The sequence below is a fragment of the Podarcis bocagei genome, assembly GCF_964188305.1.
Source record: "Podarcis bocagei genome assembly, chromosome: 5".
Taxonomy (NCBI): Eukaryota; Metazoa; Chordata; class Lepidosauria; order Squamata; family Lacertidae; genus Podarcis; species Podarcis bocagei.
In genome coordinates, this window is record NC_138129.1 from 86,579,959 (window position 1) to 86,724,137 (window position 144,179).

The following is a 144,179-nucleotide window of genomic DNA, read 5'->3' on the forward strand; positions in this document are numbered from 1 at the left end:
TTTGGTGAAGGATGAATTTTGAAGGATATCTACATCTCAATTTGCATATAAGTTCACGAAAGACTCTCTTCCTGCAAGAGAGGCGAGTGGTTGTGGTCGGGAGCCGGACTCCGCCTCAAGCAGGGGGCATTAGCCCCCTGCCTCCCACTCACCTGGCTGGCGCCCACGCCAACGGGCAGGCACCCAACCAGGTGCCTGCGAGGGGGCGTGTTTAGCAACCTAAATTGCTGTGGCACCAGCCTTCCGGCCTCACTTTTCGTCTGGTCCTCCTTCCTGAAGAGAATTGTTTGGTGCGGTGCGCAGAACTGTGTGGCCATTGAAAAATCCAGGAAACTCTTAAATCGTGCAATAGCCCGTTGGGTGCGCTTTATGAATGGCCGAGTCATTTCTCACGGCCATATCCGGATTGGCGATCAGGCCTTGTACCGGAATGATGGGGTTCATCTTTCAGACCAAGGGAATGGCATTTGGTTAAATAGCATCAGCATCAGCATCAGCATCAGGGATTGGTTACAGCTGTGAGGGTATTGGCGGCGAGCCTTTTGGACTCGGGTGGCAGTTAGGCATTGGAATAATGTGTTGTGGTGTGTCGAAGGGCTAGGTGTGGCCATTGCCTGCGCCTTCAATTTTGGGTATTCCGTTAAAGGAATCTGGCGGTCGTGTATTCTGTCCGATGCCTGCGTGGCGGGAGGCCATGGCACGACCCTCAGTGACATCAGGGGAGAGCTTATAGTTGGATTAGCATCAACAGGCTCCACCTACTGGTGAATAAACCCCCCTGTTTTAGACTCACCCCTCTCTGAGGGGGTGGAGTCAGCTGACGTAATCCAATGCCTAAGCCAATACCTTTTCACTTGCTGTAATCAATAAAGTTGTGGCCTTTTCTTGCCCATTAACCTTAAATCACGTGTCCTTGTGTTTTCATTCCACTACGCGGGGATCGGTTCCTCGAACCACAAGTGTGGATTTGATAGGTAACGAACGGGACAAATTTATTTCCCTTCGTTTTCGGTATATATGGATGTATGAAGACTTCATGAGAATATCAGAATATTCAGGGGTATGTCTGATCCACACATTATCCCTTGAAGTATGGATTGGTCATTTTGTACAGGAATTCTCTAAGATTGAATTCCTTAAGCATTGCTAGTCTTTTACCATAGCTCTGTTTATTCCTTCAAGCATTTCTTGTACTTCGATTTAGGACATATGCACATGACTAGTGTTATCAATATATCTTTTGTACCTCTTGAAATTTAATGTTCCTCTTTGGAAAGAAGATCCATATTTGCTTTTAAAAAGTTGCTTTAGATCCGTGGTTCCCAGCATGGGGCACATGCCCCACAAAGGGGCAATTTGATTTTTAAGGGGGGAAATTCAAGAATGAGTTATTAACAGTTAATGGCCCTTTAGGCTTTCTCCATGTGAATATGAGTTCACTTTTTGAATAATAAAAATTATATGTCACCGGGGGGGGGGGCATCAAGATTTTAGAGATGCTTAAGTAGGGCATGGCAAAAAAAAAGGTTGGAAACAACTGCTCTAGATGAAATTCAGTGGAAACGGTAGTCTAATCAGTAGGTCTAATCAGCTTTAGTTCCTGTGTGGACATCTTTTACAAAGCCCTGGACTCATGAGTTATCCACATGGCACCTGCACTCATCTGGAGACCTTGTCCAGAAAGATCCATGTCTTAAGTATAAGTAGGGACACGGGTGGCGCTGTGGGTTAAACCACAGAGCCTAGGACTTGCCGATCAGAAGGTTGGCGGTTCGAATCCCCGCGATGGGGTGAGCTCCCATTATTCGGTCCCTACTCCTGCCAACCTAGCAGTTCGAAAGCACGTCAAAGTGCAAGTAGATAAATAGGTACCACTCCGGCGGGAAGGTAAACAGCGTTTCCGTGCGCTGCTCTGGTTCACCAGAAGCGGCTTAGTCATGCTGACCACATGACCCAGAAGCTGTATGCCAGCTCCCTCAGACAATAAAGCAAGATGAGCGCCACAACCCCAAAGTCATTCACAACTGGACCTAGTGGTCAGGGGTCCCTTTACCCTTTACCCTTTACCTATAAGTATAAATGTGCCTCCTACACCAAGAAATTTCACAAGGCCATTGGGAATGGTTTAATTTAGACACAGCCAAATACAGTTGTATATTTAGAATAGAGCCACTGAAACTAATGGGCATGACTCGTTTAGGACTTTTAATTTCAACGGGTTTATGCTGAGTAGAACTTAGTTGGATACAACCCATCATCTCAAATAAAGAAAAACCTTAAGAATTAATTAGATCCTAATATTCTGATCCAGTTTGCATTCCACAGAACCATAACTCAGGTCTCTTCTTTCAAAACCCAGTGCCCAGATATCAAAATGAAAAGGCGATAGATCAAAACTGGGGAATAGCCATCATCTCCCACAACGTGTACAATATTTTCATGTCCTTTGTGTCTCGGTTTTTGAATTCTGGTTAGTCTTTTTAGATAATTTGTTTCAGCTCTAATGCTAACAAGTGAGCTCAATATTCCTCTTCACACCAGTCAACAATTTGTTTCCATGGTGAGCTATCCATTTAGCTTCTTAATGCTGCACAAAGAGGCTGCTCTCAACATGAAGCAGATAAATCAGCACAGTCAAAATGAGCAATCATGGTTCAGTTCTGTCATGAAGACACGCTGAATACTAACCATGGATTTGTTCAACTAATCAAATTTAATAAACTCCCTCCCACTCTTTTGAGTGGGCACAGAAATCTTCTGTGGAGTGCAATGGATAACTTGGGAAACAGCTTTCCATCCTCATTAGGTGAGAATGATTATAAATCAGTGTTATTCCGCCAAGCTAAATTAAGTAATGGTGATTTGCTGAGGGCTTGGATGTTTTTGACCATTATCTCTGCAAAGTTAATGATTTACTGCAAAGGCTGTGGTCATTATTTCCACGTTTTCTATATTCAGTAAAAATGTGTTTATATAGTTGTGCCTATTTAATTTACCCAGACTTCTTAATCCAAGACAGCATGGTACATTAAATCATTTTGGGAGTGGTTGATCTGTAGAGAAGTCATGGGTAGGAGGAGAATTAGGCAAATATGTATCTGGGATCCCAGATTGGGGTGAGTGGGGAGGGATGAGTTACAGGGGGAAAGCCATGGATGGAAGTGGGGAGATAAGCATCCCTTTCCCCAACCACCACTGAAAAAATGTGTGAGAGGCATGTGGGTGCTACTAACATATGTGCAAAAAACTCTTCAGCATGAGGGTGTATCTTCACCAATACATCAGCCCCTTTGCAGCAGTGGCATAACATGGGTTGCCAGTGCTTGGGGCCGCATAGAGGTGGTTGGGAGAGAGGGAAATGGACAGACTATGCATGAACATTCAACTGCCTGATGGCTCCCGCATCACCCAGGAGATTGCAGGCACAGAGATAAGAAAAGAAGAGTCATTCCATTGTCTGGAGAGGCCACTTTCTCGTTTGCATGGAGAAGCCATTTGCAACAGCTCAGCGAGGGAAGCACGCAGCTCTATTGAGGCAGCACCAGGTGTTGAAATTTGGCACCCCTAACAATTCTGCACCATCCCTGTGGCACCCCCCCCCCATGGTACGCTACTGCTATGCAGGGCCTCTTCACCCAACCGTAGAATGCACAGCTGGTGGGGCATGGCTGATTTGCACAAGGGTTGTTCAGATTAATTCTTCTGGCGCTGATTTATACAGTGAAGAAGCAACAGCCTCACTCTGGAAACATACCTTTCCAAGCCCAAAAGTCATTTGCTAAAATCAGCACTATTTGTAGCCGTAAAACTCCTATTCAGAGAGGGCTTCCAACAGCAAGTCCTATTGATTACATTAGAGCTGGCTTCTGAGTAAACATACACAGGATTGCAGTTCATACTGATTAGAGAGACTGTTGCCCTAACTACTTGTATGCTGCTCAGAGGGGAGCCCAAAGGATGCAAATTTCAAAGTGGCAATTTGCATCTTGTTTTCTTTAAGCTTAAATGCTAGTGCATGCTATCTAGAACCAGAAAACACACACCACAGGCAATTTAGAAATGTATATAATTATGATTTACTTTCTATACCATTTCTGATTATTGCATTTATGTTAATATCTCCTTGTCAAGAATTCAGAACTCAGTTGTTTAGTAGATGTATTCATAGCTTGGGTGCTCAAGAGAGGCTTTGCCAGACAATTTGGGATTCACTGCTGTGGAATATGGTTTGACTGGCTAGCCAGGAGGTTCCCTATGGCAAGAGTCCTTTATAAGGCTGTTAAATCACTCACACAAAAATATAGATTTCTAAGACTACGCATTCATAAATAATAGTTCTGGAAAATGCATGTTCTCTAAGCTGAGGGATTGAGGACGGTTTTAGGATGGCTATATTTCAAAACAGGCCAGGGGTTCTCGCCCCGTTAAAATTCTTAAGAAAGATCAAAGTTTTATATGTGCAGCAACTGCCATCACAGTGTGCCTGATGCCCATGACAACCATAGCAGTAGCTTTGCCAGCTCGTGAAATAAAAGATAGAAATCTGTTCCTGGGGTTGGCCTCAGAAGTGAAGTCCAGAGTGGGCTGAGAAGTGGTGCTGGGGTTAAACAGCATAAAAATTCAATTAATGACAGCAAAAAAAACCCCTGAATGAATAAAAGCCCTATGAAACATAGACTTGCATCCAAAGAAACACAAGGAGAATGATGAGCTTGCACAATGGGCCTTCCTTACCTCTATAGCCCCATGCTTTTGCTGCAATGACACTCCTGAAGCTAGAAACCTTTCAAAGGGCTGCCATTTGCAGTTAGACTCATGGGGGCTTGTAAACCACTTAATCTCCATCTTAAAATATTGGAGGTGGAGCATGAGCTCAAATTTTGGCAGGGCCAAACTCTGACCACTGCATCCAGCTTGAAGTGGGGTTGCTTCCGAATCTGCTCAGTTCAACACCACCAGTTCTAATACTCAGCCCCATACTTCACACATTCCACCCATACAATCTGTCCACATTCTTGTGCCTGTGGCGGAGAGACCATAACTCCGTGGTATATAGGGAGGTGGGGGAGAAATGCAATTCATTTTGAATGTATCTGAAAGAAAACACAAACAGCCTTTAATATTTTCACTCCTCTGAATTTTGCAATACAGTTTGCCAGCCAAGTAATTTGTATAAAAAATAGATAAGTGGTCTGGGAAATATATAAGTGGGGTGTGAAGGGGAAGAACTGGGGGTTAATGTGAGGGAAATGGAGGGGGGTGACTTGGGTGAGCAGGGGCACAGGCCCTGGTATCTTGTAGTTTTAAAGAAATCTGTAGAATGAACACAGTAAAATTCCAGCATGTTTCCTTTAGGAAAGTGATCCGTTATCCTGTGCAACTCAAGTTATTTCCCATGACACACACCAGACAGATTTGAACCCATCTTTGCCAGAAATTACTGATGATCACATTTATCTTTATTCTCACTAAGAGTGCAGCTGGGATGTAGCCACATTATAAGTAACTCAAACACAAAACAAGTGGATTTCTCTAGTTCCTACATATTACATTATTGTAATACATGGGGTATTACTGTAAAAACATGGGGTGGTAGGAATGACTGGTAAGAAATACAGAGAGATGGCACGCCTTCCAGTGCATCTGTTTCTCTCTCGAAACATTTGAGTTCTATCTTGAATTCATTCAAAGTAGCTAGTTCTTCCCTTACCACCTCTTTTCCGATGTATGAATTGCTTCAAAAAGGATAAAATTCTTCAAAATATAAAATACAGTCATACCTCAGAAGTCGAACAGAATCCATTCTGGAAGTCCATTCCAATTCTGAAACATTTGACTTCCAAAGCACAGCTTCTGATTGGCTGCAGGAACTTTCTGTAGCCAATCAGAAGCCATAGAAGCCCCGTTGGATGTTCGGCTTCTGAAAGAATGTTGAAAAAGTAGAATACTCACTTTCCGTTTTCGATTGTTTGGGGGCCATAATATTTGACTCCCAAGGCGTTTGGGAGCTGAGGTATGACTGTAACAGTAAAATATCATCAGGTATTTTATAAATTCTAAGAAAAACTAATCTGTCTAAAACTGTGCCCCACAGATGTCAGCACTGTGCCCCTCAGAGGTTCACACCCTAGGCAGCTGTTTAGTTGGCCAAAGGATAACACCACCCTGGTCAGGCAGGCCACTTCCCTGTCAGATGGCAGGGGAGCTCCACAGCACAGATGGAGCTGTTGCGGGAGGAGGAAAATTACGCACTGTCTTCAAGGCAATTGCAGCATATCAAGAGGCCCAGCCACCAAGAAGGTGTGCCTCACTTCAGCCTAGGAACTCTTAGTGGGGTAGGGGACGCAGGTGGCACTGTGGTCTAAATCACTGAGCCTCTTGGGCTTGCTGATCAGAAGGTCGGCAGTTCAAATCCACACGACGGGGTGAGTTCCCATTGCTCTGTCCCAGCTCCTGCCAACCTAGCAGTTCACAAACATGGCAGTGCAAGTAGATAAATAGGTAGTGGTGCGATGGGAACTGGTGTGCCGGAAGTGGTTTAGTCATGCTGACCACATGACCCAGAAAGCTGTCTGTGGACAAATGGCAGCTCCCTCGGCCTGAAAGTGAGATGAGCGCCGCAACCTCATAGTCGCCTTTGACTGGACTTAACCAGCCAGGGGTCCTTGACCTTTTTACCTTTACCTTAGTGAGGTAGGCATTCCCATGAATAGCTGATACAGCTTCTTGCCAGGGGCACTGATATAGCTCCTTTCCAAGACCACAAGACGCCCTAGGTATGTCTCTGCCTAGAATCCTGACCGCTGGCCTTGTCCCTCAGCTATGTTTCCTTGCTGCATCCCAGGCAACCAAGGCCATCAGAACTAATCCCATCTCTTCTCTTGTGCTGAGTTTACACTGCCAGTCTGCTAGAGTAAACCTTGGCTTCTTTCCTTACAAGAAAGGACATCCATTGTTGTTCTTGGGTAGCAGCCAGGACAGACTGTAGGAGACTTACAGTTAATCCTAATTTGCGTAGTACCTGCAGTGGTGTGGTAGCTACTGGAACCATAGTCACTCCCAGGGTATACTCTGGGTAACATCTATAGCAAAAGAGGTTAGGATGGATCATGTGGCTGTGTACTACACTAACGGCGCCTGTCAATAAATGGCAAGTTTTTTTTAAATAAAGTATTTTTATTAAACAATTTCAACATAACAAGATATCAAACCACATAATCAATCACATTATTCCCCCCCCCCCCAGGACTTCCCTCAGTTCCTCTCTCTGATTTCTTTGAACATATTGTCCTCTGCATATTATAAAATTGTACCTATCCTTGCTTTATCTATCATGTGTTCAACTAATAAATTTGTGGATGTTTATTCAAAACCTGCCAAGGAGTCCAGATCATTTTGTTGTCTTTTTAAGTAATTTGTAAAAAGTTCCCATTCTTCCTTGAAGTCACTGTTGTCCTTTTCATGCAGTTTATATGTCAATTTGGCCAATTCCGCATAACTCATCACTTTTTCTTGCCACTGTTCTTTTGTTGGGATTTCCTCATTCTTCCATCCTTGTGCTAACAAGACTCTTGCTGCTGCTGTAGCATACATGAATAAGTTCTTTATTTTTCTTGGAAGGTCTTGTCCTACAATCCCTAACAAAAATGCTTCTGTTTTTTTTTTAATGTCAATTTAAACATTTTTTTCAATTCATTATATATCATTGCCCTTTTTTAACTTCTCTGCATTCCCATCACATATGATAAAAAGTCCCTTCATTTTCTTTACATTTCCAACTTGTGTTTGACCCAGTTTTATACATTTTTGCTATCTGTACTGGTGTAATATACCATCTATACATCATTTTCATATAATTCAAATAAATGGCAAGTTGATGGATAGGCCGTAACCCTGTGGTCCTTGTGAACAGAACAGAACAGAACACCACACCACACAGAGACAGACATTAATTCCTGGGAACAGTGTGGGAGCGCCCATAAACTTTGCCACAACCGGTAAAATGTATAATAAAATCATATAAATCACTAGTATTTCCTAGAGATGTGTTGTTTATTTCCCTTTTGAGATCATCTACAAGACAACTGATAAAAGACCACAAAAGTTTATTTTCCTCTGGAGAGCATATACAAGACAACTGGGATTGGAATGCTGATCAACATTCAGAAGTATTATACAGCAGAACTCTCATTATGTGAATTGTGGGTGTCTGATGCATCTTATCTGAATTTCTCAAACGTCTTCGCACAATGTATGATATCTGTGTATCCCGTTGTGAATTGCAGTATTTTTCGAACTGCGCTTCTGATTATCTAAACCTTTAAGCAGCAGCAGCGATACTATAAATCATATCCACCCACTCCCCATGGCTTTGGGGTAAAGCAGATTGCACTGTATATAGGAACAGTGACTTGCCTGACCCATATTTCTTAAAATATACCTTGGAGCACACAGATGGACTTCTTCTTCAATATGTGCAACATCTGTAAGAAGTTGTCTCAAATCAAAAGTTGTTACTGGCCCAAAGTGTCTATCCCCTGTCTATCCTTCATTCAGACAAGCAAGAGATACTATAGAGGGGCAAAAATATGCAAGGTTCAAAGCAAATCTAGTGAGGGATGTGGGCCTGTGGAGAAGAGGAATGGCCTGGGAAGAATTTCAAGACCCAGATATAGAGACTTAGATGTCTATATTTTGCCCTGTGGCCCGAGATTCCCCAGTCTACTGCATCTCTGTTAAGAATTATGATAGACTGAATTCCCCTCACAATTCTTACCTGTTCTATCTGGTTGTTATCTACTTCGTTATTTATGTTTATTTGTGAATTTAACTATGCAGATTTGTTTCTTCAATTATGCTACTGGATGAAGTATGGAGACACACATAAATTGTTTTAATATTGTGGCTCATCTGATATTTCCACACCAGGACAGAGGAGAGTAAATATTTGAAACTGTTGTAATTTGAAAGAAGGAACAAGAGCAAAAGTTTGAAAAAAGGAATGCTACATTAAACCACTCGTATTCTGTGCTGATTGTATATAGCGATGCATTAAATTATTGGAGCAGCCCAGCTACCAAAAGAAGAAAGTTCAGTTTAATAAAAAGGAAAGTAATTCAGATTCTGTGCACAAGATAGACAATCTCTTACTTCAGTTCCCCAAAATTGTTTATTGGATTGTTGCTTCACTGGAGCTGCAAGATCCAATGTGGACTGACATATCTGTGACAGAATGCGCCTGTATGGAAGGAAGCTTTGTGCTAAATGACAACTCACATACTCATGACAACCAACTGAGTACAAAGCTGAGTGAAATGTTTTAATACCATTTCCCCCCTGAACTTTCCTGTTTCCTTAGAACTTGTTTGTGATTTCCCATTTCTTTTTACACTGCACTGGATCTATGGTCATGGTGGTGATCATAGTATGAGGTCCACTTCACACATGGCCACTCATCTAGAAAAGGAGATGCCTGCAGACAGCAGGCAGAAATTCTATTCTGGTCACCACCGGACTTCATGGATGTGTCTGCTGATGTTGCGTGTCCCAATCCATGACCATTACTCACAGGAAACACATGAACTGAACAGATTTCTACATAACTGTACACAGCTGGCAGAAACAACAAAGTTACTTTTGACATCCCAAGTGGGATTTTTTAATCTTTCTGCCTTTAAACTCCAGATATCCCATCCCACTGCTTTTGAAAGTCTCTTCAGATTCAGAAACAATTTTCTGTGTGGCATTTTGACAATATGCCATTTCTTATTGTTTAAGGAACATTAGCACAAGATCTCTTGGGTCCATGGAGTAAGCTGTGTGTGTTTCTGGGTCCTAGACATTACATACTTCACTTTAAGGGGTAAAAATCACACCTGTTTTGCACACAGCAAAATTTATATCCATGTAATTTTTATACATTACAGTGGACATGGATATCTTTATCTATCTATGGATACACTATATGTTTTGGAAAGTGGTTTGTCTGCTTATCTATTTGCCTGTTTGTCTGTTCTCTGTTGGTTTGGATGCCTCTCAACATATCATTACCAAACTCAGCTCAAGGGTTCATGAGTTGGGGGGTGGGGGTGATCTTTGTTGACCCTGGGATGCTGGGTGTATTTAAAATCAAGATGGTGGGCTGAAATGTGACTTTGCATGGCTTCACCCAGTTTTGGGGCTTCACCCAAACTGTGCCAGTTTGGATGCCACTGAAGATATCATTGTCACCCCATTTGGCCGGACTTCACCAAATTTGGCATCCAGATTCCAACCTGTTTTGATTTAGAAGCTTCTAAAGACACCATTGTCTAACTCAACAGGAGTGTTCCCAAGAGGAATTGGTGTTTGTCTACATTGGTACCTGGTACCATTTTGAATCAAGATGGTGGACAGAAACGGTGACTTTGGTAACTTTTCTTATATGGAATTGCTGTGGCCAGAATGACTATAGCAAAAAATTGGAAGGGAGAAAAAAACTCCCTCAATAAGAGAATGGCAAGTAAGATTTTGTGAATATATAGAATCAGCAAGACTTACAGCAGTGATAAGAGGCCAATCAGACCAAAAACTGATAGAAGAGTGGACTTGCATGAAGGAATACATCAAAAAACATTGTTCTGGTATTAATATATTGATATGCAATGAATGAAACTTATAGAGTAAAAAATTAAGAAGAAATGGGTATAAGATGAGATAGTCAAAAATAATATTGATAACACAGTGAAAAGAAGAAAAGAAACAAAGGATGCCACATATAGGTGGAGGGGAGCCAAGATTTATGTCTGTATGTTTAGTTTGTATGTTTGTTTTCTTTTTTTGTAATCTAAGTTGAGAGGTGTATGTATCTATGTAGAATAAGTTTGTTTAGTGTTCTGGTTTGTGTTTGTAAGTATTGCATTCCTCAATAAAAGTTTAAAAAGGGGGGGAAGGGGGGAGAAACGTGACCTTGGTGTGCCTTCACCCAGTTTGGTGCCATAGGTCCAAACTGCCTATTTGGATTACTCTTAATATATTATTGCCCAAGTTTTGGCATGAAGGTTTGCAACTGTGCTCATTCCTCTCAATATGTCATCTCTGAACTCAACACAAGGGTTCCTGAGGTGGAGATCTTTCTCAATATTTGAATGCCAGGTGCTTTTTTGAGTCCAGTTAGTGGACCCAAATGTGTCTTTGGCGTGACTTTATTCAATTTGGCATGGCCTAAAACTCATAAATCACACTACCCATTTAAAAATCACAATATTTTTCTGTTTCCCAAAATTCCTTGGCAGTGCCAGGCACTTTCTGCTATACCTCTCTGTTTCGCATGTAGGAAAAATGATACACAAAACATCCCCCAAGAGCACTAGCCGTACATCAATACAAGCTGAAGCCCTATTTCATCAGCAGTCAGAATAAAGATAGCACAGGTGCAAAATGGAGATCACCTTCGCAACTGATTGGGAATGACACTTCCTTCTGGCACACATAATATTCTTCCTGATTCCTCTGGCCATCTGACAGAATGGCCTGTAATGCTAGATTTTTGCTCAGGGAAAAGCCACAGAGGCAAACATATTGTGTGAGTTATTACGGACATTTCACTCCATGACAGAATGCTGAAATGCAAAATTACTCTATGCTGCATGTGCATCTTGGGATGCTACTGCATGCATTACAAATTAATACAGGATGCTGGATATTCAAAAATGCATGTGAGAAGCCATCCCTACTGTCTAGGGTATTGATGGAAAGGAAATAATATTCACCGTGAATGACATCCATTGCTTGATTCCAGCCAAGTAACACTTTGCCCATTTAAATTCTAGTGTATGCAGTATTCTGAGCATGGTGTAGATATATATATTACTTTGCTCTGTACATTAGGTGTGGAACTTGAGATATTACAAATGAATTCTGAACAATTCTCCCCCAATTTTAAAAATTCTAGCCATGTTCCAAACACTTCAGGTTGGTGTACTTGGGGTCTGTCTCATTGTGTGCTCAAACTGTGCTGTGTTGGACCGCTGTATCATTTCCTGAAGGCCACCCAATGTTATGTTTTAGGAATTTGAACTCATATATTTCTGGGAATGCACGATATTGATTCTTCTTTGAGTTTGTCACAGGAGAGAGGGAGAGAAGGTTTAGCGGGCTCATTTAGCCTGTTTTTTCTCCTTGCTTCCGTGAGTTCAAATGTTTGTGTGTGCCATCTGAGTGTTGCTCACTCCAGGTCATATATCTGAAACTGGTTAGCTTTTGAAGCAATGCCAACATAAGAAGATTCCTGCTGGAATCTGGCTAAGGAACCTTCTGGTGCAGCATCCCACATCAGCTATGGAGAGCCAGATGCCTTCTAAAAAGTATATACAGTATGAAGATAGAAGCCCTTCCCTGTTGCTTGTTTTCAATATCTGACGTTCAGAAATATACAACATTTGAAATTTGAAGTATCTTGGTGTTACGTACTGCGTTGAATAGGATCCAAAATGCATCAGACTGATTGGCCCTAGAACAATAGGATTCAGAATCCAGCAGTCTGGTCCTAGAACAATAGGATTCAGAATCCAGCAGTCTGGTTGATGCACAGGAGCCACCCAATCCAGCTCCAGGTGGAAGGGAATCCGCAACCTGATTGGCCTACAGGAGAATCCCGGAATTAGCCAATCATGTGGGGCCCATTGTGTAAATTATGTATATAAAGCAGACATTCTGGAGGAACTTCCATTCCTCCTCACTGCTATGAGCTGAATAAAGAACATGAAATCCACTCTCAACTCCGAGTATGTTTCACTTGGCATAGCTCACAGATGCTGAAGAGTGGGACCTGCAGCAAAATGTTGCATTGTTGAGCGTTCCTCTTCAGGGTGAGTTTTCTATGCACCCCCTTTTATTGCTACTTCAATGAGTCTTGAGGTTCGCCCCCCCCCCCAATATCCCTGTTGTGTGTGGATGGTGCTGTTTTGATTTCATAAGATTCAGCACCTTTTTCAAGAGCTCCACTCAAGTGCTTGCATAAATCTCTGTAGCCTCACTTCCATTGTCACTCCCCCTGCCCCCTGCAAGTGAAAGCTTACTTACCACAAGGGAAGAGAGCAATAGGTATGGCTGCCCCACTTAAAATAACTGTTAGTTTCATTGACATTTGGAAGGAATTGGACCTTCCTATATGGACTGTTGTGTTTTGTATGGGAATGCATATATTTTTCTGTCTGTTTCCTGGGGATTGTAGGTGTAGCTTGCTGGGAAGAAGCAGCGATGTAAAGGGCTTTTTTAAAAGGCAGCTACTCTGGAAGTGGGCAGATCAAGGTGGATCTCAGCTTAATAAGGAAAGGCTTTTCTACACTTGGGAGAGAAAGGCAGAAAAGGAGGACTGCGTGAGAACAACAAAGGAGCTTGCATAAAAATCTATCTTGAGAGAAGGCACTGAGAGATGGTGCAAAGGATTGCATTTATTCCTTGTTTGTTCTTCTGCTCTGTTGGGGAATCTGCTGGTTTTCTGCAACTTTTTGCATACAATATTTTTTCTCTTAAAACTCGGAATCTTGAACAGCATGTTTCATAAATCTTTGTGGTCTCCTTTTAATATAAAGGCCCTCACGCCTGGAAGCCATAACCTCTGCTACTTGGAGAGGTTTCAGGAAGACCCCCCAGGGAAGCATTTAGGCCATTTGATAGGGAGAAGACTGGTAGAGATAATTCCCCCCTTTATCTGGTGGCAATGAGTTCTTAAAGTGGGAACGGGAAGGTGCAAGCAGAAGGGAATACACTGCTGTGACCCGGATCTCTCTTCCACAGGCAACACCAGACCCAGGGTGGCTGGGAAGTGGCTGTCACAGACATCAAGGAAATGTATGTCTTTTTATTTTTTCATTACAAGCCATTATTCTTTATAGTGGGACGGGGTGGAATACTCAAAGCCCATTGCTTGGTGAATCCATTTCCTACACTCACCTTGTACGTTTCCTGTCTTTAATGTCACTGTTTGTTTTTAGAATTATTTCCAGGACATTTCATGTTATCCTAGATTCCACAGACAGCCAGAAGAAAGAGAAATTTGGAGTCATGGCCTGAAACAGAATCTCATCACATTTTGGAATGCTGTATGTGGTGGGGGGTACAGACAGACAGACATTTGCTTATGGGAAAAAATAATGCATGCAATGGTTTTCTTACGGTTTTCAGTAGCATTGGAATATATCTCCTCTTAGAAATTGTTACAGGGGCAGCTGAATTGCACCATAGGTGGAATTTGATGGCAGATAAATAATTCAGTGCGCAGTCCTACTGCTGTGTCACACAGGGAAATAACTCATCCATGCACATGAGCAAAATGCATCTTTGCCATAACCGCCTCTCCGTTCTGTGGGAAGAAGAGATAGAAACGATGGAGCTTGAGACTCAACATAACAAAGGTAGATGTGGTCCGGCTTTTTATTTTTTATTTTCCAAAGATATTTATTAAAGGTTTTTTTAAAAAAATATAACAATAAAAAAATAAAAAGAAACAAAATACAACATAAAAACAGTTAAAAAACAAATAATTTTCCATACCATATCTTCCTTACGCTTATTTCCCCAGACCTCCTCATACCTCCCTTCTTTGTATTCCACTTCAATTTGTTAGTTCAGCAAATCCTTACCATTAAGCTTTTACCCATTTATAAACCTTTTTTTTCGTATCTCCTAAAGCATTACAGCTGGAAACCCCTTAGTTTCTATCCAACATCCTTCTAACATTCATTAATTTTACAATATTTCTGTAAATAGTCTTTAAATTTCTTCCAGTCTTCTTTCACCAACTCTTCTCCCTGGTCTCGGATTCTGCCAGTCATTTCTGCCAATTCCATGTAGTCAATCACCTTCATCTGCCATTCTTCCAGATTGTGGTCCGGCTTTTTAAAGTGAGGGCAGTTGTGGAAAAAGGGGAGCCTGATGGTTTCGTGGGGATGATCATTAGGCAAGGAGCTGCACATGTCCTTTCTATGTAGTAGGAAAAATACTTGGAGAGTGTGCATGTGGAAAGCATACTTTCAGTACTGTGTAATGGTAAGAACTTTCTGTACAGACAATGCAGCCCAGTTTTGTTTATTCTGAGCTGGCAACAGCTCTCCATCAAGAGCTGGACCAAAGTTTCACTCGTTTTGAGGCTTGAGTTTCAGGTCAAAACAGTTGCCTTAAGTATTATTTTTGAAGGGTGTCAGGACCTAATATTGAGAACAACTAGTTTTTGTTGTTCTTCGTGGCCATGTTTTCCCCCCATTCTGTAGCTGTTTTAGCACCATTATGTCTTTTATTTACTGAGTTGGAAGAAAATGTTGGCTTTCATTTCAGTGAGTAAAGAATTTTGCTGTCCTTTGAGACAATGTTCCTTCAAAAGTCATCCAACTCAGCCCTAGGCCTTGATATCTGTGAGAGCTTTATGTATTGTATTGTATATTGTATTGTATTGTATTGTATTGTATTGTATTGTATTGTCCTGTCCTATATTGTATTGTATTGTACCTTGGGTTACATACGCTTCAGGTTACATATGCTTCAGGTTACAGACTCCGCTAACCCAGAAATAGTCTTCAGGTTAAGAACTTTGCTTCAGGATGAGAACAGAAATTGTGCTCCGGCGGCGCGGCGGCAGCAGGAGGCCCCATTAGCTAAAGTGGTGCTTCAGGTTAAGAACAGTTTCAGGTTAAGAACGGACCTCTGGAACAAATTAAATACTTAACCTGAGGTACCACTGTATTGTATTGTATTGTATTGTATTGTATTGTATTGTATTGTATTGTATTGTATTGTATTGTATTGTATTGTATTGTATCACATTACATTGCTTTGTATTTTTACACCACCTTTTTATCCAAAGATCTCAAAGTAGCATAGATAGTTCTTCCCCTCCTCATTTAATCCCCACAACAACCCTGTGAGGTAAATTAGGCTGAGAGGCAATGATTGGCCTTAGGTCACCCAGGGAGCTTCATGGCCAAGTGGAGATTTGAACCCTGGTCTTCTAGATCCTAGTTGGACACTCTAATTTCTACACCACACTGCTTCTCTCTTGTAGTGGCACGGGTGGTGCTGTGGTCTAAACCACTGAGCCTCTTGGGCTTAGCAATCAGAAGGTCGGTGGTTCGAATCCCCACGATGCGATGAGCTCCTATAACTTTGTCCCAGCTCCTGCCAACCTAGCAGTTCATGCAAGTAGATAAATAGGTGCCGCTGCAGCAGGAAGGTAAACAGCATTTCCATGCGCTCTGGTTTCTGTCACAGTGTTCCGTTGTGCCAGAAGCAGTTTAGTCCTGCTGGCCACATGACCCAGAAAGCTGTCTGTGGACAAACGCCGGCTCCCTCAGCCTGAAAGTGAGATGAGCGCCGCAACCCCATAGTCGCCTTTGACTGGACTTAACCATCCATGGGTCCTTGTGCTCTCTTGCAATCTATCGTTTTTAAATTGAAAACTTAGACTGATACCTCCTACTTGCACACATCGGCTCTAGCACTGATCTTTGGCCCCTTCTGTATCAAGAAAGTGATGTTTTGTATATCGCCATTCATGAATATCCACATGCAGATAAAGCTAGGTATAATTACATTTCCTCCCCACATAACATAATATTTACAAATACATTCATGGGTATATGTCTGGATATACATGTGGAATTCAGGAAGAAAATCGGGGCGCACAAGAAATGCTGGAAAAGGTTGGTTTGGGCTTTTGTTTTCTTTTTGGCTGTCATAGAAGGCGCAAGGACATAGCTTGATTCTATTTTTCCTCCAAGCAAGTGATTTGTTTCTTATGCCTTCAAGGAGGCAGAGTGTTCTTCCTCTCCTTTGAGCTAGCTGAAGAACTTGTGGCTGTTCAAGGTAGCAACAGTCGCTTTGAAACTGGGACACTGTATAGTGCAAATGCTCCCCAGAGGGATTTGAACCTTGAAGAAATCTAGATGCGCCTTCAGACAGCAGTGGCCTTTTATGTCATTGAAACACACAGCTGATTGATGCCACCTGGCCTATCCACATCTTTTAGCACAATGTTCTTCAGAGAGTAACCTTCAGGTGTCACCCACATAGCAGAAAAGAGAAAGAAAGATAATTGAGTCGCCATCAATGCACCCCCCTAAAGCATGCTAGAGTAATAAAATCATGCAGAATTGGCCCTGTAAAATAAATAAAAGCAATAATACTTAAGCACGAGATATATTGCATTGCCACATTTATCAAAAGCCCACACAAGAAATGTAAAATCATTAACATAACTAATATTGCCTAAAGACTGAGGGAAGCAAGGAGGAGTGAGCATGGATCAGACATTTTGGTGCCTTATCTTCTTCAAGCAGGAAAGTAATTTTAGAAGGTTTCAGCAAAACATTTGAAATTTTCAGTCATTTAACATTCTTCAGACTATTAAACATTAGGGGGGAAAAAACAATTAACCGCAGCAGAAAAGGGGAAAATGAAACCAAGTGAAATATGTACCAGCTGACTGGCTTCTCGCAAGTCTCAGTGCAAGGTTTCCATGGGAACCAAACTAGGACATCCATTTCCAAATAGACAAATACAGTGGTACCTCGGGTTATGGACACTTCAGGTTACGCGTTTTGGGGTTGTGCACCACACCAAACTCAGTGGTTATTTCAGGGTTTTGGTGCTCGCGCATGCACAGAAGTGCTAAATCGCGCTTTGCGCATGCACAGAAGCACCAAATCACGGCCCACGTGTGCGCAGACACGACGCTGCAGGTTGCGAACGCTGCGGGTTGCGAACGTGCCTCCCACACGGATCACGTTTGCAACCTGAGGTTCCACTGTAAGTAACCCGGTCCTACAAGGACCTCTATGGAGATGTATTCTTTAAACTTGAACAACTCCCTAAACTTCAGCAATGAGCCTATTGTGGCCTACAATTACCAACAGAATTTTAAAAGGAAAGTTAGATTTTAAAGCAACCACATTCTGCTGGAACATTTATATATCCACCTTGTTTAGTCTTGTGCTGATTTCATTAATGGATCTCAGACTAGGACCCCACCTATACTATGGATTTAAAGTATCATTATATAACTTTAAACAGTCCTGGCTTTTCCCAAAGAATACTGGGAACTGTAGTTTGTTAAGGGTTCTGAGAGTTGTTTGATGACCATCACAGAACTACAGTTCTGATTGGGTGGTTTAGCACTTAATCCCCTCCCCAGGGAACTCTGGGAATTGTAGTTCTGTTTGAGGGAATAGGAGGTCTCCTAAGAACTCTCAGCACCCTTAACAAACTACAGTTCCCTGGATCCTTTGGGGGAAACCAAGTAGTATGATGCTGCTCTAAATGTGTAGTACGGATGGGGCCTTGGTATTGCAAGATTATATAAACAAAATGCCAGCAATGATAAAGGAATATCACCCATTCCAATTGCAGGTGATAATTACAAACAACCAGGATGCCATCATAAATACTATGTAAAAATGACATGTGAATAGAAAAGTCACATTTCCACTTCCCGGTCTTCTTCGTCTTCTTCTTCTTCTTCCTGTTATTGTTGTTGTTGTTTAGTCGTTTAGTTGTGTCCGACTCTTCGTGACCCCATGGACCAGAGCACGCCAGGCACTCCTCTCTTCCACTGCCTCTCACAGTTTGGTCCAACTCATGTTAGTAGCTTCAAGAAGACTGTCCCATCATCTCGTCCTCTGTCGTCCCCATTCTCCTTGTGCCCTCAATCTTTCCCAACACCAGGGTCTTTTCCAGGGAGTCTTCTCTTCTCATGAGGTGGCCAAAGTATTGGAGCCTCAGCTTCACGATCTGTCCTTCCAGTGAGCACTCAGGGCTGATTTCCTTCAGAATGGATAGGTTTGATCTTCTTGCAGTCCATGGGACTCTCAAGAGTCTCCTCCAACACCATAATTCAAAAGCATCAATTCTTTGGCGAACAGCCTTCTTTATGGTCCAGCTCTCACTTCCATACATCACTACTGGGAAAACCATAGATTTAACTATACGGACCTTTGTCGACAAGGTGATTTCTCTGCTTTTTAAGATGCTGTCTAGGTTTGTCATTGCTTTTCTCCCAGTTATTATTATTATTATTATTATTATTATTATTATTATTATTATTATTAAAATTTAAATACTGTCCCATAGCCACAGGTCTCACCCACACCATGTGTCTATGCCATGCAAGCAACTCCCATCTTGAGAACACAGTAGCTTCACCTCCATAGATGTGGGAACAAGATGGCTTTGAGTTTACACTTCAGATCTTAGTGCTATAGCTCACACCTCTTGAATAATAAATACCCGCAGGTTGAGAAGGGTAAGGCAGACAAACTCAGCTTCCAGACTCCAAATATCTCAAGTTCTGCCCTCCCAAATACTGCTCATAATTTTTAATACTTTAACTATTATTTATTGTCAGTATAGTTAACAGGTACCATTTATTGGTACCTAACTTTTTCTTTCATATGAGCCTAAACATTGTGGAATTCAGTGTATTGTGTTCATACTGGAAAATTAATATAGAAATCAAATATAAGCAGAAAATGTGGCCCTCTTGATAAACACATTTAATAAGATGGCAGAATGTAGCAAACCAAAGAGCAAGCCAGATGCTGCTATCAGCACCATTAGGTAGATGGCGGCTCATTGCAGATTTTTGGAGCTCCCTAAGAAAGTGCAGGCAATATGACAGTCTCCCTCACAAGAACAGTCTTCCTCGGGAGGTTGTAGACTCTCCTTCCTTGGAGGTTTTAAAGCAGGGATTGGATGGTCATCTGTCATGGATGCTTTCGCTGAGATTCCTGCATTGCAGGGGGTTGGACTACAGTAGAAGACTCTTGGATCCCTTCCAGCTCTAAGATTCTATGATACTATGAAATCTGAATTAATGACAGTCATCCACCAGTTTCATATTCAGTGTATTCAGTTTCATATCCAGTGTGGTGTAGTGGTTAAGAGCAATAGACTCGTAATCTGGGGAACCGGGTTCGCGTCTCCGCTCCTCCACATGCAGCTGCTGGGTGACCTTGGGCCTGTCACAATTCTCTGAAGTCTCTCAGCCTCACTCACCTCACAGAGTGTTTGTTGTGGGGGAGGAAGGGAAAGGAGAATGTTAGCCGCTTTGAGACTCCTTTGGGTAGTGAGAAAGGGGGATATCAAATCCAAACTCTTCTTCTTCTATTGCTTCCCATCCCAACCCCTTGATTACTATATATAAATAATACATCAAAGTAGACAAATAATAACTTAAAAAAGGATCAATAAATGTGTCACCCATTGTCTATAAACCCATCTATAGACCCATTGTCTATAAATCATAATCACATGTCATATTTTCTTTTGTGAATGAAATACAATGGTTTCAACCAGTTTCTAATAGCCAATAATCAAATGTAGAGCTTGGGGTACATTTAAACAAGGCTTAGATCAACTCCCCAGATATTCAGTGTCCAGGGTTTTAATGCCTGGCACCCAGAAACTCATAACATTTCACTGCCTTGCAACCTAAGGAAAGCTGTTAATTGGCAGAAGACACTGGGCCGATACTGAAAGAAACAGGGGGACGAGGAGGTCTAAGGGTGAAGCCATCATAATATCCATCATAATACTAGACAGATTACTACAGGGTGTTGAGAGGGGTTAATTTTAACTATTAAGTAAGAAACAGCAGCTGTGGTCTAGGCCAGAAGTGTTTTCCTTTGGTGACCCCGCCATGTTGAAAAGTGTGTGTGTTTGCAAGGTGTTTCCTGTCCTGTCCAAAAATGCACCGTGCTGGATGAAGCCAGCTCTAGATCTTTTCTAAATAAAATGAATAAAACTGCTTAACCCACTGAAAGATATATTTGAAAAATGAATGTCTAGGGGAACAATGCCCATAGTTAAGCACACTTCCCATAGTTAAGTGACACATCCCTCTGCTGAGTGACTTGGCTGAGGACTTTGGGAAGAGCATCCATTTGAGGATAGCTAGTGAGGGAGATGGTGACAGCAGTCACAAAATTAAAAGACGCCTGCTTCTTGGGAGAAAAGCAATGACAAACCTAGACAGCATCTTAAAAAGCAGAAACACCACCTTGCCAACAAAGGCCCATATAGTTAAAGCTATGGTGAAAAGTGAGAGCTGGACCATAAAGAAGGCTGATCGCCGAAGAATTGATGCTTTTGAATTATGGTGCTAGAGGAGACTCTTGAGAGTCCATGGACAGCAAGAAGATCAAACCTCTCCATTCTGAAGGAAATCAGCCCCGAGTGCTCACTGGAAGGACAGATCCTGAAGCTGAGGCTCCAATACTTTGGCCACCTCATGAGAAGAGAAGACTGCCTGGAAAAGACCATGATGCTGGGAAAGATGGAGGGCACAAGGAGAAGGGGACGACAGAGGACGAGATGGTTGGACAGTGTTCTCGAACCTACCAGCATCAGTTTGACCAAACTGCGGGAGGAACTGGAAGACAGGAGTGCCAGGCGTGCTCTGGTCCATGGGGTCACGAAGAGTCGGACATGACTAAACAACAACAACAGTGAGGGAGAGAAAATTGGTGAAAAATTGGAGATGTTCCGTGAGGGATTGAAGAGACTCTCTTCGTCTCAAGTGTAAGTAGGATTTCTAATTATTTCTGCATTCTGCTTCTTTCACTATCCCTCAAGATTTAGAAACATAGGGTAGGTTTAGCTGCCAGGTGCCCCAAATTCAGCACAGAGATATAATCAATGAAGTATCTAGAACCCATTTCCTTATTATTTTCCTTCTTCTTCCCTAGGCTCCAAAGGATCTGTGGGCTGCTGGTCTCCTGCTGTCGCAAGCTGAAGATCCACCACCTGGTCTGGGATGAGGAGGTGGACGTAATAAACAATGACAAGCTGGAGAAGGTGGAAATAAGAAGGATATTCATAAGACCATGCAACCAGGAAGCGGATGCCACCGATACCGACATGGAGTGCTGATCTTTGTTCATCAAGAACAGGGAGGCCAGAGAGAATTTGGATCACAGGGGGGGGGGGCAGCTCCCTGATTCAAGAAGATTTCAGGAATGGGATGAGGAAAGGAGAAAGGTAGAATAATGTAAGCCACCTTGAGATTGTTGCAGAACGTTAATATTAAGAATTGTTGTGGGCATGGGAGGAAATCCCGGGTCTTGCTGCAGGAGTCTATGGTTTGGCTGCTTCCCTTGTGGATACTTTCCCCAAAATGGAAAGAAGAAGTCCTAGTGAAAGAAGAATGGATACCAAATCCTATGGAAGATGCAGAAATGGCGAAGCCTACCGGAAAAACAAGAAATTAAGATAAATTGATTAATTCTGTTTGTAAAGTCTGTTAATAAAAGATAAGTTTAAGAAGGATGCTGTCAAACTGGAACGTGTGCAGAGGAGGGTGACCAAGATGATCAGGGGTCTGGAAACTAAGCCTTACGATGAACGCTTGAAGGATTTGGGTATGTTCAGCCTGGAAAAGAGGAGACTGAGAGGAGATCCGATAGCCACCTTCAAATATCTTAAGGGCTGTCACTTGGAAGAGGGGGGGATGCTTGTTTTATCCTGCTCTGGATGGTAGGACTCGAACAAATGGCTTCAAGTTAAAAGAAAGGAGATTCTAACTAGACATTCGTAAAAAAAAAACTTTCTGACAGTAAGGGCTGTTTGGCACTCGAACAGAGTCCCATGAGAGGTGGTGGACTCTCCTTCCTTGGAGGTTTTTAAGCAGAGGTTGGATGGACATCTGTCATGGATGCTTTAGCTGAGATTCCTGCATGTCAGGGGGCTGGACTAGATGACCCTTGGGTCCCTTCCAACTCAAAGAGTCTTTGATTCTCAAAAACCAAAAGATATAGTACACCAGATCTGATAGTTAAGTGAGGAAGGATGAATTGAGTTAAGCTTACAAGAGTTGCCCTCTTTTTGCAGCATAATCAACCATCATTAAGCTGTGGATGTAAGCATTATGGGAGATAATATTTTATTATTATCCCCCAGCCCCCAAGTACAATAGGATGAGTTGCAAATGGTACAGATGTCTTACATCCATCTTAAAGACACTGGCAAAACTCTTTTGACATGTTACTCCTAATCAGAAGTAAAGTTTTTGAAATGTACCTTATTTTGAAATGTACCAGACCACAAGACGCACCTAGTTTTTGGAGGAGGAAAACAAGAAAAAAATATATTCTGAATCTCAGAAGCCAGAACAGCAAGAGGGATCTCTGTGCAGTGAAAGCAGCAATCCCTCTTGCTGTTCTGGTTTCTGGGATAGCTGCGCAGCCTGCATTCGCTCCATAAGACGCACACACATTTCCCCTTACTTTTTAGGAGGGAAAAAGTGAGTCTTATAGAGCAAAAAATACGGTACTTCATTCTTTTCTTTCTAGCATTATGGGCCTTCTATCATAAGACAAGGCACACCTTAACAATTATAAAATTATAAATAGTGCTATAATAATAATATTTCTTCTCACACAAAAATATAATTTCACTAAGATTATTCCACAAATGTCCTCCGCAACTATGATTCCAACCACTAAAGTAAACTAAAGTATCACATACTTTACATGGTGTTTCTCAGAGTATAAGTAAGATGCTAAAAATAAGTGGCTGGAAGTTATTAAACTTTCTACATGCTTGCTTTGTTTGTTTTGTTTTTGTACTACCCTTTCAGGCAGAGAAAGCTCGGCAGAGAAGAGCAAAAAGATAAATTGACATGGGTATGTTCTTTTTTCTCTGTAGGTTTTAGAGTTCATTAAAGTAGCATTTTAACAGTATGCTGCTGTATTTATACCTTTTTATGCCTCTTTGGTTCCCTTCTGTTGACACCAAGATAAATGGATCAGTGGAAATTGCAATCACCATTAACATTTTCATGGGAAAAAAATGGTGCTGAAGTTGCAGTTAAGATGATTACTTGGAATTGATTTTGCCCTATTAAAAGACACTCTAATTACTGAGAAACAGGAAAAGCTGAAACACCCTTCATGCTAATAGCCCTGATTAGAATAGATTTGCAACAAGCTTTAACTACACAGATTAATAACTTGAACCATCATATATAAAAAAAACCATTCCTGGAATTTCTGAAGTCACGGAACTCAAGCATGACTCAGGAATAGAACTCTATGTGAGCAGATGAAGAGGCTGGTTTCAACATGTTGAGTCAGGCTTGATTTCCATTGGCTTTGATTGGCTGCTATCTTGGGGCACATTTGGTGTGAAAGGCAGAGCTTGCTTGGCCTCCACTTTTCCTGGGCTTGGCTGTGCCTTGTGAGCCACTTTGAGAGGACTTTTTGTACAGAGCAGCAGCATAAAAGTTGCAGTATCACCACCGTCATCAATGTAATCACAGAGCACCCAGGTGCACCCAGGAGTCCTCCAAAATATGCACCCTTCCTCTGCCTGCAGGCGAAATGATGGGCATTCTGATAAATAAGTTGTTGCTTATTTTATCCATTCATACTATGCAACCATGCTAGTCTCCAACTCCTCTCCCCTCTCCAGCATCATTTCCCCTCTATATCCTCTGTCACCTTGTGATGGCAGCCATTTTGCTCCCACAGTGCCCTGGGATGTCTGGGGAATGTTGAGGTCATAAAACATGTCAGCACATGCTGTCAGAAAAGATTGCTCCTCTTATTGCCACCACCCAAATTGACAAAGAAGAAAAGGCGTACCCTCCATTAGAGGCAAGCAGTTCTCCTGGTCTTTTCTGTGCCAATGGCTTTTAGGAGGACAAATTCACCAAAGTAGGAATGTCAGAGACTTTAAATGAAAACAAAACTGGGAGTAGAAATTGCCAGAGTTAGCACGTCCAGAACAGAAATCAATCTGGAGAATATGATAAGTGTTCACTATTGCTATTTTCCGTCAACAGACAATGTGTAATTGATGATCCCCCAGCCAATTTGCAATTTGTTTCCTTTGCATTGGAATGAATGGTGTGAAATGACATGATTATAATGTAATTAAATATGCAAAATCTCATCATTGTGAACAGCAAGGCAAATAATGTGTTTTTTGCTTAAAGCTGGACTGCAGTGTAACAGAAACAGTGTTGAACTAGCTGAGCATAGGGTTGAATGAAAATCAATACCTTCTCACATCCTTACCACAAGGATCACTATAATGATATTTTGGCAAACCTTATTTCAGTCCTACTATGCTTGTCTGAGTAGTATATTCAGGCAGCAGACAGATGACCACCTTCATGATTAGTGTTAAGTTGTGGGCGAACATATCAGACGACACAGCGATTCTTCAAACAGCTCTTCTTTATTCTGAGGCCAGAACTGAACTGAGCTGAAGGGCTCAGTCAGCCTGCTTATATAGAGCTCCAGTACCTTGTTACTGTAACAACTTTCTAAAACTATCCAATCACTGAACGTCACTTTTGATCCTTCATTTGCATAACTATCTACAGTATCCCCCTGCTGGCCCAGGGTGAGAACTCCAGTACATAACAATTAGTGTCTTATGGGTGTTGATGATCATCACTGGGATCAGTCAAGACACTCCAGGGTTTTTGCTTCCTTAAGGGTAGAGTTGTGAGCAGGAAAAATAAACCTTGAGATATTTCACTAATCTTAACCAAATCCTATGATTTTTGTTCAAAATGGCTTTGGATAGTTTACCTGAGCAGGATGTTCCAAATTCATTTTGAGTTTTGCTCAGGGAGTGTGCTGTGGCCCAGTGGCCCCAAGGCAAACTCCTTTCTTTTCTTCTGTTTGTCCCTGAGCAAGCAAACAAAAAAAAACACCTCTGAATAACTGCAAGGTTTACCATTTGCCTTTGTTTTCCCCAGTTGCACTCGTGAAAGCCTGAACATTTGTTTCTTTGCCTTCAGGCACGAGGAAAGGTGCTGTTTGTACCAGTTCTCAGGTACTGCCATAGTTTCTGAAAAGAAATATATTTCACAGAGCTGAGAGTGGCAGGCAGCACACATCTTTAAAATAGTGAATGTAAAGTTTCCCTTTGTGTGTCTGACCAAGCAAGGTTATGCAGGGTGACACCGGGCTCCCAATTTAGGGACAGGGACTCTGTTGACTCATTACCTTTGTAGTATGGAAGCCCTTGGTGCTGTAGAATGGGAGCCCCTAAAGTTGAGCTCTTTTCTCATGCTGCAAAGATAATGTGGGAAGCTTCAGGTCACAACCATACAGTTCCTTCAGTCATGGCTTGTGCACTTTAGGACCAGCAGGGTGAGAGGCAAGGAGATCAACAGTACCTGGAGCCAATGGAAGGCAAAGGCAGCTAAATTATAGTTATGTCCCCATCCATCTCTCTACGGAGTTCTACAAGAGCAACACTGAGACTAAGAAGGAGGAAGCTGACAGCCAGTACCACCTGTATGGCTGAACGTAAGTAGGAAATCATTATCATTATTATTTATTGAGTTTATATATTGCCCTATACTGGGGGTCTCAGGGCAGTTCACAGAATAAAATCAAGATATAAAACCACAAAATACATAATAAAAATAAAAACAGCAACCAAATATCCCCCTCCCAAAAAACAAACAAACACATTTTAAAAGGGCATAGGATGTAAATCAGGTCAACCAAAGGCCTGGTTAAAAAGGAACATTTTGCCTGGCGCCTAAAGGTGTATAATGAAGGCGCCAGACAAACTTCCCTGGGGAGAGCATTCCACAGACGGGGAGCCACTACAGAGAAGGCCTGTTCTTATGTTGCCACCCTCCAGATCTCTCAAGGAGGAGGCACATGAAGAAAAGCCTCAGAAGATGATATCAGGGTCTGGGTAGGTTCAAATGGAAAGAAATGGTCCTTGAGGCATTGTGGTTCTGAGCCGTGGGGGCTGGTTAAGGGCATACTGAGATTGGTGGGGCATGACTACATTCATCCTAATGGACTAGCCTCCTTCCCACACTGGTATTGCCCCTCTTGGAAACTAAAGCAATGGCGCCATGGAAAGAACATGAATCTACCACCAAACCAGCCACGTAGGAACTATTTAGTAATGCTTTCCAGCATGCAAGGGAGAGTCTTGCACCCAATTGTTGATAAAACAAACCCAATTTCCATGTTAAGTTCAAACTCGATGGTTTTGTATATGAGCCTTAAACAAGTCTTGAATCTCCACGTTGAACACAGCCCACCATCCATGGTTGGAAGCCCAACAGGAGCTCAGTAAAGCAGTTTTCCCCGCTTACATGGACTGCCAAAACAGAAGAACAATAATCACTTGGTAGGCAAAATATGTGGCTCGAAAGATTTGCATGATTCAGTGGGTCTCAGGTGGTGGGGGTCCACTTTGCACACTCCAGAATTAAATATTCTGTTGGGCTTTGAAATGAATTTCAATTTATCCTAGCATGCCTTGGGATTGAGTCCGAATGCTTTAAGGGCTTTAGTCTGATCCCAGGTAGGCTGGAGGACTTTACCGTCACACAGGTGCCTATTGATTTTTAAGGTTCCATGTATTTTAATGTTCATAACTTTCACAGGACTGAGCAGCTAGTTTCTTTCAGAATCTTTCCAGGCACATCAAATGAAGTTGGATTCATACAAATGGACACAAAAGCACTGGGATTTTGTAGCATCAACTACCACAGAGAGAATGTTAGCAGACAGTCAGTCCCAAGAGGCTGTTGGTGATGGCTTGTTTGGCTTTGTGAAAATCAGAACTAGGATCACAGAGGGAGCTCAGTTTTTAGAAGGGGATAGCAGCTGCATGATTTGGCTTAAAGTTGAAGGAGTCGCGGGGAGCTTAGATTTTATTAATTGTCTGTTCTACCTCCCCACTTCCAAATAAATCAAGTACTGGTGGAAATAAATGGTGAACGGTTGGTGAATGATAACTGTGAAATCAGGACTTATCTGAAAATCCTTATCTGTTTCCCTTTATTTTATATCTTCTTTGAGAGAGGCTAAATGAAGCTAGATGCCTATTTAACAACTTCATTAAGATAATCAAATCTATACACAGGACAAAAAGCAGCATGCCAGGAGGGGGGGAAAATCAGTTTAGAAATTAAAATAGGATGGTTGTTTCTTGTATTCAGTTAATGAAGCAAACCAAGACCACTTTAGATGATATTTCTAGGCCTATTTTATACAGAAGAATGAGGGTGGGTGGGTGTGCCATTGCATCAATTCAACAATGCCTGCATATGCAAAATTCAGTGTACACATTTGTTGGTAACATCATCAATTTACCCCCCCAAAAAACACAAAACTGGCTGAGTGGAGTGGAGGGGAGGCTTCCTTCAGTCTGCACCCTGTGCTGGGGCAAATACCTGCCCCCACCTCATCTTGCTCTGTAGCTTCCCTCACCCCACCCCCGTGCTTTTCTGATAAAATAGTTTTATGTTTCTGTATATTTCAATGTTTCTGTATGTTTTAATGTGGGGGGCTTTGCAAGAAGTAAAGCTATACAAAATGTTGCCTGTGGAGGACTAAAGGGTTCTGGGTTGTTTTGTTGTTGTTGAAGCACAGCAAGAGAGAGGCTTAAAAAAAAAAAAAAGTTTAAAGCTTCATTTAAGTTTTTTTTTATTACTATTCTACATTGTTCTGCTTTAACAAAACAAACAAATAAACCCAGAGCTCTTCAGAACTCCACATGCCCCCAGACAGACTCATGTTGTAAGGCCTATTGGAGGCCTGAAGGCAACTCAGAAGACACAGACAAACACTGGAAATGTTTTTAAAATGTACAATAAAAAATACCCATCACTTGACCATCTCATAATTATTTCAAGGTAAGAAAGAGCAAAAGAGAAATGCTAGCTCCTGCTTTAAAATATAGGGAACTAATATGGATTTGGGAGTTTTAGTTGGCTTAGTAAAACTATTGCCCTAATGTTAATTATAGAAGAAAGTTCTCCTACAAAGGTCCCTGGACCTATTTGTCTACAATTTGACAGGCTTAATCCACTCTTCAGGGACCCCCATGCTTGTAAATTTCATCCGCTTTTGCCAAAAGGGAGGAAATATTACTGTTTTTAGATTTCCTGTTGTAGTGAGTGGGGAGTACAGAGCTTTCTTTTATACAGAGTGGACCATAACCCCAGATTGGAGTGGAGAGAGCAAATCAGAAACAGGCCAGAATTGGTTATGGCATATTCTCCAACATTTCTCCAATGAAAACAGGGACGTCCTAGTCATTGTTGTTGTTGTTGTTAATACCCTACCCATCTGACTGGGTTGTCTCAGCCACTTTGGGTTGCTTCCAACACATATAAAAACAATAAATCATTAAACATTTTAAAACTTTCATATAAAGTGCTTCCTTCAAATAGCTTGGGATTGGATAACTCCATACCCTCTAACATTTCTCCAATGAAAATCGGGATTTCCTAAGGAAAAGTGGGATATTAAGGGATCAAATCAGAAACCAGGACAGCTTCTGTAAATCCAGAACTGTCCCTGGAAAATAGGGACACTTGGAGGGTCTGCTAGTGATACAAGACAAATCTTGGGACCAGTGCACAGCCCTAACCTGTAATAATAATAATATATATTCTAACAATTATCAGTAATTAGAATACCAAATCCTTTTAAAGCATATTTTGTCATTGTTATTCATCACAGAGATACAGACTGTCAGAGTTTATATGCTGCTCTAAGCCTACAAAGCTTTGACTCTCTTGGCGAAATGATATTAGAAAAGGAAAGATGAGCATTAGCATTCTAAAGTAGGATTTTATAAAGATTGGGGTGAATGTTGTTATGTTAATAAAAATGTGAATACAAATGGAAGGTATTAAGAAGAAAGTGGCTAAATGGGAATATTTATCTTGCTTATATCACTACCTGCGGATGGTTATTATTATTTTTTTCCACTGCAGCTTATTTTGACATTTAGGATCAAGGTTCATTCCCAGCCAGCCTTCGCAGTTTGAAGAGCCACAGATTGTTTAATTAGCCAAAGGCCAGTGAGAAGAGGAATTCCTTTTTTGCCTGATGCCCTAAGATATGTAATAAAGGCCCTAGGCGAGCCTCCCTGGCATTTTGCTAACAGGGAGCCATTGCAGAAAAAGCTTTCTCTCATGTCTCCACCCTCTGGACTTCTCATGAAGGAGGGTCACAAAGAAGGGCCTCAGATGATGATTGCATGATCTGGGTAGGTTTATACGGGAAGAGGCGGTCTGAAGTTAAAATAAGTCTATTCCAACTCTATGGGCACCACAGTTCAAGAAGGACACTGACAAACTGGAACGTGTCCAGAGGAGGGCAACCAAAATGGTCAAAGGCCTGGAAACGATGCCTTATGAGGAACGGCTAAGGGAGCTGGGCATGTTTAGCCTGGAGAAGAGGAGCTTAAGGGGTGATATGATAGCCATGTTCAAATATATAAAAGGATGTCATATAGAGGAGGGAGAAAGGTTGTTTTCTGCTGCTCCAGAGAAGCGGACACGGAGCAATGGATCCAAACTACAAGAAAGAAGATTCCACCTAAACATTAGGAAGAACTTCCTGACAGTAAGAGCTCTTCGACAGTGGAATTTGCTGCCAAGGAGTGTGGTGGAGTCTCCTTCTTTGGAGGTCTTTAAGCAGAGGCTTGACAACCATATGTCAGGAGTGCTCTGATGGTGTTTCCTGCTTGGCAGGGGGTTGGCCTCGATGGCCCTTGTGGTCTATTCCAACTCTATGATTCTATGATTTTAAGTTTTTAAAAGCTAGTACTTTGATGGACCTGGGAACTAACTGGCTGCCAGTGCAGTTGGGCAAGGATTGGTGTTATATCCTCAAACCTGGCTGCTGAATTCTGCACCAGCTGAAGTTTCCAAACCACCTTCAGAGGTAGCCCCATGAGTAATCTAACCTAGAGGTTACCAGACAGTGGTAATCATACAGGGCGACCAAAGCAGTTTCTGTCTCCAGACTTGGTCTAAACTCTGTTTGAAATGGCACTTTCCTCTGAGAGTGTCTGGATCTCTACCCTAAGGGGAGTCATCAAGGTGAATGAATGAAAGGGAATCTGCAAATTTGTGCAGCTGTACACTCTTATCGCTGCCTGCTTCAACAATATCAGTTAAACAGTAAAGCTGATATATCAATGCACGGATGAGAGCAAGCAGAATCTCATTTATACTCAAAGAACCAAAATCTACCCTCTGACTACAAATTACTGCATATTATCCCTCCAGAACCCCATGTTTGATTAAGGGAAATTAAATAAAAACTTACGCTTTCAAGGGAAGGCAATAATTTATGAAATATTCCAAGAAACTGTTTACTCTCTTTGTAGCGCACTTGGATTTGTCATAACTCTGTTGAGAGTTTAGGAAAGACTGGAGTAATTAAATCAGAGCAAGCCTAATGTGGCATTCTTCAGATAATGTTGGGCTCCATCTCTCACCAGCCTTTGCCAGTGTGACCAATGGCCAGGAATGATGGGAATACAGCAGCATGTGAAGGGCATCACACTGGAGACCCTTGGTTTTTTGGGGTTTTTTTTGTTTGTTTTGAAAAATTATGTTGTGTATAACATTCTCCTTCTGCTGCACCCAGAATGTACTGACACCCCCTTCTGATACTTGCATTTATCTAATTTCCTAAGAGAATCAGTGATGTGTTTTCAGATTTGGTAAGATTGCTGTGGGAGGTGGTGGAAGACAGGAGTGCCTGACGTGCTCTGGTCCATGGGGTCATGAAGAGTCGGACACGACTAAACGACTAAACAACAACAACAAGATTGCTGGGCTAAGTTTGCATGCTTGCTTCTATCTCATTGTCACTTGCTACAGCTAACGAGAGCTGACGGGAACTGAAGGTGTCTAGGGTCTGAAGAACCCTGCACATGCTGGTTTTTGTTTTATATTGTTTTGTTTTTTGCTATAGTAAGTGCTTTTCAATGGTGAAGTTTCTTTTTCTCCCTTGCTGTATGATGATCACAGTCCTTCTTCCTATGTCAATCTTAGCTTAAGTGAAGGGAATTTACAGTCCTTGTGTCTTTAGAATGCATTCCAGCCAAAGGAGGCAATGTCAGGCCCTGAGAACCTATGGGCTAAGTATAAGGAGTAGTGACATCTTTTATCAATGATGACAACAGGCTGGGAAAAAAACCAATGCAGGAATCTCTCCCCTCCCCCAAAGAATCTCTGGTGCATGTTGCAATTAAGTATGACAGACAAAATCCTCAAGCTGCGATTGACCTTTCTCTTCTCTATGAAGCTCGAAAGTAAGTAAAAGTGGTGTAGGGCTTTGCTTTAGTGCTTGCAAGCCAATTGGTGGCTTGTTTTGTTTTTTTGTTGTTTTTTTTTCGTGGTTGTGATTTTTTTTTAAAGAGGCATTAGCAAAGCTGCATGAACTAATTGCTGAAGCAATAAAAATCATGTGTGAAAAGAACCCAAAATCTATGACAACAAAACAGGGATTCTGCAGCCCATAAATAATATGCAAATCTACATACTCTCTCCTATTTTAAATCATTTATTCTGAATTGTTACGAATGTGCTTTTCAGTGTGCTTCCCTTGTCCTCAACTTGAGGAGGGACAGAAAGCTTTAAAAAAAAATCAAAAATATTTGCTTACTGTATTTAGCTATTTTTCTGTTCTATGAGATACAAATGATGCTCATTAAAGCAAATGTTTGCAACCTGCTTAGAAAGTTGGTCTGCTGCTTAAACAAAAAACAAACAAACAAAAAACCCACAAGATTTTCAGGAAGTTAAAAAGGGATTAGAACAACCTTCACCAATATAGCAATCTCCAGATATTTTAGATGGCATTGCCCATCAACTTGAGCCAGGATGGTTGTGCTGGCTGGGGCTGTTGGAGCTGGGTGCCATAGCCATTTTAAGAGAAAGAGGAAAAAGTTCATGGTGAGCTCTGACACCTCTTTTTCTGGAAAAGTAGCTCTGTGTACACAGATATGCACAAATGATGAATTTCTTGCAGCCTTTGTTGTAATTTGAAACAGGTTGGTGCAGGCTGGATTGGATTAATTCCTGGAAGATGAAGTCTGTCAATGGCTATTAGTAACGACGGCCAGTGCTTTTTTTCTCGGGGGGGGGGGTTCTGTAGGGGTCCGCACACCCCTAAACATTTTGTGCATCTAAGTTTGGCCTCGTTGAAAGGGCAATATTTCAATATGAGTAGGAAAATGAGAGTACCCCTAAACATTTTTTAGGGGGGAAAAGCACAGACGATGACAGCTGATGTTGTTATTATAAGTGTTAATAATCGCAATATTAATATTGTTGTGATTTGGGGGTTAGCTGCATGATGAACCAGTCCCTTCAAATTCCTGAATCAAACAAGGCTTAACATCTAATGGAAGATTCCATTGTTGAATTATCCAAGCAAGGGCCATAGTTATGACCTAAAAATGGTCCTTATTCGGTCAAAGGGAACTGCTCTGTGCTCAGAGATTGGTGCGCCATGCAACAATAGGTTTGTGCATGTCACACCTCACTACGTATAGCACCCAAGGCAGCTTACAGCTGCAGTGGAGGCTGGTGTTAGTTTCTGTTTGCCACTGTGCAGTGCTTTGGAGTCACAAGACTCTGTTTACATTCCACACATCCCATACTGTTGGAAGTCTCACGGGAGACGGGAGACGGATGTGACGTTACTGGTTTCCTGTTCCTTTGTTTGTTCAGTTGCTCTCTGCTTTCACAGAGAGAGGATGTGTTTTCTGTCTGCGTAGTAAGAAATAAAGCATAGCGATGTAGCCATAAATCTCATCACTTCCGCGTGCTGCTTTGATTCTCTGCTGAATGGGAATGTGCCTGAAGCCTCTTCAAAAGCTCAGGTCGTTAAGCATCATCGGAGGGCGATTCCGGAAGATGAGCTTTATCATCTCGGTTGAATGGAGATTCCGACAGCTGGTTTATTAGGGCACATGCAGCTCTACTCACCAACCTCAGTTTGTTCTCAACCACTCCTACCAGCCTGCCTTCTTACTTACAATTCCAAGGCATGGCATGCTCTGTCTGCTTCCTTCTCCTCCTTACCGTTGCTGTTGCAGAACTCATCAAGGGAGAAGATGGGGTTGACATTGGAATTAGTTGGTCCAACTGTCATTGGTGTTGTCTCTGCCTGTCACCACCACCACCACCTTCAACCCTACCAGATCCAGTGGGCACCTGCCACCACAAAATGGTGATAATAATAAACTAATGAACCATTTTTGAAAGAAAAAGCCGACGATTTTCAAAAAGTCTATAACAATAAGGTAAAACAAATAAAAAATGCCAACAGCAGCCACATTAAAACATATTAAGATAAACAGTAAATGGGGAGGGGGGGTCAGCTCAACAAACTCAAAACCTGCTTGAATTATTTTTAATGATATTACTACTACTATTAATAATAATGATGATGATGATGATTTGCCTAGCAATTGAAGAATATCAGAGAGGGGGCTAAGCGGGGTCTGTTAATGAGTGCTGAATTTTGCAGCTTAAAGGAAAAAATCTGCAACATTGTGACATATACATAAGCCTGAACATAAGAATTGCTTTGCTGGATTTAACCAGCGCTATGTTTGCAAGAGCACCTAGCTTCTGAAAACTCCCAGGAAAGGCATTATTGTGATAGCTTATCTCTGGGCTTTGGTTCCATCATAATGAGATCTACAATGGACCTGAACATGGAGATTCCATTTAGCTATCATGAGCTTCGGACACTAATAGACCTCCATAAATTTGTCTATTCCTTATTAAAATGCCATTTAACCTAATGGCTATAATCACGTTTGGTAGTAATTGAATTCCATACTGTTCATTGCTGTTTGGGAGTGCACATGATGCTCCAACTTTTATCCTTTTCTGTAGATGCTAAAATCCAGTTGGACATCAAAACACAATTGCTTCTTTGTGAATTTTGCTGGTTTGTTGGTCATCCCAGGCCAGCAGTAGAAACAGGAGGTTTATTAAACTCCAGGCTATCTAGCATAGAGTGTGTGCTGTGGTCAACTTTGTGAGTTGCGGACACATGGTATGCTTTGTACCAGTATCATCTCAAGTAAGTTTGTGAGTTTTTGAAGTATTAAAGAATCTGATCAAGGGGGGTGGGGGAAAGTAATGGATGTACACAATGAAAGCTCAAGTGGTTTGCTATTCACAGAAGTCAATATGGGGCACCTCTTTTCCTTTATATCAGGGATGAAGAAGGAGAGTGCCACCCTCCAAATTACTTTCATCATCCTTGATAATTAGCCATTCCCACTGAGGCTCATGGGAGGTGGAGTCCAGCAACATTTGAAGGGCCGCAAGTTTCTCATCCCCAGCTTATATTGAAAAGAAAACACTGTTCACTATTAGGGAAGAAGAAGTTTGACTACTTATGCTTTGCCATTTAAAATGGTAACAGGCCTGCTGTTACAGTTCTGGTCTCTCGCTGTCCAGGTACTGGCAACATTGGCGCTGTGGTCTAAACCACTGAGCCTCTTGGGCTTGCCAATCAGAAGGTTGGCGGTTTGAATCCCTGTAATGGGGTGAGCTCTCATTGCTCTGTCCCAGCTCCTGCCAACCTAGCTCTTTGAGAGCATGCCAGTGCAAGTAGATAAATCGGTACAGCTGCAGCAGAAAGGTAAACAGCATTGCCATGCGTTCTGGTTTCTGTCACGGTGTCCCGTTGCACCAGAAGGAGTTTAATCATGCTGGCCACATGACCTAGAAAGCTGTCTGTGGACAAATGCCAGCTCCCTCGACCTGAAAGCGAGATGAGCACCACACCCCATAGTTGCCTTTGACTGGACTTAACTGTCCAGGGGTCCTGTATCTTTTTTACTTTTACATGTAAGATGCCAGCTGTTTTGATCAACAAATGGTTGATTGGTTGATTGACCTCCTTGAGAGATATCTGTAGCACATTTACTGTTGTGTGTGCCATTATTACTCCTCAAAACAAAAATTATAGTTCTTGAATTCCCAGCTTTTTCTGCTTGAAACCACAAAACAGAGTGTCTGAAAACTCACATGTAAGTTGCACTCAGGTGAATAGGATAATAGCCTTATTGTCAAACTACAAGTCATGTCTTAATGTGTAGCATTCAGCCTGCCTCCATGTACATATCTCTATCTCTCTATCTATATAAATAGAAATGGGATGATTCCTTTCTGGACCACAGCATGGCAGGGAAGGGAACTTGATCTTCTATCTCACCCCAACCTGCAGCTGCAGTCAGGGTGAAAGTCACAGATATACAGAGCTGGAAGAAAAGCTACCTTTGTGAGAATTATTTCTGAAACATCTTAGCTGCACAGGGGGGTGTTTTTCATCATGATAACTAGCTAGGGAGGAGAGATACCCCACAACCCACTGTGGTCCAGATAAAAATAACCCTCAAACACCTGTAATTAAAGAAAGACCAGCAATGTAATTGCATGGTACACATTAAATGTCGTGAGTAGTTTGACACACACAGTAATATTATGGCAAAGACAAACTTCTCCTGGGGTCTAGAATATGGAAGCAATTGAATGATGGCGGCAGCTGGAGGGCGAATCCTGACATTCTTCCATAGTTCTGAAGAAATGAGAACAATTGTCAGAGAGAATCAGCAAGGCAAGATCCAATTTGAGGTTTCAGAAAGTGAGTGCTGTGCACTGACAAGGAATATTAATGTGGATGTGAAAGAAGTGTTTACAGTCAACTTAATTTAATTGTGAGTGAAGCACCAGTGAGGCAGGTGGTAATGGAAGAGTTCATTTCTGAAATTCCATCAGTTCAGTCTGGCATATTCTTTGCACCATAGCACATTAACTCTTTGGTTCTTGTGCCTAGGCCTCTACCATTCTTAACCTTCAAATACCTCATTCAGCTCCATAGGCTTGTTCATAAAGGTAAAGGTAAAGGGACCCCTGACCATTAGGCCCAGTCGTGACCGACTCTGGGGTTGCGGTGCTCATCTCGCTTTATTGGCCGAGGGAGCCGGCATACAGCTTCTGGGTCATGTGGCCAGCAGGACTAAGCCACTTCTGGTGAACCAGAGCAGTGCACGGAAATGCCGTTTACCTTCCCGCCGGAGTGGTACCTATTTATCTACTTGAACTTTGACATGCTTTCGAACTGCTAGGTTGGCAGGAGCAGGAACCGAGCAATGGGAGCTCACCCCATCGCGGGGATTCGACCCGCCGACCTTCTGATTGGCAAGTCCTAGGCTCTGTGGTTTAACCCACAGTGCCACCCACGTCCCAGGCTTGTTCATACATTATGACAATCCCAAAATGAACAACTTGAGAAAGGGTGGAACTGTTATGGGGTTCCATGTTGGGTAATTCCCAATGGGGCACATCCCATTGGGTAATCTGTTGATACTGAAGTTGAAATGATATAGAGAAAGCATGAACAGCATGCTCATCATTTCAACTTCCATATCAAAGAGAATATACCCAGTATGTCAACTGCTGAACTGCTATATTCCCTAAAAATGAATTAGGATGCATTTTTGTACAGACACACAACAGTTTTTGTTCTGCCCTGTACCGCAGAAACATACTGATTCAAGTCTAAGTCCTACTTAGATCAGTGGAACTTCCTTGCAGGAAAGTAGGTGTAAGACTGCAGCCTCAGAATACCTGTGCGGTACTACTTCTTTAGCTCTAGTTTGGAATGTGTCAAGGCAATCCCAGATCACTCCAGGCTGGTTCCACCTGGAATCATCTATGGCTACCAAAGAGGGAGGAGAGACTTTTGCCTGCACCATCTCCTACATCCCCCAGACTCACCATCAACCACATATTTAATTTGGGTTTAAAGCTCTGATTCAACATGCATGTTGGGTGGAGTGGGCAGATGATGCCACCTACTGCATGTTTTAATTGGGGTTTGAAATTCTAATTTTATATTGGGGACTGTGCAAGTCCCCCTATTCAGTTCAAGCCTCTCGTCAAGATCAGGTTGGGTCCAGAGCAGTTCAGGTCTGACTGGGGCCTAACTGGGATAACCAAATTGGGTCCCACATTGAATCAGAAGTGGTCCACACAGCCCTACTTCACATGTTCAATCTGTGCCACCAATGCATGGGTTATAGGAATGAATATTTTCTCTTATATGAGACCCAGTCTCTTCTGCTCCTTCAACTTCATCCAACTGATGCTTACAGATTCAGTAGCAGTCGACTTAGATTACTATAAAGTGAACGAAGAAGAAAAAATAAAACTGGTATAAGATGAATTCAGTGGGGCAAATGTCATTCTCACTCTACCAACACAAATTTCCACACATGGCTAATTTTCTTCTCTGTTTCTTGTTTGAGCTTTTCTATACAATTCCCCACCCCACTGCTGAAGGCAAAACAATAATGTTTTTCTTAGGTCCAACTTTAAAATATAAAATGAAAGTGACAGGTGTAAGATTACTACGAGTCTGGGAGAATTAGCCTGAACAGATTTGTTTGTAAGAAGATGGATGATAAGTACCTTGAAATCCCATTATCACTCCAATAGTCATAACCTGCAGAAACATCATTTATTGATGCAGCCTTCCTTAGAGGCATTGAAATATTTGCATGGCTAGCAGTTGTGAATGAAAATGTATTATGATTTCACCAACCCATTCTCACACCTGTTTAGTAGCCAGTTTGGGGCTTTGTTTTCCATCCTCCCGATTTTATCAGTGCTCTTATTTTTATCACCATTTTTATCAATGCTCAGTTGACTGTGCAGTAAAGTCCCATGTGGATCAAATGAGACTTAACTATAGTTATTTATTTCCTTTCTTCCCTGCCTTCCTCAAGATCGTGGACCCAAGGGAAGTTATAAATTCAGTACAGTGATACCTCTGGTTAAGAACTTAATTTGTTCTGGAGGTCTATTCTTAACCTGAAACTGTTCTTAACCTGAGGTACCACTTTAGCTAATGAGGCCTCCCGCTGCCACCACCGCACAATTTCTCTTCACATCCTGAAGCAAAGTTCTTAACCTGAGGTACTATTTCTGGGTTAGCGGAGTCCGTAACCTGAAGCATCTGTAACCCAAGGTACCACTGTAATGTAATCCATCAGTTTAAACAGTAAACAGAAACAATCACCGATGAAGCCGTCATAAAAAGGCATCGCAGCAACACAAATTAAAGTCATCCTTCACCCTGCTGCAAACACTTTCTGGGGCAGAAAAGGAAGTGTCCATGTCATTCCAGAAGGTTTTTAAAGAGTGAATCACATTGACCTGAGAAGTGAGTTCAATAACTGTTGAGTCACCACAGATAAGATCATACTCTTGGAAGCAACCAACTTAACTTCAAAAAGGGATGCTTCAAGGAATACGCTTCTCCTAAAAGATCCAAGGAGACTAGGATATCTATATGAGACAACTTTTTCCTGAAGAGCATAGCTAGATAGCTTTCTCTCCACATCACCTCACTGGCCCTTATGCTGCAGGAGATAATTGCCGGTGGACTTGTTATTGCCAATAGAAGTGGGAATGTTAAGGAACGTACCTTGTTCATGGACTGAGGAAAATGGTTGGAAGAAAGCACATTTGGTTTGTTGTCTAGTTTCACTTTAATGTAAATAAATGGTGCATGTTTTGCCCAGATCTCCAATTTATTGAGACTTGATTTCCTTGCGAAAGAGGCATCCCTCACACCCCGGTCACCTTAAAAACAAGGTACGCACAACAAAAACCCCACCCATGACTATTTTGTATTTTCTCTGTCTTTTGATAATTTTCAAGCGAAATGTCTTTCACCATTCATTGATGAAAAATGGGGAAAGCATGGATTAAATTTTCAGCACAGTACTGTAGAAAATGTGTCATGGGGCACTAGAACTCCCTCCAGATCAGCTCGTAAACAAAAGGATTTCGCAGTACAAAAACCTCCTATTTTGTGCTTGTTCTTGTTTTGGAAGCCCAGCAAAGCATTCTGGTATTTGAGGCAACTAGGGATGGGCAATTCTATCAATTTCAGTTTCTCTATTTTCCAAGCTAAAGTTCAATTCTTCACATATATATTTTTTTAAAAAAGATCATGAAAATTCATCATCAAATTTATCCTGGTCTACACATTTTTACATGCAACTTTTCCTAATCTGCACAAATATAATGCATTTTTATTTATGCTGTTTTCAAGAAGATATGCACATTTCTATGCTTACTTCACCCTGGTATATGCATTTTTGTGCACATTCTTTGAATGGACTACATTGCAAAATTCAGAGAAGTGCAAATTTTGAAGGGTGTCTGTGATTCAGTTCAGTTTCATGTATTGTTTCAGGAAGCAGGCCCACGCTTAAATATGAACTGAAAGATATCCTCCTCCTCTGCCACCAGCCCGGGCAACAAGAAAACCATTCTATGAGCTCCATGCAGGATTCCCTGTGCCCAAGGAATGTTTGTGATGTTTTCAGAAATCGTTTCATTTTCCTCAGCTGCTTTGCCTGAGGTGGAACCCAGAGATTTGTCTTTAGTTTCACCAAATACAGATCCACCAGTTGCCAAGGCTGCTGTTCTACGCTGAAGCGCTTCTTTAAAAATATCTTGAACAGGAAATCTACAAGCCATTACAAAGGCCATGTTACTGCTGAGAGGTATATAGACCTCCCCTGACAGCCTAGCAGTTCGGAAGCACACTGTGATGGCCTGGGAATCTGATTCAGAGGCTGAACCGGAGGAACCCCAGCCTGCACAGGAGTCCCCACCTCCAGGGCCGGCTGAGCTGGGGCAGGGCCTTGGATCTGAAGTGCCTGCACCTGTGCCGGATCCTCAGGAGCAGGCACCAGATGATTCCACTCTGGCTCCGGAGGTGATTGAGGACACAGTGCCTACAGGTGCGCCTCTCCCAGCCCTGTCAGGGGAAGGTGAGTCTCCCCCTGGGTCCAGTAACCCTCCAGCCTCTCCTGACCTTCAGAGGCTCAGGGCAGAGAGGCGGAGGGAACTGGTTTCTCCCAGGAGGAGTGCTCGCCTTAAGGCCAGGAGATGAAGAAGAAGAAGAAGAGTTTGGATTTGATATCCCGCCTTTCACTCCCCTTCAGGAGTCTCAAAGCGGCTAACATTCTCCTTTCCCTTCCTCCCCCACAACAAACACTCTGTGAGGTGAGTGGGGCTGAGAGACTTCAAAGAAGTGTGACTGGCCCAAGGTCACCCAGCAGCTGCATGTGGAGGAGCGGAGACGCCAACCCGGTTACCCAGATTACGTGACTACCGCTCTTAACCACTACACCACACTAGCTCTCTAGTGTGGGTGGGAGATGCGGGTCTCCTGGGGGCCGGGACCGCCCCTGGCCTCAGAGAAGATAAAGGCCAGTCAGTCCGGTCCCAGGTTGTGGGAGCAACGTCATTGAATACCTGCTTCTGCCCGGACCCAGACCTGTCCTTCCAGAGTTCCCGTCCCTGCCCGGCTTCCTGCTTCAGACCCCGCCTCGCTCTTTGTGAACTGTTTCCAGACTCATGACCCAGGACTGGACTTTGACCACGCCAACGGTAACCTTCCCCCAGGACCAGCACACACACCAGTGCAAGTAGATAAATAGGTACTGCTGTGGTGGGAAGGTAACTGGCATTTCCGTGTACCCTGGTTTCTGTCACGGTGTTCCATTGCGCCAGAAGCGATTTAGTCAAAGCTGGAAAGCTGTTTATGATCAAACGCCAGCTCCCTCGGCCTGAAAGCAAAATAATAATAATAATAATAATAATAATAATAATAATAATAATGTACCATATTTTTCGCTCTATAACACGCACCCGACCATAACACGCACGTAGTTTTTAGAGGAGAAAAATCCGTAGACATACCACCCGTAGGCATTCCCTCCACAACACGCACAGACATTTCCCCTTACTTTTTAGGAGGAAAAAAGTGAGTGTTATGGTGCAAAAAATACGGTATTATTTGTACCCCGCCCATCTGGCTGCGTTTCCCCAGCCACTCTGGGCAGCTTCCAACAAAGATTAAAAATATATTAAAATTTCACACATTAAAAACTTCCCTGAACAGGGCTGCCCTCAGATGTCTTCTAAATGAGCGTTGCAACCCCATAGTCACCTTTGACTGGACTTAACCATCCAGGGGTCCTTTACCTTTTTTACATGGACCTAGAAGGAGCATGTCTGTGAGGGCTCAAGAAGCTGTGTGGCAGTAGAATAGTGGGTGGAAGATTTTTAAACAAAGCTTCCCATTGAGATTTTTACATGTTTTGGAGAATCACGAACCACTTTGCTCTTGATGTATTCGAAACTGTGAGCTAACTCTGCAGTTTAATTAGCTGTGAAAAAGTACCAGATCTTCTCTGAAGCTAAGGAAGATGCAGAACATCCTCCAGGCTCAACTTCACCAACTTTGGTGACGTAGAAAGCACTCATTCGAAGCATCACAGGGGCCAAAAAGCAGATCCGTTGATTATCAGCACAGGGATTCCGTTTTTAAGAAAATCTTGTGAAATCATCCTGAAATTGCAGGGGCTGCAGGAAACTGGCGTGAATCACGGAAAAGAGATGCTGTGCAAGATGAATGGATTTATGATGTTTTCCTTTCTGCGTTTTACTGCTCCGATTCACCAGCATTTCTCCATTGCTGTTAAAATCACAGCTTATGCTTGGTCTTAGCCAATGGTAATTTAAGAGCCCCGTTAAATTGCTTTGTTCATGTATTTAAGGAAAAGAAAGAAAGTGGTCAATTAATGAGCTGGGACTAAACAGTTTTGCAGCACATCCCCTCTAGATTTGTATTAATGCAGATCCAAATTGGGGGCAGGGATGAGGGGAATATCGTCAGTTTCTATTAATCCCCATTGCCCTAGCCGCTGTTCTCCAGTGCCATGAAACTTCACTTGTGCAGGCTTTAAAAAAATGGGGGTTAGGGGAAATGACCAAATGTGAGTGTAAAACACCTGCTTTGCTTACAAGAAAATTAAAGTGCAGTCCAAAGTATCTCCAATTAAAAGGATTCAGGCACCAAAGAAAGAAAAAGGAAGAGGTCAGAGACCCTGAAGAGTCACTGCATCAACCCTGATGTATTTGTAGTACCTGGTGAAAGATATACACCTCCCAGACTAATCTGTAGATCTGAATTTAACCAATCCACCATGCAGTGACCAATTTGCATTCTTTTACGCATCTTTATTTCCACCTACGGTACATCTTACAACATAGTAAAGGAAATGATGTTGTAAATATGACACCATTTGTTGCTGTTGTTGTTTAATCATTTAGTTGTGTCCGACTCTTTGTGACCCTATGGACCAGGGCATGCCAGGCACTCCTGTTTTCCACTGCCTCCCACAGTTTGGTCAAACTCATGTTATTAGCTTCGAGAACACTGTCCAACCATCTTGTCCTCTGTCGTCCCCTTCTCCTTGTTCCCTCAATATTTCCCAGCATCAAGGTCTTTTCCAGGGAGTTTTCTCTTCTCATAAGGTGGCCAAAGTACTGGAGCCTCAGCTTCAGGATCTGTCCTTCCAGATCAGGGCTTCCTTCCTTCAGAATGGATAGGTTTGATCTTCTTGCAGTCCATGGGACTCTCAAGAATCTCCTCCAGCACCATAATTCAAAAGCATCAATTCTTTGGCGATCAGCCTTCTTTATGGTCCAGCTCTCACGTCCATACATCACTACTGGGAAAACCATAGCTTTTACTATACAGATCTTTGTCGGCAAGGTGATGTCTCTGCTTTTTAAGATGCTGTCTAGGTTTGTCATAGCTTTTCTCCCAAGAAGCAGGTGTGTTTTAATTTCGTGACTGCTGTCACCATCTGCAGTGATCATGGAGCCCAAGAAAGTAAAATCTCTCACTGCCTCCATTTCTTCCCCTTCTATTTGCCAGGAGGTGATGGGACCAGTGGCCATGATCTTCGTTTTTTTGATGTTGAACTTCAGACCATATTTTGTTTTTGTCCATGGAATTTTCTTGGCAGGGATACCGGAGTGGCATGCTGGTTCCTGCTCCAGGTGGATCATGTTTAGTCAAAACTCTCCACTATGACCTGTCCAACTTGGGTGGCCCTGCACGGCATAGCTCATAGCTTCTCTTAATTATTCAAACCTCTTCACCATGACAAGGCAGTGATCCATGAAGGAGAAATATGACACCATAGTAACATTCAAATTACACACAAATTACACACCCAAGTGCAGCAAACCCCCTGGCTTCCAGGATGGCTGCCACATCCTGGAGAGGCATTGTTGCTGTCCTGTAACAGCACCCAAATGGGTGGTAAGCATCATTACACAACAGACGAAACATGTTTGAATGGTTTTTCAAAAGTAATAATAATAATAATTTATTATTTGAACCCCGCTCATCTGGCTGGGTTTCCCCTGCCACTCTGGGCAGCTTCCAACAAAGATTAAATATACATTAAAATGTCACACGTTAGAAACTTCCCTAAACAGGGCTGCCTTCAGATTTCTTCTAAATGTCAGGTAGTTGTTTATCTCTTTGACATCTGATGGGAGGGCATTCCACAGGGCAGGCACCACTACCGAGAAGGCCCTCTGCCTGATTCCCTGTAATCTCACTTCTCGCAGTGATGGAACTGCCAGAAGGCACTCGGAGATGGACCTCAGCATCCGGACAGGTATACTGGGCCAAGGCCATTTAGGGCTTTAAAGATCAGTACCAAAACTTTGAATTGTGCTCCGAAACGTATTGGGAGCCAATGTAGGTCTTTCAAGACTGGTGTTATGTGGTCTCGGCGGTCGCTGCCACATTCTGGATTAATTGTCGTTTCCAGGTCACCTTCAAAAGTAGCCCCACAGAGAGCGCATTGCAGTAGTCCAAGCAGGAGATAAGCTGAGTAGGCTCCACTCTGGCGAGACAGTCTGCGGGCAGGGTGGGTCTCAGCCTGCGTACCAGATGGAGCTGGTAGACAGCTGCCCTGGATACAGAATTGTTTCTTGGAATTGTTTCCTGGATACAGAAATTTTCTTCTTTCTTTATGCTTCCACTGCCTCCTTATTTTTATTCAATGCCTCCCAATTGCAACTGAGGCTAATACCGCTCTCCAAGGTGGCGGTAATGCCCATTTTGGGAAACACTGACCCATCCCTGCATAGTACCTAATTTTTTGAATTTTGGTGTGCTTGTGCACTCTTATGGTCACTTTGAATAAGACCTGCTATTCTTCCCTAGGGTAACCAGCTTCCCCTGACAGCCTTTGCCTTTCTTCTTTCCATCACAGAACGAAGGAATAGCTATGCAAGCTACTATTTGTGATGCTAAAGAGAAATGGATGAGAATGTGCTTGAAAACCATTGTTCTTCTTGCTTAGGCTGTATCAAATTTGGAATGCAGAAATAAATTACCGAATCTCAGTGTAAGCAATGGTACCTAGCAGTGCAGTACTATTTCAGTTTCAAAGTTCAGCAAATGTATTTTCCAGCAGAGACAGGTAAATCAGTCAGGTTCCTGTTCATAGCAGTTTCCTGCGTGTTCACTCACAAATCTGTTCCATTCTTGCATCAGTGTGATAATTATTTATTGTTCAAGTCTACACACAAATCACATATAAATGTGGGCTTTAAACTAATTTTCTCCCGAAACGAACTCTTCTAAACAGCTTTCTTTTGCATTTGGCTACCTTTTTGTTGCTAGCCAAGATCTCTGATGGAATATTAGGAAGTGTAGAACCAGGATGATCTAAGAAAGCATCAAAGTATGTGGAGGCACAGATCAGAATTCAAAAGAATGAATTCCTCGAGCATCCTTAATTCACAAGAAGATTTATATATGAAGATTTGCAGTTTTATAGCCCTATTCAGAGGGTTCCAGATGTGTAACAGCTGAATTGACTCCTTCATCACCAGTGAACTTTCCATCTTCAGTCAAATAAGTTAAAACAATGTAGGAAGAACAGAAATGTTAACTGTGGAAAATGAAAGTTGCCCCATCTCATCTCCCTCATATTCTGTAGTCCTATTAATTTTCTTTATGCAACCCAGGTGAGTCAAGAGAATCCATTAGCTGTGGGCACAAAGTACTCTAGCACAAACAAACAAATCACATAACGCGCACATAAAAGTGAAAGACTGCCTTTGTGTCCCATTCACTTATATCACATGCAACACAAATCACAACCGAACACCATTTGAGCTATTTTCCTACTGAAAGGAAACATTCTACACAGTGGCGTAGCGTGGGTGGTGCAGGGGGGCCCGGCCGCACCGGGCGCAACATCTGGGGGGGCGCGCGCTCGCACTCGCAGCTCTCTGCCCCTAGGGCAGAGGGGGCGCAAATTACTTGCCTTGCCCCGGGTGCTGACAACCCACGCTACGCCACTGATTCTACAGAAAACCAAATGGTGGAACAGGCTTCAACTATTATGGGCTTAGTACTGCCCCACCCCCTCCAGCAGTATGTCTTTATGGCAACATATCTCCTTTTACTTACAGCAGCTTTACCTCAGTGTTGCAGCATTTGGATTCTCTGCATCAATTACAAGCAGAGGAAACAGGGAGGCAGCAATCTAGGGAATTGGTTCAGCCTGGTCACTGAGATCCAGCTTCAAGGGCTTTCTGGCGGTTCCCTCATTGCGAGATGTGAAGTTACAGGGAACCAAGCAAAAGGGCCTTCTCACCTTGTGGAACACCCTCCCATCAGATGTCAAAGAAATAAACAATTACCTGACTTTTAGAAGATATCTGAAGGCAGCCCTGTTTAGGGAAGTTTTTAATGTTTGATGCTTTGTTGTGCTTAGTTTTCTTCAACATTTAACAGCTGAAAAAGTTACATGGGCCAGCCTCACAACTAAGCTTTGAAAAGACCAATGCCCATCTATTGGAATGAAATTCTTCTATAAATTGCCTGTCTCTTAATCCTCAGCTTTTGTCTGATATCCCTGTTTGTTCGTTAGACTTCTTAAAACAATTTCCCCTCAATTCTTGCAAGGTGGGGAGCTCCTTTTCCTATCGAAAAGACTAGCAGAGAATGTGAAGTACAGAATTTGTTGCAAGAGACCTTAAAAGAAATAAATCTGGGTCCTTTTCTCTGTCGGGATGGTATCCAAAGAAAACGATTAAAAATAAATGGCCATCAAGATCCAACCCAGGTAATTCTTCTTTTCAGTGAGAGCAAAACCTCAGACATAAAGATAGATACAAATCTCTGAAGGGTTGTCATAGTAATCAACACACCAAAAGTAATATTTCTACACCTGGAACTTTTTTCTTCCTTTTTTTACAAGAGAAGAAGAAAAATGATTTGAGTTTCTAATCACAGCAGGAGACTTGGATGGAATGGGAGGTTGACTGTCTTCCTCCACAACCACCTGCTTTTGAGACAAGAAGAGAAAATCTTGCACAATGAGGATGATTTCAGAAAGCATTTCAGTGTGGTTCTTGGGTGCTGGCTTTACCTGTGATGTTAAAAGAGATAGAAAATCTTTTATTTCCTGGCAGGGCACCTTACTTTTCTTTTCTGCCACCCAAAGTGAATGGAGCAGGAAGAGTGCTGGAGAGACTGGGACGCAATTTTTCAATCACTCACGAGTTTCTCTGGTGACTTTGAGCCAGCCGCTCTCCCTGGTTCTAGCCTACCTCACAGGGCTTGTTGTTGTTGTTGTTGTCGTTTAGTTGTGTCCGAAACAGTTTGGTCAGACTCATGCTGGTAGCTTCGAGAACACTATCCAACCATCTTGTCCTCTGTCTTCCCCTTCTCCTTATGCCCTCCATCTTTCCCAGGGAGTCTTCTCTTCTCATGAGGTGGCCAAAGTATTGGAGTCTCAGCTTCAGGAATGGTTAGGTTTGAGAAACCAGAGGCCTTTCTCCTGGGCATGGTCGGCCAATTGGTGCCAAAGAAAGACAGAACATTCTTTATGTATGCTACAACAGCAGCAAGAATACTCATCGCAAAGTATTGGAAGACACAAGATCTACCCACCTTGGAAGAATGGCAGATGAAGGTGATAGACTATATGGGATTAGCAGAAATGACTGGCAGAATCCGCGACCAGGGAAAAGAGGCGGCAGAAGAGGATTGGAAGAAATTTAAGGACTATCTTAAGAAACATTGCAAAATCAATGAATGTTAGAATGATGTTGGTTTGAAAAAATTAAGGGGTTAACAGCTGTAAGGGTTAAGTTTAAAGAAAAAGGGAGATTACAAATTAGATAAAACTAAGAGTAAGGATTTGTTGAAACAAAAATTTTCGAAATGGGATGCAGAAAGGGGAGGTATGGGGAAGTCGGAGAAATAAGTTATAAGAAAATAAGGATATGAAACTATACTTGTTATTTGTTTTTGTGTCTGTTTGTGTTGTTCTGTTTGTTTAAAAAATTGGTGAAAATTGAATAAAATTTTTTAAAAAATAAAAATAAAATGGTATTTAAGGCCCATTAAAAAAAAAATGGATAGGTTTGATCTTCTTGCAGTCCATGGGACTCTCAAGAGTCTCCTCCAGCACCATAATTCAAAAACATCAATTCTTCGGCATACTGAGAGAATAAAATAAGGTAAGTCCCATGGACTTCTTTGGATTAACGTTTTTAATCTGTTTACCATCAATGAATGTCTGTGCAATGGAAAGCTCAGAGGTTTGTGTAAGGTGTCACCTGATGACTAAGAGAGTGGGAGGAAAAAAGTGTATATCTCCAGTTCAAACTAGGAATGTACAGTGGTACCTCGGGTTACCTACGCTTCAGGTTACATACGCTTCAGGTTACAGACTCCGCTAACCCAGAAATAGTGCTTCAGGTTAAGAACTTTGCTTCAGGATGAGAACAGAAATCGTGTTCCGGTGGTGCAGCAGCAGTGGGAGGCCCCATTAGCTAAAGTGGTGCTTCAGGTTAAGAAGAGTTTCAGGTTAAGAACAGACCTCCGGAACGAATTAAGTACTTAACCCGAGGTACCACTGTACAAACTTGCCCCAATCCATTCTAACTATCATTTGTATTCAGTACTTTTAGTTCTGCTGCAATTGTATTATTTTGCACAAGCTTTTGTTCCATTTCAATATCCACTGATGTGGAAATACACCTATTTTTTTATGTAACATAGCACCCAATGCACACATATTTCTCAGTTGTCAACAAATATTTACAGATCAGTTACCTTGCCTGTGTGTTTCCTTTTCCAGTTCATAAATTTGCAGTTCGCAGGCCTTGTTAGTCTTTGGTAGCAAAAGCAACAGAGTCCTGTAGTGCCCTAAAGACAAAGTGAATGAAGGAGTTAATGGACCATCACCAGTGGCATAGCGTGGGTTGTCAGCACCCGGGGCAAGGCAAGTAATTTGCGCCCCCTAACCCGTGGATTTGCGCCCCCTAACCCTAACCCCCAGATGTTGCGCCCGGTGCGGCTGGCCCCCCCTGACCCCCCACGCTACACCACTGACCATCACAAAGCCATCCATGGCTGTAATCCTAACTATGTCTACTCAGCTGTCAGTCCCATTGAATTAAAGAGGGCCAAGATAAGTCTTGTTAGGATTGCAACCTTTCTGGGTGGCTTGATTTCCTTCCTTCCTTCATTTTCTTTGTAGGCTGCTTTTCTACAAAGAAATCATGCTCAAAGCAGCTTACAACAAAGAAACAGGAATGTATTAAAACATCATCATCATCATCATTTATTATTTATACCCCACCCATCTGGCTGGGTTTCCCAAAATAATATTCATAGAATCAATCATTAAAAACTTCCCTAAACAGGGCTGCCTTCAGATGTCTCCTAAAAGTCGGATAGTTGTTTATTTCCTTGACATCTGATGGGAGAGCATTCCACAGGGGGGTGCCACCACTGAGAAGGCCCTCTGCCTGGTTCCCTGTAACCTCAACTTCTCACAGGGAGGGAACCGCCAGAAGGCCCTCACCGCTGGACCTCAGTGTCTGGGCTAAACAATGGGGGTTTATGACCAGGGTTTCTGCGCCTAAGAGAAACCTGGTGGACAAGCATTGGCAAGACCCGGCCCATCTGCTTCATCCAACCAAGTCTCTGTTACACATGCCAGATCAAGTCCTCCATCCACGATCAAGTCATAGATGGCAGTGGTCTTATGAATAATTGACATGGCATTGCACAGCAGCACCTTGAGGTGATTCCAGTATCCTTCCGGTCAAAACCAGACCCAGAGGCAGGGATAGGCTTCAAACAATGACTAAGCCTGCCTCCTCGGTAATGACATGGTCTGGTCTTAGCGTAACTCCTCCTCCTGCCCGTGATCACTGAGATCGGGTGTCCCAGTGCATCCCCCCCGCCCATGAAACCTGCCCTAGCCATTCTGTTGGCTGGGCCCCACTGCCAGGCAGCCCTGACCCTCTCCCTTGAGAACAAAGCATAAACAATACTATAGCCAATAAAACAGTGGGGGGGTGGGGAGATACAATTATACCAAAACTGTCAGGAGTCCAGGTTCTCAGCTGGATAACACAGTAAGCGTAGGTCAGGGACGTCCAACTCCCAAGAGACTGCAATCTACTCCCATTATTAAAAAATTGGCAGTGATCTACCCATTGCCATTGCCCAAAGTTGTGTTTTTTTTTGGGGGGGGGAAGGAGGTGCAAAACAATTTCTAAGCTTCTTTGGGGATCACCACAAAACACCCCATGATCAGCCTGTTACATCCCCACGATCGACCAGTAAATTGTGATCGTCCTGTTGTACATGCCTGGTGTAGGTAATTAAAAAGGAGCATTATTGCCAAAAACAACAGGTAGCTCCGGACGGTTTAAACAAAGCACCCAGCATCATTACTCAGATGACCCTTCTAAAAAGTCATTCTGGGATCTACAGAATGACTTACGACTCTTACGTCTTTGGTTTTTCTTCCTGTCTAGCAACCCACCCCCATTCGCTCGCTTTTGGGACTTATTGGCTTAGCTCCAACCTGATCCGGTTCAGACAGACTATCTCCTTGCCTGTTCGTGCCTAATTGATCTTACAGAGAGCTTTGGCTGCATTCCAGCCTGCTCTCTGTCGTTCCCTCGGCAACCAGCATTCCAATGCCTGTGGCAGTTGCACTGGGCACTGGGCACTGTTCAGCCGGCTGCAGATCTAACTCTCTCTGTTCTGCAAGCAGGCTGTGAAGTTTCACCAGGAGCTGGCTCATTCCTGACAAAAACTAAACCAATCCGGAGCCCCAGACCAACATCCAACCCACCAGGAACAGAGCAAAAAAACAAAAATGCCACCGACTGCCTAAGAACATTTGAAAACACATGGGCAGGGAGCAGGGAAACAACAGCAGAACACCCACCCTCCCCCATCACTTCCCCAGAAGTTTGCTCCAGTGAGTCCAGCCCCACGCAACGGGCCTTGCAGTCCTCTCTGCAGCAGATGGTGCCTCGGCTTCCCAGGGTAAGTAACTTCACTTCTCATGGCGTAAGTAAGTGCCACATTTTTCGCTCCATAGGACACACTTTCCCCCCCTTAAAAACTAAGGGGGAAAGTCTGTGGGTCCTATAGAGCGAATGCAGGAGGCAGGCAGGCAGGCAGGAAAAGCCCCCAAGAGCCTCACACAAGCTTCACGCGGCTCTTGCAGGCTTTTCCCCAGGAGGGAGAAGGGACTGACGCGGTGCGTGGCTCCTGTGGGCTTTTGCGGGAGGTGCGCAAGGCTAAAGAAGCCAAGGCAGTGAGCGCGATCCATCCCGCTCACTGCCTTGGCTTCCTCTTTAGCCTTGTGCAGCCTCTCCAGCCCCCCAGCTGGAGAGGCAGCTCGCAGCCTGTCAGCTGCTCTTTGTTTTTGTTTTTTTTATAATATTTTATTAGGTTTTATCAATAGAAAAGTTTAGAAAAATACAAAAACGAAAAAGATACAAAATTACAAAATACAAAAATACAAACATTAAACACAAAGAAAGAAAAAGAAAAAACACATATAAAAGAAAACAAAAATTCCCTCTTTCTTAATTTCTCATCTTTAGTTAACTTATTTTCCTGACTTCCTCACGTCTCCCATTTTTGTATCCCTTTTAAAAATTGGTTCAGCAAATTCATGTCCTATTAGTTTATCTATTATTAATCCCATCTTACATTTTACCTTGTTGCTAGAACCCCTTCAATTCATTTCAATGTCATCAGCATTCAAAAATTTTACAATATTTCTGCAAATAAGTTTTAAATTTCCTCCAATCTTCTTCCACCAACTCTTCTCCCTGGTCTCGGATTCTGCCAGTCATTTCTGCCATCTCCATATAGTCAATTAGTTGCTGTCAGCTGCTCTTTGGGCCTGGGGGGGAAATAATATTTTTTTCTTGCTTTCCCCCTCTAAAAACTAGGTGCATCTTGTGGTCTGGTGCGTCCTATAGAGCGAAAAATACAGTACCTGGGAGTGTGAGGGCCCGGGCTCCACCCCATAGGCCGGCTGGTGAAGGCCTTGAAAGGGAGCAGGCCCTGCAGTCCTCCCCGCTGCCGATAGCACTGCCAATCAACCGGAAATGGAACATCCCAAAAAATCACCGTATTTTTCCATGTACAAGACTGGGGGGGGGGTACTCAAAAATAATGTTAATAAACAGGGCTCGTCTTATGCACAGGTGGTGCATTGTGGGGACGGGTGATTGGTTGCAGCTCCGAGCCACAGCTTGTCAGCGGCGATTTGATGAGTGATTGGTTGCTGCTGCAAAGGCTGCCATGGATTGGCTGCCGCAGTGGCAGTTGGGTGTTCAAATTCCGGCTGCTGTTGGCAAGTAGACAGACGGCAGTTGGCTTCTGCGACATGAGCGATTCTGAGCGTTTGTCATCCGGGTTAGTGATTTTCTGCATTCCAGCCCCCCCCCCAAAAAAAGCTCAACCACTATATTTTCTTAAATTTGAGTCCCCCAAAATAGGGGGGGGGGCATCTTATACACGAAGGCGTGTTATACACGGAAAAATATGGTACATTCCAATACTATAAATATAACAAGATTACAGTGGTACCTTGGGTTAAGAACTTAATTAGTTCTGGAGGTCCGTTCTTAACCTGAAACTGTTCCTAACCTGAGGTATCACTTTAGCTAATGGGGCCTCCTGCTGTCGCCGCACCGCCGCCGCCCGATTTTTGTATTCATCCTGAAGCAAATTTCTTAACCTGAGGTACTATTTCTGGGTTAGCGGAGTCTGTAGCCTGAAGCGTCTGTAACCTGAAGCATCTGTAATCTGAAGCGTCTGTAACCCAAGGTACCACTGTACTTAAAAAGCATGCAGCACCCAACAGCAAAAATAACAAGGGAATTTCTCTTTAGTCCTAGAAACACCCCTCCCTTGATGTTCCCCATTGTCTGTCTCCTTCAACAGATTCTTATAAGGCTTCCAAAGCAAAGGGCGGGTGGAGCTAAAAACACCCCTCTCAAGATGTTGCTTCATGAGGTTTTCAGTGCAAGCTTGCCATCCTCTTGCATGGAGGGACCACTTAGCACTGTGTCCTGGATTATATGGATTCCTGTGGGCAAATCACACTTTTTACAGACATTTTCCTTTGCTCCCTGTACTGCCACTGAACCACATATAAATCCTTCTTTCAATTGCGCATTTTATTCTGGAAATGCATATTCTATACAGGAAATGACCGTGTCTGCTGAAGTATAACATTCATGTTAATTTATGTTGAAATGTTTGTAGTAAAGGGGTGGAATTCAACATTGTGCTATTTTAAAACAAGTGGGTGGAGAGCACAAGCTATGATCATGTTGCTAATGAATTTGATAGAACAAATCCCAGTTTTTCTTCCCCACCTCACCCCCTGGTTCCACGGCACATTTTTAAAATAATGCAATAGAACAATTTTGTGATAATCTTTGAAAAAAACATATATTTCTTTCCTGACCATTCATTTTCAGATAAGATGTTTGCATGAGAATTATGTTGCACATTTGATATGCATATCTTCTCCAGAGACGAGTTTAATCCAGAGCTGCCAGAACTGCACAAATGTAGGTTAGTCACAAATATCTGAAATAATTTGAATGAAAAATTGATGGCTGTCTGGTAAAGAGTTATAGAAATATCGGAGAAAGAAATGTAGGTTAGCCTAGACTGCTAAACAATCTACTTTTTCTCCTCCACAATGATCCCCCCCCCAAAAAAAACCCCACACACATTAAAAATGCTTACATTGGGAAAGAAATTAAAAGTTTCCTGATCCCCAGAAGTAAAGCCTTTCATAGGAACAACTTCCTGAGAAAACTGGCAACGAACATGGTGCCAGCAGAGATTCATAGATGACCTATGAGTATGTAAAAGAGTTTGCATGGATGCTTTTCCACAGCAGGAGTTTATACCACCAAAGATATGAGGAAAGCCACCTTTAAAAACAAACAGCAGCTTCTCTCTTCGGCAATAACTTTCCATGCTGTTTTTGTTTTTTTTTACAGAAGTCTTGCATGAAATGACACACAAGGTTCTGATGGCACATGCAGTCTCTTCTACTGTAACATAATCAGACTTAACCTAAGGTTACCAGATGTCCCTGTTTCCCGGGGACAGACCCCCAGATTTACAAATCAGTCCCCTGACAAAATCCATCTTCTTTAGTAGGAAGTTGAAAAGTGTCCCCGGATTCATTGAAAAAAATCTGGTAACCTTAACCCCCCAAAGAAGCTGCATTCTAGGCCAAATTAGGTCCTGGAACCCCTTTGCCCATGGCTGGTGAGGAGCAATGGTGGGCAAGAGTTTTTGCACATGTCATGATCTCCATGGATCCCCATGGGAGTGGGAGGGAGTAGAAGCTTCCCACACTGGAGTTCAGGAGCATTTTGCCCCATGAGCTTCCCACCCACCCTTAAGTTAGCCTTCACTGAGCTATTTGGGTCACTGGTGGACTAGGGCTGGAAACCATTCCTCCCCTCCCAACCAGGTTTGCACTAGGTTGGGGTTTCTTTGCCTTTCCCCCAGTGAAAATTATGGATTTCTTTCGTTGGGTGGAAGATTGTTGTCTTTGTACAGTTGCTGGATACATATTGCCTCATTCCCTTTCATTGCTGCCGCCACCATGTGAACATGGGGCATTAGTGTTTTGAAGAAAACTGTAGATTCATTTCAGCGTTTGTGAAGAGCAGCTTCCATTCTTCTGTCTCTTGATTATGGACTTGAATGTAGCTCACGACTTGGGGTATGTTGGAAATTAAAGCATTAAAATCTATACTGTGGGGGATAAGACCATTCAGAAAATGGCTACCCTCCTCTGTCAATATCACCCTAAGACACACTAATAAATTGTTTACTTCTCCTTTTTCCCTGATCCCTGTCTGATGCTTTCCTTCCTCCTTGCTAGCTTCTCCTCCCTTCCCCGGTATTTACTCTTACCCTACTTCCCTTTGCTCTGTTTTCTTTCCCCCGTCACCCCTTCCCCCTCCCACATCCTTACCCAAGCAAGTGATGATACTTCTCTATGGGAACCACTCGACTCTCATCCTTTTGAGGAGACAGCCATTTTAGAATCCTCCCCAAGTGCATTACCCAGCATCAAGTTGGACTTCTGAATTTTTGGGATTCCAAAATAACCACTGCCTCATGGGGCTAGAAGTAGAGCTCATATAGAAACACAAGTGGCACTGTGGTCTAAACCAGTGTTCCCCAACCTTGGGCCTCCAGCTGTTTTTGGACTACAACTCCCATCAGCCCTCGCTAGCAATACCAGTGGTCAAGGATGATGGGAATTGTAGTCCAAAAACAGCTGGAGGCCCAAGGTTGGGGAACACTGGTCTAAACCACTGAGCCTCTTGGGCTTGCCATTCAGAAGGTCAGCAGTTCGAATCCCCATGTTGGAGTGAGCTCCCATTGCTCTGCCACCTCCTGCCAACCTAGCAGTTGGAAAGCATGCCAGTGCAAGTAGATAAATAGGTGCTGCTGTGACAGGAAGATAAACGGCATTTCCATGTGCTCTGGTTTCCATTACGGTGTCCCGTTGCACCAGAAGTTGGCCACATGACCCGGAAAGCTGTCTGTGGACAAACGCCGGCTCCCTCGGCCTGAATGCGAGATGAGCCCCAACCCCATATTAACTTTTGACTGGACTTAACCATCCATGGGTTCTTTACCTTTACTAGAACTGCCATCATCCACTTGAGTGACAAACACACAGTAAAATCCCATTTTACAGTAAGTCTTTTTAAAAAAAGAAATGCAAAAGGACCTGTGAGGATAAAAGCAATCTAAAAGAAGGCAGGGTGGGGTATGAGGACATTTATTTGTGTTTTTGAGCATGCATGTGTAACGACTGATGGTCCAGTGCAAGTATAGCTCGGCAATTCAATTAAAGTGCCATTTCTAGAAACTCACACACCTGCTGATTTCTATTTATATTTAGGGATAATTAATAAACTACCCTGCAGAGAGTGTCTGTCGCAGATGGGAAGTAAGGAAAGGCCACGTTTTCACTAGAATGGCAAAGCGGGACAAAGCCATACCCGACATTCCCCTTTGATGCTGAAACCAGGTCTGCTGCCAGGGCAGAGGTTGCAGATGAGGAAATATGTTCCCCATTTCCCTTGCTGTCAGTGATTAATCTTACTGTGGGCAGTACTGCTTTGCCCCTATTATATTCTGAAAGGTTACAGTGAGTTTAATAAGTCTTCTATCAAATGAAAGTGGTTTCAACAGGAGAAAATACTCAAATATTCTCAACACAAAGAACAGGCAACCACTCCCACCCCCAATTTACACGGGGTTATGTTCTGAGGTGCCGCTGTGGGTTACACCACAGAGCCTAGGACTTGCCGATCAGAAGGTCGGCGGTTTGAATCCCTGCGACGGGGTGAGCTCCTGTTGCTCGGTCCCTGCTCCTGCCAACCTAGCAGTTCGAAAGCATATCAAAGTGCAAGTAGATAAATAGGTACCGCTCCAGCGGGAAGGTAAACAGCGTTTCCATGTGCTGCTCTGGTTCGCCAGAAGTGGCTTAGTCATGCTGGCCACATGACCTGGAAGCTGTATGCCGGCTCCCTTGGCCAATAAAGCGAGATGAGCGCCGCAACCCCAGAGTCGGTCATGACTGGACCTAATGGTCAGTGTGACCATGTTATGAGGTACTGTAAGAGCCATTGAGAAAACCTTCAAACACCCTGTTCCGCCCCTTTTTTGTGATGTATTTGTGACATTTTGGGGTCAATTCTGGGTTCAGCGCGATGCCATATGAGCGATTGTGCACATATTGAACGTGCGTAAATTGGGCAACTGAATCATCACAAATGATAATTGTTTGCATGGGCTTGCCACCATAGCAAAGAGGATTTTGGAGCCCTCACAGCCTGAACAAGACCGGTCCAGCCGAGCTTACTACAGGGATGTGAATATCAGGGCTTTCTCTTTCTTTCTTACATGTGCTACTGTGAATGAAACAATGAGACAGGCCCAAGCCGATTTTTCTCAGATGCAGGAAATTGTTTTCCGGTTGCACTGCTCATTTTTTCCATGAGTGTGCTGCTTCTGCTGCCACCACCAGGACCACCACACCTTTCTCCAGGCCTCACTCTAGCAACAGCCAAGGGAGTGCTTCCTCAGAACAATGTGCTCTGGAGAACACAGTTGTGAGAGTGCCTGTGGCACTGTGGGTTTCCACAACCACTAGTTTAAATTTAAGGGAGGTAAGGAGTTGAAAGTCACTGACTAACTTAGAGGTGTTAAGCTTTCTTTCTAAATCTGTAGCATTTTCATTGCTAAGGCAAACCACACCAGGGCACGGGGGCGGCTCTCTCAGCTATCTTACTGAGAATGCCTCACTCGGAGGGAGACTGCAGCTCCTTCCAAGGCTAGCATCACTTGCTTTGAGGCATCTGTTCATAGTCTGCATTTTAATCAAGGCTTATATTTTGATCAGACACCTGTATTCTTAAAATGAGCTTAAAATATATTTTAAAATATCTGTATCTCTCATGCCAGGCAGCATCTCTCATGCCAGGCAGTGAGTGCATCGGCAGATGTGCTCATCTTAAAGAGGGCCCCTGGTTTATTGCGGTCATAAAAAGGCTGAGAAGCGAGGTCACTGACCTTACAAATTACAGAATAATCAAGTTGCAAAAACAATTATTATGCCTCCCATTTTAGACTTAAGCCCAAAGGGTAAATTGAAGAAGTTGCTTTTAGAACAGCAGCTGTTTTAGCAGCAAAAGGGGGGCTGTAAACTAAGAGGCTTCTCTCGGAAGTTGCTTTTGGAAACTGGTTTTTTACTAAGTTCCCTTTCTTCTAAATATATATATATATTAATGTATTAAATATATAGGCTTAAATGTAATTATGCAAAGGATTTAGAAAGCATGAAATTTAGATGTTAGATTCTTATTTCATAGAGACATAGAGTCCTAGAGTTGGAAGAGACCACAGACCCATGCCAAACGGGAAGCACTATCACTCCTGACATCTGGTTGCCGAGCCTCTGTTTAAAATGAAATTAAAAACCATCTGGTTTGTAGGGAATAGGGAAAGAGGGGCCAAAGGTTATCTGGTAATTAAGGTGCCTTGTAGAGGTTAATGGCTACTTGTTGGCCATTTATAAATAGAAGAAAATATAGCTCTCTGTCTCCCATAAAAGGTAATAGGAAATGGGTGTATCTTATATGATTGGTTCTAGCAATCAGCCAATAGGAAATTCAACCAGGCTGATTGGACAGAGGCAGCCAAAGGAGGAGCAAGGGGACTGGGCTGAGGGAATATAAGTGCTGGCCATGAGGGCTGGCAGGCAGAGCATTGGTAACCATATACCACTGTGTCTCTCATTTATTTGTCTGACAAATAAATAATTATTTTAATTTCTCTATTGCTGCGTTGAATATTTCATTCCAGCTAAGCGTTAACCACAAGCAGGGTGCTACAGCTTCATAAATGGTGACAAGAGCAACAAGGGGCAGAACCCCCCACCTGCACTTGTCGCATGTTGGCTTAGGGCAGACACTCCCAACCTGCGGCCCTCCAGATGTTTTGGCCTACAATTCCCATGATCCCTAGCTAACAAGACCAGTGGTCAGGGACGATGGGAATTGTAGGCCAAAACATCTGGAGGGCCAAAGATTAGGGCTTATCTTAAGTAGCATGGGGAGAGGGGTTCTGGTTTCTGTCTGAAACTTTATATACTGAGCTGCACTCTAACCATTGTTTTCTCCTTTCTCATTTTTAATGGTATACACATTGGCACAATTGGAGCCCATGTGTTAAGCCCTGAATGAATTCTCAAAAGCTTGTCCATCCATAGACTTAATAAAGCAGACTCCATTAATCTTATCAAATTGGTTCGTGTGGAATTGTACTCTGAAGTGTTTGTTTAAAACAGTGGAGTGTGGCAGGGGGAGAAACCTCTGAATGCCTCAGTTTCCGTGGAGAGATATCTTTATCGTCAAGCCACTTTCTCCAGAGTAATCCTGTTGAACTCGGTAATGCTACCCTTACGTAAGCAATCTGTAGGTTGCAGCCTACAGTGTCTGCTTCCACTCTTTATTAGGCCAGGGTCCCTCATCAGTATTCCTTCCTGTGCTCGTTCCTCCTTTTAAGACAGTTTCTTGGAAGTCTTCACAAAGGACAGTTACACAGTGTGCAGGCAGCTTGTTCATCTTTGGATTCTGTCCACCTGGCCTGCCCCCCTTCCCGCCCACAGAAGCACAATGGGAACTGCACAAGTTCAGCTTTTTTCAAAGCCATTCTCCTACCTGTGAAAGAGAAAGTCGGATTTGCCAATGTTCCTTTTCAGTCTCCATCACAACTGCCTTGCCTCTCTCTCCCCCCTCCTTTTATTGTGGCTGCCTCTGACACTTAGCCGCGTCGTTCTGAAGTTGTTCCTCTTCTTCCTCTGCCTTGTTGTATTCTACACTTTTGGCTTTTTGAGATAAGGGCATCTTCAGAGCTGCAGCAGCAGCATCCCATTTGCAGGAGAGTGCCTTGCGGGAGTGTGTGCAGTGCGGAAATCATATCCACTCAGCTTTGCACTCAGAAATGGAGAGACTTTGCTGGGTCACTCAACAAAGCTGATCTCCACCCCCCTCAGCAACAAATGCACTCTTCCCCCCTCCATCCTTTGTTTCCAGGTGTGTGGGGGGTGTGTGGGCGTGGGGGTGTTTGTACATGTTCTCTTTTCCTTGCTACCACTTGGTTCAATTGATCCACCTAACAACAATGGAGAGAATGCTATTCTTTCTTTGGATCAAGCAAGCCAGTGTTGTGTAGTGGTTAGAGCAGAGCTTTCCCAACTGTGTATCGCGACATGTTAGTATATTGACTGCAGTGTGTGGATGTATTGCATGAATTCCTCCCGAGGCTGGAAAGGGCGCTGTGGTCTAAACCACTGAGCCTAGGGCTTGCTGATCAGAAGGTCGGCGGTTCGAATCCCCGTGACGGGGTGAGCTCCCGTTGCTCGGTCCCAGCTCCTGCCAACCTAGCAGTTTGAAAGCACATCAAAGTGCAAGTAGATAAATAGGAACTGCTCTGGCGGCGTTTTCATGCTCTGCTCTGGTTTGCCAGAAGCGGCTTAGTCATACTGGCCACATGACCCAGAAGATGTACTTGGCCAGTAAAGCAAGATGAGTTCCGCAACCAGAGTTGTCCACGACTGGACCTAATGGATAGGGGTCCCTTTACCTTCACCTTTATGCTAGTAAAACTGAATTACTGTGTTGTGAAATGATGCGTGTCTAACAAGCCATGATCTCAAGGTGGCTTACATTATTCTCCCTTCCTCCCTTCCTCATCCCATCCCTGAACTCTTCTTGAATCAGGGAACTGCCCCCCCCCCGGCAAGATCCAGATTCTCTCTGGCCTCCCTGTTCTTCATGAACAAAGATCAACACTCTCCATTGGTAGAAGCACTGGTGGCATCCATCCCCTGGTCATATAGTCTTACATATATTTGTCTTATTTTTACCACTCCAGCTTCCCGTTTTGATTACATCAACCTCCTTGCCACTGTTCACAGACCAGGGGATGGATTTTCCAAATTCGGCAGCAGGAGACCAGCAGCCCACAGAGTTTTTGGAGACTTCGAAATCTAGGGAAGAAGAGGGGAAATAATCAGGGAATGGGTTCTAGATATCTAAGGTGGCTCTGAGGACAATTTTAAAAAATTAATCTAACCATGACCTGATTCCCTATATTTCTAAATCTTAACGGATAGCAAAAGAAACAGACTGTGGAAAGAATAAGAGATCCTACTTATAAGCGGGATGAAGAAATCTTCATCATTTGTGTCAATTGCATTTTCTGAAAAACCTCTTTTCTTCTGAGCAACTGTACTCAAATAGTTGCTCTTCCCAAATTTCTCAGCCAAGTCACTCAGCAGGGGGATGTGTCACAATGGAGGGCATGACACCATTACTTTAGCTACCTTGCTTAACAATATGAATTGTTCCCCTTAAGGAAGTGAAATGCTATGAGTTTGTGGGTGCCAGGCATTGAATCCCTGGAAACTGAACATCTGGGGAATTGATCTATGCCTTTTTAATGTACCCCAAGCTCTACATTTGATTATTGGCTATTAAAAACTGGTTGAAACCATTGTATTTCATTCACAAAAGAAAATCTGACGTGATTATGATAAAGGTTTATAGACAATGGGTGACACATTTATTGATCCTTTCCATAAGTTATTATATGTCTAATGTAAAATTTATATACAGTAATCAGTAAGAGGTTGGGGTGGGAAGCAGTTTTGAATATGAAACTGGTGGATGCCTGTTATTAATTCAGCTCAACTTCATAGAATCATAGAATCTTTGAGCTGGAAGGAACCCAATGCAATGCAGGAATCTCAGCGAAAGCCTCCATGACAGACGGTCATCCAATCTCTGTTTAAAACCTCCAAGGAAGGAGAGGCCACTGCTTCTTGTGGGACTAGATGACTTTTGGGTTCCTTACAACTCTAATATTTTATGATTCTATGAAAGGGATCTGGATTAATGACAGTCATCCACCAGTTTCATATTCAAAACTGCTTCCCGCCCCAACCCCTTACTGATTACTATAGATAAATAATACATTAAAGTAGACAAATAAAAACTTACAAGAAGGATCAATAAATGTGTCACCCATTGTCTATAAACCTTTATCATAATCACATGTCAGACTTTTGTAAATGAAATAAAAGGGTTTCAACCAGTTTTTAATAACCAATAATCAAATCTAGAGCTTGGGGTTCCTTTAAAGAAGGCTTAGATCAACTCCCCAGATGTTCAGTGTCCAGGGGTTTAGTGCCTGGCGCCCAGAAACTTATGACACAGGGGAGTCTGGCACCCACAAACTCATAACATTTCACTTCCTTGCAACCTTAGGAAAGCTGTTTATTGGCAGAACACACTGGTCAGAAACTGAAAGAAACAGGGGGACGAGTAGGTCTAAGGGTGAAGCCCTGCTCCTGTCCATCCTAATACTGGACAGATTACTACAGGGTGTCGAGAGGGGTTATTTTTAACTCTTAAGTGAGAAACAGCAGCCGTCGTCTAGGCCGGAAGTGTTGTCCCCTGGTGACCCCTCCATGTTCAAAAGTGTGTGTGTTTGCAAGGTGTTTCTTGTCCTGTCCAGAAATGCACCGTGCTGGATGAAGCCAGCTCTAGATCTTTTCTAAATAAATTGAATAAAACCACTTAACCCATTGAAAGATATATTTGAGAAATAAATATTATGGGGAACAATGCCCATTGTTAAGCAAGGTAGCTAAAGTAACCGTGTCATGTCCTTCATTGTGACACATCCCCCTGCTGAGTGACTTGGCTGAGAACTTTGGGTAGAGCAACTATTTAAGGTTATTGAGTGAGAAACAAGTTGGTTTGGGTGAATTGTGTTTGCTGAAAAAAATGAAGATTTTTTCATCCTACTTGTAAGTTGGATCTCTTATTCTTTCCAAAGTCTGTTTCTTTTGCTATCCCTTAAGATTTAGAAACATAGGGAACCAGTTCATGGTTAGAATTATTTTTAAAGATTGTCCTCAGGGCCCCCTTAGATGCTTTGAGGGAAATGGCTTGCAGTGCAGAGATAGAGAGTATCGAGGAAATAACTATAATCCATTTTGCGACCTTCTTCCTTTTCTTCCCTAGATCCTGCTGTCTGCAAAGGATGAGAGAGCTGCTGGCCTCCTGTTGCTGTGCCATCAAAGTCCATCCCCTGGACCGTTTGGAGGTGGATACTGTGATGGTTGATGGCAGAAAGATTAGAGTTCAGAGGATTTATGTGAGACTGAGGGACCAGGGGATGGATGCCACCAGATGTTCCAGTCTGTGCAGGATAAGAGAGCTGCTGGCCTCCTGTTGCCGCTCGATCAAAATCCATCCCCTGAACTATATGAGGGAAGAAAGCGTCATCGTAGATGGGAGGAGGATAAAATTAAGAACGATTTATGTGGGACCGAGGAACCAAGGGATGGATGCCACCAGATGTTCCAGTCTGTGCAGGATGAGAGAGCTGCTGGCCTCCTGTTGCCGCTCGATCAAAATCCATCCCCTGAACTATATGAGGGAAGAAAGCGTCATCGTAGATGGGAGGAGGATAAAATTAAGAACGATTTATGTGAGACCGAGGAACCAAGGGATGGATGCCACCAGTGCTTCCACCAGTGGTGAGTGTTGATCTTTGTTCACAAAAAACAGGGAGGCCAGAGAGAATCTGGCTGGCTGGGTGGGGGGAGGCAGCTCCCTGATTTAAGAATAGTTTAGGGATTGGATGAGGAAGGGAGAATAATGTGGGCCACATGGAGATCCTTGCAGTAATAATAAATGAAAATATTAAGAATCGTTTCTGTTCTTTTCTCTTCCAGGCAGCGGCAACAATGAGGCCAGCAGCTCAAGCTGAGATCTCCCCACCAAGGCCCAGTTTCCCCTTCCCCAATTAAATATTTTTTCTTCTATTCTAATGAAGGTTGTATTACAAATATGCTAGTCTTTGGTCGTGTTAATGGAAAGAAGAAGAAAACGTCCCAGCGAAAGAAGAATGGATAAAAAAACTTATGGAATATGCAGAAATGGCAAATCTTACCGGGGGGGGGGGGGGAATCAAGATAACAAACTTTTTAGATATTTCTTATTAAAATGAGAGAGGAAAGTATCAATTAAAAGAATTTAAGGAATTATCAGGCAATTTTACAACATGGATACCATATCATCATTTGAACCAAGTATTTAAGAAAGATATGATACGAGGGTTTGGGGAACAAATATCACAACTGGAAGGAGATCTGTTGGAATGTAATGTAAAAGTGCTGTCTAAAATGTATAAGATATTATTGGACTGGGAGACCAAGGATTAGCAAGTAAATTCCTCAGTGATACATTGGGCAATAGATACTGGTTATAATATAGATATGGGAGCATGGGAATGATTGTGGAATATGGATATAAAACTTACAGCATGAAAGAAAATTATATGAAAATGTTATATCAATGGTACCTAACACTGAGTAAATGGCAAAAATGTATAAATCAAAATCAAATAAGTGTTGGAAGTGTAAAGAGAACGAAGGTTCTTTTTATTTTTTATTTTTTTAATATATTTATTAACTTTTCAAAGTTTATACAAAAAAGACAAAAAACAAAAATACAAAAATTAAAAACACATATAATTTCATTCACTTATTTTCTTTTGACTTATTTCTCGGACCTCCTCATACCTCCCCTTTTTGTATTCCAATTCAAATTATTCATTCAGTAAATCCTCACCCTTAATTTTCACTTAATTTTACACCTTTCTTTCTTCTTTTTTCCCCCAGTTATCTTTATCATTACAGCTGTTAACCACTTAGATTCTATCCAACATCAATCTAACATTCCCTAATTTTATAATATTTCCCAAGATAGTCCTTAAATTTCTTCCAATCTTCTTCCGCCGTCTCTCTTCCCTGGTTTCGGATTCTGCCAGTCATTTCTGCCAGTCCCATGTAGTCTATCACCTTCATCTGCCACTCTTCCAAGGTGGGTAGATCTTGTGTCTCGAAGGTTCTTTTTATCATATGTGGTGGTCTTGCAGTAAAGTTAAAGCTTACTGGGAAATGATATATAATGAATTGAAAAGGATGCACAACATACGGTAACTTTTATTTTTTTAAAAACCCAGAAGGTTTTCTTTTAGGAATTATAGGGCCAGAACTACCTAAATTGTATAGAAAATTGTTCATGTATGCAAATGGTTGAATATTTAGAAATAAACTGTAAACAGATAAGAAGATTGGCAGGATTATTGTAATAACCTGCAGTTTTATAAGTATATTTAAAGCAGCTGAGTAAATGAGCAAATAAAGTTAATTTGGATATGCAGAAAATATAAAAAAAACAAATTTAAGGAATTGCAGAAAGAGGGGGAAGGAAGTCAAGTTTTGAAATGTTAAGATGATTGTAAAATTACTGAAATGTATAAAATTGAAAATCATAAAAAAAGGAATGAGGCATAACAGAGACTGCAGTTCCTTTTTGATGAAACTGAAAATCATAAATAAAATATAAATAAAAAAGAGAAAGGCAGGGCATTCCTGTCAGCATTCACCTGCACAGTGCTGGCTGCCCCCCACCCACCTTGCCCCTCTTCCTCCCGGTAAGCAGCAGTGATGCTGCCGCCAGGAAACTTTCAGCTAAGGCACCTCTTCTATCAAGCTCTTTTATTACATTTTTTTTTTTTTTTGCCCAACTTTCTGTCCAACGAGTTCAAGATGGCATACATGGTTCTCTTCCCCCTCCTCATTTAATCCCCATAGCAACCTTTTGAAATAGGTTAGATGCATCAGATTCCTAAACACTGTACTGCACTTGTTTACCACCTTTCTTCCATGGAGCAAAAGGCAGCATACTGTACATAGAAATATAGAATCATAGAACGGTAGAGTTGGAAGGGAACCAAGGGTCATCTAGTCCAACCCCTGCAATGCAAGAATCTCAGTGAAAGCATCCCTGACAGATGGCCAGCCAACCTCTGCTTAAAAACCTCTGAGGATGGAGAGCCCACCACCTCTCGTGGGAGTCTGTTCGACTGCCAAACAGCTCTTACTGTCAGAAAGTTTTTTCTACAAATGTTTAGTTGGAATCTCCTTTCTTGTAACTTGAAGTCATTGGTTTGAGTCCTACCCTCCAGAGCAGGTGAAAACAAGCATCCTCCCTCTTCCATGTGACAGCCCTTAAGATATGTGAAGATGGCTATCGGATCTCCTCTCAGACTCCTCTTTTCCAGGCTGAACATACTGTGATGGCCTGGGATTTGGACTCAGATGCTGAACCTGAGGGATCCTAGCCTGCACAGGATTCCCCGCCTCCAGAACCAGCTGAGCTGGGGCTGGGGCATGAGCCTGAAGGGTCCTCACCTGGGCTGGGTCCTCAGGTGCAGGCATCAGCTGAGTCTGCTCTGGCTCCTGAGGTGATGGAGGACCCATTGCCTGCAGGTGCTCCACTCTCAGCCCCGTCAGAGGAGGCTGAGGTTGCCTCTGGGTCCAGTAACCCTCCAGCCTCTCCTGAGCTGCAGAGGCTCAGGGCAGAGAGGCGGAGGGAACTAAGTTCCCGCAGGAGGAGTGCTCACCTCCAGGCCAGGAGAGGCGAGTCACCTGTGGACCGGGGCCGCCCTATGCCTCGGGGCAGATAAAAGCCGGCCAGCCTCAGTCCCAAGTTGGGGGAGCAACATTGTTGGTTGCTAGTTCCTGCCTGAACCCTGTCCTGCTTTCCTGCCTGAGCTCCTGACCCGCCCTGGCTCCCTGCTTGCATATCTGTTCCTGACTTTTCACCTGACTCCCTGCCCTGCACCCAGCGCCAGCTACTATGGACTGCCTCCACGTTGCACCTTTGACCATGGACCGGACTTGGACCCCACCTCTCGGGTAACCCACGGGACCAGCACACATACCCAGATCCTTCAAGCGTTCATCATAAGGCTTAGTTTCCAGACCCTTGATCATCTTGGTCACCCTCCTCTGCACGTGTTCCAGCTTGACAACATCCTTCTTAAACTGTTGTGCCCAGAATTGGACACAGTATTCCAGGTGTGGTCTGACCAAGGCAGAATCGAGTGGCACGATTACTTCCCTTCAACTGGGCACGATACTTCTGTTGATGCAGCCTAGAATAGCATTAGCTTTTTTTTGCTGCTGCATCACACTGTTGACTCATGTTAAGCTTGTGGTCCACCAAGACCCTTAGATCCTTTTCACTTGTACTGCTAGTAAGCCAGGTGTCCCCCCCCCCTCCTATATTTGTGAATCTGGTTCTTTCTGCCTATATGCAAAACCTTACATTTGTCTCTATTGATATTCATTTTGTTAGCTCAGTTCTCCAATCTGTTAATGTCATTTTGAATTCTGATTCTGTCTTCTGCAGCAATAGATACCCTTCCCAGTTTGGTGTCATCTGAAAATTTGATGAGCATCCCCTCAGCTCCTTCATCCAAGTCATTTGTAAAGCCATTGAACATCAATGTGCCCAGGACATAACCCTGTGGCACCCCACTTGTGGCTTTTTTCCTGGAGGACCAAAATGCCCAGGAGGACATTCCTTTTTTATTATTTACGATTTTCAATTTTATACATTTCATTAATTTTACAATCATTTTAACATATCAAAACTCGACTTCCTTCCTCCTCTTTCTGCTGTTCCATATATATATATATATATATATATATATATATATATATTCTGCACACTCCAAAGTATCTTAATTTACTCATTTATTCATATAGCCTTGTTGACCAAAGTTCACTCCAATGTGCCCATCAGGTCAAAAGGTCCCCAGTACCCACAGGCCATGCCTGACAACAGTGAATAAAAGATGCCCACAACCCAACACTGCCATCCTTTCTGAAATCTTCTCACCTGTCCAGACTATATGCCAATTACCCAAGTTGAAGGAACATCACTCCAACAGACAACATCACTCAACAGTGTGGAGTAGGTGAAAAAGAGAAGACCCAGAGCAAATTAGAGTCTCCCAAAAATATATCTACTCAGCCCCTAGAAAGCAGAAGACTAGCTTGTAGGCCCACACTGAAAAAGGACGAGAGGGTTGTTGCTGATTAAGAAGGGAGAATGCAGGGCAGAACAGATTTAAATAGTCTATCACCACCTTTCCCCATTGAGCAAAATTGCCCTCACGCCATAACATTCTCCCATAGAAAAATACTGCCTTTACTTTTTTTCTAGGCGAGGAGGGGTGTGACAAATTCACCCCCGCCCATAAATGGGGGCAAACACATCATCAGCTAACAACAACAACAAGAAGAACAACAATTTATTATTTATACTCCACCCATCCGGCTGGTTTTCCCCAGCCACTCTGGGGGGCTGCCAACAGATTAATAACAGAATAAAACATCACACATTAAAAACTTCCCTAAACAGGGCTGCCTTCAGGTGTCTTCTAAACATCAAATAGTTGTTTATGTCATTGACATCTGATGGGAGGGGACCACTACCGAGAAGGCCCTTTGCCTGGTTCTAGGGGTACTCTCCTCAGGTCCCTTGGCTATGTAGCTACAAAATGATCAGACAGCCCTCGGGGGTGGGGGGAGGAATTGATTACCTTTATCCTTCATCCTTCATCCTTCATCCTGCAATCCCTTCCATCCAAAGAGGCCTGAACAGTTTACAAGACTCCTGTAAAATTGGAGAACTCCTCTTAAAGATGGGGATACACAGCAACATGGTGTTAAGTCTCACTAATTTTTTATTTGTTAGCTCTTTGAGAAATAATTTACATGGAAGGAAAGCCTAAGCATTAGTAATATAACAGGGTTTTACTGTATCTTGGGAAAGCCTTCCCTTGAATTTTAGGGATACAGGAGTAAAATCTCCATCACTTAAGGAGGAAAATTTCACCTTTCCCTTGCTTAAATGTCTATTACATACTATAACTTGTAACAGATTAGTAATTCAAAGTGTGTTTAAATAGGATTAGAAATTGCATGTTTGTCATTGTTACTTGGTTATATTTCCTAGCCATGTGTAGTATTGATTCAACTTTATTACAGAATCTATTTGAAAGCACAGCTATGGATTTTTGATATTTGTTTAGTTTTCGGTAGGGAAAAATGGGTGAATATGTTTAAGCAAAGCATTCTTCCATAGCTTTCTCTCACACAAAAATTAATCTTTCTAAAGCAGATGAAAATTAGCATTTTGGTTTGGTTCAGACTACTAATTTTCCAGTCATCTTGACAATGGTGATGTGAGACTCAACTTTGTGTTTTGTACCTTTATAAAATGTTTGTCCTGCTCCTGGGATAAGTCAGTTGTTGTGTTGCTTCTATTCCACCTCCAGAAACTGTTCAGTTGAAAGGAAACTGATTCTCTTTTGTCTGGTATGTCTCAAATTGGTGGATGAAATGTTTTTCATCTCCTGTTATTTATTTATTAACAGCCTCATACTCATCTTTGCTTGGGAATTCTAAGAAACAAAAAAAAAAAATGCGGCTCTGGAAAATTTAGTCCACCATCTTGAGGCAAAATAGCATCCAATTTTATTCAAACATAGATGAAAACCTGCTCAGGAACTTTCATGCAATATTTAGTAATGATAACAACAAATTTCCAAAATATAAAGCAGATTTGTTTGTTTATTCTTCCAATCTGTAGAACATCCATCATGCCATTGTGCTCCCAGGGCGGTTTCTAAAAATACACAAGCAGTAATAATATATAAAATTATTGAGACTAATCCTATTTTTTTCAGTGCTTTGCAGTGCATTTCCCCAGAAGATACACATTGTAACCATAAAATGCACATTTTTGTGCACACTACTTTGCAAATCCCAGAGATGTGTGAAATCTGATCAGGCGCTGAGTTCCAATCTGCAAGCAAGTTTGGAACTGTCAAATTGGATCAGTCAGCTGCAAAAAGTGCAGACAATGAATGCTTCTTCCTTTCCTATCCCTAGCAAAGACTTGAGCAGTGGCCTTGGACTCCAGGGATATAAAAGAAAAGAACTTAAAATAAGTGTTGGAACTGTGTTGCAAACAGAGCACACAATTGGTGCCCCTTTGTGGAGAGAAGGCTTTTTGATCCAAAGGAGTGGAAGAGGGATTGAGTCAATCTTTGCCAATTCACCTTCCACTGATTTGTAAGAGCTGGCCTTGATACCAGACTTCTGAATGGGATGGGCAGGTTAAATGGGGGGAAATGTTTGTTCAATGTGAGTGATTTTTTTCATTGGGGGGGGGGTTTGAGTTTTTGTTAATGTTGCTCACTAGCATTTATATGGCTGGTATGTGTGTCGTCCCCCCCCAGGATGTTAGCTTATATGAAATATTAATGTATTATATGGTTTCCCTTCTTTTCCCCCTATGGTATTATGCACCAAAGGTACATAACGTAGGTGGGGCTGTGGTCTAAACCACTGAGCCTCTTGGGCTTGCCAATCAGAAGGTTGGTGGTTTGAATCCCCGCAGCAGGGTGAGCTCCCGTTGCTCTGTCCCAGCTCCTGCCAACCTAGCAGTTCGAAAGCACACCAGCACAAGTAGATAAATGGGTACCGCTGCAGCAGGAAGGTAAACTGTGTTTCTGTGCACTCTGGTTTCCATCACGATGTCCCATTGCACCAGAAGTGGTTTAGTCATGGTGGCCACATGACCCAGAAAGCTGTCTGTGGACAAACACCAGCTCCCTCAGCCTGAAAGCGATGAGTGCCGCAACCCCATAGTCGCCTTTGACTGGACTTAACCATCCAGGGGTCCTTTACCTTTACCTATTATGTACTGTATATTGTTCTTTGCCATAAGTCACAAGGAGACCTTCAGGTGACAAGCAACTAATAAGTGTAATAAAGAATAATAAAGAATACAGACACAGCTGTTCTAGAACATTGAGCAAGTCCAAAATCCGGTCACAAAAATTTCCTCAGTAGTATAACGGTTGAGGAGGGCCCTGATGCTTGCTGCATCACCAATAATCTGACAAGTACAGAGCTTTTGAACTGATTCAAGGTGATGTTTCTCATTCACACTTGCAAATTCCCACACTTGATTTTCCTGCCTTCCATTAAACAACACATTCTGTGTGAATGTACCCTAACAGCCTGATCCCAATGAGGTAAAAATGGAATCAGACTTACTCCAAGGAAGTCTGCATAGGATTGCTGCTTGCAGGTCTACTTAGCTGTTCCAGAAGTGAAGAAGTGGGAAAGGAATTAGGTGAGGACAGCTCCAATGCATAAAAATAGTGTAATTCTTTAAAAGTCAATAAGACACTCTCCTTTATTTAAGAAGTGAGAAATATTTTTCAACGGCAGAATGCTTCAAACAATTCTACCTATTAAAAAGCCATTAAACCCGGGGAGGCACAGAAGCATATCCACAACAGCTGTTCTGAGGAAATACTTTGTATTACGAACTATTATTGGAAACTGAAGGTCAAGTAGAACAACACTGTTCACATGAAGTTGTTTTCCTTTTTGTTCCACCTCTCCCTCTCTCACACAAAATGAACAAGACTTTATTCTTTTAAAATGCATCAGATGAAGGGAACATCGGGGAATACGCAGTTGAGGCAAAGTCAGTGTGACTATAATTTTGAGGATTGATGGTGGAATAGAAAACGACTTAACACAAAATCCATATAACACACATCCCTATGGATATATATCATCTGAAAAATGGGGAAGGGGGTGAGATTCCCCCAGTATGAAGGGGACATGAAAATGAATGCTATCATTTAGTTTAGTTATATAACCTAATGGCTTAAAGTGTGAAGCCTGTGGGTTTGGCTAAGGAAGCACTTCTGATCATAATTCAGGAAGTCAGGTTGCTACCAGCTCCTTTTAGGGAGGTTCAGCTGAAGCCTTCATTATACACATTTAGGTGTTAGAATTCCTGCTCCATGATTGCAGTCATGGGATTGTTGTCTATCACATGACAGTATATGTTTTGACTCCACACAGTGGGAAGTGATGGAGACAGGATGTTTGTGTTACTGTGTTCCATGAAGTGGGACTATTGTCCTTTGTTCTTTCTCTTTGCTGTTTTATGCTAGAGAGAGAGGGAGCCATGTTGCAGTGCTCCGTGTGTGTTTATATGTAAATAAAGTAGATTAGCCAAAATGCTGAGTTCCTGAGATCTGTCACACGAACTGCGCAGACTCTGCGGATCCCTAAGTGTGCCGGTGTCTGTTGGCATCGGTCACTGTGATGTTCGGACAGAAGAAAGCTTTTGAAGCTCCCAAACAAATGACCAGGAGGGAGAGAACATGCCAGTCATGTATGTGTCTCTACCAGGGTCCTACTCGAGTGTAGGATGAGCTCCTGACATTAGGCACCTGGCAAAGGTGTTCCTCTTTAACCAGGTCTTTGGCTGATTGACACCTAGTGCCATTTTAAAAGGTGTTGGAGGCGCGGGAGGTTACTTGGTTGTTTTTGGTTTCCATTTTATTTCTTTATTACTATGCATTTTGTGTTTTTATATTGTGATTTTATGTTTTAACTGCCCTGAGACCTGTGGGTATACGGCGGTATACTACTACTAGTAGTAGTACTACTACTAATAATAATAATAATAATAAACAACCAACCACCCCCCACTAAGCCCAGTATGGTTTTCATTGCATCAAGGCATTTCCCCCCTCCTTCTCACTGATTGTATGGCAATGGTGATCTTGGGTGTTGCGCTGGCCCAAAAACGTAGCCTCCAATTTCTCTCATGAAAGAGGATTCTGTTTTTCTGACAGACTCACATGGCAGTTTAGAATTTCCTTACAATTCTGTGAGTCACAAGGGCTGTCCCAGAACACTAAAGGCCTCATGGTTCTAAAACTGCTGAAATGGCAGGAACATGGGGAAGAGGTGATGCATTGGTGAGACTCCCTATCCTTTTCTTCTCTCCCCTGTAATGGCAGAGTTTGTAATTGGTTGATACTCCTTTAGCGATAAGGACCTGGTAGTTTGAGGGCTACCTGACCTGGGCGGTTTCTTAGGCCTGCTGTTTCAGTTGTGGCAGAAGGTCTTAGAGGCTCCTCTGAATTTTTATTAAAATGTTTCCCATTGTTGGTGTCTGTTCCTGGGCCAATATACTGTTCATCCTCTATGCCTTCCTGTCCACTGATACCTCTTCCTGAAAATCCCCACTGCTTTCATTTCTCCTTGAAGAGGAATCAGCTCAGAGTTTTGCAGGGGTTGATCTCAGAGGGGCTACATTTGCCCTGAAGACATGTGTTTATGCACATTGAAATGCATCACCCATCCTAAAGACTCAGGTGGGCTTTTTTCTGCTCTGGTTCTTTGCATTGTTGCTTTTCTGAATTAATTTCTGAATCTTATATCCAGGCTGGAATGAGAAGAACAAGAGGAGAAGGAAGGAAGAACACCCCCCCCCCCCAAAAAAACCCCGCACTTACCCTGGGCTTTGATGTGTGTTATATGTAAAATAACTGGACTTGTTCTGCACTACAACCAAGTTATCAGTTATGACCACCGAAGCATGATGTAGCTGCTGAGCGTCAAAATCCCTTTCCATGCTTGCATGTGTTCGCATTGACAGCTTGGCACCTAACAAAAGACAAGTAGGCAAGCTTCAAATTAGACCATTTGTTCCCCTTTATTAACGAAGCAAAATAAAAGCCCCCACTGGCAGGCTGCCTGTATAAGCTGTCCCTTCAGCACCACATAGCATAGGCATTAATTAAACCAGTGACTTCTCCCTACCCTCTCTCTGTAATAAGATGCAATGATGCAAGTTAAAGTGAATTTTCTATAAAGCTGACCCTCGCCCTGGTATTTCTAAGACATTGCGATTTGCATTATCGATTTTGTTAAATGAAGAGAGAGAGAAAAAGTTAGCTACTTGTGGTCACCTTGACTAAATGTCAAAGTCCTTAGAATGCCACTGACAAGAGAGGGAGAGTTTATTTTCAAATTCTGCAAGCATTCAAGCTAAATGAAACCACTGGGATCAAAACAAAGTCCCAGATCATATTGCATTGTGATGCTAGTATATTTTAAAACCTTCGTTTACTGTGAACATACCAATTATGTACACCAGAAGTTACTTTTGCAGTTGTTTCTCTTTCCCCAGCAAACTGCAAAATTATATTTCTGTCACCATTTTCATAGCGCCTGCTTCATACAACAATTCAAAGGATAGTTTGAGGAAGCCATGACAGCAAACTGGTGTTTGTTGAATTTCTCTCTTGCCTCCTTCCAAGCAGCTCAGGGCAGAATACATGGTTGTTTCACAGAAACCTTGTGCAGTAGGTTAGGCTGAGAGACTATGATGACCCAGAAAGTTTTATGTCTGAGTCAGGATTTGAGACCAGATCTCCACAGTCCTAGGCCAGCACTCTGTGCCATCAGCCTGTAGCAAAGATAGACAATGTAGTGCTGTTTAGATACTGCTGGACTACAAATCCCATCTTCTCTAACCATTGTCCATACTGGTTAGGGCCAAAGGACTTTGATTTTAGTTTTATTCCTCTTTGAACTGATGCACCCTATGCTGTAAATGTATTGTTCTACAAGTAAAAGGGGTGCGGGTGGTGCTGTGTTCTAAGCCACTGAGCCACTTGGGCTTGCCGATCGGAAGGTCAGCGGTTCGAATCCCCGTAACAGGTTGAGCTCCCGTTGCTCTGTCCCAGCTCCTGCCAACCTAGCAGTTTGAAAGCATGCCGGTACAAGTAGATAAATAGGTACCACTGCACTCTGGTTTCCATCACAATGTTTGTTCTATTGTGCCAGAAGTGGTTCAGTCATGCTGGCCACATGACCTGGAAAGCTGTCTGTGGACAAACACCAGCTCCCTCAGCCTAAAAGTGAGAGGAGTGCCACAACCCCAAAGTCGCCTTTGACTTAACTTAACCTTTATCTTTCTTTTTTACCACTTCCGCGGGTGGCGCTGTGGGTTAAACCACAGAGCCTAGGACTTGCCAATCAGAAGGTCAGTGGTTTGAATCCCCGCGACGGGGTGAGCTCCCGTTGCTCAGTCCCTGCTCCTGCCAACCTAGCAGTTTGAAAGCACATCAAATTGCAAGTAGATAAATAGGTACCACTCCGGCAGGAAGGTAAACAGCGTTTCCATGCGCTGCTCTGGTTCGCCAGAAGCGGCTTAGTCATGCTGGCCATGTCACCCGGAAGCTGTACGCTGGCTCCCTCAGCCAAAAAAGCGAGATGAGCGCTGCAACCCCAGAGTCGGCCACGACTGGACCTAATGGTCAGGGATCCCTTTACCTTTACCTTTACCTTTACCTTTACCTAGAACAAATGCAGATTGTGCACAGCTGTATGTAAGAGGGGAAAATGTGCTATGAGCTTCTTTTTTTAAAAAATGATATTTATTAAAAGTTTAACAATTACAGAAAAAGAGAAAAAAGGAAGACAGTAAAAAGTTACAATACAATACATCAAAAGAAAATAAAAACCAGAATAAGAAAGAAAGAAAAAGAAAAAAATCAGTACATCGAAACAAAAAAGCAAAAACGTTTAAAAACAAAAACATTTAAAAACACATCCAATATTCCATATCTTTACTTTTCATTTACTTGTTTCCTCAACCTCCTCACACCTCCCTTTTTGTATTCTAGTTCAGTTCTAGTTTCAGCAAATTCTTTCCATCTTTCTCAATTTTTGTTCTATAATTTATCTTAACAGTCTATCCTTCAATTTTTCCATTTTTGCCCATTATCAATCAACTTTTACTTAATTCTTTATTACATTTCTGCTAAAACCATATTCTGCTAAAACCATGTCTGCTCATGTGTCGATCCCACATGATTGGGACACCAATCACTTTAGGTGTCACCCATCCTTTGACTATCCAGCACAGGAGCCGGAGATCACAGACTGAAGTTTCCTTATAGGCAAGTGTGGACAATGCATAGTGGAATCCACACAGGAAGTGGAGCTGGCACCAGGCGTGGACCTAAAAACATGGCATCAAAGCCACCCACCCCAGTCAGCACTCAGTTGCCCTATATGTGGATAAGACATGAACAAGTTTCAATCCTGAGATTATAATCTGTTGTAATGGTTCTAGGGGTTGCTTGTGTGTAAATCAACGCCACTCTTGGCTGGTTGCCTGAATGAACCCTTTCTGTCTGGACAGCCACTCGCCCGTGGCTGTCTCAATCGCTGGCAGAATCCGTTAGTGGGCGTTTCTTGAACTTCTTCCAGCAAAGAAGCTCTTTGACGCTTAGTCTCCGCCTAGCCTCCCTGCGCGGAAGCCTTCTGCGCAGGGAGGGTGTGGGCATTGGAGGACCCGTGCTCTCCCCACTGGTTCCCAGCGAAGAGTCTTGGAGCCACCTCGCCGATTCCCCCATCTGCCCCCCTTCTCCACTGGTGTTACACTGATTTCCTTCCCCAGAAGATGTGCTGCTTCTCTCCTTCCCGGGACACTCTCCAGAATCCCTCTGGAGCCCTCCCTCTCCCTCTGGCTCCGATGGCAGTTCCCTGACATCCGTTTTAACTGTTTTTTTAGTTTTTATGTTTTTATGTTTTATGTTTTTTTATTATTTTCAATGCAAAATTACAACAAAAATTACAAACATTGAATCCCAAATAAAACAGTACAAACAAGAAAAAGAAAAGAAAAGAAAAAAGAACAAAAAAGAACAAAAAATACACATCTACAAATAAAACTATATCATCATTCTAATCTAGTCATTACATACATATACACATATTGACTTCCTTCCTCTGTTCTAAGACCTCAATTTTTTTTACTTTTTCTAAGTTGTGTCTAATGTAGATTAGTTCTATCTTTATGCTTTTTACACCATTTTTCTCTTTCTTTAACCCTGCAAAGCATCATTCATTACATACCGATATTTAATGTGATTTTAAATTTACGGCATGTTGCACAATCAGAGAAAATTTGATGAAAATGGTGTACCAATGATACTTAACTCCGGTAAAATTGGCTAAAATTTACAAATTAAAATCAAATACCTGTTGGAGATGCAAGAAAGGAATAGGAACAATGTTTCACATGTGGTGGGAATGCTGACCTATTAAACAATTTTGGAATGAAATATATGAAGAAATCAAAAAGATGTTTGAAATATCTTTTAGTAAAAAACAGGAGGCATTCCTTTTAGATATAATCACAAACTATATTTCTGACAATCAAAGGAAAGTATTCCTCTGTGCGACAACAGCTACCAGGATGCTTATAGCAATAAATTGGAAAGGGATAAAAATTATATCAATGAAATAATGGCAAATTAAATTTTGTGAATATATTAATCTGGCAAGACTCACAACATTCATAAGGGGACAATCGGACCAAAAATTATTAAAAGAATGAGGATGTGCTAAAGAGGGTATGAAGAAACATTGTTCTGGAGTGAGAATATCTGTTTTTTAGTTTTTAATTGTTGTAGCAACATTTCAAGAAGATGTGAACTACCCAAATGACATGCTAGTTACAAATAGATTTTGTAAGTGACAGACGGGATACTTCTTGTAAACATCCTCCCCCCTTTCACCAGTGAAAACTGTCCATTTCTTTTGGCAATCGGAAGGCCTCAAAAATGACATTTCTAGTCTGTGTTGTGCAGAGAAGGGTTGAGAAGAGAAGGATTGCCTCCTCATTGCCTCAGCAGTGGAGATGCATATATTGACCATAGGAGGAAGGCAAGCGAAGTCATTTGAGAACGAAGCAAGAAGAAGAAAACATAAATTAATTAAAATAAACCCCATAAAACTATCAAAGATGGGAGAGCCTCCTTGATGTTGCTAAAATATGAAATAATACAAGAGGCTTGAGCTCATCAAACCAGTCTGTCCAAAAATTCAAAATTTGTTTCAGCTTGTTTGAAGCTTTCCTACCACAGTAAGTCTTATCCGGTTATGCGTGTGTAGACAGCACCCACCTTCATTCTAATCTCAAAAAGGCTTTTTGAGTTTAGCAAAGTCATATCAGCTTCATGCTGCAGTAAGAGCAATTGCTTTGGGGAGGCCTTTGCCTGCTACAGATGTGATATTGCTTAGTGACTCAAAGAGGATCAAACCAGCTCCAAGAGAATCACGGAGGGAATACATCATCTGATATGTGAAGTGTTTACAATAAGCTGAGCAGCAGGGAAGTGACCTATTACCAAGCATCTAAAACAGAATGTTGACTTATTTGTTCCTTCGCATCTGTCCCTTGAGGTAGCACCTAAATCCTACTGTTATTTATTTAGGAAGTTTTTCTTCCTGCGCCAGGCAGAGGCTTTCTTTCTCTTCAGTTTGGTTCCAGCTGTGACAACTCTCATGGAGAAACTAATTCAACTCCTAGTGGGCGTATGATCCTGTGGTATGTCTGCAGGTGGTTGTGTTACGAAGGCAAAGACAAAACCAACTCGGAGCTGGTTTGCAGCTCAATCATGAACACATCCCCCCCTGCAATGCACACGGGAAAAATATGGATAGATAGCATGCCCCTTGTGTGAAAATAGTGTGACGTCTGGTTTGCTACAATGCCTCACCTGTTGGGAAGCTCCTCTGCTATCATTTCAAATGGCCAGCCATACTTATTCAGTATGTTTCAACAGAAAGAAGAGTTTGGATTTGATATCCTGCTTTATCACTACCCAAAGGAGTCTCAAAGCGGCTAACATTCTCCTTTAGGCTTCTCAGCTTAGATTTCCACCACCCCTTCATCCTTATGTAATATAACCTGGTCTTTATTTGACTCCTAAGCCAGGCTGAGCTAAGTCAAGGTTTGGCTTAGCATGTTGTCCAAACTCAAGCTCATGGTTAATATCTGTCCTTGCTAACCATGAGCTGCATCCAAGGTTTGTTCTTAAGCGCAAACTCAGGTTAGGATGAGATACTAAGCCAATTGTTGGATTAGCTCAGCATGTCACAGGGGTGCAAAAGATCAGGAGTGCAGTACAGTCTCAGCAAACCATTGTTTGAGTACATGTGGACCAGGCCAATATGAATATAGTTTTTACTGTTCTCCCTTAACTGTTTATGGACTTGGAGCCCTGGGAGGGGATCGGGGAGGGGAAGGAAATGCGGTTTGTGTGAAGGAGTGCAGAGGTGGGGGGGGCAGCGGGAGGAGGCAGGCTCCATGCAAGGCAGTGGAGAAGCAGGGGAAGGAGGGAGGGGGGCTGGGGGCAGCAATTGCAGAGTGCAGCCTCGAGCGCGGGGATATTTCGAGGTAGAGCGGACAGGGGAGGGGTGGTAGAGTCACGTTTATTATGTGCGGATCTTGGGATGCAAGCACACATAAAGCAGCCGAGGAGGTGGTGTGTTGCGGAGCCAGCAGAGAGAGCTCCAGACTGCGGGAAAGCATCTGGAGTCTTCCCACCTCCAACGGGCGCTGGAGGTGCGCAGGCACCAAACCCCCACTCCGCCTCACTTACCTCCCTGCTCTCCCCTCCCTGGACTCTCCCCCTGGTGCCCTGTATTGCTTGCAGTGGCGTAGCGTGGGGGGTGCAGGGGGGGCTGGCCGCACCGGGCGCAACATCTGGGGGTTAGGGTTAGGGGGCGCAAATCCACGAGTTAGGGGGCACAAATCCACGGGTTAGGGGGCGCAAATTACTTGCCTTGCCCCGGGTGCTGACAACCCACGCTACGCCACTGATTGCTTGGTGCCCTGGCTCGCCGCGCCACTACGCCCAATGGTAAAGACATCCCTGGTTACCTGGAACAAGCAGACAGACTCCACAAGGAAGAACAGCATGCCCATTCCTCAGGAACATCAAGTGCTTCCCAGCAGACCCCTGGACTGGAGCTGTTCCTTACTTTGTGGAGTGAAAAGCTAGCCCAAGCAGTTGGACACACTTCAGGTCTGCCACAGCAGAGCTGAGTCTTCTTCTCCCCACCCATTTTGGACTGGGAGTAGAGACAAGGTCTGAAGGACACCAAGTCAGGAAAGCATCTTTGCCACCACAGGGTCAGCTCTGTCCCACCAATAGTGCCTCACCAATGCGCCTTGCCTTTTGCAGCCACAATGGTGTCAGAGACCCTGTGTAGACAAGCTCTCTCCCCTTAGGCAGTGAGTCATGTCCGTTCCTTATTCAACTTGAATAAAATATGGTGAGGGCCCAGATAAGCCCTGCCCCACATAGAGAGTTTGGATATTTGATATCCCGCTTTATCACTACCCGAAGGAGTCTCAAAGCGGCTAACATTCTCCTTTCCCTTCCTCCCCCACAACAAACACTCTGTGAGGTGAGTGGGGCTGAGAGACTTCAGAGAAGTGTGACTAGCCCAAGGTCACCCAGCAGCTGCATGTGGAGGAGCGGAGACATGAACCTGGTTCCCCAGATTACGAGTCTACTGCTCCTAACCACTACACCACACTGGATAAAGGGATGGCATGGTGTGACAGCATAGGCTGCAGCTTGAACCATGAGGGGAAAGGAAGGAATCAACAACAACAACTAAACAACAATTCTTGCCACTGCCACCAAGCAGATATCTCCCCCCATCCTTGGTTCCCTCCACTTCAAAGCACGTTGAACTTTTGGACATTTACTGGCTCCTTGCATTGGGTTAAGTGGCAGAGCACCTACGTGTGAGGTGAGTAACAATGACTCAGACCATCACTCCCCCCCCAAAAAAAAAACCCCAATCTATATTTTTACTTTTTAGCAAGGCAACAAATGAAACCATTTTTAAGCAGGGGAGGCTTTGCCGTTTGATTCATTATCCATTAGAACAAATAATACCTACACATTTTCTAGACTATTTCGCTAACCCTGGGAATGACTTTGTTGCTGATTAATTCATCTACCAAATGAAGCATCCCACTGGTGCAAACTGCCAGCTGACTCCCCCCCACCCCCATTCTTGGTTCACAGCGCAAAATACGGAGGTGATACAATAAGGTGCTCAACTTCTGACAGATGTGCCCTGTTCCTTTTGGATTACTCTGTCAAGTACTGCAGGGGGGAGAATGAGAGAAAATGTCAAATTCCCCTAGGGAAAAGCAGCATTGGCCTCAGGGCCATCTTAAGCATATGCGGTAAAAGGTAAAGGGACCCCTGACCATTAGGTCCAGTCGTGGCCGACTCTAGGTTTGCGGTGCTCGTCTCGCTTTATTGGCTGAGGGAGCCGGCGTACAGCTTCCGGGTCATGTGGCCAGCATGATTAAGCCGCTTCTGGCGAACCAGAGCAGCGCACGGAAATGCCATTTACCTTCCGGAGCGGTACCTATTTATCTACTTGCACTTTGATGTGCTTTTGAACTGCTAGGTTGGCAAGAGCAGGGACCGAGCAACGGGAGCTCACCCTGTCGCGGGGATTCGAACCGCCGACCTTCTGATCAGCAAGTCCTAGGCTCTGCCAGGGTGCAAAGATCCACCCGGCACCCCCCCAAGTTGCCCAAAGTGCACAGCAGAGCTGGCCTGGCTGGCTGCCTCAGCAGCAACAGAGGAGCCCGAGGCGGCAGCAGAGCAAGGCCAGGGCGCTGGGGGTTAGGGCAAGCAGAGCCCAGCACAACAGCAGTCGAGTCTGAGGCTCGTGTGAGCAGCATGCATTGGCGGGCCTCTTGATGGCCTGCCAATCCCAGGCCCGCAGGTGGTTGGAGCAGAAGAGCTGCAGCGCTCCGGCAGGCTCTGTTCCACTTGGCAGCAGCTGTCTGCTCTTCCCAATCCCTGAACTCCAAATCTCGGCCCCGGACTCTCAGCCTGCCGCCCCTGACAGCCCGGCACCCGGGTGCCCTGCACCCCTAGCACCTATGAGTAAGATGGCCCTGGTTGGCCTCTTGAGATGTCCCTCATCTGCCAGCATCCTCATATTGTTCCTGCAGTTCTAGAACCCTGAGAACCTCGAGGAAGAAATAAATTGGGAGAGAAAAACCTTTCTTGACCTGTGACCTTTCTACTTTCCTCTTCTGATAGCTCTCCCTGCTCAGGGAAAGAGGTCTAGTCAGATTCTGAGTCAGTGCCAGACCTGTGAGAAAGGAGTGCGCCCCCCCCCCCGTTGCCAAGAGACAGAAAGTGATGGTGACTATGAGGTCACTTCATTTTCCTTCTTTGAAAAAGGCTCTAGAGCCAGATAATTCCTCATTATGATGTAATTGAGAAAGAGGGTGAGACCAGTGCTTTTGTGTCCCATGACTCTGCCACTGCAGATTGTATGGCAGTGACTTACTCATATTACATTTCTTATATCTTCTCTTCTCGGCATGTCATTGGGATAGCCCTTTTACAATGATTTTCCTGGTATATTCCATTTCTGGTTCATGGCAGGAACTTTATATGGACTCCCTCTCCTAGGCACATAAAGTTCAGAAGAAGAGATGTCCCCCAAGCAAGGGACCATAGGAGCCAACTTCTAGAGGTTGTAGGGGATTTGGCCCCCACAATAAAATATTTGAGGGGGCCGGGTCCCCACAAAGTTGATGGGCATTCCCATTAAATGGGGGGGGGCAGTGTGGTGTAGTGGTTAACAGCGATAGACTCGTAATCTGGGGGACCAGGTTCGCGTCTCCGCTCCTCCACATGCAGCTGCTGGGTGACCTTGGGCTAGTCACACTTCTCTGAAGTCTCTCAGCCCCACTCACCTCACAGAGTGTTTGTTGTGGGGGAGGAAGGGAAAGGAGAATGTTAGCCGCTTTGAGACTCCTTCGGGTAGTGATAAAGCGGGATATCAAATATCCAAACTCTCTATGTGGGGCAGGGCTTATCTGGGCCCTCACCATATTTTATTCAAGTTGAATAAGAAACTGGCATGACTCACTGCCTAAGGGGAGAGAGCTTGTCTACACAGGGTCTCTGACTCCATTGTGGCTGCAAAAGGCAAGGCGCAATGGTGAGGCACTATTGGTGGGACAGAGCTGACCCTGTGGTGGCAAAGATGCTTTCCTGACTTGGTGTCCTTCAGACCTTGTCTCTACTCCCAGTCCAAAATGGGTGGGGAGAAGAAGACTCAGCTCTGCTGTGGCAGACCTGAAGTGTGTCCAACTGCTTGGGCTAGCTTTTCACTCCACAAAGTAAGGAACAGCTCCAGTCCAGGGGTCTGCTGGGAAGCACTTGATGTTCCTGAGGAATAGGCATGCTGTTCTTCCTTGTGGAGTCTGTCTGCTTGTTCCAGGTAACCAGAGATGTCTTTAACATTGGGCGTAGTGGCGCGGCGAGCCAGGGCACCAAGCAGTACAGGGCGCCAGGGGGAGAGTCCAGGGAGGGGAGAGCAGGGAGGTAAGCAAGGCGGAGTGGGGGTTTGGTGCCTGCGCACCTCCAGCGCCCGTTGGAGGTGGGAAGACTCCAGATGCTTTCCCGCAGTCTGGAGCTCTCTCTGCTGGCTCCACAACACACCACCTCCTCGGCTGCTTGATGTGTGCTTGTTGCATCCCAAGCTCTGCACATAATAAACGTGACTCTACCACCCCTCCCCTGTCCGCTCTACCTCGAAATATCCCCATGCTCGAGGCTACACTCTGCAACTGCTGCCCCCAGCCCCCCTCCCTCCTTCCCCTGCTTCTCCACTGCCTTGCATGGAGCCTGCCTCCTCCCGCTGCCCCCCACCACCTCTGCACTCCTTCACACAAACCGCATTTCCTTCCCCTCCCCGATCCCCTCCCAGGGCTCCAAGTCCATAAACAGTTAAGGGAGAACAGTAAAAACTATATTCATATTGGCCTGGTCCACATGTACTCAAACAATGGTTTGCTGAGACTGTACTGCACTCCTGATCTTTTGCACTCCTGTGACATGCTGAGCTAATCCAACAATTGGCTTAGTATCTCATCCTAACCTGAGTTTGCGCTTAAGAACAAACCTTGGATGCAGCTCATGGTTAGCAAGGACAGATATTAACCATGAGCTTGAGTTTGGACAACATGCTAAGCCAAACCTTGACTTAGCTCAGCCTGGCTTAGGAGTCAAATAAAGACCAGGTTATATTACATAAGGGTGAAGGGGTGGTGGAAATCTAAGCTGAGAAGCCTAAAACAATGCTCTTGTTTCTTAGCCCCAAACCAGGTTAAAATTGTTCCATTCCCTAGTTAGGGAAAGGAGAAGAGGGAAGGCAAACAGTGGGGAACCAAAAAGCAGGGAGAAATAACTTTGGCATCAACAGCTTGAGGATCTGCTCCACCACAGACAATCTTGCTAACTGCAAGCCAGACAGGTCCTGTCTGAGGCTGCCAGTCCTGTCTGTCCACCAGAGGAGGTTCTTCCAAAAGTAGAAGACCACTCCAGTCTGGAGCTCCTAAACAACAGGTCTCTAGAGACTTGTTGTCTCCAGGGAGCTTACAATCTAAATTTTGACAGGTGGAGACCAACTGGGGGGAAATGGAAAGGGTAGAAAGGGTACGAATTAAAGTTTGGGTTTGAAAGGTTAAGGCAAAGGCTTTAGTGGAAGAGGTGGCATGGAGTTATGGTTTGAGGGAAGGAGTGGAGTGGCACCAGGTGGGTGCTTAGAGAGGCATTGCCATCATAATTCCATCATAATAGGTGGAACAGGCAAAGTACTATAAGAAAAAACAATTGCCATAACCAGGTTGTATTACATAAAGGTAAAGGCAAAACCACAGATGTCTTTAATATAATTCTATTAATTTACGCACTTGAGATTGCAAAGCAAAAAATTGACCAGAAAGCCCAGGAACCAAGAAGACCAAAACTTTAGCAAAGAATGGGGGGGGGGGATATATATTTTATCCTGGTATGCCCCACAGAGAAACCTAGGGTCTGCAAATAATAACATCCTCAAGGTCCCAGGCCTCAGAGAGGTTAGGCTGGCCTCAACTAGAGCCAGGGCCTTTTCGGCTGCGGCTCCAAACTGGTGGAATGCTCTGTCACAAGAGACTAGGGCCCTGCGGGACCTGACATCTTTCCGCAGGGCCTGCAAGACAGAGTTGTTACGCCAGGCTTTTGGTCAGGGCGCAGCCTGACTCCCTCCTCTGGTAACCTGCTCAGAATTTTGCTTAATTGGTTGTCATCAATTTGATTTAATTAATTTTTATAATGAAATATTTTTAGATTGGGTGATTATTTGACTGATTATTTGATTGTTGTTAGCCGCCCTGAGCCCGGCTTCGGCTGGGGAGGGTGGGATATAAATAAAATTTATTATTATTATTATTATTATTATTATTATTATTATTATTATTGCAGATGAAAACATTAGCAGGATTGCAATAACACTTGTAGTGTAGCAAGTACTATGGAGATAATGGAGTGATATAAGAAAATGGACTATTGAATAATATGCAATTGAAAAGGTTAACAATAGGACCCATGGAGGGGAAGGTGGGAAGTCCAGAGATTTGGAGGAATCTACAAATATTATCATTTCAGACTTGTAAAATCAAATATATATATATATATATATATATATATATATATATATATATATATATATATATTTAAAAAAAGATTGCAAAGCACTTGCAAACATCTTTGAATATATTAAGGACTTTCTTTCCCCTTCTTTTTCTTCAGCAGGAAGAAATGGCCTGGCTCACACTGCCTTGTGTACGCTAAACCCTGGCTTTGGTCCATGGAAAAGCTGGAAGAGAGCTTGCATAATGTCCCAGGGTACCATATCCCAAAAAATAAACCATATTCAGAGGAGAACATTCATAATTCAGGGTGTGAAAACCTGGCAACTGCAAGAGGCTAACTTTGTGCAACACAAAGATTGCTTGGACAGCCTGGGAGGCTGGTGGGCTTGATGTCAATGCTATTGTTTTTATCTATCCAGATGCAGATTCAAGAACACAATATGCATCTGCTTTCCCAACCAACAAGGGGAGGGGGTTGATAATGGAAAGAAGACTACTACTTATGTTAAAGAATGGTTCAATTCAGGCACATAGGAAAATGTGAACAGCCTACACATGGAGGAAGTGCTCCGGAATCCGCAACCTGCAATTGTCCCGCTGAAGGCATTTATTCAACTTCCCTTTGAGAGGCTGTTGTTTTGCTTTCTTTCATGACGGCTATGCCATTGCCTTCCAAGTTTAGAAAGAACTATTTGGGGGCACAGCCTATGGGGATTTAGGTTGATCTTTTCAATAAGCAGGGGAAGGACAAGTTGTCTATAATAATAATAATAATAATAATAAATTTTATTTATACCCCACCCTCCCCAGCCAAGGCTGAGCTCAGGGCGGCTAACAACCAATAATAAAAACAAGTTCATAGAATAGAATCATAGAATTGGAAGAGACCACAAGGGCCATCGAGTCCAACCCCCTGGCAAGCAGGAAAGTTGAATGAATACAATTTAAAAACAAGATTAAAATACAACATTAAAACATTAAAATGCAGCCTCATCACAGGAGGAGAAAGGGAAAAAAGAAAGAGGGGGACGGAATCAAACTGATTCTAAGCCAAAGGCCAGGCAGAACAATTCTGTCTTACAGGCCCTGCGGAAAGAAATCAGATCCTGCAGGGCCCTGGTCTCATGAGACAGAGCGTTCCACCAGGCCGGAGCCAGAGTTGAAAAAGCCCTGGCTCTGGTTGAGGCTAATCTAACTTCCTTAGGGCATGGGACCACTAGGGTGTTGCTATTTATGGACCTTAAGGTTCTCCGTGGGACATACCGGGAGAGGCGGTCCTGTAGGTACGAGGGTCCTAGGCCGTGAAGGGCTATAAAGGTAAAAACCAGCACCTTAAATCTGACCCTGTACTCCACCGGGAGCCAGTGCAGCTGGAAAAGCACTGGGTGAATATGCTCCCATTGCAGAGACCCCGTGAGGAACCTCGCTGCAGCATTCTGCACCCTCTGGAGTTTCTGGGACAGCTTCAAGGGCAGCCCCGCATAGAGCGAATTACAGTAGTCAAGCCTGGAGGTGTCCGTCGCATGGATCAGTGTAGCCAGGTCAGGGCGGGAAAGGTAGGGAACCAACTGAGGTGGAAAAATGTCGCCTTGGCTGTTGCTGTAACCTGTGCCTCCATGGAAAGGGAGGCGTCAAGGATTACACCCAAACTCTTAACGGAAGGCAATGGCACTAATTGGGCTCCCACAAGAGAAGGGAGTTGGTCCCTCATCCCCATGCCATCCCGACCCAGCCAGAGGATCTCTGTCTTCAAAGGATTTAGTTTCAAGCGGCTTCCATGAAACCATCCAGCCACAGCTTCCAAGCATCTGGTCAGTGTGTCCGGGGCCAAGTTGGTGTGGCCATCCATCAGCAGATAGAGCTGAGTGTCATCAGCATATTGGTGACAGCCCAGCCCAAAGCTCCGGACAATCTGGGCAAGGGGGCGCATAAAGATGTTAAAAAGTATCAGGGTGAAGATTGCGCCCTGCGGCACTCCACACACCAAGGAGTGGCGCGATGACATCGTCCATAAGCAAACAGCCTTCCTTTCAGCATGGCCAGAGAGAAAACATTCCACTGAAGCAAATGGCACTGTGTATGTGAAACATTTAGGCAGCCGTAACAAATCATCATACCATTACCACAATTAGACTAGAGACAAATTAGTGTTGTTGATTATCCAGAGAGCTGGAGATGGCCTGAAAGAGCATAGCTGTCTGCTGTGTTGCACAAGACACACTCATGTATTTATTTCCTAGAATCACAGCATTCAAAGGGATCTACATGAGTCCAATCATCCAGGCAAGACGTGCAATGCAAAATGAAACTACAGAATCCCCGATGGAAGGCCATCTACCCTCTTCTCAAACACCTCCAGTGAAAGAGACCTCAACAGAGGCTGTCTGAGCCACTGTTCCATCATGTGGGGTGTGAAACACAGGAGCAGTCAGTTACAACATTCCTAGAGTGTACATGTTTAGACATGGGGAGGGATGTCTGTCCAGCCAGCAGGTAAACTTCCTGGGACAGACTTCCTCCGCATGTGACTAGAGGTGGGTGTGGCCTCACCTGTGCAGGTAATGATAAAGCACAGGGCAGGGGCAGCCATCTCTCTCTTACTCTCTTGCCTCTCTTCCTTCAAAGAAGCAACATCTGCTAAGCTAAAGATGCCCTCTTGGCTCCCAGCCAAGAGAGGAGAAAGGGACTAACTTCTTATAAGATAGAATCCAAATGTATATTACTTCACTAAGTTTAAGTCTGCCTTCTGGGATCTGATGTGAACAGAATGCAAGTAAACTCTTTTTATACTTTTGTAAAGGACTGTGTCGTGTCTTCTATTTTAAGAGGGAATAAAGGGGAACTTACCAGAGTGATTATTATAGAGGCTTAAGCAAGCCTGAGCACACGCTGCCGTTGCAAACTTAAATAAAGGGGAATGTTTTACTCTGCTGATATTGGGAACTTGTTAGTACAAGTTGGATAAGGATATAATCAGTCAATATATCCTCTCCTGCATCCCTGAACATTCCCACACATCGCTCCAACAGTAAGGACGTGTCTCCTACTGTTTGGCCAAAGCCATTTCCGAGCTTGGGAGGGGAGGGGGTTGCGGGTTACCCCCTCCCACACACGCAGGGGCTGGCCTTTTGCCCCCGCGAGATCCAGGGAATCCCTGGGCGTGCCTGCGACCTGGCCCGCCAATCGGCAGGCTGGGGAGGCGTGGCCTAGCCTACTTAAGGCCAGGCACGCCCGGGGACCGCCCTCTTTCCCCTTGCCAGCTGAGCGGTTTTCCCATCCCACCCACCCTTAGGCTTAGCTAGCTATGACCTTGCTATGGACTCCGGTTGGTCGCCGCAAGGGGTCTGGTAGGAATTTTTCCAATTTGGCGCACTGTCAGCCTTTTGGTTTTTTCGCCTACCTCGTAGCATACGTCACAACTTCTGTGGTATTGGCGGTTAGGCATTGGCAGGGGTTCATTGTTATGCAAATGAATGGGGGGGAAGGAAGCGCCATCACCTTCCCCCAAGGAAAGGGTAGTCTGGTAGAGGACTCCGGGGGCGTTGACTTGTCCGAAACCTAGGGAGGTAAGGGCCTCCGGCACGCCCCCGAGCGGTGACACCCGTGGGATCCTAGTTGGCGTACTTCAACAGGACTCCCACGGCTTGTGGATAACCCTTCCCGGTCTCCATGCCGGGTAGTCGATAGGAGCCAATGCCTAAGGCCAATACCTTTCAATTCTGTAATCAATAAAGTTGTGGCCTTTTTATGCCCATTAACCTTAAATAATGTGTCCAGTGTCTTCATTTCACATGGGGGAGGGGACTTGCCACGCAAAACCTGCTTTCTTAATATTTCCATGTATAGTTTCTGCCTTCCAGAAGCAGAATGGATGAAGCCATAACCAAAGCAACTTGCATCATATGCTGGATCATGCAGTGCTGAACAAGTAAAAAGGTTTTCACCTGATTCCAAAATGACATCTAACCTGATGCAGGTGGGCATAGGCGAGGAGGCTAATCAATCAACTGGGCACCATGACTGAAAATGCCATCTGCTGGACATAAATGAACCTAAAATGGCAGAAGGTCAGGTAGAAGAACCTCATGTGATGGCCGCAGAGCTCAGACAGCAGGCTTATGGTTTTCCATCCTGCTGTTGTTGCTGGCAAACAGATTTTGAATGATTATCAAGTTCACTGAAAACTCGACAAAAATGCTTTGAGCAGAGATTATAGTAGGACAGAAGAAATGAGTATATATACCATGGCCAATTTATTTGCTAGATAACTTTAAAACTTGGTCTGTGTGGGGGGGGGAGGGAGGGTGATTTTACTCTAATCCAATGGTTCCCAACCTTTTTTTGGCCATGACCCACCTAAACACCTGTAAAATCCTGGTGCCCCCCATGACATAATTCTTATTATTCAAAAAGTGAACTCATATCCATGTGGAGGAAGCCTTAAAGGCCATTAACGTGGTCTAAACAAGCTTCCAAATTGCCCCCCCTTAAAAATCAAATTGCCCCCTGTGGGGCGTGTGCCCCACATTGGGAACCATGGCTCTAATCAAATATTTAGGCTACCTACGCACAACAATTAGTGTAACTGACTACTTTGTATATGTGTGTCAGGCAGCAGAGGAAGCAACCCCCATGGCAGGTTGCCAGGAATGGGTACGACAAGGAAAAGCCCTTACCACCTGCTTTTTTATTCAATATTTACACATAGAGGCTTGGAATGAATGCAGGCTCTTGGAATAATGGTGTTGTCTTGAGTGACTCTCCATCCCCCTTTTATCCCACTTCCTCATTCATCACCTTCTCCCCTATAGGTGGCACTGAGGGCCCTTTGCCTCTGAGCCCTTTGATCTACTACTTTCAAGGCTCACCAGATTCTGGGAGAGAGGGGGAGGGTGTCTGGAATGCTTTCTAAAGACACTGTGTCCATTAGCTGTTGCTCTCCTGGTGCTTCCTCCTCCTCCTCTCCCATTATTTCCCAGCTTTTCCCCTCATCTGCCTCTGAGCTGTGATCTCCCTCAAACCCCTGTTGTAATTCTGAACTGTCTTCCTCTTCTCTGGAAGGGTCAAGCTGGGGAAGCAGTCTCCACCATTCCTCCTCTGCCCAGTCCCTGACAATGTGTGTGGTGTGGTGGTTAAGAGTGATAGACTCATAATCTGGTGAACCGGGTTCGCTTCCCCATTCCTCCACATGCAGCTGCTGGGTGACCTTGGGCTAGTCACACTTCTTTGAAGTCTCTCAGCCCCACTCACCTCACAGAGTGTTTGTTGTGGGGGAGGAAGGGAAAGGACAATGTTAGCCGCTTTGAGACTCCTTAAAGGTAAAGGTAAAGTGACCCCTGACCATTAGGTCCAGTCGTGGCCGACTCTGGGGTTGCGGCACTCATCTCACTTTATTGGCCGAGGGAGCCAGCGTACAGCTTCCGGGTCATGTGGCCAGCATGACTAAGCCGCTTCTGGCGAACCAGAGCAGCGCATGGAAATGTCGTTTACCTTCCCGCTGTAGCGGTACCTATTTATCTACTTGCACTTTGACATACTTTCAAACTGCTAGGTTGGCAGGAGTAGGGACTGAGCAATGGGAGCTCATATCATCACAGGGATTCGAACCTGCTGGCCTTCTGATCAGCAAGTCCTGGGCTCAGTGGTTTAACCCACAGCGCCACCCTTGAGACTCCTTAGGGTAGTGATAAAGCGGGATACCAAATCCAAACTCTTCTTCTTCTCTTCTTCATTCATAATTTTATTGAAACAATAACTATTCTGAGAATACCATTAGAGTTGCTGGGAAGGAGGAAGGGGAAGCATAAGTTTCAAAACTCTTCTTCTTCTCTTCTTCATTCATAATTTTATTGAAACAATAACTATTCTGAGAATACCATTAGAGTCGCTGGGAAGGAGGAAGGGGAAGCATAAGTTTCAGAATGGGAAATGAGAGAAAGCACAGAGGAGGCTATGGGTCAATGTGCCCAGATGTATTGGTCTCATCACGCCTTTTTTGCAATCCTCCAATGCTTCTTAGAGCCACGCAAATATATCTAGATGAAATAGTATGGGATACAGACAAGTTATTTCTCACATCTATTGGGAACAACATTAATGTTAACAAAATTGCTTCATTAACTGGAAGCACTTCGCAGGTTGAAACTGCTATATCAGAAGACTAAAGATTTTTGACATTACAGCTTACTGAAGATATGGAGCAAACGGAATAGGAAAAGATTTAGAAGTATTATGTTCTGCAAATAACCTGATCAGAGTGGGTAGAGAGAAACCAATGAATCAAGCTAAGCATGGATTTTCTTTCCCCCCTTTTTCTAAATGACCTTTCTTAATGGATCTGCAGAAATTCCAATGCAGAGAAGAAATGTGTATATTGTGTCACATCATTCTAAAAGCTGATGAACTGCATTGCAACGATATGAGAAAAAGCAGTAATAAATGGAATCGTGTTTTTTTTCAGATGTGTAGCTTGAATATGATAGTTGTTATCTGTATAAATGTACTCTGGTCAGAAGCCTTATGCATTTTCTCAGCATCTGCAAATTCAGCAGACGTCTGATTTCATCACTAGGTTTGCATGTACCGAAAAATTCTGTTCTCAACAATGAGACGGAGAGAGAGAGAGAAAATGAAAATTATGTACATTTAGGAAGCGGGGCATATTTTTAATGCTAACTTGTCAGAAGGAACATAATTACCACTTCCAGTGAGTCATGATCCTTCAGCAAGACACATTTCCATTCCCCATACAAAAATGGAATTTGCAGAGCACCACATCTGAATTTTATGCAGTGGTTGACAATAAAACCTGTTTGGGTTATTGCCATATGAATAAACAAGCTCATGCCGCATGCCATGTAGCTTCTGAAGCATATTGCAGAATCTTACTCCTGAGAGGGAAACTGCTATTAAAAGAGATTGGAAAGATGTGATTCTAGGAATTCTATCAAAAGCACATAATCTTCACTGGATTGCCAGAGCTTGTTCCAGAATGCAAATTCCTAATAATAATAACAATAATATAGAAAAATGTGCAAAAGGAAATGAGATATGGAAATGTCATCTAAAATATGGAACAGACTACTTGGGCTCAGGGCTAATACCTCTCATACTTTTATTGATTATTTTAAGCCACCTTTTTATGACATTGAACATGATCCTACCACATCTAAATGCATTTGAGTCTCATTGATTATTATTATTATTTTAAAAAAGATATAAACATATGTCTTTCTGTTTGTTTATCTTATCCAGGCTATGCGAAGACATGATTCAAACCCATTACTCTCATGAGCCCAATTAATTTCATTGCAAAGATTCAACCATAAATTTAAATCTCCCGCTGAAATAGTAATCATTTCCATTGGGCATACATTTTGCCTGAGTTGGAACCTCCAAATTCTGTTCATATTTCAGTACTGAGAAATCTTCCAGCAATTGCAGATCTGCAAATCCTGCAAATCTCCTTGTCCAAGCTATTGTATTCTCTCTTGAAATGCCTGCAGATGCCGCAGCAGGGAGCTCCAAATTAGGCCCATGTATAAGTTCTGTCCAGTGCCCACCCACTGGTCACTGCACCTCGAATTAAAATTACACCTCAAAGACTTCGCAAACAATAACTCCATCAACGCCTTTTTGCTTGGCATTGTTTTTTGCAGTCTGTATCTGGGCTCCTGTCCTTATTTCCCTTGCTTCTAAAAATAAAAAAGGTACTTTCAAGGTCTTCTTGCTACAGCTGATTTTGACAAATACTTCTGGCTGTGTTTCAGAAATGGCTGGCCCACTAGAGTGGATTCACAAAGCTAGTTTATTGCTGGATGGGTTGCTGTTGCTTACTGAGAAGGGAAAGGCTGGGAAGGTGATTGCCTTCACCAATGTGCTTTCACTGTGAGGACCTCCCCACTGCCTTGCCCCTCTTGCTCCCAGTAAGCAACAGTGACTCACCTGTCAGGAAGCTAGCATAGCAGATGCCCAAGCACCCAGCATGCTACTTCTGCTCTGTTTGCTATGTATCCAAATGCAGCAAACTCCAGCATTTCTCTCTGAGATAAAGTGGAGATAAACTAACTGCATGGAGACCTTTTTTGCCTTGTGCCGGGTTCATCTGTATTCGAGGCAGGAGGAGGAATATTAGGTTGTCCTCAAGTCCTCTTCCCCTTAAAGGCAAATGTTCTACACGAACAATAGTAAACAACTTAGTTTGACAGCTCCCAGGTTGCGAGAACATAGTGTGCCATGCATTAATTAACGGGAGCTGAAAGAATGGGAAGTGGAAGAAGATTAAATCCAGCCAAGTGAATAAATTGATTGAAGGAGAGGACTTTGCTGTCAAATGCTCCACTTAATGATGTTTAATTATGTATTGTTAACAAGTTATGTTTGCTTCCCTTGAACACAGGATCATTAAGGAAATTTTGGTTCCTGGCCATTGGTGTACACAATTAAGCCACTCTCAAGTTGAAGGCATCAACTTGCCAGAATGGAGATGTCTTGGCCAGCGCTACATGAAAGCAATGGCCTAATATAAAAGGAATGCATAGTCCTTGTGCTGGATGTATTCCAATCGGAATTAGTGAACCTATGGCAGGTTTTTGTCATAAATATCAAAAGGGATTCGGATGATCTGGCAGGAATTTACGGAGAACCAGATCACCCATGCCAACACAATCACCCGAATAAAATCCGTATAGACTAAAACAAGTATCCATCATTTACAGTTCCTGAATTTTATTGTGAGGAGGTGTTGATTCAGTTCAAAATTAAGCTGAGCAGCAGTGACAGACTTATGGACCAGAGACATGAGATTGAAATTGTGAGGCTTTGGCACAGAAAATTATTTTCGTATTCCACTTTCAAGAGCCATTCGGAAAGCATAACACACACACACACACACAGAGAGAGAGAGAGAGAGAGAGAGAGAGAGAGAGAGAGAGAGAGAGTTGCAAACAGAAAAGTCAGGTGGCTTAAAAAATGTATGCAAATTGTTCTCACCTTGAAAAATTATAATACTTGCGACGTTGAACTGATGCAGCTAGCTGATCAGAAGATGGCTCTCTCACATGTTACAAGTTAATGGCACAACAGTGGTCACCATCTCTTCTCTTTCTAAAGATTTAACATGGGAAGGATAAATGGATGGTACTAGCTTAGGCCTCGTCTCCATCATCTGCAGCTTGGTGGCAGACAATCTGGTTTGCATGCTGAAGGTCCCAAATTCAATACCTAGTATCTTCAAGTAGGGGGTGAAAAAGACCTCTGCCCTAAAACATTGGAGAGGCACTGCTAGTCGGTATTGACAACACTGAGCTGGATGGGCCAATGGTCTGACTCTGTATCGGGCAGCTTTCTATGTGCATTTGAGTAAGCGCACTAATAATCCTCTACATAAAATAATGGGAACACTGGAATATCAATATATATAGCCCTGTTTCTCCCAATTTGAGAACAGGCAATAACACATAAGTAGGGCTCCTAGCACATCACAAACAAGTGACAGGAATTAAATAAGATATATTTGGAAGTTGATCTCTTTAACTCCCCAAAGTTGGAAGCTGCATCGACCATAAGATTTTATTCAGAGTCCAATATAGAGCTTCAGGAAACAGCCCACCTCAGTGGGAGATGTTTTATAGGGTGCTCATTCCAGCTGAAGGATGGTCTGTGTCTGTTTCATTATTTCTACCACCACCATTTGGTTTTTTGTGTGTTTGGGGGATGGAACACACAACTTTAACTTTTTTTTTTCTTTTTAGGAGAAGTCGATGACATTTTCAGTCATGCTGGCCTCTACAGTATGGGTGAAACCTGCCAAATTTCAGACAAATAGGTCCAAATAGCCTTATGTGTTGGATATCTTTACATTTTGAAAATACCATATTTATAAACCCACCCACCCCTCTCTCCCGTGTGTGTGTGAGTGGGGTTTAAATTGGCAGGTAAGGTCGCACTTTCTGATGGCATGTATCCTGCTAAATTTCAAAAAAGATAGCGGCACTGATTTTCCTGCAAGTTTGGGGAGGGTGAAAAAAGATATTATTTCATCCCTAGTGTATTGTGGGCAATTGGTGCAAAAACTGCAGACATAGGGATGTGTTCCAGCAACTTCCTCTCCCTCATCCCTTGGACAGAATAAGGGAGAGGGAAGGGATTATGAAAGATAGTCTAGCTTCATATTACCGAGGGGGAACAGAGTGGGGGTTTTTTTGTAAGTAAGGGGATCCCACTTTGTTTTCTTTTTTTGAAAATCTGAAATCTCTAGAAGCCCCTTCTAGTGTTCTAGGCTGTCTACATGTGCAGCCTTCATAGGTATTGTATAAATTTGTTTTACCAGAGAATTCTAATGAAAACAGGAATGGAAATTCCCAGTATTTGCTCATGTTTCCCATGTTTGGAGTGGAAATAACTCCAGGAAATATGATTAGTATTCACTGTTGTTGTTGTTGCATTCAGTCCACAAACAATATGCAATTGATTACACACACACACACACACACACACACACACACACACAAAAATTGCATTGAAATGAATGTAGCAGAATAACATAATAACAATTAACTTAAGTCCCCCACAGCTGATATCAAGGCAAATATTGCAATTCTTTTGTATAAGGTGAACTACAGTAGAAATGAAACAGTGTTGCATGCAACAAGTAGTGGGCGCAACAGCAAATGATACCTTTTTTACATTCTTAGTCTAGATACAAACACAACTCTTAAAGGAGTGTTTTAACCACCTTCTCTACATAATTATCAGATAGAGCCTAATTTAAAACTAGGCATGCTTTCCTCAGGTGCATTTTCCATTTTATTTTAAAGCTGTCCAATTGATTTACAGAAGGGACAGCAAGTAAATGAATACCTCAATATAAGTGACAAAATATTTAGGGTATCTCAATAATTTGATCAAGTTTCCCTAGAAGTGAATATTTTCTTTGGCCTCCACTGGTTGTAAAGTGAGCAGTGATTGACTGTGTGTCTGAACATACAGTACATCACGGAATTCAGAAACTGCGTTGAGCAATTACTTGATCCAGTGCTGGCAACCATCTCTGATGCTCTCTACAAAATATGACCCAGTGCCCAAGAGTGACAGAGCTATCCATCACCAAATCTGGAAACAGCCCACTACAGGATGAAGGTAAGGCATCACATTTTTAGCCCAGCTGGCAAAAGCCACATTTGAATCCTTCATATCCCAGCAGCAGTACTGAACCTCAGCTCTTTACTACATTATTTGCTTTTCACCTATATTGGCTAAACCAATAAATTTCACTAAAGAAGTCTGGTTTCCGAACAGCAGATGCAGCTACCTTTGCTTATCAGGTTCTCCCAAGAAATTCATCGTGCTCGTCAAGAAGAAAACAATGATTAAATCCCGGCACCCTCTTTCACTATCTCTCAGTACCATCTGAATCAGGAGAGGCAGTGCAGGGCCACAGGTGGTAACATGGTGGATATGGGCTGATAAATTGAAGTTGAATGCAGACAAGTTGAAGGTTCTGTGGGTGGGTGGTGGAACTCAGATCCTGGAATTGCTTGGTCATCCTGCTGTAGGCAGAGGCGTAGGGAGAGGGGTGAGGTGGGTGTGGTCCGCCTTAGGTGTCATGACTGAGGGGTGTGTGTGACAAAATGGCAGGTGAGTGGGTGGCACACCTCGTGCCCGGCAGCAGCAGCTCTTCTGACCTGGCGGCAGAGAGCAGCCCTCAATCGTAGCGAGGCGCACCTGTGGCCAAGTTATGTCTGACTTGGCTGCAAAGAGCAGGAGGAGAGTGAGCAGCAGCTTCCTTGCCCCTCTCCTACCTTGTGTGGGATGTGAAAGACAAGAGCAGTCAAGTACAACATTCTTAGAGCGAACATGTTTACACATGGGGAGGAATGTTTGTTCAGCCAGCAGGTAAACTTCCTGTTTCGTTCTGGGTTGGGACAGACTTCCTCTGCGTGTGACTAGAGGTGGGCGTAGCCTCACCTGTGCAGGTAATGACAACATGCATTGAAGAATCAACATCTGCTTAGCCAAAGATGCCCTCTTGGCTTCCAGCCAAGAGAGGACAAAGGGACTGTCTCCTTATGAGATAGTTTCCAGGTGTATGTTACTTTTCTAAGCTAAGTCTGCCTTCTGGGATCCGATTGTGAACAGAATGTGAGTAAACTCTTTTTATACTTTTATAGAAGACTGTGTCATGTCTTATCTTTTATAAGAGAGTAAGGGGAAAATACCAGGACAGTTATTATAGAGGCTTTAGCGAGCCTGAGCAAACGCATCCGCTGTAAGTTTAAAAAGAGGAATGTTACTCTGCTAAATTGTGAACTTGTTAACACAAGTTGGAAAGGCTATAATCAAACAATATATCCTCTCCTGCATCCCTGAACATTCCCACACCCTGAACTGTAGAGCAAGGGATGGCACCTTCCGTGCCACTCAGGAGTGCACCCCCCCTTGGGAGCATGCTCCATGCCCCTTGCTGCTGGCTATAGGTGGGGTGCACTCCCCTTGAAGGAACAGTCGCATAGTTTGGGGTTGCTCCTTGGGTCATCCTTGCCACTTGAGGCCAGGTGTTCCTATGCTCAGTTCAGCTGTTGTGCCAGCTATAACAATTTCTGGACAAAGATTTGTCGATGGATGGATTTATTTATTTATTTATTTATTTATTTATTTATTCAATTTATATCCCAGTTTATATCCTCCTGAGGGAGCTATCCCAAAGGACAGCTTGGCCACAGTTTCCCATGTCCTGTTAACTTCCAATATAGGAAATATGTTCTATGTTGGGCAGCTGTTGAAAAGTTGCAACTAGTTGCAAAATGCAGTGGGTCAACAGCTGGTACGTGCCTGGAGATGCTCACATATAAAACAAATTTTGAAGCAGCTACGCTTGGTTGCCTTTTGGGCCAAATTTATGGTGCCTATGTTAGCAATTAAGTTCTAAATTACCTGGGCCCCAAACAGAGGCACCAAAAGATTGAGGTCCTATTGAGCCCCTGAATCCCTCAGTCAGCACCCAACTTGGCCGATCGCTGGCACCAGTCTGGAAGGTAAACATCTATTCTGTTCCCTGCATTGATTATTTGCGTTGGTTATTCCCCTTTTCTTTCTTTTTTTACAAAACAAGTTCTTATTTATTTATTCTCATTTTTACTGACCATTGTGTTGTTTGAAATCTGGGGTGGAGTTGGGTTGACACCAGCATCTGTGTCCCAATTTCACACCCAGATGAGGCAATGGACAAAATTCAAAGGCATAAAGAAATACAGCCATCCAGATGTGAAGCTAATGGGTTAGTGTCAGGAAGCAACCTCAAAGAGCTCTGAATACGCTTGTTAGAGTCCAAAATCTGGCTCACTTGGCAATTAAAAAACCCAACAACATACTGCTTTTGTCTTTTTGTCTTTTTAACTGGCAGAAAATACAGGTTTGGGCTCGCCAAGTCTTCCTAGTTTGACCGAGTCTCTCTCATTATGGAACGGGACTTAGCTACTTATTTATTATTTACAGAAAGGTTCCAGCAAAGGATTGAATTCCCACTCTTACCTGTTTAGGCTTACGGATGCACCCACAACCCTTACGCCCCAGCTCAAAGCTGAGGAAGTCTGTGGCATGAAATTGCTGCATTTGTGAGATGCTTTTGCACTGGTGACCTAGATACTCAGAGATAAAAAAAAAAAACACGAGAAGTGCTCTGAGGTTTTTAAAAGACAGATTCAACACCTGCTCAGTTCAATGGGGCATTCTCCAAAGACTTCAAAAGATGGTGGCTCGGTCTCTCTAAGGTACCGCAATGTAAGAGAGGCTTGTTTTCTGTTGTTTTCCCTCTATTGCCTCCATGACCACATGTCTTCCCTAACCAGCAGGGGATAAAAGCACCTGTAATGCTATTATCTAATGTGCAAGGGAGGCAATTTGCTTAATGCCACTAATGATTGTAACAATGCAAGCAGGTTAATGTAGTTAAATACAAGGGGGAGAAATGGAGCGAACGGTTGCTTCTGCTCTGAGAAACCAGGTCACAGAGTCTATTTCAATGTCACACCAATAAAATGCTCCAAATATAGGCCACCGCTCAGAGACAGGCGCGGGAGGTACGTTCTACAGTTTTGTTTGTTGCTCAGAATGTATGGGTCTCACACATCCAGTCTCTGCCCCACAATGCAACAACAAGGCAGTGCACAACAATGGCAATAAGAGTAAAATCGATCAAATGGTAGTAAAAATAGCAGAAAACAATGAACACTTTAAACAGTAGACTCAAAAGTCTCAACCAAGGGTGGATGTAGTCTAAGAGAGAACTTGTAGGCCACATTTGGCTCACAGGCCAGAGGTCAGTTGTCCCTGAGGTATAGGATTACATTCTCCAATGCTCTTTGAACATTGTTTCTCACATGAAGGGGGAAACCGTGGTGAAGGGGGCAGTAGGGTGACTCATTTAGCCCTGTCTCCCAAGTTACACAGCACTTACACGTCCACCATGTAGGGGCATAACTTCTGAAGCAGGGAGCCTGATCTGTACATGGAGGCTCCTCTGGCAATGTAGAATCCTGGTCATTTGGATATCTCCTGGAGCCCTGGCTCCCATATGAACTTCCTCATCACTTCTGATTGGCTGAGGAGACCCTGCTGTGGATTCATACCCTAAGGCCAGATTGTCCTGCACAAAAAATCAGGGCTTGCATCTGGTTGTGTGCTTAAGCTGTTTGTGGCAATGCGAGGGGCAGGGCAGATTAACTCATTAAAAAATTCTTCTTGGCAGTGGGGTAAAGTGGGACTAAATTGTGTTTTATTCCTCTTTTGTGGCAAGAAGGTACAGGAAGGGAAATGGGTAGGACAGCTTAGTGACCTCCTTAGGGACCTCTGAAGGTGATGGGCTTGTAACTCATGAAGACTTTGGGGACAACTTGTTCATCCACTTGGTTGTTTAGGGCCCTGGAGAACGGTGGTGCAGAAGGCTGTTTTGGGGAAAGAAGGAAATGGTTCAGGGCAGAAGGAAAGGGGCTTGTTGCCCTTACAGCTGCAGGCATGTGCTTGAAATATGGTTGTTTAGCTCCTGCACTGATAACTTTCCCTTTGCACATTCTGTTCATGTTTGAAGTGTCCCGTAGTTAAACCCAGCTATGGGCATCAGTGTTGTATTTCAGGCTTCATCTGCAATGACGTTCTAGAAACTTCAGTAGGCACTGATATCTCAACAGGGTTGACACCTGTCTAATTGTAACTGGAAGAGAATTTCATGGTAAAACAAAGGTACTGGATTGTTAAGTCTGGCCAAAGGCAGCTATGGGGTTGCAGCACTCATCTCATTTTCAGGCCGAGGGAGCCGGTGTTTATCTACAGACAGATTTGCGGGTCATGTGGCCAGCATGACTAAACTGCTTCTGGCACAACGGGACACTGTGACGGAAACCAGAGCGCATGAAAATGCTGTTTACCTTCCTGCCGCAGTGGTATCTATTTATCTACTTGCACTGGCTTTTGAACTGCTAGGTTGGCAGGAGCAGGGACAGAGCAACAGGAGCTCACCCCATTGCGGGGTTTCGAACTGCTGAACTTCTGATCGGCAAGCCCAAAAGGCTCATTTGCTATCATGGACCAGAATTTGGAGACATATGGCACAACCAAAATAACTCCCTACTGATTACTTCAGTGTGGCAGCTATTAAAGGTAAAGGGACACCTGACCATTAGGTCCAGTCATGACCGACTCTGGGGTTGTGACGCTCATCTCACTTTATTGGCCGAGGGAGCCGGCGTACAGCTTCTGGGCCATGTGGCCAGCATGACTAAGCCGCTTCTGGCGATCCAGAGCAGCGCACAGAAATGCCGTTTACCTTCCTGCCAGAGCAGTACCTTTTTATCTACTTGCACTTTGACTTGCTTTCGAACTGCTAGGTGGGCAGGAGTTGGGACTGAGCAACGGGAGCTCACCCCGTCGCGGGGATTTGAACCGCTGACCTTCTGATCGGCAAATTCTAGGCTCTTTGGTTTAACCCACAGCGCCACCCGCATCCCTTTTGTGGCAGCTATTATGGAGTATAAAAGGTAAGGTGCATTATGTGGGGTACTGATCTCCTCAATTAGCAATGTCCCAAGTTCTTAAGGACTTTATATACTAACACCAGACCATAAAATTTGCCCAGTGGTATATTGGCAGCCAGTGTGGTTCCATCAACAAAGATGTTAGCTGGTCATGGCAGATTGAGGCAGCACTCTTGATACTACATTCTGGACCAACTTCAGCATCCAACCCCCTGCAGCATGGCAGTAACTGAGATGGAAGTTTGCTGCTATTCTGCTGTTCTCAGTTTTATTTGGAATGTATTTAATACATTTGTGCTTGCTTCCATCCATTTCTCTGAAAACCACCTTGAAATGCTTCTTGGACTGAAAGCGGTATACAAATCACTACCACAACAAAGAATAACAGCAGCAAGAGTGACATGGCAAAGGTCTGAATGAATCTGCAGGGCAGAAACTTGAGGAGGAAGTACCTCTGCTTTTCTACAGTTTTACTGCTAAGCAAGTGATTATTCAGAATAGATTGAAGTTCGTGGCACTGTGAGAAGGAAAGGAGAATCAAGTTCACTTTGCCTCTCTGCATTATGGAGCAGCTTCCATTGTGAATAATGTAAAGCCTTAAAAAAATACAGCCTCTACAAGGCTATGATGCTGTGACATTCATAAGCATAAATGCTTGCTTAAATTTGAAAATCAATAGATTTTTTTTTATTCTTATGTGTGAGCAACACCTCCTCACTGTCTTTATTGCCCTGTCTATGGGGCCATGTGATGTGCTTCTCAATCTTTGCCTCATCATACTGAAAGTCTGCCCCATAAAACCTGTCCCTCACTATACTTAAGCAGTAAATCATGGCAGCACATTAACTGCAAACTGTATTTACCGTCTCTGTGCTCCCATCAGGCAAGCCAGAGTACAGAATGGATTCTGCCTACACTTTGGCAGAATGTATAAAATAGATGATTGAAATCAGCCAAATGGACACGTTTCATTCTGCCTTTGCTCCAGTGAGCATTTCAAGGAATAGACACAAAGGTTGTTCCAGTACTGTGGATAAGGAAATATTATTTCTTGCATTCCACTGCCACCCCTCCCAACCCCATCTATTTCAGTTGAATTCTACATTGACCGTATCAATTAATTAGAAGAAGGACATGCAGCTTATTCAGCCCAGAGGGCCGGATCAGGAATTCATAGCAAGCAGGATGGTCAGAGCAAATATCAGTGCATTTTGCATATTAAATTTGTGATGCGAGAGGATGCCAAGCTGAGGTTCATGCCCATGTTGGCTTGTGTTGCAATGTAATTATCCTGAAATTATTATCCGCCACAAGTGCAAATATATAATTCAGCTGCCCCAAAATGCAAACACAGAGAGAAAGAGAAATCTATCAAAACTGTGAAAAGGACAGACATAGCAATCCTAAACCCCATTGCAGGTGGGAAATGAGATCCCTACAGACAGCAGAAAGCTGTAGTATGGTGTTTGGATAGGGAGGAATTGAACCAGAGCAAGATCCCAAGCTGGCCCTGCTGCCATCACATGATATCATCAGGTCTGATCGTTCAGATGTTAGATTGTTCAATTGCCTGTCATGCCAGCTCAATTATTCTCCTCTGGTGGGGTGGGCAACCAGTGGCATGGTGTGGGTTGCTAGCACCTGGGGCCGTGCAGAGTGGGGAGTGGGAGAGAAGGAAAACAGATGGACTACGCATGCACATTCAACTGCAAACTGTATTTACCGTCTCTGTGTCACCCAGGAGAGCACAGAAATAAAGAAAGAAGAGTTATTCCATTACCTGGAGGGTTCACTTCCTGGTTCTCGTGGAGAAGCCATTTTCAATGGAACCCAGTGACAGAAGCACACAGCTGTATTGAGGCAGCACTGGGTGTTGAAATTTTCCACCCCCAACAACTTTGCACCCCGGGACAACTGACCCCCATGCTACGCCATTGTGGGCAACAAAGCCCAGTGAGTAAGGAGGCAGTGTTAGGTGGGTTATGGATAAAGCGAGCAGGTCAGGAATTGAGTCAGAATGGAATGTGGTGAATAAAAGAGGAGGCAAACTACGGAGAATTTTGTGTATTAGTCTGAACTGGGGTGGAGCTTTGGCTGCCATATGGTTTCAGCCTGGCTGGATCTGATAGGTTGCATGGAAAGCCAAGAAGATGGCAGAACTTACTGGATTTTCAGACCTCACTATTGGCTACCTAATAAAGCACAGTTTTACTTGTCAGACCGGTAATCTGTTACTTGATTGGGCTACCCAGTTTCCTGTAGCAAAAGGTTTCCCCAAGGTTCCTCTACAAAATTGATTTCCAAAAGTTTGGCTTCTTCTAAACTATGAACACGCCAATCTCTCTCCATTCTTACTATTTGTAATGAACAGAAGGGAATTGGATTCTTTATAAGGACCAGACCGAGTCAGTGCATCATTCACCTGCAAATCAATCATCCAGTTTCAGTCTTCACTTAAAAAGTGTCCATCTGTAATACTGAAATAATTTTGTTAGGGCACTTTCCTCCCTTACTCCATTCAGTGCATCATGCCTTTTTTAAAAACAGGCCTTATCTCTCAAAATGGATTTTTATATAGTAGTTTTAGAACTTGAAATGCAATTTACTACTCTGAGAAGCTCCTTTTAAAAAAAGAAAGAAAGAAAAGATAACTGCATTAGAAATGAGAATCTAAATTGTGAAACTGTGAAATTAGGTTTTCAGAGACAGCTGCTAATTGAAAAGTAGTCACATCTCTCATGGAACTTCCATTGCTGCAACTTGCAAATAATTCAGCATTTATCAGATAAGGATCCTTGCTCAACTCAGATATTAAATTACTTCTCCCCACCCACCTAAAAATGCAGGAAATTAGGAACAATTAAACAAGTCATAGTGTATGCATTTGACTCAGGTGACAGGACAACTTTGGACACACATTTACAATGCCAGAGAATGCAGTTATTGTTTACATGGCACTCTCCAGAAGATTCAGACAATTAAGTCAAACTCCAAGGTTGGTTTTTTTATTGTATTTGTTTGTCATTTTGTTTTTAAAAAGTCTCTCAAAGTAAACTAAAATACAAACAGGTAAGATCAATGAAAAGCAATGTACAAAACTAAATTTCCTATACTGCTCCTCCAACACTGTAATAAAAATGACAAATCCCGTTCCACTAAAAGAAATTAGCACCACAGCAGCAAAGTTAATCATAAACCAATACGATATCAAAAACCTAACTGCCATAAGATTGGGTGAATAAAAATGGCTTAGCCCGGCACCTAAAAATGGCAGTGATAGTTAAGTATAGTAATTTAACTCACTAAATTTGTAAATGCTTGAATGCATTACTATGTGTTTACATTTAATCGGTTGGTAACTGAATTAGAGTTCCCTAGTAGTTCTCATGTGATTGACTAACACCAGTGGCGTCGCAAGGCGGGTGGGGGGCAGTGCCATGTCTGAAGGGGTGACAAGAAGGCACCTCGCAGGGTACTCTCCCCACCATCCCTGGGGGCGGTGCGAGCAGCCATCGCACTGCCACCTCTGCATGTGGAGGATCCTCTGTTCGTGGCTGCAGCCGCGAGCAGAGGATCCCACCACCATCCGTACGGCGCTCAGGCAAACCGCTACATACAGCACATGCGTGATGTAGCACACATGCACTGTGAATAGTGCCGCCGCCGCACATGCGCCCTATGTAGCGACGCCACGCATGCGTCATATGTAGCGGCGTAATGCATGAACAGCTGGCGGTTTGCCCCGCCCCAGGTGTCGGTTAGCCTTCATTTGCCCTGACTAACACTGGTCACATGGGAGGTATCTTAGTGAAGAAGGGACTCCATTTTATGTGAAGCAAATTGATTCTGTTTTACAATCCACTGTGAACACTGCTAAATTGAATAGAGTGTCAGCGTTCTTCTCTGCTTGAAATAAGAGAGCAAAGCTGCAGGAGAAGGTAAAAGTAGAAATCTCTGAGGGGAGCCGCAAGGCATGGCCTTATTGAAATACAGAATACTGAGCTCTGGAAAGAGGAAAATACAGTTGTTTGGAAGTTAGAAGGAGAGATTGTAAACCCATGCTTGGAGAAGCATGTGACTGTAAATATTGTATTTTATTCATCTATAAGTTTCTGTTAGTAAAGATTTTGAATGTTAAACTCTGGACACTGGTTTGATTTCCAAAGAAGGGGGTCAGTCAAATATATGAGTTGAGCTTCTTAGCTGTGATTTCACCACCCTTACTTCAACAGTGATGGCATCAGGCATGTTTTACCTGGGGACAGCATTCCACAAAGTGGAAGAACCACGGAAAAAGTCAGTTCATGCATTGCCATCCTCTGCACTTCCCTAGGATATAGAAAGATCACTGATGAAGACTGCAGGGTCTGGCCTGGTCCATGTGAGGAAAAAAGCAGGTATGGAGTGAGTTGTGGTTTTTGTTTGTTACTATGCTATTTATTTTTGTGTTTTTATATTGTAATCCGCATTGTGATCTTTAGATGAAGGGCGGTGTCAGGGAACTGACATCGGAGCTAGAGGCGGAGGGGAGGCTCTCAAATGATGCTGGATAAGGGCCCAGCAGGGAGAAAGGCAGCTCAGCAGATGGGGAAACAAATCAGCGCTACACCAGGGATATAGAGGGGCTGATGGGGGAATTGGCGAGAGGGCTCCAGAACTCTTCACCGGACACCAGCGGGGAAAGTATGGGTCCTCCGCTATCCACGCCCACACTGTGCAGAAGACTTCCGCGCAGGGAGAGTAGGAGGAGACTGGGCGTCAAACAACTTTTATGTTGGAAAAGGTTTAAGAAACGCCCACTGACGGATTCTGCTAGCGACTGAGGCAGCCACGAAGTGAAGGGCTGTCCAGACAGAAAAGTCCAACAAGGCAACATAGCCAGGAGAGGCGGCAACTTACGCACGAGCAACCCATACTCATTACAGGCGGTATGGAAATTACATAAATAAATAATACATGAATAAAACACAAAATTCATAAATAAATAATAAAAAGCGATCCCTGAAACCACCTTTCTGATGCTAAGTGTTGTGGAGCCCAAAACATTGGGGTGTTTGATTTGTTTGTTTTTTAGTTTTTTAATAAATTTATTTATTTGGTTTTTCACATTAGAATTTTACAATCACATATCCAACATACAACATAAAAACAAAGTTCCAAAGAATCTTCAGGACTTCCCTCTTCCCCTTTGTAGGTCTTTTTTTTTATCATTTCCTCCTGCATATTTTATAATAATCCAAATCTTTTATATCTCCATTATATCCAAAATTCACCATTAAACTACAAGTGTTATTCCAATCCTACTAACAATTTTAACTGTTTACAATGGTTTTTAAGGTAAATTATAAATTTTCCCCATTCCTTATTAAAATTTTGGTTTTACTGATTTCTGATTTTTCCAGTCATTTTTAAAAATAGATTTTATTGGATTTCTACCATTTTATATTCAATCAAATGACACAATATAACATTTGTTATATAAAAGAAAAAGACCACCCCCTCCCTGTGACCCCCCTCAACTTCCCCTTCTAGTTCTTTAAATATTTACTACTTCTGCTTAATTATTATTTTCTTTTTGTAATCTTAATGCTCTTATTTTCTTAATAGTTTTATTCCATTTTTTCCTTCATGGTTGCATCTTACAGTCAATTTCATTCCATGTTGTCCTTATCTTATTTTCTTACTTGTAAGTGTTTAATCAAACCCTGCTAGTGGGTCCATTGTATTTCTGTAAATACAACATAAAAGGTTCCCAGTCTTTTTAAAATCCTTCATTATCATTGTCTCTGATTCTTTCCATCAGTTTCACCATTTCTGCATATTCCATAAGTTTGACTTGCCATTCTTCTTTTGTTGGTATCTTGCCGTCCTTCCATTTTGGGACAAGTAGAATCCAAGGCGCCATGGTAGCATACATAAATGGAATCCTCCTTATTGAGGGTCCTGGTTGCGCGGGCCCCTAAGACACCTCTGCAGGGTGATTTTGCTGCTGGGCCTGGCCCAAGACCTAGCAGTCAGGCCCCGGGATTTCGCCAGGCTGTTTGGGCCAGTTGGGATGGATGGTGTGATTCCCAGGGCCTATAAAATTGGGGGCACTTGCTTTACGCTGCTGAACACCTACCCTCCCTCCCTAATTTTACGTGGTCTGCTTTTGCCTTGCTCTGGATTGGGTTGCCTGTTTAGGAACAGGGGCTGGGTAGGAATTTTTCCTTTTGGCAGATTGGCTGTAGCCACTTGGTTTTCGCCCACCCCCTTAGCAATCGTCACAATTTTGTAAGGTTTGGTGGTTGGGCACTGGCTTATTGGAATGTGTGGGAGGGCAAGTGTGGCCATCACCTGCCCCTCCACAAATAGGGTATTCCGGTAAAGGAATCTGGGGGTCTTGGATCTTGTCCGAAGTCCGCTTGAGGGGCTAGGGCCATGCCAGGACCACAGAAACCCCAGGGTGAGCTTCGGTTGATCTTCATCGATGTTGCTCCCTCGTTTGGTGTTTACTATCAGCCAGGCTATCAGCCAGAGAGGCAGGAGTCAGTTATAGTCAGTTGTCAATGCCTAAGCCAATACCGCTCACTTTGCTGTAATCAATAAAGTTGTGGCCTAAATTTTGCCCAATAACTTGAACTAAAATTATGAGTCTGTGTATAGTTATTTACCCGGAAAGGGCTTGGGGGCTTCAAAGCGCAAGCAACTTCTTCTACTCTTTTGGTAGTTCCTTTCCTATTATACCTAACAAAAAAGCTTCTGGTTTTTTAACAAAGGTTATTTTAAACATCTTCTTCAGTTCATTATATATCATTTCCCAATAACTTTTAATTAGTTTACTGTTCCACCACATGTGGTAAAACGTACCTTCTTTCTCATCCAGTCATTTTTGCCCTTTCGGCATAATCCATCAACTTAATCTGCCATTCTTCTCTGGTCGGGACTTTGTCTTCTTTCCATCTCTGGGCCATTAACTTCCATGCAGCTGTGGTCACATACTGATTTGTGATACAATGATCAGTCTTTCAAAGGGAACAACATTTTCAGTGAAAAGTAAGAAAGAAAGAAAGAAAGTGCCATAATGTTTGTGGGCCAATTTTTTCACTACATTTCCCATAGTTCTCAAGTCCTGTTCTTGACATGACATTTCCCAGTGTGGCCCAGGTCCATGTTTGTGTTCCATTTCCCACAGTGCCCTAGGGTCTTCATCATCAGTATATCCAGTTCATGTAAAGAATGGGTTTATATAAAAGGTGTGCAGGTATTTTGTTCCTTCTGTTGTGTGAGTGTGCACCGTAAACCTGCATGAATAGAAATTAGCATGAAGGTCAAATCTTGTAGATGAGACCACTGTAACCTTTAGAACAGATGGAATCACTACCCCTTTTGCTCTGAGTACGTGAAAGGCCTCTTGCCAGACACAATTAAAATTGTGAAACAGTATTAAAAACGAGCAATCACTTTTAAATTATTAAAGACCGCCAATTAGGAATTAAATGAATATTGTAGGGAACATTTCTTTAAATCTGATCTAATCTTTAGGACAGATCAAGGTTAGTGGCGACTATATGGAAGAGCTCTTTGCTCCTCTGTCCTTTGTATCTCTGACTGAAAAGGATAATAATTAGCGCTCCCTAAAAAGATATAATTGGAAATGATGAAACTTTTTTCCATTATCATTAACTAACCATTGAAGTTATGCTTGCTCTCTGGTTAGCAGTCAGAATAGAGGCACTTTTCTGGTATGTGAATTTCAAGTCCCAGTATACTCCTTTTAATACATGTTAATATAATTATCTGAAAAGCATAATGCTCAGAGGAGATAATTTTTTTAAAGGTTAAAAGGTGGAGGCGGCGTGAGGAACCAACCTAAGAATTTGTATCCCTGCATATTGCAATTGATTAAATTTAAGAGGCTGTTACAGCAAACATTTTATTTTTTAAAAAAATTGCTAGGTGACCAGGAGTATTCCTGGCACTGATCTAAATAGGTTATATATTAATTAATTGGAATGTTTTCAGTTACCAGGTTCAGAATCTTTTACTAACTTCAGGCTTCTTCTGTTCATGCAGCAATTTGAAACTCAAATCCACACCAGACAAAACTTCTGTTTGTGGCCTCTTAAAAGCCACAGGGAGAGAGTGTGGATATGACTATTTGAGGAAGTCATGCCTTTCCAGGGAAGTGGGATTTAGAGGGGTCAATAGCTCCACCAAGGTTAGCTGGGGATTAGAAATATCTGTTTCAGGGTGATCAGCCAAAGGACATCTATCTTATTCATGGCTAATGGCTGAAGGAGTAGAGATGCAGCCTGTTCTCTACGATCCTGCAGCCCACTCCACAATCTTTGTTATTCTTCCTTGGGAAGAGAGTTTCGTTGTGGAAAGAGTTGCTGAACTAACATGAAAGTCAGGGAGACAAAGAAAGAGGTGGGTGTCAAGATTGTGATATGAGAGATTGTGTAGCCTTATTAGACTTTACCGACTGGTGGGGTCTGCGTTGCTCCTGGGAGGGAGGGAGGAAGTCAAATGACACCAAGGTTGATTCAGAGAAAGAGTTTATTCTGCTCTCTGGATAGCAGAAGGCACTTGCGTGTTCAGTCCACAGCAAGTCCAAAGAAATGAGAGATTTCATGCAGTATATATATCCTCCAGGCACCCTTCTTATCTTGGAGCAAGAGGTCACCAACTCCTGGCGCCATTCCCAGACTAAGTCTGTGCATCAGAGTGTGGTCAGGATGTAAGATAAGATAGACAGAGTGCCATCCCTGCTCCACTGGAACAGCCAAGGCCATCCATTGCCATCACAGACTGATAAAGGAGAGCACTTTGAGCACTTGTTTATACAGCTGGGTTTTGGCTCAAGAGCTCAAGTTAGAGCATTTTAGAAATGCTCCCTTGGAGGAGAAAAAATGGGGATTTGGGGTCAGTTTCAAACTGACTGCACAGAAACCCATTCCTTCAAGAGAGCTATAGACTGAGCTTCAAGTTCTACTTTTCTAGAGGAAAATGGATTAGAGCGGCTGGCAAACGCTTCTGCCAGTTTTGCATGCACTAAGGCAGGGGGGCCAACTTGAATAAAATATTGGAGGGGGCAGGTAAGCCCCGCCCCACATAATCAGTCACATGACACAGCACACACACACCATTTGAATAGCAATGCTCATTAACTGGGGGGGCAGGCCCCTCAAATATTTTATTGGGGGGTGAAGGGGCCTTGGCCCCTAGGAGTTGGCTCTTATGCCCTAAGGGAAAATGTAGCTTCGAGCAGCTATCTGCTCACTCTGCAAGGTAGGAAGCACATGATATTAATGTGCAGTGAAAGATCTGGACAAAGACCTGAGGACTTATAACCCTAGCACAATCCATTCCGTTGGTGTGGAATGAGATTGGCACAGGGATTTGTGAGGAATTTGATATCTGTGAATTCCAATGTGAAGAAACTTAATTTGTACTACCTGGATAAATGTGTGGCTTGGAACTTAATTATCTACTGACATTCACACTTCTTGAACATTTCAACACAGTTTAGAAAAAGAAGTTTTAAATACAAATTCAATGTGAATTATCATACAAACTTGTGATTTTTTTTGTTTGTGTTTTGTTTTTTAAGGAAATAGGATGTAAACACATGCAAAAAGCATCAGATTGTGTGGAAGGGAAACACATATTTGTGTCAGCTTTGGGTTCTTCTGCTAAAATCCTGAAAACACATTTTCTCCATTGCGTTTAGCATCACTTCCTTGCATATGTCCCTACCCATGTTTCTCTTTCTCTGTAATACAAAGGTGATTCTCCATACTGTAGTGTAAAAGAGGCCAGGCCTTCCAATCACATCTTAATTCAGACATCTTTTATAGGGCTGATACCTCACTCCTGGGAATTCATATATATACAATGCTCATTTTGGGGTGGCACAGTCTCATCATCCCTTGCTGTAATTAACCCACCACTGCTGTACTTACCAAACATTTGGTGAATACATACATTGGCATTTACAGAAACATAGACACAAAGAAGAAAAACACACCATGTCACCATCACTATCCGTGAAAAATGGAACCCTCAATTTTTAATACATTTCTTTCTCGGCAAAAGCCTGGGAAATAAATCAGATCTGAAACATGCCCTGAAGGTTAACTGAAAGGTGGGAGTGAGTTCCAGAGCGGATGGCCCTGCTCTGAAAAAAAATACCCTGCAATCAACAGTTTTGTAAGGCTATAATTCAGCAAAGCACTTGGTTTGTTGAATCACAACCTAAATGGATCCCTTTAAGCCCTCCCATGTGGTCAAGGTGAATCTTTTTATTAATGTTCATGGACTTTGGTACAGGGCCTCTAACAAAAGCCAACTGATTTCAGCGTTCCCGTTATTTCCACTTGAATATATATATTTTTTTAATTGTCCCCCTCTCCACAAAAAGTAAATGCCACCCAATTTGGAATCCTCAAAGCTTGGATTCTGGTTGCTCACGATACTTACCTCAAATACAAGGTGAACATTATAATGCTCACACCCTGAAAATTCTTCTGCACCTTGGATCAAAATCTGAGCTACAGAAGAAGTCAACTGCTACCTCCCTTCCAACCATCTGCATACAGCTAATCCCTCCTCAATGGCTTACCTTGGTACTACTTGCACCCTAATACATACAAGCCTGCAAAAGTCACTTTCAACAGTGAAGCAGATACTGGCTAGGGATGGGGCAGGAATTCACTTTGAGTCTCAATTAAAGGCTTACCTAACAAATACACAGTTTCCCAAACAATATGTGAACCGAAATACAGCTATCCTTTGAAATCTGCACTTCTATGAATTTTGTGGTGCAGTTCTCCAGCTAAATACCCCAAAATATGCATTTTTGTACACACTGAAGTGTGCATAAGAATGCATATATCAGTGAAAGTAACATACAAAAACACATTAGCGTAGGGGAAATGGCTTTCCAAAAATGTGTGTATTAGGGAAAATTTCATACAAAAGTATGCATGTTAAGAGAAATTTGCACAAAGACACGGAGGAGCACTTTAAAACAAAAACAAAAACTTTACAAACTGATGTAGAAATGTGGAGAACTGGCCTTAATACTGGGAAAGAGAAAATGAGAGAAACTGTACTTGACAGATTCACCCATCCCTGGTACTGGCTACCATATTCTGATGTCCACTTAACTGTCCAATCCTAGGAGGTGTCTATTTTGCTTGCCCCACTGACTATGATAAGTGTTTACCACATCCTGGGGTGAATGTAGATGAACACCAACCTTCCTCCTAACTTTGGAGCAGGAGAAGAGGTAGAGAATCAGACATTACCTGGCCAAACCCTTCATTATTTTTCTTCTTTTTTTTTTGGAGGAGATGCTACATAGTAAAATGGCACTGTTATGTCTTATCACTTCTGGAGAACATTCCTTTGGCTATTCCTGTTCTAGATTGACTCAGCCATTTTTACAAGCATTTACATACCCTCCAACATTTATCTGATGAAAATAGGGATGTCCTATGCCAATAATAATAATAATAATAATACCCTGCCTATCAGACTGAGTTGCCCTAGATACTCTAGGTGGCTTCCAACATATATAAAAACATAATAAAATGTTAAACATTAAGAAAAAAAATCACTATACAGGGAGATGTCTTCTAAAGGTTGTATAGTTACTTATCTCCTTGGCTTAGGGGTCACATAACTACATACTCTCTGATGAAAATAGGAATGTCCTACCATACCCATCTACATGATAATAGAGACGTCCTAAAGGAAAGCGGGATATTCTGGGATCAAATCAGAAACCGGGACAGTTTCTGTAAATCCAGGACTGTTCCTGGAAAATAGAGACACTTGGAGGGTCCACTTTATTTACAATTGCCCTATTACAGCTAGCAGCAAATTTATTTCTATGGCACATAAGGAAATTACATGAGTGTGCAAAGCTGGAGCATCCCCCCCTATAGATCCAGCTTCAAAAACCATGTGGAAGAACACATTAGCTACTGATGCAGAAGTGCTCATATTTTAAAATGTGATGCCATGGGTCTTTTGCACGTTGCACTTAAGCAAGTTTCTAATTGCAAACAGACAGTGAACACAGCAGGGTGGAAGCTAGCCTTTTTAGAAACAAAACAGCTCATGGGTAAGTATCAGAAGAGAATTGGCTGGGTTTTTATAAAAAGAACCTATTTATAAATATCTGCTCTCCATCTTTAAGATAGAATGTCATGGCTTGTAACTCCTGCTCAGTTCTTTTCCCTCTGGTATATATATATACTATGTCAGTATTAACCTGGAGAAATGATTACGAACAATGGGAAACAGAGTGTTATATATTCAAACAGGCTTCAATAAAGACAAAAAGAACAAAAGAACAAAAATGGAGAGGGAGCACAGTGAATAATCATCTCACCCATCTCTAGATCCAGACAAGCTGAAAAGGCAACCGATGCTTTCAGAGTAGCTTCCCTTTTCATCATCTCAGATTAAAATCATATGGAAATGGATAGTTAGCACAGGGTAGGTGCAGAGTGTGGTTTCTTTTTATACTAACAAAGACAAATTTGTAGGCATTAACTTTAGGAAACAGAGGCATTAACAATGCTCTGTTTCGCACTGTGCCTCTGCTACCTGCTCATATTTTCATCAAGTGTGATGGGAGATTTTCCACTGAGCTTTCTAAAATATAAAGCATGAAGATGTTTGTTTTCCCCATACACAAGCACCCTGCACTTACGGCTCTCCATTATTTGTGAATCATTGGTTTGGTTCTTGAAGGTGCTTCTAGTCTCACTAGCAGAGAAATGCAAGAAAGTGATATGGGATGAACAAAACCCCCTTATTTTGCAGTCCCAATTGGAGGTCACAAAATGGCAGGCCTAAAAGCTAATTTTGGAGTGTGTGTGTATGTGTAAAACTCACTCGCGCTCCTTGGCTTCTCAGTCTGGTGGCTACCATTTTAAGTTTCCAACAATACCCTAGGACACGGGTGGGGACCGTTTTCCAACTCAAAGCCTACATTCCCTCATGGGCAACCTTCTGAATGCCACACACCACTGGTGACAAAAGAGTGGCTGGGGCAATGAATGGTGGTATTATGTACTAACCTTGGATCCTAGAACAATAGGCAAGTAGGATCCTAGAATGCAACAACTGATTGGCTTGCAGGAGAAGATCAATCAGGCTCCAGGAAGAAGTTAATCAGCCTATTAGGCTGGTAGGATCATAGAATGCAACAACTGATTGGCCTGATCAGACGGGACTCATTGTGTTATACAATGTATACAAAAACCTGAGGTTTGGGGGCAACTCAATCACTGTTTTACAAGCTGCAATAAAGAGCATGAAATCACTACAGGACTCCGAGTATATTTCAGGCACGTTTGTACAGTAGGCTCCATTTTAGCCAACTAGAAGTCAAAGACCCATAAAGGCAAGCAAGCCAGAGCCATTATCACAGCTGAAGGCACTTGAGGAGGACGCAAGTTCCTGCCTAGACCCACAGAAAATAGCAAGCTTACAGAAGAGGCGGGGAGACCAGTTAGAGGAAACAGGAAGTGAAGTGAGCTAGAGTTGAACCAACCAATGCTGGATGTTCCAACTGAGACAACACAGAAAGAACAATGTAGTCTACTAAGGCAAGGGCAGCCTGAGTTATTTTGGTGCCTGCGAAGTCTTAAAGTTCCCTCCTGCCCAAAGCTGGGTGGTGTAATGCCTTCCTTCTTGCTGACTTGAGAGAGCCGAGGGATCCCACAGAGCTCTGTTGCTTGTCCATCTCTGCCCCTAGAGGCAGGGGAGACTGGCAGCAAAGCTAGGCGGTAGAACACTCTTCTGCTCTGCAACAATTGAAGCCTTCCCTAAATGGGTTGCTTCTGCAGCAGCAGTGGGGCAGGTGGGGCACTCGCCTTCTTCCGTTTCTACTGCCTGAGGCAGCTGCCTCACCCCACATCATGGGCTAGCTGTGCATTGAAGGCAATAACTTAGTGGATAACCTAGGACATTTGCATCCATCTGAATGTTCCTTAAATCATCCCCACTGTGAGTGACAAGAAGCTCTGGGTTCTTTAAAAAAAATGTTGCCTATCTCCATCTCAACATTGGGTATTGTTTCTCTTCTTCTTCCTTGCTACTCCCACCGCAGGCACAAAATGTTGTGCATAAAGCAGAGTGATCTACGCAATTGTTCTGAAGATTGTGAAACTTACTTTGCAAACATTTATCATGACAGTAACATTTACTAGTGCAAATGGAAAATAAACAATGAGGATTGCAAATGCCCTGAAAATGCATTTCTGCCAAAGTCAGCAGCTACTGGGGAGGAAAATAATGAATAACAGCACCCTCCTTTCTTGTCTATTATGCGATATGACTGGTTTTCTTTCTGGACGATATACATGCCACTCTACAGACACAACAGGGTGTTAATTCAAAACCATTTGGGGGTTATCAGACAGTACAGGAGCCTGAGAAAACAAAACTTCAGAGCTGATAATAAAGAAACAGCTAAAGTCTCCGGGAAAAAAGATTTGCTTGTCCAAGAATAGGAGCTTAACTCCAACAATAAACAGCAGATTAGTCCTGAAGCAGTTCCTACCCCCTCCAGCAAGTTTGTAAGGCAATTGTTATTTGGGCTGTTTATATGTTATGTTCTCTCTTTTTTTGGAAAAAAAATTCATTAAATATTATGTTCCTTTCAAAAAGAGTGCAAATTTGAAATGGCTGTCAAGGTTGCCTCACATATAAATCTCAATGAAATCAATGGTTTGGATCCAAATGAAGTTAGTTATACTTTGTTCCCATTGATTTCATTGGGAGAAGTTAGATGATACTTGGGTCCTATTGATGTCAGTGATAACTTAGTGCAGTTGATGTACAGTGCAATGTTATGCATGTCTTCTCAGAAGTAAGGCTTTCTGAGCAGGACTAGCCCACCCATGAGGCAAGGTGAGGTGACTGCCTTCTGGGTTCAATAGGGTTTACTCCTGGATAAGAGTGTATAGGACCTCAGCCTGTGAAGTGTTTACTGCCTGCAGCTTTTTATTTTGTTAACACACATTATTTTAATGACAAGTGCATTTATGTTTTTATTGTTAATTTCTTTGTTGGTTGCTCTGGGAGCTGCAACAGTGAAAGGCAGCACACACGGTTCTAAATTGATAAACAGAATGAATAAATAAAAAAAACAGAGAAGAGATGCTTTTCAGAGCATATACAGATGATGATGTTTATTTTTCACTTTTTTATTGTCCCATCACCTAAGGGTCTTTTCTTCTCCATTGAATGTTAGCAGGAAGCCTGATCACAAAAATGCTAGCATTGAACCTTTTAGTATTTAAAATTAAACAACCAAATAGCTCATTACAACATCAACATTTCTCAGAACCTTGAGCCAACCCTTTGAGCTACGTTGAGCAATTGTGCTTTGCCCTAATTATTTCCCATGGGAGAAGAGCTGCCTTGAAAGGTCTGGGGTATGGGAAGTAGTTAATAGATTCCAATAATACTTAGAAGGATGCTAAACATAAGTACACCCTGTTACTTTGTAAGCTAATTGGAACCTGTCCTTGCGAGTAACTGTAGCAACCTGCGACACCACCAAATATCAACAGTTTCTATAGAACCAGAGGTCATTTGGGCAGTTGTGAGAAAAGGTAGGTAGTCCAGTCTGTTTTGTCTACCTCAAAACAATTTTTTCCTATGCATATCAGGGCAGAAGATGTTCTGATCTGTGTGTCTATGATTGGTATACCTCAAGACTGCAGCAAGGCAAGAGACTGGGGGTTGCATCATATGAATAATTCTTGGTAAGGAAATCACTCCAACAAAAGGTGGAGGCAACCTGAGGTCTTAAAAGTCTCTGCTTTCACATTTCCTAAGCTCCACCCCATATTTGAAGTTTATTTACATGCAGTGGAGAAATGGAAATCCCTTAATTGGCATTTGTCTGTGGATATAATATCCTCTAGTTTATGGAAGTAATGAGAGTTCAAATAACTTTGGGTGATTCTCCAAAGCCACTCATCATAGTTGACTGAGAGATTCAAACCCAAGTCTTTTCAGTCAAAGTCCAATGCTTTACATCCGAATGTAAAGTTGTTAGAGGTGTTAGAAGACAAGATCAGGACTAGCTTTGGGTACAACCAACCTGTAGATCCTAGGGCTTTAAAATATATGTGACTATATATCCTGAGGACCTGCTGCCTTGAAATTCTTTCCTCTCAATAAGAAGCATGGCTTTGGTTGCCAAGTCTCCCCCTCCCACCCCCAAGCCCTGCTCCTGTGCTTTTAGCACCAGTCTGATATGCTGAAGCTTGGTAACTTTTTCATCACTGATACAAAAAAGACAGATGAGCACAGGTTCCCTAGCTTAATTTTTTGTGTTCAGGTTGCTGTTGAAAGACAGAGGAGTAAGGACAAAATAGAAGCTGACAACCCTATTGGTGAGTGGGGGTGGGGGTCATTGTTAGGAGTTCAGCCTACACTCGAGTCAGACTCTGGCAGAGACACATGCCTGACTGGCATGTTCCCTCCCTCCTGGTCGTTCGTTCTGGAGCTTCAAAAGCTTTCTTCCGCCCGAACATCACAGTGACCGATGCCAACAGACACTGGCACACTTAGGGATCTGCAGTCTGCGCAGTTGCGTAACAGACCTCAGCAACTCAGCATTTTGGCTAATCTACTTTATTTACATATAAACACACACGGAGCACTGCAACATGGCTCCCTCTCTCTCTAGCATCAGACAGCAAAGAGAAAAAGAACAAAGGACAATAGTCCCGCTTCATGGAACACAGTAACACAAACATCCTGTTTCTGTCACTTCCCACTCTGTGGAGTCAAAACATATACCATCAAGTGATAGACAAAAATCCCATGACTGAAGTCATGGAGCAGGAATTCTAACAGTCATAACTCAGTGTCAGGGCACTTGTCTTTCATACAGAGGATCCCACGTTCCATCTAGGACAGATGGTTTGAGCCCTCTTTATGAAATGCTGGAGAGCTGCTGATAGTCAGTTCTGCCAGTACTAAGGTAGATACGTCATTGGTCTGACTTGGTATAAGGCAGCTTCCTAAGTTCTTATGTTGAATATTAATCCAACCTACATGCCCACAGCTCCTGTTGCCCTCAGGCCCCATAGAAGGTTGCCAGCTGTTTTTTCCAAGCTGGTCTCCTGTGCTACTTCCTAATGAACAGACTTTTAGCTGCTGAAGCAAGGCAACAGAGGAAATAGAATTTCAGTAAATTTGCCATATTATACGCAGGGTGGTTTTGTAGTGCAAACCCACCTCCCCAAATCTGAATCCTTTACCAAGGAAGCTTATAAACTCCATGCACTGTGCAAATGTGGATCCAATCAGTTTGCACACATCTTCATAAATTATATTTACTGCACTATTCAAATGTTTACAAATTATGGAATTGTGGGGGTTTTCAACAAGGAATTTGAGAATGAGAGATAGGTAGAAAATTGGGAGGGGAAGAAGGTTTATTTTGTAAACTGGAATTGAAAAGTCAATGTTTGATGAAATACTTTCTTAGTGAAGATTCAAATAGTTATGATTTAAGAAATAGTATTTTTGCTACAATTCAAACCATAGTCATTTTTTCCAATTCACTATAAGAATTTAAGCCTTCATTGAAAACTGACAGTACTCAAGAAGTAATGAAAGCTTGGAACCTGTTGACTGTAGATAGAGCAAAGTCAGTTTTGATGACCAACCTGTCAGGCTTTGAGGAATTTTGTCCCTCCCCCAGTGGCAGCAAGCAGCAGAGAAAACAAAGAAGAGTTCCTGCTAATGAGTTTATTCAATTATCATGGTGTGAGACAAAGGAATGCAGTCTGTCTCCCACTGATGGCATTGTTCCAACTTAACTCCACCCCTCCTTCCTAGCAACAGCACTTCCCCTTACGGTGGCCGCCAGGGGCTAATTGTCTCTTGAGTCCTTTGCTCTTCCACTTTCAGAGCACGCCAGGTTCTGGGAAAAGGGGGGTCAGAAATGCTCTCCAGTGATAACGTGCAAGCTGGCTGCTCTGTTTCTGTCTCCTCCTTTCTCTTTTCCCAACACCTCCCAACTCTTCTGTTCACTTGTCTCTGAGCTGTGACCTTCCTCAAACCATTGCTGTAATTCACTACTGCCTTCCTCTTCTCTGGAAGCTTCAGGAGAAGGGGGGGGGGTGATTTCCACCATTCCTCCTCAATCTCTTTCCCCTTCAGTCCAGTCCCTGACATGACCAGATGCCCACAACCAGGACATGAACATAACAGCACTCTCATTAGTGCAATACTGAGGTGTAAGGACGGATTGAGCAGATGAGATTAATAGGGAGTCCAACGGTCAAGAAATCAGTTTCTGCAGGTGCTGTAGAGGAAAGTAGTAGTAGTAGTAGTAGTAGTAGTAGTAGTAGTAGTAGTAATTTATTATTTGTACTCCACCCATCTGGCTGGGTTTCCCCAGTCACTTTGGGCAGCTTCTAACAAAGATTAAAAATACATTAAAATGCCACACATTTAAAACTTCCCTGAACAGGGCTGCCTTCAGATGTCTTCTAAATGTCAGGTAGTTGTTTATCTCTTTGACATCTGATGGGAGGGCGTTCCAGAGGGTGGGTGCCACTACCGAGAAGGCCCTTCCCACCAAGAAGGAAGTGAGGGGCAGATGGCGGCCATCAACCTGGGAAGGAAAGCTCTAATTTTAAACCTCCACTGCCTTGCAGGATATCTTCGGGAGAAGGAAAGGCTAATAAACCCTACACATACCTGGAGTGGAGTCCCTAAGATGGTGCCTTGTACCCCTCCTTCTCGCAACTCCTGCAGACAAGTTGGTATTGCTCTGCTTTCCTTTGGATCACATCAGTGAGTCCGAGAGAGGGGTCTTGTCATCTGGGCAGCCCAGGACCTCCATACACACGGCCCAAACTTGCACCCTGGGGAGGTCAATTTGATGCTGCAAACCCAGCGGTTTGACTTCACCCCTGGAGGTGAAGTCAGATAGATGCTGACAACAGTTACTATACTTTTAACAGGATGATACCCTGCACTGTAAGAAGCCATCCTACACAAGGCAGATTAATCAGTTCAGGTAGCCTGGTGATGTAAACATCTCTCCATGATCAACATGGATGAGTCCTAACCCAGCCTTATTAATGGAGAGTCTCCTACTATCTCTAGAGATGTCAGGGGCCTAATATGGACCCCCATATATTCAAGACCCATGCTCTGCCACTGAACTCTGGCTCCTCTAGAATGCTATGTATTTGAAGCAGTAAAATGTACCCACCTCCACTTCCTGCTGTAGGATGAACCCAGAGGAGAAATGTGCTGTGCAGAAGTTGCCATGGAACACATCCATCCGGCATTAAAGAAATAAATGTGTTGGCATTTATAAGAGAGCTCATTATTTTAAATTAGCCGGCAAGCGCTGTATAGGTGAAAGCCACTTTTTCTTGCTGCATTGACAACATTTCTGCCTCTCCCAGACACTTTCAAATGAGCTATCTGTTTTGTACCGTATTTACATTCACCAAAAGTAAATTTTAAAAAATGACTAGCAAAATGTTCCAAAGAAGAGATGAGCTTAGAAACAAAACAAAAAACACACCAGAGGTTGCCATATTAAAGGTCTTCTGGGGAATGTCAAACAAAGAATAGAAACCCAGAAAAGGATGCTATTTAAGAGATTATATTGGAAGAGCTGTTGAGCTGAAGGAAAGCCAGCACCCTGCATGCATCTTTTATGCTGTTTGCAGAAGCAAAAAATGTGTGAGAGATTCTCAAGTCCTGCCTTCATCTGCAGTATACATTTAAAGCAGGTGGGGCCTAAGAGGCAAAAATATTTAACTCCATCCCAACGACTTATGGAGGACGAGGGAGCAGTTTTCCACCCCACTATGTCTCACCCATCTTCAAGACCACATGTCACTACTCCTCAGAAGCACAGACACCATCTCTCTCTGGGCAGCTCTACTGAGTGATTCTTGTTATGTTGTATGTGTGTGTTTATGCCATTTATGTTAGAATTGCAGTGATTGCAGTCATCGGACTTTTGTCTATCACATGACAGTATATGTTTTGACTCCACAGAGTGGGAAGTGACAGAAACAGGATGTTTGTGTTACTGTGTTCCATGAAGCGGGACTATTGTCCTTTGTTCTTTTTCTCTTTGCTGTCTGATGCTAGAGAGAGAGGGAGCCATGTTGCAGTGCTCCGTGTGTGTTTATATGTAAATAAAGTAGATTAGCCAAAACACTGAGTTGCTGAGGTCTGTCACACATGATGCGCAAACTCTGCGGATCCCTAAGTGTGCCAGTGTCGGTTGGCATCGGTCGCTGTGATGTTTGGGCTGAAGAAAGCTTTTGAAGCTCCCAAACGATCAACCAGGAGGGAGGGAACCTGCCAGTTGGGCATGTGTCTCTGCCAGGGTCCTACTCGAGTGTAGGCTGAACTCCTGACAATTTATATACATTTAATATTTTCCTCCAAGAAGCTAAACGGGCTTTGCATGGTTCTCCCCTCCCCATTTTATTTGCACATCAATGCTGTGAGGTAGGTTGGGCTGGGAAACAGTGACTCGTTCAAGGTCATCTTGTGAACTTCATGGCTATGTGGGGATTATAAATCAGGTTGGTATGCATGTAGAAAGGACACACGTCATCACCAGGTATAGTTAGTAATTTTAGACTTACTGAGACATCATAGAAAGACTCGAGATTCATAGAACCATAGCGTTGTAGAGTTGGAAGGGGCCTAGAGGGTCATCTAGTCCAACCCTGAGCTTATGTAAGGCCAGTGCATAATGCCAATATTTAAAAAGCTTGCACCATTCCCCATATGCTACTTGGCCACATTCAAGGTTCTTGTATTAATTTAAATTTGGATTCCCAGAATCTTTGAAGAACCCTCCTGATCCCTTGCCCAAACACAGAGATAATTCAGGATAACTCTGTTTATCTATGCATTTATTTCATAAAATCTACATGCAGTTTGATTGTAAACAAACAAGCAATACCCTGCAAGAACCTCAGAGCGCTTTGCAATACTGTGCCCTCTGTGATCATTAATTATTTTGATATATCAAGATGAAAAAGAGATCAGCATGGGCTGAAAACGGGGGTATGTAGCAAATGAGGAACAGGTGCATTGAATGATACTGCCTGAATCCCAGGCTAAAACCCAAATAGTTTCACATCCCACCTCCCAGTTCTCTGTAAACAGTAGGGACACCTCTAGGGATGTTTGGGATCTTTGTTTTAATTTCTGCCCATGCTCACTGCACACCCTCACACACAAACGTGTGCACACTGAATAAAACACAGCACAAAAAGAAACCATGAAGTGCTTGTGTGGTTTTTATCAACCGTCATGATTAAAGTCAGCTTTGTCATCCAGCAGGATGAAGCAACCTTTTCCAGGCATCATTGTATGGATGACGATGGCAGAAGTTGACATGTGAAAGGTACAGCAAGACTTTTCAAAATATTGGCTTTAGCGAGGGTGGTATCGGTAGTTTGGAGTCCAGCAGCAAACTGTCTTGGCTGGCACCACACAAGATCATTTATGCAGAAGGATAATATTAGGAAGGGAAAAGATTAGGGCAAATAGCAGGGGGAAACCACCATGAATACTGCAGTAAGCTGTGTATGTGTCAGAATTTGAATTAATTTTAGGAAATGCCTACGTGAAATCAGAAAGGCGGCAGAGGAAAGTGCAGACCTTGAGCAAAGCCGTGAAACAACATTGTTAATGGAACCAATAAAATAAACTCATCCTAAAGTTGTGGTGCTCAGTGTAGTAAGATTTGGAAGCGCTTAAACAAATACATCCCACTCGCAAGGCAAAAGGCTCAATGCTACCTTAAACGATTTCCCTTTTGGAAAGTTTCATGTTTTTAAGGAAAGGAAAGAATAAAGTCCAGAAAAGCAGTTACCAACATTATATCTGCACAGCTGAAATCTCCTTCCATCCCCCTTTGAAATGGTAGCAAAATTATATACAAGCCACATGACACCATGTGATTTCTGCTGCTATTGAATTATAGCTTTGTGTGCCAACTCAAGTGCTATATAGAACGTGGCAAAACACAATTCTCAGAACTCAGCTATTGATTATTCTTGCAACAAAAAAGCATTAAAGGCCGGCATTTATTGCCACTACTTTGGGAAGTGGAAGATATGACAAGCAAAGGTTTAAACAAAAATATGTACCTTTCCAAGGCAATTCTTTTTAAAAAGGAAAAGGGAAGGTAGTATTTCCTGGACTAGTTTCTGGTTTGACAAGAGCTCTTCAAAACTCAGTAGCTATTCTTTTGAGTTTCAGATCTGAGCAAAATCATAAAAATTACTTTTGTTCAAAGCTGAGGAATCAATAACATTCCATTTACTACTGTATCAGCATAAAAAATCCATGGGCAAGTTATTGATTGCATGTTGACAACTGTTGACAGATTACAGAAAATAAGTGGCATTCAGTACAGTGTAACTTAGAAGCTATGAAGACAGACAAGAAATCAAAAATATGCCATTTGGGATATAGACCCCTCAAAGTTAAGTCATGCTTAGGCCCTGGTTCGTCCTTTTTTCATTGAGTAATTAGGGATGCCAGAGAATTCCATCAGAAAGGAAAATGGGAACAGAAATGGCCCCAATGTGCATGTTCATGAAATGGAAATTTGCTGCCCCCCCTTTTCTGGAAATAAATAAATAAATAATAACTTTCTTCTTTATTTTCTCTTCCATTTAAATGCATGGAAATTAATTTGTAATGTGAGTTTTGGCCATAGCAGACAATGAGAGGAATAAAATATCTAATGTAGTGGAAGGGAAATAAGGTAAAGGTAAAAAGGTAAAGGATCCCTGGACAACTATGGGGTTTTGGCGCTCATCTCGCTTTCAGGCAGAGGGAGCCGCCGTTTATCCACAGATAGTTTTCTGGGTCATGTGGCCAGCATGACTAAACCACTACTGGTGGACAGAGGACCGTGACAAGTGCCAGAACACATGGAAACACTGTTTACCTTCCTGCTGCAGAGGTACCTATTTATCTACTTGCACTGGCATGCTTTCAAACTCCTAGGTTGGCAGGAGCTGGGACAGAGCAACGGGAGCTCACTCTGTCGTGGGGATTCAAACCGCTGAACTTTCGATTGGCAAGCCCAAGAGGCTCAGTGGTTTAAACCACAGCACCACCCATGTCCCAGAAGCAAAACAGCACTAATTGCAATGGAAGCAGGACAGGAGGGAAATCACGGCCTCCTTACATCCATAGCAGCAATCCCATTTGCTGTCAGGGACTGGCTGGATGAGGAAGAGTGGTGGAAGCCACCCACCCAAGAGCCCCCCTCCCACGAAGGACGCAGAAGATGATGACTTAGATCATGGATTGTGATGGTGGGACACTGAAGAAGAAAAGGAGTTTGGATTTGATATCCCACTTTATCACTACCTGAAGGAGTCTCAAAGCGGCTAACAATCTCCTTTCCCTTCCTCCCCCACAACAAACACTCTGTGAGGTGAGTGGGGCTGAGAGACTTCAGAGAAGTGTGACTAGCCCAAGGTCACCCAGCAGCTGCATGTGGGGGAGCGGAGACGTGAACCCGGTTCACCAGATTACGAGTCCACCGCTCTTAACCACTACACCACACTGGCTCTACTCAGTGAGTAGAAGAGTAGTCTGCAGAAGAAATGAGCAGGGAGGTGCTAGAAGCAGGGGGGATTGAGCAATCAAGGGGGGTCAGGAGAAGGAGGGTCTTCCAGGACAGGCTGAGAGGCTGAGAGTGACAGTGTGAGCGCAGACTCTGACAGAGAGGACTCAGAGATTGTCCTTGCTACCAAGAAGCAGGACAATCCCAGTCCTGCTGGATCTCCTCCTCATCTGTCACCCTGCTCAAGGAGAGTCCTGCATGTTGCTGAGCAACGGGCCAGACAGGTCAAGAGGAAGAGCTCACTTCCTTGACGCAGCCTTCGTCTGTTTGGGAGGGATCCAGAGTGAGAGGCTAGAGGGGGAAGGCCGAGACTCATGTTCAGTTTCAGCAATGTCTCAGCTGGATTAAGATGAACCAGAGGACTCTACTGTGTTGTTATTTTCAGGTAATAAAAAGTTAATTGCATTGCATACCTCCCGTGCTTCCCTGCCCTGTGGTTGACCTGGGCTCGCTTGACAGCTCCTTGACATTGCACGGTTAAGGACTAGGGATGGGGAGGATAAAAGTTTGCTGTGCATTTTGGAGCAAGCCTCCCCATTTCTCCTCCCTTGGACCGATGTGCAGATAGAACTTCTCATTGGCAGATTAAGCCACATATTGGCTGTGAGTCCTGTGAAGTTTGTGGGGTTTCATTTTGGGAGTGGTCCTTGCTGGTTTTCATGCAGTTTTGTATCTTTATTTTAGATCTCGTGGTTTCTGTGGAAATTGTTCAGTTTTGTTGTGTATTTTAAAATGTTTTATTTGTTGTTTATATCTGCTTTTGTTATGTATTCTTTTCATGTTGAGCATGGTTTGAACTGTGGAAGGATGGCATACAAATAAAATTATTTATGTATGCATAATCAGTGGACCAAACCATGTATTTATTAGGTGGACTGACTCTGCCTTTTTCTTCTCTCTCTCTCTTTTTTTTACTATTTTTAACAGCTCTAACTTACTCCAAATAACAGGGATTTCTTCCTCCACCCCGAAGGATGTCAGGTTTTGAATAAGCAGTTTAGCAAGTAGTAATATGGCTCAACTATATGCACCAAATATGATGGCATTTGAAGGCTGTTGTTTTGAAGTATCTGTTTCAACCTTCTGCCTTTCTAGCCTTCCTGTTATGTTTACATCCAATTAATCAGAAAAAAGCCTACAGAACTAGGCCAAGTTATTATTATTTTCCCTGAAACATGAGCCGGTCGAATAGCATCCTTATATCTTTTTGACTGTACATATATTATGCATATGAAATTAAGCTTTGATGTATATAGCCAAGACACTCATGAATTTTGTAGTGAGCAGGGGTGGAAAAGGAGAACCAAAAGCACAGGAAGTATGAATGGTATTCCTGCATAATATTTTTTAAAGACCAAACTTTGGAAAGTTCATTTTTAAAAGGAACTAGTTCTAGTTCAAATTCGATGAGTCCAAAAAAGGAATTTATTCCAGTTCAGCTTCATCCCTTTCCAGAATGAACTAGTTCAGATCACATTCAGTTCACCGTTCAAGTTCACCCAAATGATAATGGTGGGGGAGGGATCAGCATTCAGAAAGTTGTGAGCTGCTGTTCTGAAGAATAATATACTTAAGAAGACTAAGGAAACTTCAACACATGCACTGTGGAATGTGAATTATTTATTTCCCCCAATTCTTATTATCTTTAGATACCCAAAAGAGTAAAAAGCACATGTAAGAAAATGAACTTGAAGAAATTGTTCAAAGTTCTACTCCCAAAGAAACTGAATTTGCTTTCAGTTCATCAGCAACTATGGGAACGACTTTTGGGTTTAGTTGAGATTTTGGAACTAATTCAGTGAACTTCACTAAACTGAACTAATTCATTCCAAGCACTGGAAAAGACTGAGGCTGTACACACTGATATGGGAGTAAATGCCATTGAATTCAGTGGGAATTAAGTAAGAATGAGAGATTAGTTTGTAAGGGAGCACCAAACAATTTATCAAGGATTCACCTAACCAGCCGCACCAGCAGAAGCCCTGTGTCCTGGGCTCTCCTACTGCACCTCCCTGATAATTGGCTTGGGGTGGGGAGACAGAAGAGTGGGGAATTCTCCACCTGGCAAGCTGAAATCTTTGGCCAGACAGAATGATTGGAAGAGTGCAATTCCACCCAAAGTTAAAAAGAGGGGAAAATCCCTCGCATTTAAATGTGCACTTATATTGCATTCAGAACCTTTCCGATGGATTTGTAATAGGCATAGCTGTCAACCGTCCCTTATTTGGCAGGAAAGTCCCTTATCCCAGCACTGTGTCCCCCTGCTGTCCCTTATTGATGATGCCCCTTAAATTTCCCAGGTTTCAAAGGAAAAGCTCCTCTCCCTCCATCCCTGCCGGCCGGCCAGGGAGGAGGGAGGCTCCAACTGTGTTGCTTGGCTGCATTGCTCACTCAATAAGGAGTCTAAGGATGACTGGGGGTGGAGCTTGCATGCCTTGTGCTGATCAAATCGGCTGCGTTGCCTGGGGACTCGCCTTTGCTCAGCACTTCCCAGTGGAGAGGTGCCGGTGGTTTTCCTTGCTGCATCCCCTTTGCCGGGTTGCTGCGCTGTGGGAACCACCGCTTGGGGCTTCGTTTGGCTGCTGGCTGGGCTTTCTGCCTTTGGCTCAGAGGGGCTCAGAAATTGAACATACCTGTGTTCTGAAAATCCCTTATTTTGGCTGCTGATCCCTTATTTTCGTGGCTGCTGGTCCCTTATTTTCAAATCTGTAAGTTGACAGCTATGGTAATAGGGCTAGATGTGATAGCACCCAATGGTCACTGTGATCCATGCAGGTTCATTTCCACACAGCATTGTGTGTCTGTTGTGTTTTTCACAATGTCAGCAGCTCAACAAAACATAAAGAAAAGTCCAGTTCCATCATGGAATTTGGAGCTGCTGCATATGTCAGCCAAAAGAAATACAAGATGGAGACATTCAACCATTTTGGATTTTCTGCATATATAAGGAGAGGGAGGGGTTGATAGCAGAGAGGGTGGGGTATGAACAAGGTCTCTCATCCTAAGGTTGTCAGCCATGAGCCCAAAAGCTGCCACCCAAGCAATATACATAAGAAGGAGATGACTATGGCTCATTAAGGGAGATTTGAAGTAGCAGATTGCTAAATGATCACCTTCTTTACTTTACCTCAGTCCATCTCTATTTAAACAAAAAATATAGGAAGAAGTATACAGTAGTGCAGTGTATCCTACGACAATTAATTACTAAATACATTTCCTGAAATGCAGCCCAACAAACAAGCAATTAGAAGGGGAAATCACTGTAATGCGGGTGTATTTTAAAAAGCCGAGCCATTTTTAATCATACAAAGCAGTTGCTAGCATTCATGAAATTAGAGATTCTGATGTATGTATAGTTCCCTTAATTGCTTTCAGCTTATTCAGTGCCCCTATATCATGGTGCTGTTGCCATTCAGCCAGCTAATTAACCTCCTTTATTAGATGTTCTGCCCACCAAAATCTCTTTCTAGTTTATAGTTAATTACCGCATTCAAATCCCAGAGCAACATGGCTTCCTTAATGATAAGGGTGAATAGCCATCCTTTCCTAAATTGTAAAAGAAAGAGGAAGGAGAAAGTAGGGGTGGATATTTCATTCAGCATGCCACACATGCTTTTATTGCTACACAAATAAGGGTTAACAAGGCTACAGTTCAATTTAAAACTAGCTTTAAATGTGGGCAAAATGTAGCGCATGAGGGGATTGCAGAAAAAGGAGGGGGCTCAAAAATACAGATGAGCAAATACGTATTTCCCTCACAATGTTCCATCTCTACCGATTCCATGGAGGACAATCTTTGGGGAACATTCTCAGTTCCAGACAAGAGGAGCTCCACTGAAAATAATTGTAGCTGCACAAGTAGATGGCTATGAAGTTGCAGGCAACAGCGGTTGAACAAGCCAACAAACCAGTAGGTAGGTTCAGTAGGTTGTGCAGGATTCAGCACATGAAGATCAGAGTAGGGATGGGGAAGAAATTCACTTTTGTTTGCATTTGAATAAGAAACTAGCTAATTCACTCTTTTCGAACCAATAGAAACGCAGGTGGTGCTGTGGTCTAAACCACTGAGCCTCTTGGGCTGGCCGATCAGAAGGTCAGTGGTTCGAATCCCCACAAGGGAGTGAGCTCCCGTTGCTCTGTCCCAGCTCCTGCCAACCTAGCAGTTCAAAAGCACGCCAGTGCAAGTAGATAAATAGGTACTACTGTGGCGGGAAGGTAAACAGCATTTCTGTGCGCTCTGGTTTCTGTCACGTGTCCCGTTGAGCCAGAAGCTGTTTAGTCCTGCTGGCCACATGACCCAGACAGCTCTCTGTGGACAAACACCGGCTCCCTCGGCCTGAAAGCAAGATGAGCACCACAACCTCATAGTCGCCTTTGACTGGACACTGGATTAATGCCATTAAACATGCTTTAAACCCTCATCAGGCCTTCTTGTTAATCAGGCGAGGATCTGAAGAGCAGCCTGGGGAATCCGAGTACGGATCTTGCATGCAACCCAACTTCAAGATGCATCAAGGATAGCAAAATTTGTAGCCCATCAATTCCTGGAGCACCAAAACTCCCATCATACCTGACCATTGGTCATGCTGATGGAGGCTGATGGAGTCTGGCAACATCTGGAGGGCCAGTTCCCCCAACTCTGGTGTTTATCTTTAGGTGAAGAATAAGGTCTGTCATCTTCAGCTCACCAAAAGGGCTGCATCACAAAAGGGATGAGCAGGCATCATCCACTCAGCCCCTGCCATTCTGTAAGGGAACAGACCAGTACCATTTTTTCCCATCCAGTTCTGTAATCCAATCCTCCCCACTTCTCAAGTCTCCAAGTTTCCCCTCTTCTCCTGCAGGCAGACTCTACCACCTACTTTTTCCTGGCACCAATCTCCATTTGGGTAGGGGTGAGCTTGTTCCGCCCTGCAAGGGGTCCTGTTACACTGAATAAAGGGCACATCTTCTTTAAGAAGTGACATTCAACAGATAAAAGCCTGATGCCCTTGAAGCAATATCTTGCATTTAACATATCACAAGGAAGCATAAAACAGTGAATAAATGACGAAACTAAGCACAGCACAGCTGGTGTGCATGGCTTTATGACTGCCCATCCAGCAAACGCTCTGCATTACAGAGCAATGGGGTATTTTGCCGCAAGTCTAATTTACATGCAAAAGGACTGAAGAGTAATTGCAGAGAGAAATGCCTCCTTGCCAAATAACAAAAACCAAAATTCCAGGGCAGCTGATTTTTTAAAAAGACATGCTTTAAAATTATTATTATTATTATTATTATTATTATTATTATTATTATTATTATTATTATTATTAATAACATTAATTATTATGATTCACATCATTTGTGGGTCCATACAGCTACATCGCAGAGGTGACTCCACAGAGATTTCAGTCATAAATTCCTTGACAAACATTTATGGCACTCGAAAAGGAAACGAAAGAGATTTGAGGAGGCTGGAAATTGTAGTGTGAGAAGAATCCCTTATCTCTGCTCAGTCACAGTGAAGTGTGCTAAAATGATGGATGAGAATTACTGTTTTCCCTCTCTCAGCATTAACAGCATTTCCTATCAGGAGCAAACCATGCATTACTGATAGGCTGTGTTTATTTCAAGTGAAGTAGGAGTCCAACAGAGGAGATCTAGTAATGTGGAGGAGGAAGAGGAGAGTTTCCACTTATGAGAAGTCATTCTTGACAAGAAGTATGGTGGCTACAGGTGGCTATTTGTTTCATGGGTGCTGCTTGTTAACTAATTTACTTTCGGAGGAGAGATTCCCCGCTATGTCACACACAGTATCCAACATCTCTTGTCCCGACTTCCGGATTGGCTGCCCGTTCTGCTGGAAGGGTGAGCTCTTTCGCTTGAAAGAGCACCGGTGCTTTGAAGGTCGGGAAAACTGCTAGAGCGACGCAGTACCCCTTAAAAACCTCAGATTGAGCATTCTGAGGACTTGGTGTTCCTGCGGGTGCCTGGAACAACTCCCTCACTCCCTGGTAAGTTCTTGATAAGGGCTCCGAGAGCAAGTAGGGTTGGAGATGGAGGCACTTGTCCCAATACCAATTACAAGATTTTCTGGTGACTATGACTATGTCGACCACAGCAAACTATGGCAAGTTCTTAAAGAAATGGGACTGCCTGATAACCTCATTTGTCTCCTGAGAAATCTCTATGTGGGACAAGAAGCTACAGTTAGAACTGGATATGGAACAACTGATTGGTTCACAATTGGGAAAGGAGTACGACAAGGCTATATATTGTCTCCCTGCTTATTTAACTTATATGCAGAATTCATCATGTGAAAGGCTGGGCTGGATGAATCCCAAGCCAGAATTAAGATTGCCAGAAGAAATATCAACAACCTCAGATATGCAGATGAGACAACCTTGATGGCAAAAAGTGAGGAGGAATTAAAGAACCTTTTAATGAGGGTGAAAGAGGAGAGTGCAAAATATGGTCTGAAGCTCAACATTAAAAAAACACACCTAAGATCATGGCCACTGGTCTCATCACCTGGCAAATAGAAGGGGAAGAAATAGAGGCAGTGAGAAATTTTACTTTCTTGGGTTCCATGATCACCGCAGATGGTGACAGCAGTCACAAAATTAAAAGACCCCTGCTTCTTGGGAAAAAAGCAATGACAAACCTAGATAGCATCTTCAAAAGCAGAGACATCACCTTGCCGACACAAGGAGGGCACAAGGAGAAGGGGGACAACAGAGGACGAGATGGTTGGACAGTGTTCTCAAAGCTACCAACATGAGTTTGACTAAACTGCGGGAGGCAGTGGAAGACAGGAGTGCCTGGCGTGCTCTGGTCCATGGGGTCACGAAGAGTCGGACAGGACTAAACGATTAAACAACAACAAGAGGCACTTAAGAGATTGTCCCTTCAGGTCCGATGCAGAAAGGGATCTAACCATGATGGCTTCTACCAAGAGTTTGCCATGGTTCCCACTTATTAAAATGGAGCATACCCAGGTCAGTTACCTGTCAAAGCTCCCACTTGCCATGCTTAGAATTGCTTTCACAGAATTACGATTCCAATCGATGCCCTCAGCGGTGTTGGATGGACACTACGGCAAAGTACATCACGAAGAAAGACTTTGTGTGGGCAACCCTGTGTGGAGGACCTGTGCCACTATTTATTGCAGCTCCCGTTATATATAGACCCAAGAGACCGATTCATAAAACCCCTGTTTCTGAATGGAACTCACTTGAATAGGGTGGAAAGGGTGAAATGGCTGCTGAGCGATAGTGATGACTTTGTAACTTATAAAGCAGCACTATACGCATTGGCAACTAAGAAGATCAGGAGGAAAGAACTAGATAAAATAGCAGTCAACTGCAAAGGGTATTCAGATATTTAATTAGGTACATTTTACTAGAGAATCTTCTGCTATTCTATTTTATGAAACAAACAATCTTAGTACAGTGGTGCCTCGCAAGACGAAAGGAATCCGTTCTGTGATTCTCTTCGTCTAGCGGTTTTTTTGTCTTGCGAAGCAAGCCCATTGACGGATTAGCGGATTAGTGCTATTAGCGGCTTTTAGCGGCTTTTAGCGGCTTATCGGCTTATTGGATCAGCTGATAAGTGGCTTAGCGGCTTAGAAAAAGGGGGGAAGGAAAAAAAACCCACAGGAACTCGCAAGACATTTTCGTCTTGCGAAGCAAACCCATAGGAGATTCGTTTTGTGAAGCACCTCCAAAACGGAAAACTCTTTCGTCTAGTGAGTTTTCCGTCTTGCGAGGCATTCGTCTTGCGGGGCACCACTGTAGTTGTGACCGTGGTTTATATTGTATGTGTGGTGCCTGGTGATTTTTATGGTTATTGCTGTTTTTCCTTTTGTTTCCCCCCCCCCTGAATGATGCCATGGCCTATGGCTAGTGCAATAAAAGTCAATGATGATGATGATGATGATGATGATGATGATGATGATGATTTGATGAACTACTTTACTGCCCTGCACCTGCAAAGTTATCAACTTTTGTGATAAAATAAATAAATAGCCACTCCATGGATGGAACAAGGAAGTGGAGCCAGAAACAGCAGTCAAGGCTGCATGTCAGAATGTAAGAAGAGCCAGCTGGATCAATTCAAAGACCCACCTAGCTCTTCTTCTTCTTTCTCTTCTTTGGCGATAACTCGTAGCCAAGTAAGATTGTCTTCCATAAACACGGTTTTAACAATGAGTCCGTAAGTGACTGTGGAGGCCAGTTCTGGATCCACACATCCTTCCACAGTGGGGACATTGGTTTCTGGGCAGGAGTTGATCACGGTGTGGTTTTGCCAAGCGTGCCTTCCTCTTAGCACGTTTCTCCCTTGCATCCTGAGTTCAAGTGTCTTCAAAGCCCATGACACCTTTGGTAAAGGCTGTTCTCCAATTGGAGCGCTCGCAGGCCAGTGTTTCCCAGTTGTCAGTGTTTATATTACATTTTTAAAGATTTGCCTTGAGACAGTCTTTAAACCTCTTTTGTTGACCACCAGCATTATGCTTTCCATTTTTAAGTTTGGAATAGAGTAGCTGCTTTGGAAGATGATAATCAGGCATCTGCCCAACATGACCAGTCTGATGAAGTTGATGTTGAAGAATCATTGCTTTGACACTGGTGATCTTTGCTTCTTCCGGTACCCTGATAGTAGTTTGCCTGTCTTCCCAAGTGATGTGTAAAAATTTTGAGGACCGGGACATTCACAGGGAAACCAAAATGCTTGTTTACAAAGCTATTGTACTACCAACCTTACCATATGCACCTAGTTCAGCATTCTCTTCACACAGTGACCAGCCAAATGCCTCTGAAAAACCCACAAGCAAGACCTGAGTACAACAGTATCCTCCCAAACTGTGATTTCTAGCAACTGATATTCGGAGGCATACTGCCTTTGATAATGAAATCAGAGCATAGTCAATGTAGAGATTACTGACTTCTCAGATCACAGCACTAGTTACTTTGCACGACATTTTAAAAAAAGATGCATGACATGAGATTCCTGCCTGGGATTGGGCTAGATGAGGCGTCCCCCAACTCGGCCCTCCAGATGTTTTGGGACTACAATTCCCATCATCCCTGACCACTGGTCCTGTTAGCTAGGGAGTTGTAGTCCCAAAACATATGGAGGGCCAAGTTGGGGGATTCCTGGGCTAGATGACCCCCAGGGTTCCTTCCACCGCTACGGTTCTGTGTTTCTATGCAGGTGTGTTCCCAGGCAAAAAACCCAAAACGCTTAAGCATGTTCACAAATAAAATTACAGGACAATGGCAAAGATACAATTCACTATAACAATATAAAAGCATTTCAGTCCAAGCAAGCAGTAAATTACAACAGCAGTTAAAATTACAGTGAAAAGATGACATACATCTTCTGGTCTTGATACTGAATCAGAATCAGCCAGACATTTGCTGTTTAGTGCAAGAAACACTGTTGAATGCCAGCATACACGTAGCAAATGTATTTGCATAAAAATAAACCTGGCTTAACTCCCAGTGTGGATGTGGAATACCTGAACCGAAGTCTACAGGTGCGCCAGAGTCATTTAGGAGATATTTATCCCTGTGTGCTATGCTTTCCACCTACAGAAAGTACAATATTGATTTGTTACTATAGGAACAGCCAACGAGGGCTGTAAACAAAAAAATTGTAACTCACTGAGTCATAAGCTGCATTTATTTATCCCAGGGTTGCAATGTCAAGTCTGTTCGCGCATTTTGTGGGGCTGCAACTTTCAGCTCAAGATTTGTGCATTTTCGGTCCAAGTCTGTTAAATGCTGACATCACATCTGTTCAAAGGGACGATGAAATCTAGTCCTTCCTCTCACCAAATGATCAGCAGTCAGACCTGACACCGCCATGCTGCACTCTGGAGCAGGAGCCACCCCAATCTATATACACCTGAAGCCTTCAAAGGAGGGAGTGCAGAAAAGAGTGTCTCTCATTGCTCCTCTCATATCTTTAGCAAGCTTGGGTCCAAGAAGCAGACAGTCATGCCCCACCACCAGTCTCTTAGTGCAGCCTCTCCTAGCCAATGCATATGAATTTCTGCCCACTGCTTCCTCCTCCTTCCCAGCAGCCTTTGCAGAAAACAACTCACCCTCTCCCACTTCCAGCACCCCCCCCATCACTCTGGCAACCTTCATTTCAAAAGCCTCCTGCAAATGACACTTTTTCCTGTGGTGACATCATACCCCTTGTTACCCTGGCAACTTCTCCCTCTGTGCCTGAAAGAGTCTTCTGCCTGATTCATGACTTCCATTCAGGAGCTAATAGCTGTCCATCAGCTCCTTTGTTTCTCCAATGACCAACCATCATCAGGCTTGCCTCATGAGGAAGTTAGCTGCTGTGATCCCCAGACCTTGCTAAATTTATGGGCTTGCCCTCTTACAACCATTCTAGACCATTGTTGAGGAAAAGCATGGTCACAACCGACACAATGACTAAAAGAGTCTCCTGGACCCTCGATGTACCATAGAGAGGGCAGCCAAACTGGTGTCATGACCCAGATACCACACACTACACAATGGAGGATGAGCCTCCAGCATCATCTGTAGGGGAAGAACTGCCAGAACTGCCTTCAGGATCCTACCAACTTGCCACCAATACAGAGCGACAGTCTTCCATAATACCCCTGTCTCCTGAGCCTCAGGGCTGCAGAGTAAGATGAGGGCCCTTTAACAGCCAGACAGCTCTTCTGGGGAAGGCTTATTGGTTTTATAGATCTAAGCAACATATGCAAGGCCGGTGCTAGGTGACTGAAGAAAAAAATGACTTGCAAGTCTTCAACAATATGATCATAGGAGCTCTCCAAGGTGCTGCAGATGCCCTGGTCTCCTCATCTGGCCTCTTGATGAGGCACCACCAAACTTTCCTTGTGAGCCTTAAGCTCCAATAAAACAGGACACTGTGCATATATAGGAGGCTCACTGGATTATGCCTTCAGCTCTAGAGCTGGCTCTCAAGAGTGAATAGTGGGGAGAATTAAGTGCGCTCATACTCCCAAACCAAATTTGGCAGCGTCTCAATTGGTCTGAGCCAAACTGGGCTCTTTTATGGATGCCAAATTGGGATCCAGCTTATTGGCATGCATCTGTATCAAGTGGCAATAGAGTGTGCCTTCGGGGGTGAAGCCAATCCACTCCGTTAGTAGTACCAAAGTGACCTCCCCAGGGCACAAACCTGGGTGGCGTGTATGGAAGTCCTGGGCTGCCCAGATGGCAAGACATACCCCCCCCCCTTGGCCTCACTGATGTGGTCTAAAGGAAAGCAGGACAATATGTTTGGCACCAGCTTGGCTGCAAGAGCTGTAGGAAGGCGGTGTACAAGTCACCATCAAACCGTCTAAAGGACTTCATTCCAGATTTGTGTAAGGTTTACTCCTTAGCCTTTTCTTCTCCCAAAGATATCCCACAAGGCAGCATAGGTTTAGGACCAGAGTTTTCTTTCTCCTAGATGGGCTACCTTCCCAGACTGATGAGACCCATCTGCCCCTCACCTCCCTCTACAGCATGTGCAGAATTTGCCTTATTGATGATGATGATGATGATGATGATGATGATGATGATAATAATAATAATAATAATAATAATAATAATAATAATAATAATAATAATAATAATAATAATAATTTATTTATACCCCACCCATCTGGCTGGGTTTCCCCAGCCACTCTGGGCGGCTTCCAACAGAATCTTAAAATACAATATTCTATTAAACATTAAAAGCTTCCCTAAGCAGGGCTGCCTTCAGATGTCTTCTAAAAATCTGGTAGTTGTTTTTCTCCTTGACATCGGTGGGAGGGTGTTCCACAGGGCGGGTGCCACTACCGAGAAGGCCCTCTGCCTGGTTGCCTGTAACCTGGCTTCTCACAGTGAGGGAACAGCCAGAAGGCCCTTTGCACTGGACCATAGTGTCCATTGACCATTGAACCTACTATTAATTTTGTCCACTCAATCCGCCGGAGCCAGTCTTTGCATGCAGGAGAAGTTCCTAACTTACCAAAGGGTTTGAGACCCATAGGCTACCCTCACCTGGTTTAGCTGGCCAGTCAAAGCCATTTCCCGGTGAAGGGGCACTGTTATGTGCTAACAGCTTTGAGGAGCCACAGGTAAGAATTGAGTGCAGGGTGAGGACCAAAGATGAACAAAAGTGAGTAGGACATTTCCTCCACCAGAGATACTACCCCTCCAGTAAAATAAAGGTAAAAGACCCCTGGATGGTTAAGTCCAGTCAAAGGCAACTATGGGGGGGGGTGACACTCATATCGTTTTTCAGGTCAAGGGAGCCGGCGTTTGTCTGCAGACAGCTTTCCAGGTCATGTGACTAAACCACTTCTGGCACAATGGGACACTGTGACAAGTGCCAGAGTACACAGAAATGCTGTTTTACGTTCCCAGTACCTATTTATCTACTTGCACTGGTATGCTTTCGAACTGCTAGGTTGGGACAGAGCAATGGGAGCTCACTCCGTTGCATGGATTTAAACCGCCAACCTTCCTATCGGCAAGCCCAAGAGGCTCAGTGGTTTAGACCACAGTGCCAACTGCTTCCCTACCACTAACAGCCCATACAACCCCTATTACTGGTAGAAATTTTTCCATTCTCATATATTAAGATTTCCCATTGTGTGTAGTACAATCCACATGACATAGAACTGAAGTTCGGTACAGAGTAAAACTTTGTTAACACTGGAAAGGAGGAATGTGAGGGAATTGGAAGTCATTCATCATTGTAACATTCTTTACTAGAGACTGAAATGAGATAAAGTGTTCTGTTCAAAACATGCTTCTCCATGCTCCAGAGTTAGCACCTGCCTCTTTGTTAACCACTACACAGTCAAAATACGCCCAGAGTTTACAGTCAAAATGATTGGACTTCTCTTGCCCCCATAATGACTCCCTCTTTCTCCTGGAGGGAAATTTTGGGCACAATTTACAACCTACTTACTCTGCAAGAGTTTTGTTAACTTGCTCTGGAGTAAATAGGTAAAGGGACCCCTGACCATTAGGTCCAGTTGCGGACGACTCTGGGGTTGCGGCGCTCATCTCGCTTTACTGGCTGTGGGAGCCGGTGTTTGTCTGCAGATAGCTTCTGGGTCATGTGGACTGGAATGGGTAGTAGATCAGCCTATTTAAATGTCTGAAGCATTAGGCAGTTGGTAAAGCAATTTATTGCTCACAGATTTAAAATGTGGGTTTGCAGTACAACTCAGGCTTCTCTGCACTTCTCCATGGCGCTGCCATCTTGTGAGGCCTCCACAGCCAGTCCCAGAGAGGTAGCAGCCGCATCTGAACTTGGTGGGTTTCATGGGATTCACCAAGAGTGTACTTGCTGCAGGCAGATTTCTAGCAAAGGCAGGGCTTACCTCAGCCTTAAAAGAGAGCTCTGACTATGGCCTGTTTTGTCCAAAGTTTGGGTTAGTTCCGTTGCATCCTCCTGTAGTCAATAAAGTTGTGGCTGTTTTACCCATATGTGGTTCCATTTTTCCTTTGTTGTGCTTCCTGGGGGTGGCAGGCTGGGCGCTCTGTGCATCATGCACAAGTGTCCTCTCTAAAGGCAGGATTATTGTTAATGAGATGGTTGAAAATGGTTGCTGTATCATTCTGGATGATAAGATTCCTTGCCCTCTGAAAACTGCTGTCACGGTCCGGTTCACAGGCGATTGAAGTCCCGTCTGGGGACATCAGGACTGGGGGGAAGATGGCGGGGTGGGAGCAGGAAAGGGAGTCCAGAAGCCAGGAGTTAGGAAGCCAAGAGTCTGAAGGTCAGAGAGCCAGGAGTCACGAAGCCAAGGGTCTGAGGATCAAGAAGCAAGGAGTAAAGCCAAACCCAGCAGGGCAGGGAACGTATTGCTGTGGCAAAGAGCCAAAGGGAAATGCTGACCTTATATCCCTTCTCGGCTTTTGCCACCAGGTGCTGTGAGTTACCAATCAGCCTCACCTGTGTAGCCGCACCTTGCCTCTTCAGAACAAACTTAGGAAAGCCCCAGTCCTGTGAAGCCCTACTGGTCACAGGGCCTGGCTCCTGCATGCACACCTGACAACCGCAAATGACATGGCTGTCAGGTCATTAGACGGAAACAATCTGTTCCAATAATCTAAAAGCACCCATATTGAGCAAGTATCTTTAACATGTCTAAAGAGCTTCATAAAGTAAAATGTATGTGTGCATGCTTTTTCTTTATGATCACAGATGGTCAAGTAACCTATGAAATATAGTAAAATAGAAAGTGTGATGACAATACCTGCATGTATTGGCTGTAAACTGCTCCCAAGCTTCTTGTTCTCCCTGACATAGCATCACAGTCACGCCATCTCACATGATTGTGCTCCACTTGGATGATCATTACAGCGGTCATTTCTCCACCCCTTTCACTTTCCGTACCACATTTCATGTGACAACAATAATTCATGGTCTCGCTGTCACACACACACAATCATCCTGTCCAGTGGTGCAATGACAACCAAGCATTTCAGGAACTGGGCCCATAATTGTAGTCCCTTCAGCATATAACTCTTTCCCTTTTTCATTCCAACTATTCAGGACAACGTGTATCAGAATGAAATTATCACAAAATTACAAGGAAGAGACAACATGGATTTATGCAATTGACCTCAAGTCAGTTTAGTGTTATTTAAACATGTGCATTCGCCCCAGAATATCAACAATCAGCATGGCTGATAGTGTAGATGAGAGCAGAGCCCTAGATATGAGGCAATTCACTATAATTTGTAACGTAAGATTGCCAGCCGCAGAGACAGAAAGATGTGACACTTGCAATGGTGAACAGGACTTTCATTTTTGTGTATCTCTTTTCCCCTTTCCAGAAAATTCCACTGATTTAGATTGTGTGTAGGAAAACTCAGATTAACATAGGAAGTTACCTTACATGCACAACCAAATAATAAGTCCATTGCGTACAGTGACACTGAGTAGCAGTGACTCTCTAGAGTAGTGTTTCCCAAACTTGGGTCTCCAGCTATTATTGGACTACAACTCCCATCATCCCTAGCTAGCAAGTCCAGTGGTCAGGGATGATGGGAATTGTAGTACAAAAAACCGCTGGAGGCCCAAGTTTGGGAAACACTGCTCTAGTGTCTGATAATGCCAGGCTGAAATGTATTGTCTACCTTTTATTCAACACTTTGTGGGGCTGCAAGCATAAAAATGAAAATGCTCCAAAGACTGTGGAGTGGTAGAAAAATCCCTCATCTCTTCAGGGTGGCAGACTATCATCGTTTAAGTTTTTGAGGTGTATTAGAGTTTTTCCCCTGCCTTTAAGAGTGTTGCAAAACACACAAACACACAGTGTTTCTCCCTCCCTTTTCCATTACATAAAATCTTTAAAGCTTAGTGTAGGCTCCCACATCACACAGGTTGTATGTGGGGGAAGGAAGGAAGGGGCCACTTTAAAACTAGCCTTGGTATATGTGATTTCTGGAAACCCACACACTTGCATTAAGCCATGGTTTGGCTTAGCATTACATGCAAACCAGATCAGGGTGGAAGCTTTCGCTCTTGGGCAAACAAACTTAAGGGGACACGGAGGAGAGCCTCCACCAAAGGGTGGAGCTTCTGGGCAGGTTCATCATGGAAGAGACAATTCCCAAGATTTTCTGACTTGCGTTTTCCAGACTAACCATGAAGGACAAATCCTCCCTCCATATGAGGGACAGCTCAACACAACCAGGAGATGATGAGGTGCAGCTAGTTCTGGACTATGCCACTGTAGACTTCATGCTGGAGACTGGGGTGGGTTATGTGCTTGAAATGCTCTTCCACCCTTGGAAATGGCATGCTGGAGTAACTCAACTCTCTTTGTGATGAGGGCCTTCTCGGTAGTGGTGCCCGCCCTGTAGAAAGCCCTCTCATCAGATGTTGAGGAAATAAACAACTATTTGACTTTTAGAAGACATCTGAAGGCAGCCCTGTTTAGGGAAGTTTTTAATGTTTGATCACTTTATTATTATTAATATTATGTTGCAAGTCACCCAATAACAACTTCTCCTTCTCCTTCTCCTCCTCCTCCTCCTCCTCCTCCTCCTCCTCCTTCTTCTTCTTCTTCTTCTTCTTCTTCTTCTTCTTCTCCACAAAAATGTACACAGAACTGACCCATGAGCCCCAGAACAGCAGGGTGACCATCCAAGCACATTTCATTGGAAGTAAGAATTACTGAGTTCAATGAAACTTCCAGGAGCATGAATTGCTTATCCCTTTAGGGCTCCATCACTAGAATTCCTGTCTAAATATTAAAGAATCAAATATTTAGTAGATAGTGAACACAAATTAAGTAATGTATGTATGCCCGCAAAGGCTCTCTTGGGTCATTTTTAACTCCATACAAAAGTGTGTGTGTGTGTGTGTGTGTGTGTGTGTGTGTGTGTGTGTAATCACCTCCCTACTCTCATTTCTTTCAACTTCTTTAAATAGAATTCTATTCTGTTCAGGAATAGAATTAAATCTAATTGTTTGGCTGTTATTCATAGATGGCCCATGTACTTCATATCTTAATCATATTTCTTAATTTGCTTAAGTGATCTGACATCAGTCATTGCAGATCTTCCATTTCTAAATGTGGCGAGATAATTGCAATCTGTTATGAAGATAGGTAGTCAGTTGTGTTTGTTTCCTTTTTTAAAACAACAAGAACACAACACCGATAGCAATTCTGGATCCAAAAAACCCCAGCAAACTGTAAAGGACAATGCATGCTTTACACAATGTCAAGCAAGTTGTGTTTTTGGGAAAGTGAGTCAACTTCTTTTGGAAAAATCAACCATGATTGTGCAACCTGCTAAGATGATATCCTGAAAGAGATGAATTAGTATCTGATGGCAGGGAAACTGCCAGCCTATTTTTAGTACTGAATTCTATGCCCTTGCTCAGAGATGGAATTCACTGCCATATGATTGTGATTCTTCCTAAAATGGTTGGATGGCGTCTTGTACACCTCCTTCCAGCAACTGCCACAGCCAAGTTGATGCCCAAAGTGTTGTTCTGCTTTCCAGCGGTTTGACTAAACTATAGTTACCAGATATTTTTCAATGAATCCAGGGACACCCCCCTTTTCTTTCTTTTTTCTTTTTGAAGCTGAGTAGCAACAGGGAGTCAGTAGTGGGGATGGTGAGGCAAAAGACCCTGGGCCCAAGCACACATGCATATTGTATAAAGGTGCAAAGTCCTTCTTTCCCACCCTGTGAAACATAAATGTGCAGAGTTTTAAAAAACTGGGCAACAGCCACCCGCCCGCAACTCCCGAGCCTCCCCTGATCAGTAAAACAAAGGGGGAAGAGGGCAGGAGATCTGTAGAGCTGGATATCCCCAGTTCCCCTTTGGCAGTGGTGGCAGCAGCCTCAGCACCCCGGAGCCAGCCTGGTAGCGCAATTGGCTCTGGCTGGCTTCAACAGCTGCATGCTTCTGTGGCACCCACCATTTTTCCTCACCGGAAGTCCCCATATGATGTGTTGCTCACATCATATAGGGATTTCCAGTGAGGAAAAATGAAGGATGCCACGGCAGTGAGCAACGAGCAGCTCCTGAAGCCAGCCAGGGCCAACTGCGCTTCCAGGCTGGCTCCGGGCTGCTGAGGCTGCCGCTGACACATTTCCCAGGGACAGATTTGCAAATCCGGGGACTGTCCCTGGGAACCGGGAACCTATGGTAACCCTAGACTAAACCCCCAGAGGTGCACTCCATTGACTCTTGAGACAGATGAGTGCCAAAAAACCTGTATTGTATCTATTGGTTTTTTGTTGTTTGTTGGTTTTATTTGTAATTTTGGTAACCCCTGACCGGCGGTGTCTCTCCAGGTTTCCAAGCAGGGTTATCTACCAACCCTACCCTGGAGTTGCTGGGGATTGAACCTGAGAATTTCTGCATGCAAGACAGGCACTCTACTACTGAGCTGCAATTTGTGGCTACTGGTTTAGACACCAGTAAGAGGAATCACAGGGTGCGGGTGGTGCTGTGAGTTAAACCACTGAGCCTCGGACTTGCCGATCAGCAGGTCAATGGTTTGAATCCCCGCGACAGGGTGAGCTCCCGTTGCTCGGTCCCAGCTCCTGCCAACCTAGCAATTCGAAAGCATGTCAAAGTGCAAGTAGATAAATAGGTACCGCTCTGGCGGGAAGGTAAACAGTGTTTCCGTGTGCTGCTTTGGTTCTCCAGAAGCGGCTTAGTCATGCTGGCCACATGACCGGAAGCTGTACGCCGACTCCCTCGGCCAATAAAGTGAGATGAATGCCGCAACCCCAGAGTTGGTCACGACTGGGCCTAACGGTCAGGGGTCCCTTTACCTTTACCTTTTAAGAGGGATCACTAATGAATATTTACAATGATTATGAAAGAGAATACCTCTGACTTCCAGGTGCTGGGGAACAAAAAATGGGAGGTTTAATATTTCTTTGTCCTACTTGTGGACTTCCTGGACTCATCTGGAGAGTCACTGTTGGTAACAGGACCAGCTGTGCTAAATGTGGTCCATTTCCGTGACTCTCTTCTTAGGCTGCTATGTTAAGCTGCCTGTTATAACATGTGCAAGTAGAATTGGGATATTCAAAACTCTGCTTGCATGTGTGGCTATAACGAGAAGGTCACACAGATGCCTGCCTCTCTGGTCCCTTCCACTTCAGGAAATCCAGTCATATCTGATTGCTAAATACTACTGCGGCTTTGCTTACTCTGCTCCTTTATGGAAGAGTGTAGTAGAGGGGGACAGAGAAGGAGGGGGGAGACAAGTATTATGCCCTGTCTGAGAGCTCATCCATAAACCATAAGATTGATAAATGACGCATTAAAAAGTTGTTGTATGTTACCTCTAGATAGAGCAGGTAAGGTGTATACTGGAGAAGAAAATAAACTTTTGCTCTGACGTATTTTGTTTTAGAAGGGGATGTACTCTCTGCTTTTGAGGGAACCTATACATTAAAAAACAAAACAAAACAAAAATATTGTGGTACAATCAGTTTTAATGGCTTGTAAACTGCTTAGAAGCCATCTGAGAATTACATTGTATATAAATGAATAAACTCAATAACAGCAATCACTAACATTCCATTGTTCCAATAAGCTCTCAGTTGTACTTTGATTTTCCACAATTTCCTTCTGATATTCTGGGAGGCAGTGGAACAAGTAGAATGAACTAGCAAATCTCAGAACCGGTGCAACATAGCGATAATAACTGGAACTTTACTTTCCTCTCAACTCAACCCATGGGCCTCCAAAGTTATAATACAGAGGCAGCATTTCTCAAAGCTCAAAAAATACTGCATAGAAAGTAATGCATTAAACACAAAATATATGAAACTCTGCACAGATAAAAGCTTGCCTATCACCTATCAATCCTGTAGCACTAAGCTATCTTGACATCCATAATACAAGGCAGAACTTAACACTGGAAGATCAGTATGTCTTGAGTACAGCTCTGATTTCAGCTCCTAAAGAACTGTTTACGAAGATATCATTTCCCACCTCAGCTTTTACAATTCAACTACTGCTAGAGATCCACACATACACAAACACCATTAAGGGCCTGGTATGCATTTTAAGGACGCAGGTGGCACTCTGGGTTAAACCACTGAGCCTAGGGCTTGCCAATCAGAAGGTCGACGGTTCGAATCCCTGCAACGGGGTGAGCTCCCGTTGTTCGGTCCCTGCTCCTGCCCACCTAGCAGTTCGAAAGCACGCAGTGCAAGTACATAAATAGGTACTGCTCCAGTGGGAA

General features: G+C 43.3%; 3 long non-coding RNA genes across 6 annotated transcripts; 1 reads left to right on the forward strand and 2 right to left on the reverse strand.

Annotated features, from left to right (window-relative positions):
• Nucleotides 1-41,287: 41,287 nt before the first annotated feature.
• LOC308587189 lies at nucleotides 41,288-52,126 on the reverse strand. The gene is made up of 3 exons (XR_014008280.1): nucleotides 52,036-52,126; nucleotides 48,831-48,923; nucleotides 41,288-41,448 (listed from the first exon to the last, which is right to left on the reverse strand). It is a non-coding gene; the product is annotated as an uncharacterized lncRNA (long non-coding RNA).
• On the forward strand, nucleotides 50,778-85,052 carry LOC308587146. Of its 4 annotated transcripts, none has more exons than XR_014008228.1 (4): nucleotides 50,778-51,068; nucleotides 53,531-53,627; nucleotides 83,443-83,693; nucleotides 84,918-85,052. It is a non-coding gene; the product is annotated as an uncharacterized lncRNA (long non-coding RNA). The 4 variants fall into 4 exon arrangements; XR_014008229.1 differs by lacking the exon at nucleotides 50,778-51,068 and adding an exon at nucleotides 52,394-52,457 and having other exon boundaries at nucleotides 53,531-53,623; XR_014008230.1 differs by lacking the exon at nucleotides 50,778-51,068 and adding an exon at nucleotides 52,395-52,457.
• LOC308587155 lies at nucleotides 69,143-81,450 on the reverse strand. The gene is made up of 3 exons (XR_014008240.1): nucleotides 81,341-81,450; nucleotides 72,939-73,089; nucleotides 69,143-69,226 (listed from the first exon to the last, which is right to left on the reverse strand). It is a non-coding gene; the product is annotated as an uncharacterized lncRNA (long non-coding RNA).
• Nucleotides 85,053-144,179: the final 59,127 nt, after the last annotated feature.